Source organism: Salmo salar, chromosome ssa17 (genome assembly GCF_905237065.1).
Source record: "Salmo salar chromosome ssa17, Ssal_v3.1, whole genome shotgun sequence".
NCBI lineage: Eukaryota > Metazoa > Chordata > Actinopteri > Salmoniformes > Salmonidae > Salmo > Salmo salar.
The window spans coordinates 471,269-615,447 of NC_059458.1; the positions used below are offsets into that span (position 1 = coordinate 471,269).

Genomic DNA, 144,179 nt, shown 5'->3' on the forward strand with positions numbered 1-144,179 from the left:
TCCCTTTTTATCAATTTTCGCCAAAAATGACATACCCAAATCTAACTGCCTGTAGCTCAGGACCTGAAGCAAGGATATGCACATTCTTGATACCATTTGAAAGGAAACTGTTTGAAGTTTGTGGAAATGTGAAATTAATGTAGGAGAATATAACACATTAGATATAGCAAAAGATAATACAAAGAAAAAACGTGCGTTTGCACTCTCAAACCATAGCATGGTATTCTTTCACTGTAATAGCTACTGTAAATTGAACAGTGTAGTTAGAGTAGCAAGAATTTAAGCCTTTTGCCAATATCAGATATGTCTATGTCCTGGGAAATGTTCTTGTTACTTACAACCTCATGCTAATCACATTAGCCTACTTTAGCTCAACCGTCCCACGGGGACATCTGGTCTTCACTCAGACATAAAGTAATGATTCATGACAGGTGGATATCATTGGTCAAATCAAATACTTTTTTTGTTGTTGTCACATGCACCTTACAGTGAAATGTTTACTTACAAGCCCTTAACCAGTTTTAAGAGAAATAAGTGTTAAGTAAAAAATAGATAAGTAAAACATTTAAATAACAAATTATTAAAGAGCAGCAGTAAAATAACAGTAGCAAGACTATATATAGGAGGTACCGGTACAGATTAGCTGTTCAGGAGTCTTATGGCTTGGGGGAAGAAGCTGTTAAGAAGCCTTTTGGACCTAGACTTGGTGCGTCGGTACCGCTTGCCATGCGGTAGCAGAGAGAACACTCTATGACTATGGTGGCTGGAGTCTTTGACAATTTTTAGGGCCTTCCTCTGACACCGCCTTGTATAGAGGTCCTGGATGGCAGGAAGCTTGGCCCCAGTGATGTACTGGGCCTTACGCACAACCCTCTGTAGTGCCTTGCAGTCGGAGGCCGAGCAGTTGCCATACCAGGCAGTGATGCAACCAGTCAGGATGCTCTTGATGGTGCAGCTGTAGAACTTTTTGAGGATCTGAGGACCCATGCAAAATCTTTTCAGTCTCCTGGGGTGAATAGGGTTTGTTGTGCCATCTTCACGACTGTCTTGGTGTGTTTGGACCATGTTGGTGATGTGGACACCAAGGAACTTGAAGCTGTCAACCTGCTCCACTACTGTCCCGTCGATGAGAATGTCCTCGTTTTTGGTCTTCCTTTTCCTGTAGTCCACAATCAAATCCTTTAGCTTGATCACATTGAGGGAGAGGTTGTTATCCTGGCACCACAAGGCCAGGTTTCTGACCTCCCTATAGGCTGTCTCATCATTGTCAGTGATCAGGCCTACCACTGTTGTGTCGTCGGCAAACTTAATGATGGTGTTGGAGTCGTGCTTGGCCATGCAGTCTTTAGTGAACAGGGAGTACAGGAGGGGACTGAGCACACACCCCTGAGGGGCCCCAGTGTTAAGGATCAGCATGGCGGATGTGTTGTTACCTACGGTTACCACCTGGGGGCGGCCCATCAAGATGTCCAGGATCCAGTTGCAGAGGGAGGTGTTTAGTCCTAGCTTAGTGATGAGCTTTGAGGGCACTATGGGGTTGAATGCTGAGCTGTAGTCAATGAATAGCATTCTCACATAGGTTTTCCTTTTGTCCAGGTGGGAAAGGGAAGTGCAATAGAGATTGCATCATCTGTGGATCTGTTGGGGAGTTATGGAAATTGGAGTGGGTCTAGTGTTTCTGGGATAATGGTGTTGATGTGAGCCATGACCAGCCTTTCAAAGCACTTCATGGCTACAGACGTGAGCGCTACAGGTCAGTAGTCATTTAGGCAGGTTACCTTAGTGTTCTTGGGCACAGGGTCTATGGTGGTCAGCTTGAAACATGTTGGTATTACAGACTCAGTTGAAAATGTCAGGTTGAAAATGTCAGTGAAGACACTTGCCAGTTGGTCAGCGCATGCTCAGAGTACACGTCTTGGTAATCCGTCTGGCCCTGCGGCCTTGTGAATGTTGACCTGTTTAAAGTTCTTACTCACATCAACTACGGAGAGCGTGATCACACAGTCGTTCAGAACAGCTGATGCTCTCATGCATGCTTCATTGTTGCTTGCCTCGAGCGAGCATAGAAGTAATTTAGCTCGTCTGGTAGGCTCGTTTCACTGGGCAGCTCGTGGCTGTGCTTCCCTTTGTAGTCTGTAATAGTTTGCAAACCCTGCCACATCCAACAAGCATCGAAGCCGGTGTAGTACGATTCAATCTTAGTTCTGTATTGACGCTTTGCCTGTTTGATGGTTAGTCGGAGAGCATAGCAGGATTTCTTGTAAGCTTCCAGGTTAGAGTCCTGCTCCTTGAAAGTGGCAGCTCTACCCATTAGCTCAGTGTGGATGTTGCTTGTAATCCATGACTTCTGGTTGGGGTATGTACGTACAATCACTGCGGGGACGATGTCATCGAGGAACTTATTGTGTACTCCTCAATGCCATCAGAAGACTACCGGAACATATTCTCTCTGTGCTAGTAAAACATTCCTGTAGCTTAGCGTCTGCGTCACCTGACCACTTCTTTATTGACCGAGTCGCTGGTGCTTCCTGCTTTAGCTTTTGCTTGTAAGCAGGAATCAGGAGGATAGAATTACGGACAGATTTGCCAAATGGAGGGAGAGGGAGAGCTTTGTATGCGTCTCTGTGTGTGGAGTAACGGTGGTCTAGAGTTTTATTTCCTCTGGGTGCACATTCAACATGCTGGTAGAAATTAGGTAAAACGGATTTAAGTTTATCTGCATTAAAGTCCCCGGGCCACTAGTAGTGCCGCCTCTGGATGAGCGTTTTCCTGTTTGCCTATGGCCATATTCAGCTCATTGAGTGCTGTCTTAGTGCCAGCATCGGTTTGTGTTGGTAAATAGACAGCTATGAAAATGTAAGAACGCAAAAACGACAGGCTGCATGACATCAGCGTAACTGGTGTATTTTAACACCAATAAACCCATCTGTTTAAAAATTAAGTTAGTATATGTCAATCTAACAAACCAGGCAACTAAAAGCAACTTTCTAAACATTGTTTTGGTTAGTTTCTAGCTTGTTAGCTAGTTAGCATTTCTTGTCATGAGTCTTGTTCTGGAGGCAGCTCTGCAGAGTGGTCACTAGCTGGCACAGGCACAAAGTCATAAACCTAACCCTAACATTAACCCTAACCTTAATGACACCGTTAACCCTAATGCCTAACCCTAACCTTAAATTAAGACCAAAAAGAAAATGTTTGTTTTCATGAATTTTTACAATATTGCCAAGTCTGACTTTGCAGCTAGGCCAACTAAGGGGAAATCACTCCATTCTTGCCCAGGGGCAATTTCCCCCAAGTTACCTTAAGCATGTCATGATGATCAGAATATGTGCAAGGAATGACGTCAGGTGCCAGTTTTGCATTTCTTTCTCAGGTTGATGTTTATTGTTATCAAGTCTGGTCCTGGAGGCAGAACTGAGCAATTTCCCCTTAGATAGGACATGCAAAAGTCAAAATAGGCTATATTGTAAACATTTTTGAAAACAAAAATTTACTTTTTGGTCTTAATTTAAGTTTAGGGTTAGGCATCAGGGTTAACAGTTTGTTTAAGGTTAGGTTTAAAATCAGATTTTATGACATTGTGGCTATGCCAGCTAGTGACAACTCTGCAGAGCTGTCTCCAGCACATTAATGGGATGCAACTGAAGCAGCTCAGTTGGTAGAGCATGGTGTTTGCAACACCAGGGTTGTGGGTTTGATTCCCGCGGGGGGCCAGCACAGAAAAATAAAAAAAATGTATGAAATGAAATGTATGCATTCACTACTGTAAGTCGCTCTGGATAAGAGCATCTGCTAAATGACTACAATGTAATGCAAATGTAGCTCGACTGAATCTTGTATGCTAATATTTTCCATATCATTATTTCTCTCTCATTACAGAGTCCTCTCCAGCCACTTTGAACCAAATGATCTTCCATTTACAATGCCTTCTCACAAGGGAATGACCACAGCAGGTCGTAAAGGTATTGTTTGTTGTTGTTCTTAAAAACCTCTTAAGGATTGGATCCTTCATCTGTCACGACTTCTGCCGAAGTTGGTTCCTCTAAACTGCTCTGGCTATTCACCAAGTTCTGCTCTCCTGCGTTTGACTTCCCTGCCACCAGCTACGTACCCCTTACATCATCTAAATTTCTGCCTAAAATAACATACAAATCTAACTGCCTGTAGCTCAGGACCTGAAGCAAGGATATGCATATTCTTGATACTATTTCACCTTCACACCTCTAGAAGGTCAGGCGGGGGTGGGTGTGGCTCCCACAGGTCATGTTACTCTCAACCACTATTGAGGATTAAAAAAACATGTTAGAACTCAAGTTTACTATTACTTATTTTATTTCCCCTTTATTTTAGCAGTGGGTGAGCACTGCATCAATACATCAAATACACAACACAGATCCATAAACATGTATTATATATAGTATGGAGAACACAATCACTATAATGAAACATGTGGATCAATAGGCAATAACACACATAGACTATACTAATATATTGTATGCCTCAGGTCTATATATATATTATATATACGTAAATAGAAATCAAAGACAAATAACTTAAATTAATATGCAACCATTTAAACAACTGGATTAGCACGAGAAGCAAAAACATATTTTATTTACTGATCTAAAAATCTCCTTCCAATCTTTTATGCGTGTCACTCCTCGAGTCACTCTCCCAGTCAATTTCTGCAATAATCTCATCCAAATGTGTATACTTGAAGTTCAATTTAGCATTTATAGTCTTAGCAGCCATGTTGTACTTCTTAAATGTTGATTTTTTTTTTTTTTTTGGAAACTATCTAGCGATGCGTAATGTAAACTCCTGTGCGTTCTGTGTATTTTTGATGGGCAATGAATCGCTTTGCGCGCAGCCATAGGACAATGGCCTTTACTCATTCAAAGGGCCATCACATACTCACGTAAAACCCAACTCATTGGCTATCTAGCTAGCTATGTTTCAAAACAATAGGTGGTCATTGGACCAAGAGACTGTCAATGAAGTGAACACCACCTGTCTCATTGGTGAGTAATGATGTCTGTCCTACCTGGGCTAAAATAAGTGTTGTGTAGCCAATACATAATGTAGAAGGATGAACAGTTTTTGATTGCCTTCTATAGTGTCCGAGGGTTGCACAGAAACCAAACTTGACTGGGTGAAACAAGGTTTAGCGTTTTAGATTTCATAGATTGTTTTGTTGCAAGTTGAAAGAGTTGGAATTAATGGGAAATGCTGTATACAACATGGATCGTGTTATAGTGGCCAATTTGTTGATGTAAATATTGAGGGGTGCAGGGCTCAGATTGTAACCCTGGCGAAGGCCCCACCCCCTGGTTAAAGGATTTTGTTATTTTCTTGCCAATTTTAATGCTGCACGTATTGCCAGTATACATTGATTTAATTATGTCATATGTTTTACCCCCTACACTACTTTCAATAACTTTGTAGAACAGTCCCGTATGCCAAATAGAATCAAATGCTTTTTGGAAGTCGATAAAGCAAGCGTATATTTTGGTATTATTTTGGTGGATATGTTTATCTATCAGGGTGTGTAGGGTGTAAATATGATCGATCGTGCGATGTTTTGGTATGAATTCAATTTGGCTTTCACTCAAGACATTGTGCTTATTAAGGAAGTTTACAACTCTTACATTTATAATAGTACAGAAAACCTTCCCCAGGTTACTGTTCACACAAATGCTTCTGTAATTGTTAGGGTCAAATTTGTCTCCATTCTTAAAGATTGGGGTTATGAGTCCTTTATTCCAGATGTCAGGTTAATAACCTACACTCAGGATCAAATTAAACAGTTTTAATATAGCCAATTTAAATTTTGCACTAATGAGTTTGAGCATCTCATTTAGGATGCCATCAGGTACGCAGGCTTTTTTAAATTTGAGGGCCTGAAGTTTCTTATAGAGCTCCTGGTCAGTCATTGGGGAGACCAATGGATTTTGATTGTCCTTTATAGCATTTTCTAATCCATTCAACTTCTCATGAATTTGGTGTTGTTCTGCGTTTGTGTCAATTTGAACGGTGTTGTAGAGTGTTTTACAATGGGTTGTCCATATGTCACCATTTTGTATCGCTAATTCCTCTTGTTTCGATTTTTTTAGTTTTGCCAGAAGTTGTTTGTGTTTATGGACTCCTCAATTAATGTCAGCTGCTTGCTGTTACACTGTGTTTTTTTTGGTTCTGAGTGTACGTTTATAGAGTTTTAAAGTCTCACAGTAATGAAGGCGTAATTCACCATTATTGTGCTTTTGGTTGGCTAGTGTTCTAAGTTTTGTCCTTAGAATTTTACAATCTGCATCAAACCAGTTGTCATCTGTGTTTTAAATTATTATTTTTTAAATCCATTTCAATTGTGCTTCTTTTGCCGTTTGCCTGAATATATAGTTGATGTTTTTTTACTGCTGTGAGTGAATGTGGTATCCAGAAAGTTATCTAAGATTGTTTGGATATTTTGGTATTCTTCTGTGCTGTTTTGGGCCCATCTGTATGAATTTCTGATGTTGTACAGCTTACTGGGTTGTGAATGTGTGGTTGTTTTTATGACTGTTCTTTTGAGGAACAACGTAATTTGGCTGTGATCAGACAGAGGTGTTAGTGGCTTGACAGTGAATGAGCTGAGAGAGAAAGGGTCAATGTCTGTAGTCATATAGTCTACTGTACTGTGGCTAAGAGGTGAGCAGTAGGTGAATCTCCCCAAAGAGTCCCCCTATAACCTACCATTGACAAAGTACAGACCCAGGCTTCTACAGAGCTGCAACAGATCCCTTCCGTTTTTGTTGACGGGCGCTGTCACTGTTGTTTCTATGGGGAGATGAAGACAGTTAGAAACAGTATGGTCTGTAATAAAGCTGTCCCCTCGTGTGGTCATTAGATCAGGTAGTGTTCCTGTGTGCGCATTTGTGTCTCCACAGATGAGCACATTTCCCTGGGCCTGGAAATGGCATGTCTCTTCCTCAAGGGTGGGGAAGATCTCCTCTGAGCAATATGGGGATTCTGAGGGGGGATATATATTGCGCAAAGGAACACATATTTTTCTGTCAGTACAAGTTCTTTTTTCAGTTTTAACCAAATATGATATTTACCAATTTTAAGGGGATCAATTATATTTTGTAGTTCAGATTTATAGATAAAAAACATGAGCTGGCGCTCACCCAGAATAATAGTTTGTGTGGAGGTGCTGACTAACGGCGAATAAACTATAAACTATCAAAATAAAGAAAGTTGCACACCATGTATAATCTCCCAGCAATTTAATGGATATTTACCAATGTTTCGGCATCACTGTGCCTTCCTCAGGGTAATTTCATGAATACTTGAACCAGGTTATGTAGACACACAGTGCAATTAGTGTAACCAATGACAGTGGTGTCATAATGTGTGTCATAATGATTAAGTTAATTAAAATTAATTAGTGAAACTGTTAGTTCGGATTTGTGCCAAATGATCAGTCCTCCAGAGTCTCTGCCTCTATTGACAGAGCTGTGTTTCTGTGATGGCACAATTACCTCTCTGTAGCCTGTGGGACAGTGAGTGACAATGTCAACCTTACACCATGTCTCCTGCAGAATGATGACGTCAACATCTTTAAGATTTTTGTTGAACTCCAGTGCTAAACTTTTCAGTCCGAAGGTTGATGAGTTTAGGCCCTGAATGTTCCACATGCTAACTGATAGTGATGTCATGTTGCAAAAAGAAAGAATATCAGTAAAAAATACAGTAACTACTAACTAATAAGTTGTTAAGAGTGAGATAAACAGGATAACAGCTAACATTTTTTCTGTTATATATATATATAAATATTCCTATTCATTGAACAAGTAAACTTTTAGTACAAAAGGAGTGTGTGTGTGTGTCTGTGTGTGTGTGTGTGTGTGTGTGTGTGTGTGTGTGTGTGTGTGTGTGTGTGTGTGTGTGTGTGTGTGTGTGTGTGCATGCATCCGTGTATGTGTGTGTGTGTGTGCATGCATGCGTCCGTGTATGTTTAGTGCAGTTTAGTGCAGATGTATTGGAGCTATTTAATCTAACTTAATCCTACAGGGTTCTCTTGTCCTCTGACAACCTCCGCGTAGCTGCGCTGGTCCTGCTGTTGGGCCCTGTGGAGTGGAGGGGGGCCAGGTCTGGGCCGTGGGGCTTCCTCTCTGGTCTGGTAGAGATGGTGGTCTGGTGTGGGGTAGTAGGCTAGGCCCAGTCCAGTCTGGCTAAGCCGATGGAAGTGGTGATGCTCTGGTGGTGGGTGGGGCCTGTGGGGTGCGCTGGGTCTGGTGGTGCGTTGAGGGGGCCTGGGACTCCTTGGTGGTGCAGTGGTCTGGTAGGGGGTCTCTGGGTGGTCCTCTGTCCAGTGCGGCATGGGGTGTTTGTCTACCATGTGCCACGTCCTTTAGAGACTTGGCAAACATCCCTACTGTCTGCTTCCTCAGGTGGGAGTGGTCGTGCAGATGCTCTGGGGTGATTGTTGGGTGGTGAGCAACGTGCACATTCGGGAGTAGGCCACACCCTCTGGTGCTATCAGCATTGACTTTCTGAATGATATGGGGATGAAAGTCTTTGCGGGGTAGCAGAGTGGAGATGGTGATGTGGGAGTTTAGGAACCACTCAGAGGCCCTTTCTGCTACTCTGTTGACCAGGCTCAAATCAAATCAAATTTTATTGGTGACATACACACGGTTAGCAGATGTTAATGCGAGTGTAGCGAAATGCTTGTGCTTCTAGTTCCGACCGTGCAGTAATATCTAACAAGTAATCTAACAATTTCACTACAACTACCTTATACACACACACAAGTGTAAAGGAATGAATAAGAATATGTACATATAAATACATGGATAAGCGATGGCCAAACGGCATAGGCAAGATGCAGTAGATGGTATAGAGTACAGCATATACATGTGAGATGAGTAATGTAGTGTATGTAAACATTATATAAAGTGGCACTGTTTAAAGTGACTAGTGATATATTTATTACATCCAATTTTTAATTATTAAAGTGGCTAGAGATTTGAGTCAGTATGTTGGCAGCAGCCACTCAATGTTAGTGATGGCTGTTTAACAGTCTGATAGCCTTGAGATAGAAGCTGTTTTTCAGTCTCTCTGTCCCACCTTTGATGCACCTGTACTGACCTCGCCTTCTGGATGATAGCGGGGTGAACAGGCAGTGGCTCGGGTGGTTGTTGTCCTTGATGGTCTTTTTGGCCTCCCTGTGACATCGGGTTGTGTAGGTGTCCTGGAGGGCAGGTAGTTTGCCCACGGTGATGCATTGTGCAGACCTCACTACCCTCTGGAGAACCTTACGGTTGTGGGCGGAGCAGTTGCCATACCAGGCGGTGATACAGCCCGACAGGATGCTCGCGATTGTGCATCTGTAAAAGTTTGTGAGTGTTTTTGGTGACAAACCAAAATTCTTCAGCCTCCTGAGGTGGAAGAGGCACTGTTGCGCCTTCTTCGCCACGCTGTCTGTGTGGGTGGACCATTTTAGTTTGTCAGTTATGTGTATGCCGAGGAACCTAAAACTTTCCACCTTCTCCAGTATGAGGTTATTTTCCTGACACCACACTCCGAGGGCCCTCACCTCCTCCCTGTAGGCCGTCTCATCGTTGTTGGTAATCAAGCTTACCACTGTAGTGTCGTCTGCAAACTTGATGATTGAGTTGGAGGCGTGCATGGCCACGCAGTCATGGGTGAACAGGGAGTACAGGAGAGGGCTGAGAATGCACCCTTGTGGGGCCCCAGTGTTGAGGATCAGCAGGGTGGAGATGTTGTTTCCTACCCTCACCACCTGGGGGCATCCCGTCAGAAAGTCCAAGACCCAGTTACACAGGGTGGGGTTGAGACCCAGGGTCTCAAGCTTAATGATGAGTTTGGAAGGTACTATGGTGTTAAATGCTGAGCTGTAGTCGATGAACAGCATTCTTACATAGGTATTCCTCTTGTCCAGATGGGTTAGGGCAGGGTGCAGTGTGATTGCGATTGTGTCGTCTGTGGACCTATTGGGGCGGTAAGCAAATTGGAGTTGGTCTAGGGTGTCAGGTAGGGTGGAGGTGATATGATCCTTGACTAGTCTCTCAAAGCACTTCGTGATGACGGAAGTGAGTACTACGGGGCGATAGTCGTTTAGCTCAGTTACCTTTGCTTTCTTGGGAACAGAAACAATTGTGGCCCTCTTGAAGCATGTGGGAACAGCAGACTGGGATAGGGATTGATTGAATATGTCCGTAAACACACCAGCCAGCTGGTCTGCGCATGCTCTGAGGACGCGGTTAGGGATGCTGTCTGGGCCGGCAGCCTTGTGAGGGTTAACACGTTTAAATGTTTTACTCACGTTGGCTGTGGTGAAGGAGAGCCCGCAGGTTTTGGTAGCGGGCCGTGTTGGTGGCACTGTATTGTCCTCAAAGCGAGCAAAGAAGTTGTTTAGTTTGTCTGGGGGCAAGACATCGGGGTCCGCGACGGGGCTGGTTTTCTTTTTGTAGTCCATGATTGACTGTAGACCCTGCCACATACCACTCGTGTCTGAGCCGTTGAATTGCAACTCTACTTTGTCTCTATACTGAAGCTTAGCTTGTTTGATTGCCTTGCAGAGGGAATAGCTACACTGTTTGTATTCGGTCATGTTTCCGGTCGCCTTGCCCTGATTAAAAGCAGTGGTTTGCGCTTTCAGTTTTGCGAATGCTGCCATCAATCAACAAGGAGGCTCACATGGGGACACCTACTACAGAGAGAAGCTCTCTGCCCCCCCGACACATCCCCACACACCCCTCCATGTACACAGGCCCTGTGTACCCCAGCCACAGACCATGAACGCACTAATCTGGTAAAACCCACTGAGTTGGCATCCTCATTGACTCAAATGGGAAATTCATCCATGAGGATAAACTCTTCCCCCAACACAAGGTGTGCAAAATCTGGTGCCCAAAAACACTGTGTACATCCTGCCTACTCTCTCCTGCTCCTCTATCAGGTTGTTGGTGCCGGTGTGAATAATAATGTGGCCTGGTGTGCCAAAGTCATCCTGTGTTTTTGGGCACCATATTGTGCACACCTTGTGGTGGGGGAGGAGGTTGTCCTCTGGGATGAATTTCCCATGTCAGTCGATGAGGATGGCCACCTCAGTGGGTTTTACCAGATTAGTGTGTTTACGGTCTGTGGCTGGAGTACACAGGGCCTGTGTACATGGAGAGGTGTGTGGGGTGTGTCAGGGGGGCTCAGAGAGCTTCTCTCTGTCATAGGTGTCCCCATGTGAGCCACCTTTTTGACTGGGGGTGTGGGTAAAGGGTTGTCGGTATGGGGGGGATTGTGGGTAAAGGTGGGTCAGTGGGGTTGTTAGGGGTGGTGAGGGGCTGCAGCTTCTCTCTAGGAGTCTCTACAGTCTGCTCTCTGTGCTGCAGCACCCTCTTGATGACAACTCCTTTGCCATCTCCTCCTTTACCTGCACCATCTCTCTCCTCATGGTGGCCTTTACCTCCTCAAGGCTCTCTCTCAGCTCCTGGACAGAGTTCTTCAAATCAAATCAAATCAAATGTATTTATATAGCCCTTCTTACATCAGCTGATATCTCAAAGTGCTGTACAGAAACCCAGCCTAAAACCCCAAACAGCAAGCAATGCAGGTGTAGATGCACGGTGGCTAGGATAAACTCCCTAGAAAGGCCAAAACCTAGGAAGAAACCTAAAGAGGAACCAGGCTATGAGGGGTGGCCAGTCCTCTTCTGGCTGTGCCGGGTGGAGATTATAACAGCACATGGCCTAGATGTTCAAATGTTCATAAATGACCAGCATTGTCAAATAATAATAATCATAGTAGTTGTCGAGGGTGCAACACAAGAGTAAGTGTCAGTTAGCTTTTTCATAGCCGATCTTTGAGAGTATCTCTACCGCTCCTGCTGTCTCTAGAGAGTTGAAAACAGCAGGTCTGGGACAGGTAGCACGTCCGGTGAATAGGTCAGGGTTCCAGCAGGTCTGGGACAACAGGTCTGGGACAGGTAGCACGTCCGGTGAACAGGTCAGGGTTCCATAGCTGCAGGCAGAACAGTTGGAACTGGAGCAGCAGCACGGCCAGGTGAACTGGGGACAGCAATGAGTCATCAAGCCAGGTAGTCCTGAGGCATGGTCCTAGGGCTCAGGTCCTCCGAGAGAGATAAAGAAAGAAAGAGAAAGAGAGAATTAGAGAGAGTATATTTCAATTCACACAGGACACCGGAAAAGACAAGAGAAATACTCCAGATGTGTCAGACTGACCATAGCCCCCCGACACATAAACTACTGCAGCATAAATACTGGAGGCTGAGACAGGAGGGGTCAGGAGACACTGTGGCACCATCCGATGAAACCCCCGGACAGGGCCAAACAGGTAGGATATAACCCCACCCACTTTGCCAAAGCACAGCCTCCACACCACTGGAGGGATATCTCCAGCCACCAACATACCATCCCGGGACAAGGCCGAGTATAGCCCACAAAGATCTCCGCCACGGCACAGCCCAAGGGGGGGCACCAACCCAGACAGGAAGACCACGTCAGTGACTCAACCCACTGAAGTGACGCACCCCTCCCAGGGACGGCATGGAAGAACACCAGTAAGCCAGTGACTCAGCCCCCGTAATAGGGGTAGAGGCAGAGAATCCCAGTGGAAAGAGGGGAAACCGGCCAGGCAGAGACAGCAAGGTTCTTCAGCTGGGTCCTGCACTGGTTCATCTGGTCCTGTAGAAGCTCTGTGTCTGGGCTGGTGGTGGTGTAGCTGGGGGGCTGCTCCTTCAGCTCAGTAATCCATACTTAATAATCCAACAGAGCCAGCCAGTCTCTCAGCAGACTGATGGTAGTGTGGTCTTGGCTCTGGTGGTTGTAGGCAGGCAGGGGGGAGGATAGTCCTGCTGTTGGGGTGCCTGAGGTGAGCGGAGAGGTCGGGGTGCTGTCCTTTTCTTTTTTGCTTTCTGCTATCTTCCTTAGGGTGGGGAAGTCTGTCAGAAACCTGTTTTCCTGGTCCTTATCGCTGTCCTCAAAAATGTGGATCTGCCTTCCCTTGCGGATGCCTTTCTTTGTGGTATAGCTGAAATGCCTGGTTACAGCTGTATGCCAGGCAGTAGTGTGGTCTGTGTAAAATAACAGGTTTGTAACAGTTCTGTTTTATGAGCAGTCGGCAAACAAAGTTTCTGTGTTCTCTCTCAGAATTCTGTGTTTAAAATTGATTCTTCCCTTCTCTGATTTGATTTCTGCTAGGTATTCAAAAAGGGGGGGGCGTCTCTCAGTCTCTGCTGCTGCTGGTGCTGCTAGTGCTGCCTCAGTGGCCATGTTGCTATGGTTACCGCCAGTAAACAGTTGGAGCTAGACGGTAAGCTAGCTGACAGATTTGAATTTGGCTAGCTATCACGATGGAGATTGATCTTTTAACTCTCTCTCTCTCTCTGTCAATCTTTTCCTCCTGTGTTGATCTTCAGTTGTACAATTTGATTACCTATACATGTTTTGCTCATTTAATCGTGTCAATCTCACTCTAAACAAGCAAAAAGTTATAACAAGTCAGGAGCTGTTCTTCTGCATGACTTCTCTCTCAGAATTTAGTTTTTCTCTCTCTCTCTTTCTCTTTCTCTTTCTCTCTCTGTCTCTCACTCTCTCTCACTCTCTCTGAGAAGCAGTAACCAGCTTCAGAATCCATTGCATGGTTTCTGCTGTAGTGGAAGCCAATTAAACGAAGCTCCAATAAATCACATTGTCACCTCCGCCTGGTCACCTCGTCAGAGGCCTGCAAATAAATGAGTGATCGTGAAATCACACACTGGGCTTTAAATACACTACAGAATTGGTGTGTGTGGGTGTGTGTATGTGCACAGTAGTATGTGAATATAGGTGCTTATGTGTGCAAGTACTGTATATGTGTCTGCGCATGTATAGGACTGAGTAATATATGTGTTCTGTTTGGTGCCTAAAGCCCCTCATAGCCATGCATGGGGAGGACATGGAGATGGAGAGGGGAGGGGAGGAAGAGAGGATGGGGTGGCAGGCAGGGTGAGTAGATCAGGGGCTAGGAGGGTGGGGATGGGGGTGGTGGTGTGTGTGTGTGTGTGTGTGTGTGTATGTGGGCTGTGTGGTAGTGATAGCGAGGGGACGTAAACACATCACAGAACACCAGTGGGGAGGTTAAATGTAAATGCACGGTCTCCATGGACACAGCAGAACCCTGAGAACATCACAAGACTAGTCCTACGTCTCTCTCATGTCGACAGGAAGGAAGGCGATCTCTTTGTTGTCTAATTCCCTCTCTCTGGAGTCTCCAACGAGCGAGTCAAGGCGGATCTATTTTCTTTGCTCTAAAGAACACGCAGCACTAGCGGCATCCGTAGTACAGCTTGGTTTGACTGTGAAACTGGACTGTGAACGGCCATTTTGTGTAGGCCTACGTCAGGTGTCAAGTGCCTTGCCCCTCTGCCTCTTCATTGCAAACACTCTATAGAGCCCTCATCGCAGCACTTTTCTCAGCATTGTCAGGTGCTTTCCACTGGTCTCAGGGTCATTCTCTAGTTCCCAGCAGAACAGTCAAGTTGTGGTGAAGTGTTGGCCGGCTATGCTGATGTTGACCTGTGAACTAACAGGGGCCTGAGAATACGTCTGCTTTCAGCCGGGGTAGAAGAGCTCTCTCCTCAGGGGAATTAAGGGCCTAAATGAGGACCTTGTCCATTTCCAGTAAACAGGAGGAGAAAGGGGACAGAAAAGCTTTCATAAATCTTGTTCCTGTGCGAAAGAGAAAGTATACTGTCTCTAGGATGCCGTCCATCAAAAGATTTTATTGAACTTCGATCTCCCTCCAAGTATCCTTTGTACAGACTATTCCTACCAGGGCAGTGAGTGTCCAAGGGAAGGCTATGGTCAGGATGTAATTGTTGCCAAGAGCAGATTTTCTACAATGTGATGTCTCTCAGCTTGCTAATGCAATCTTGTAGATGTCGTCGAAACACCTCCCAAGATGCTTCCTATTCCTGTACAATGAAAGATGGACATCTCACTGCCATTTCCATTTCACATTGCCATGAGGCCACTATTGTATTTGAAACACAAACAGTATATGCAATGATTGCTTGTTTACTCTTCATAAGCTTTGAAGTGCTATCACAATGATGGCACCCCAGCCTAAGCATCATCAGTAACACCAGCTCATTCTCCTTCCCAGAATCCTCATGACTCATAACCCAAGCGCCTATAACACAATCACAGACACAGCAGCTCCCCCAATGTGGTAGAAATACCCCTTCATCTGTTCATCTTTCCGACACTGTCGTGTGTGTGTGTGTGTGTGTGTGTGTGTGTGTGTGTGTGTGTGTGTGTGTGTGTGTGTGTGTGTGTGTGTGTGTGTGTGTGCAAGCGAGAGAGTGTGAGAAGAAAGAGCAAGGTGGGCGAAGGTAGATGTGCTGCAATGTATAGCAGAGAACAATGGACACACACACTTACAGTACATCACACACATCACACAAATATGGTCATGATAAGTACAAGCTGATCAAAAACTGTGCTGGGCTTGTGGGCTAGTTCTGACTTCATTTTTTTGTAGATGTTGTGGACATTGTAAGAGAGAAAGTGGAGTTAATACCATTTTGGTGTGTATGAATACCCAATCCCTCTGGCTGTGAGCTTTGGGCTGAGCCTGTTTCCTCTATTTGACTTAGATAGTTTGTGTGTATGTATTGATATGTAGGCTATGTGTGCCTTTTTTAAATGGATGTAGTTCTGCCCTTGAGCTGTTCTTGTCTATTCATCTTTTGTATTATGTCATGTTTCATGTTTTGTGTGGACCCCAGGAAGAGTTGCTGCTGCTATTGCAACAGCTAATGGAGATCCTAATAAAATACCAAAATACCAATACCAGAGCATCCCTCCACATAAATCCATATAAATTGATGTTTTAAAACTGCCACCCTGTGGCTAAATGTTCACACTACACTTTCTCCATCGATTACTTACCAATTTTTCTCTTTAGATGCTTGCAGAGGGGTCAACACTTACATTATTAACTGCGTTATACACACATTATTAACTGTGTAGGCACATAAATGATTTTGTTAATGACTTCAATTTGCAGGTGTTCGATTGCAGCCCTTCATTGTTCATACTTGATCTGGATTAATTCATAGGCTTTCTCTGGCCCTGGCCAAATGGCTGTCTGATTTACATAGCAAGCACCAGGTTCCTTTCTCTCAACTCTATTTAGTAGAATCACATGGGTATCCTTTTAATTAATGCTGGATGAAAGCTCACAGAACCACACTCGATGAACAACTCTAACCAGACCGCCGTGTCTTTACACACAACCACATATCTTTAATTAAAAACAACATTACTTTTATGTCCTTCTATACAATATGTACATCTCTTGAACCACGTGCAAAGCCATAATAATAATACATTACATTATATATACATATCAAAGAATACAATGAAAACCAGCTTTTCCCAGGGAACTGGTTTTCAGGTCGTTTTCAAGTCTAACACCAAATTTAAGGTAAAACCTGAACACTGAAGTACTGTGCTGAGTGGAGGGCATCTCTACCTGATCAGTTTGTGTTAGGGCCTTCTAAAGTCAGCTCAGAGCACTGTACAGTTCAGTGTTACTCTGATCTTTACTGATCACACTCCCTGCGTCGGTATGACAAGAAGCAGGTAGATGGGAGGAGGAAGGAGGGAGAATGGAGAAAGATGTTGGCAAATAAAAGTAAGAGGGGGAATAATGATGAAGAAAAAGAGGGAATTGTTGGTTGAAGAGAGGGAGGAAAAGAGAGATACAGGGCGAGTCACATCCTTGTGATGTCACTTCATATGGCTCTCTATCCAGTCTTTAAAGTTGGCCACATGTGTGTACACTGTAAACAGGTCTGGGTCACACTCTCCCTGGTCATACCCGAAACTCACCAACCCCAGCAGCCGCCACTCCCCTTTGGACTTGTCCCGCCCCCCTGGAGAGGCAAGAGAAGGGTCCTGGGCAGAGCCTGTCTGGGCAGGAAGGATCAGGATACCCCCTGTGTCCGCGGGACAGATGTTAGATGGGCTGTAGTCGGGTCGCTGGCGGCCACAGAGCATGTTGTCCGTGACGCTCACGGGCACCCCTTTACGGGCATACTGCTGCTCGCAGGGCACCACGTCAGCCAGATGCTGCACACCCACCCTGGCCTGCTCCTCTTCCCCAATCCGGGGATCTGGTTGGGGGGCCCAGCCCGTCACCAACCCTTCTCTGGAGGTCACCTCTCCACCCTGGGTGTCAGGTAGGCAGAGGGGCAGGACCTTCTCCCCAATACGAGCCTTGTCCAGCAGCTTGATCACTGCCAGGTCTGAGTCAAGAACCAGCGGGTCGTAGTTGGGGTGTATAGAGATGGAGGCCACCTGAAGGAAAAGAGGAGGGATGGGAAGAGAGACAGAAAGAAATGATTATCAGGGAGTGAGAGAAAATAGACTGGTCAGAGAAAGAAACAGTACAGGTGGGATGGTCAGGGATGGTCAGGGAGCGAAGGGATAGTTAGAATGAAGAAGGAATTGTCAGAGATAGAGAGGAGGGATGGTAAGAGAAAGAATAGAGAGAGAGAAAGGCCGTGTCAAAAAAAGAAAAGCTGTAGAGAGAATAGAGATCCTGTGCCAAACGTAACAGCAGGGTGACAGCTTGGCTGTCAGTGGAATGACGTTAGCTGTGCTAGTTACCTGGCAACTCACTCACACTCCTCAATCATGTGCACATACACTATATTAATATATATATATATATATATATATATATACACAAAATTATGTGGGCACCCCTTCAAATGAGTGGATTTAGCTATTTCAGCAACATCCGTTGTTGACAGACATAAAATTGAGCACACAGCCATGCAATTTCCATAGACAAACATTGGCAGCAGAATGGCCTTACTGAAGAGCTCAGTGACTTTCAACGTGGCACCGTCATAGGATGCCACCTTCCCAACAAGTCTGTTCGTCTGTTCATCATTTCTGCCCTTCTAGAGCTGCCCAGGTCAACTGTAAGTGCTGTTATTGTGAAGTGGAAATGTCTAGGAGCAACAACGGCTCAGTCATGAAGTGGTAGGCCACACAAGCTCAAAGAACGGTACCGCCGAGTGCTGAAGCATGTAGCGGGTAAAAATCGTCTGTCCTCGGTTGTAATACTTACTAACGAGTTCCAAACTGCCTCTGGAAGCAACATCAGCACAAGAACTGTTTGTCGGGAGCTTAGTGAAATGGGTTTCCATGGCTGAGCAGCCACACACAAGCCTAAGCTCACCATGCGTAATGCCAAGCCTCGGCTGGAGCGGTGTAAAGCTCGCCGCCATTGGACTCTGGAGCAGTAGAAACACGTTCTCTGGAGTGATGAATCACGCTTCACCATCTGGCAGTCTGACGGATGTATATGAGTTTGGAGGATGACAGGAGAACGCTACCTGCCCCAATGCATAGTGCCAACTGTAAAGTTTGGTGGAGGTGGAATAATGATCTGGGGCTGTTTTTCATGGTTCGGGCTAGGTCCCTTAGTTCCAGTGAAAGGAAATCTTAATGCTACAGCATACAATGACATTCTTGACGATTCTGTGCTTCCAACTTAGTGGCAACAGTTTGGGGAAGGCCCTTTCCTGTTTCAGCATGACAATGTCCATGTGCACAAAGTGAGGTCCTTACAGAAATCTTACATCTAGTGGAAAGCCTTCCCAGAAGAGTGGAGGCTGTTATAGCAGCAAAAAGGGGACCAACTCCATATTTATGCCTATGATTTTGGAATGAGATGTTCGATGAGCAGGTGTCCACATACTTTTGGTAATGTAGTGTATATTACTTGACAGCCCTTTATAAAGCGCATAATGTACCATTAGACCATATTATTTACAATATACTGCAAAATGGCAATATGCTACTGTATATGTTGGTTAGATCCAGACTAGCTATGTCGGCGCAACCACATTGGTGTTTACTTACGGTCAAAGTAGCTTTCTGGCACCTATTCAATGATTGAACGTAAAAAAAACATGGGGCTGTTTTACATGGCTAGATGTAGTAGACATGATGTAATGATTGTGAAATTATACATTTTAATTGGACACAGGTTCAAAACCATCCAGCCATTGGTATTATATAGAGGTAGACCTTGAGCTTTTACCATCTCATAAGGCTTGAAAATGTACCTATAGTGTGTAACATCATGTGTGGTGAACTGTACACCATAGCTGTATTTCAGTCTAATCATTGCAGTGTGTGGCTGAATACAGGTGGTCTCAGCCGACCACATCATTCATCATTCCCTACTTCTCTCCAAACTCACTCTCACTGCCTACCCACACCCACTAACCCATTTAGCCACTCTCACTCTCTACTCCCCACCCTTAAGCCCTCTCCATCCCCTCTCTTACCCTGAGATGCTGCAGGCCCTTGGTCTCTCGGAGGTCACTGCGGTAGTGTTTTCCCATCACCACCTTGACCGTGGCTGCATCCAGAGGGTACAGCTTCCCCAGCTCAGTCACACAGTGGGCTGCCAACACCACACTCCGCTGGTTCACCAGGGCCCCGCTACACACCAGCTGCCAGCCTGAGGCCTCATCCTGCCCCTGGGATCCAGCCCCAACACCTGATTCAGCTCCAGTCCCCTTCTTTAGTGACCCCGCAAGGCTGGCCTTCTTGTCCATCTTGGTCCCTGCTCCGTTGGTGGGGCGTTGGTAGATGGCGGCTAGCCAGGGCCAGTGGGACTCTGCCGGGCTCTGGGGGTCAAAGGTGGGATGCTTCCCACACACTGGGAAAAGAGAAGGATGGAGAGACAAGGGTGGAGAGGAAAGTGTGGCCGGGCGTGAGAAGGGTGGGAAAGAAGGGGAAGGAAGATATTAAACCTCAGATCTACCAGAGTGATGAAACAACACTTGATACTGTATGGAAACCTTATTCCACATCACACCCACCCTGAAATATTACTTTTTCAATCCAATTTTCTTGATTGCTTAGTGTCTAAGTGTGGTTTGAAAGCGCAATTCTAGCATGCCTAGGTGGCATAACAAACCTTTCCTTATATTAAGATGTACATCAAGTAATGTGGCTCTGCTGCCCTCACCTGGCGAACAGGAGACATGACGTCCGCTCCACTTGCCAGTCTTGAGGCAGGTGCGGCGTGCACTGCCTGAGTGCTGGTAAAAGAGAGAGGCACACTCGTACGCAATGTGAGTGTGGAGGTGGTGGAACCCCTGGGGCAGCTGGGATAGCATTGGGGGAACTTTGGTGGGGCCGACAGACTGGAACATCTTCACAAACCCAGAGGATGAGTAGAGCTTATGCACAGGGGTCTTCCTGAGAGATGAGAGGGTTCCATTGAGATGCCTTTACAGAAACAAACTAGTGTATAATGTACCTAAAGAGGCTAGCAGTATGTATAACTCCTTTTACGTTTTTAAATGGTTCATTTATAGGCAGAGGCTGCGGATCTGTAGGTAACCGCCCCGTTCCACATCCGTCCCGCCCCCCCTGGAACCCCGGGAAAGATCTGTATCACGTTCTGCGCATGTGTTTCTTTACCTCTACTTAACTACCCCAAAAATGTGTGGTCACTCTCCCTTCACATTTCTCACTGTCAATTGTGAATGATCTTCTTAGTTATGTACAGTGTTGTTTTGAATGATGTACAGTGAGCAAATTGTAGAGCAGGTAGTGTTAACAAACTGTAGCATATGCTACCTGTCTTTTGTTTCAATCAATGCACATATTTTGCCTAGTGGCACACTGTTTAGTTATGCGCGCATGAGAGAAAAATGTGACCATTCGCACAATCATCCTAAAATGTCATTGGAAATGAGGTGGTGTTTTTTGTCTTAAAGTAACGTTACAATACATTATGCTATTAAATTTGGTTCTGTTATGTACAATACTATCATTATGTGTTCTTGCAGATATTGATTCAACTTTGATCGAGCACCATTTGCCAGAATAGCCCGTTCTCTATGAGTAGAGAGTAGAGACTGTGCCTAAAGTAGAGAATCCTGCACATGCACAGAAGCTGTGGGACCTTTAGCTGTTGGGAAGAAAGATCCAGGAAAAGTCTGATCCGCAGCCGCTCCGTAATTTATATGTGGGCTTCACATGGTAAAGTGGTTCTGTCACTCACAAAAAAGAGCTACAGTGAGGGAAAAAAGTATTTGATCCCCTGCTGATTTTGTACGTTTGCCCACTGACAAAGAAATTATCAGTCTATAATTTTAATGGTAGGTTTATTTGAACAATGAGAGACAGAATAACAACAAAAAATCCAGAAAAACGCATGTCAAAAATGTTATAAATTGATTTGCATTTTAATGAGGGATATAAGTATTTGACACCCTCTCAATCAGAAAGATTTCTGGCTCCCAGGTGTATTTTATACAGGTAACGAGCTGAGATTAGGAGCACACTCTTAAAGGGAGTGCTCCTAATCTCAGCTTGTTACCTGTATAAAAGACACCTGTCCACAGAAGCAATCAATCAATCAGATTCCAAACTCTCCACCATGGCCAAGACCAAAGAGCTCTCCAAGGATGTCAGGGACAAGATTGTAGACCTACACAAGGCTGGAATGGGCTACAAGACAATCGCCAAGCAGCTTGGTGAGAAGGTGACAACAGTTGGTGCGATTATTCGCAAATGGAAGAAACACAAAAGAACTGTCAATCTCCCTCGACCTGGGGCTCCATGCAAGATCTCACCTCGTGGAGTTGCAGTGATCATGAGAACGGTGAGGAATCAGCCCAGAACTACACGGGAGGATCTTGTCAATGATCTCAAGGCAGCTGGGACCATAGTCACCAAGAAAACAATTGGTAACACACTACGCCGTGAAGGACTGAAATCCTGCAGCGCCCTCAAGGTCCCCCTGCTCAAGAAAGCACATATAAATGCCCGTCTGAAGTTTGCCAATGAACATCTGAATGATTCAGAGGACAACTGGGTGAAAGCGTTGTGGTCAGATGAGACCAAAATGGAGCTCTTTGGCATCAACTCAACTCGCCGTGTTTGGAGGAGGAGGAATGCTGCCTATGACCCCAAGAACACCATCCTCACCGTCAAACATGGAGGTGGAAACATTATGCTTTGGGGTGTTTTTCTGCTAAGTGGACAGGACAACTTCACCACATCAAAGGGACGATGGACGGGGCCTTGTACTGTCAAATCTTGGGTGAGAACTTCCTTCCCTCAGCCAGGGCATTGAAAATGGGTCGTGGATGGGTATTCCAGCATGACAATGACCCAAAACACACGGCCAAGGCAACAACGGAGTGGCTCAAGTAGAAGCACATTAAGGTCCTGGAGTGGCCTAGCCAGTCTCCAGACCTTAATCCCATAGAAAATCTGTGGAGGGAGGTGAAGGTTCGAGTTGCCAAACGTCAGCCTCGAAACCTTAATGACTTGGAGAAGATCTGCAAAGAGGAGTTGGACAAAATCCCTCCTGAGATGTGTGCAAATCTGGTGGCCAACTACAAGAAACATCTGACCTCTGTGATTGCCAACAAGGGTTTTGCCACCAAGTACTAAGTCATGTTTTGCAGAGGGGTCAAATACTTATTTCCCTCATTAAAATGCAAATAATTTTATAACATTTTTGACATGCGTTTTCTGGATTTTTGTTGTTGTTATTCTGTCTCTCACTGTTCAAATAAACCTACCATTAAAATTATAGACTGATCATTTCTTTGTCAGTGAGCAGACGTACAAAATCAGCAGGGGATCAAATACTTTTTCCCCTCACTGTAAGTCTTCTGTTGTGATGTGTGCATTAATCAGGGTCATACATCGTGTTTATGGTCTCTCTCGTGTGATGTGCCAATGATGTTGATATATGATTATGCACATATACTATAAGTTTTATGTATGTGGTTTTGATATATGATGATTTCAAAAATGGAAAAAAAAAACAAAAATGGAAAAGAAGTGGGCACGGTGGTGGTCCCAGCGTCTCCAGAGGCGCTCTACCCGGCCGTGGGGATGCACTCCCTGGGGGAGGCGGTGCAGCTGGACCTGCAAGCGGAGTGGGGGATGGAGAAGGAAGACGGACTGATGATAGTGGACAGCCACGAGGACGAGTGGGGGCGTCTCCATGACGTCAGGGTCACCGGCTCGGTAAGGTCCTGGCTTTGCCTGTTGTCTACTTCATACATAATTAATGTTATTCACATAGTCTTCTTCTAGTGATTACATTACACCTCATCTGCTCAACATATACAAGATGTAAATTGTGTATTACTATGAATAACATCCTTTGTATGAAGAGAGAGGTTATGGTTAAGTTCCAATGTCCATACTAGCATACCACTTAGAATGCATGCCGAATACTTTGCTTCATTCAGGTAGTATGCCAGTGTGGATATCGGAAATAGTCCTTATATGTTTGTATCTGTGTTTCTGTCTGTGTGTGTTTGAATGTTGGTGTCTGTTGGTAACTGCTGAGTGGATACCTGCCTGGTGGTGTTTGGCAATGGCATGCTTGCTGAAGGCAGCAGTTACTCTTGCTCTGTGAAAACAGCCTTCATACTGTCATGACGTTGCCCTCTTTGGGTTTTCTATGCACCATCCCCCTACCTCTGTCTCCCACACCCAGGCTCTGTGAGAGCAGTCGTAAATTCCTAAAGAGAATGTCCTGCCTCATGGCCACAGTATGGAGACACAGTGGGTTTCATAGAAAGAACCAAGGAGTTCTTCCACCTCACAGGACTGGAGAACTGAACGACATTTATGTTCTGGAGAAGGTATAAAAGATCGGTGAAGAATCCAGCTACGAACTGGTCCGTTTGGTACAATTTTGTGAAGCTCATGAGAGACAATACGGCCACATTACCATGGCGCTGTTTATATAATAGCCTCAGTTGTGAGACTTACATCTAATGGTTGTATAAAATGAATGAATAAGGATAAAGCTATTTGGAATATGTTGGGATGCTTGTAAGATGTTAATTTGCGAGAATTGTATTTCTGTTTAAAGTTTCACCAAGTCATCGGCACGCCCCCATGAACAGATGGGACCTGGCGTCATGAGACAGCCTTTTTCTGTTATTCCGAATATAACCCCCACCCAGGGTTTCTATCACCAGACCAGCTTACCTCGATAACGAGAGGGCCGAGGTTTGACCATGCATTCCTCTTTCTGAACTTTGACCATACCACGTGGTTAAACTCTTAGACTATCGATACCGACAGAATAAGAACAAGTCTTTGATATTAATTACTAGTCTGCTGCTAGGAATTCGGTATCATTGAACGCGAAGACCGACGAAACATCTGTCCTATAACGACATTAATGAATGTCACTTTGAAATATCCATTCTAACCGAGAGAGAGAGGGAGAGCGAGAGAACGCGAGGACAAACTCCCCAACAGAACGAACTTTTCAACAAAGATCCCGACGACACACTGAGCGTAAATATATATATTGATTGCAATTGTTCCCGAATGAGTGAGTGTTTATGTGCAAAGTATTAGCATTTCAATTGTTATAATTATCAACCCTTTTGTCTAACAAGCCGCCATGCCGGTTTAGCCCACTAGGGCACATTCCTCTATCATTTCTTTGTAACGATATCTACTGTTTGTTATGCATTTCTGTGAATTACTGAGTTAGTAAGTAAATGATTTTAAGACAATTGATGTATGGATGACTCATAGTGAAGACTGGGTTCGTGCAGATAACCAACAATTTACGACGTTTGGAATGAGACTGACGAGGTAAACGAATACATCATTAATCAGAAGACTCATAGATCAGATATTATGATATCTGAAAGTTATATTAGGAAAATTATAACTTTAATCTGAATATTTTCCTTGGTGCCCCGACTTCCTAGTTAATTACAGTTACACGATTAATCAGTTTAATCGCGTAATAATAATTACAGAGTTATTTGATAAATATGTCTTCAGTTTTAATGATGCCAAAGACACGACAATACTTTAGCTACACCTGGGATTATCTCTACACACCTGTAGATTACCAAAGTCTGTTTAAGGTGGAAAACTAAGGGGGAGGCCTGGAATGCTTGCTGCTTCAGAAGGAATTTTGATATGAGAGCATGGAGTCTTCCTTTGTTGACTGAACCCTTTACCACATCCTTCAGATCCAAGAGAAATGTCATGGGTTGTCAAGGTGTGACCTAATCATTCATATCGTTTCATAATAGTTTTCTTATTGATAACACTAATCAGTGATTCGTGGTGTTTAGTGTTGTTGTTAACCTGTGAAGGCAGGTAGCCTAGTGGTTAGAGCGTTGGGCCAGTAACTGAAGGTTGCTAGATCGAATCCCCGAGCTGACAAGGTAAAAATCTGTCGTTCTGCCCCTGAACAAGGCAGTTAACCCACTGTTCCTAGGCCGTCATTGTAAATAAGAATTTGTTCTTAACTGACTTCCCTAGTTAAATAAAGGTTAAATTAAAAAATATAAATTCATAAACCTTTCAGTTTGGTTGCCTGGCAACAGCAGGGCTAGATGTTTTGCGGTTAGGTTTCTAAACCCAGTTGCCCAACATCGCGAGACTTCCTGGAATGCTTGTGATGCAGATTCGGCAGACCAGACCGGGGTTTGGGGTTTATTTGTAAAATAAATAGTCTACATCTAAAGCCACAACCTAGATTCGCCCCAATGTCTTAAGTAGCTGTGCATGTTATTACGACAACCTCTTGAACGTGACAAACTGTCACGTTTTCATTTTCATCAAAAACAACTTTATATCGAAGGAGCGCCTTTGATTTGACGAAATGCACATGCCCAGTTCGGTGCGAGACGACCGTTAGACCTGGTGACGCGTTTCTGTGCATGAGCTTAGCTAGCCAACGTCGCCATCACATCGCCTACAAGCGTGATCGGGGATTTCTATTGGAGAAGCAATTACTACATACACTATGTGGACACCCCTTTAAATTTGTGAATTCGGCTTTTTCAGCCGCACCCGTTGCTGACTGGTATAAAATCGAGCACACAGCCATGCAATCTCCATAGACAAACATTGTCAGTAGAATGACCCGTACTGAAGAGCTCAGTGACTTTCAACGTGGCACCGTCATAGGATGCCACCTTTCCAAAAAGTCAGTTTGTCATATTTCTGCCATGCTAGAGCTGCCCCGGTCAACTGTAAATGCTGTTATTGTGAAGTGGAAACATCTAGGAGCAACAACGGCTCAGCCGCGAAGTGGCTGACAGAACAGGATTTTGGAATGAGATGTTCAATGGGCAGGTGTCCACATACTTTTGACCATGTAGTGTATCGTCATTCGAAACCATATTTGGTTAGGTTGAGAAGATTCTGTACAGGAAGTACCCTGTCTGACCATTTCTTGGCCTTCTTTGTCATCTCTATCCATTACAAAGGATCTCTGCTGTTACGTGACACTTCCTACGGCTCCAATGGGCTCTCAGAGCCCGGGAAAAAGCTGAATGACGTAATTCAAAGCCCTGGCTGAAACACACGAGCGCTTTTGCTAAGTGGTCTATCAGCGGACAAAGGAATTAGGCGCATGCCCGAGTCGACCCCATGCTGTATTTTCTTTCGTCTGTTTACCTAATTGCAGATTCCCGGTCGGAATATTATCGCTTTTTACGAGAAAAATGGCATAAAAATTGATTTTAAACAGCGGTTGACATGCTTCGAAGTACGGTAATGAAATATTTAGAAATCTTTTGTCACGAAATGCGCCATGCGCCCGACCCTTATTCACCATTCGGATAGTGTCTAGAACGCACGAACAAAACGCCGCTGTTGGACATAACTATGGATTATTTTGGACCAAACCAACATTTGTTATTGAAGTAGAAGTCCTGGGAGTGCATTCTGACGAAGAACATCAAAGGTAATAAAACTTTTCTAATAGTAAATCTGATTTTTGTGAGTGCTAAACTTGGTGGGTGTCTAAATAGCTAGCCCTGTGATGCCGGGCTATCTACTGAGAATATTGTAAAATGTGCTTTCACCGAAAAGCTATTTTAAAATCGGACATATGGAGTGCATAGAGGAGTTCTGTATCTATAATTCTTAAAATAATTGTTATGTTTTTTTGTGAACGTTTATCGTGAGTAATTTAGTAAATTCACCAGAGGTTTGCGGGGGGGGGTATGCTAGTTCTGAACGTCACATGCGAATGTAAAAAAGCTGTTTTTTTATATAAATATGAACTTGATTGAACAAAACATGCATGCATTGTATAACATAATGTCCTAGGTTGTCATCTGATGAAGATCATCAAAGGTTAGTGCTGCAATTAGCTGTGGTTTTGTTTTTTGTGACATTATAGGCTAGCTTGAAAAATGGGTAGTCTGATTATTTCTGGCTGGGTACTCTGCTGACATAATCTAATGTTTTGCTTTCGCTGTAAAGCCTTTTTGAAATCGGACAGTGTGGTTAGATTAACGAGAGTCTTGTCTTTAAAATGCTGTAAAATAGTCATATGTTTGAAAAATTGAAGTTTTCGGATTTTAGAGGAATTTGTATTTCGCGCCACGCCCATCATTGGATATTGGAGCAGGTGTTCCGCTAGCGGAACATCTAGATGTAAGAGGTTAAACCACAGTATTTCCTCATTAGAACTTTGTCATATCATTGGGATGATTATTTTGGGATGGTTACTTTTCTTTTGCGAAAAAGCCGAGTGCCTGCCCGTAGGTATTTTCCCTTAGCCCATGTAAAGTGATAGGTCACTACAAAATCAGCGTGGACTCCACATTTTAATATTTGAAAATGTCTGAAAATTAACATTAAGCTCAGTGACCAAAATAACTATGTAAAACAAGTCCTTTAAAAGAATGTGGTTAAGAAAATCACTTGTTTAAGGTAAGCCACTCGAATTTGGTGAAACGTATAAATGGAACACTAGTCACTTTAATAATGCCACTTTTTGCTCAGTTGGTAGAGCATGGTGTTTGCAACGCCAGGGTTGTGAGTTCGTTTCCCACGGGTGACCAGTACGGAGAGAAAAAATGTATGAAATGTATGCATTCACTACTGTAAGTCGCTCTGGATAAGAGCGTCTGCTAAATGACTAAAATGTAAAATGTAAATGTAATGATTTCAATGGCAATGTGGATATACAGTATAGTGTTGGTTAATGCTTACGTCTGGAATTAAATGTAGACTATATAATGTGTATTATTATGTGTGCTCTGTAACATAATATATTATACGTCGTTGGACATACCTGGATGGAGCTTGTGGAGGCAGAACTCTCTGTCTGACCAGCTCTGAGACCTTGGGCTCTCTGCAGGCTGCAGACAAACACACACAGGGTTCCCATTAACACCTACTGACAGGCTGGCAGCTGCTTTCATTGTCAATGTTGGGTTGATTAGAGGCTGCTAAAAATAGTGCTCAACTGGCAGGTGCTACAGTGTGTCCCTTGTTGATAATCACAAAGTAGAGGCACACGCATGCACGCTCGGATGCACGCACACACACATACACACAAACTCGCACACACATCAGTGCCTACCTCTCACACAAAGGGGTTGAGTGCCCCCCAGGTGCCGCCAGGCTGGCAGGTGCGTCTGGCGTCACCACTCAGAGCGTAGGAGTGATTACAAAAGAAATCCACTGTCTCTGGCACCAGCCCTGGCACTACCTGCTGGTACCCATGGTAGAGCTGTGGGAGAGGGGGGACAGCTCTCCTCTGGAAGGAGAGACGGAGGGAAGAGATGGGAAAGAGAGCAGGCGGAGAATGTAAGATAGATAGGTGGAGAGCGAGCGAGCGAGAGAGTGGAGAACAAATTTTAAGATGCTGAGGGTCATTATAATATCTGTTTCAATAATGCAGTGTATTGTACAACATGCACCTGAAGTGTTCGGGGGGATTCTGAGTCTTACCACTGATGCTTTGGTTTTCTCTCTTCTCATCATCAGACTCCTCTTTAGTCGTTTTGTCAGAATCTTTTCCAGTATTTTCCTCTTCAGGTTTGCTTGTACTTGCCGTTGTATCTTTAGTTGAGCCTATATCTTTAGTTGCTCCTATATCTTTGTGTGGCTTTTCCACCAGCCTCTCGGTTTCCTGACCTCCTGATGAATATGGGGTGAACTGTGTGTTGTTGTTTCTAGTTGGAATAAAAATCTTCACAATGTCTTTTGACATTGTTGTATTCATACCCTGCTCTATGTCATTGGTGCCAAACACATCCGTAACAGTGTACTCTACAGCAAATGTGTCTCCCCTTGGTTTTAACTCAGTGTAATCTATGGCAAATGTGTCTCCCCTAGGTTTTAACTCAGTGTAATCTATGGCAAATGTATCTCCCCTAGGTTTTAAGTCATTAGGATCCATTGTGTTTGGATCAATGCTTTTATCTACTGGTTCCTCTTTCTTCTTCTCTTCCTCCTGTCCTTTATCTTCCACCACCACCACCACTATCCCAGGAAACTCTGTTGTCTTTCCTATCTCCCGTATCACATCTGTGTCTCCCCCAGTATCTGGACTGCCATCTATGTCTGCGGTGGTTTTCCCCTCGTCATTTTCTCTTTCTCCCTCCACTGTGTTTACAATGTCATCCGTTTCTTTACTGTCCACTTTATCCTTGGTACCTCCAGTAGGTTTATCTAGCCCAGTTTCTTTTTCTTTGTCACTTGTTTTATCCTCGTTTCGTCCTGGGATGTTAACCAGAGTAATGTCTATGTTTTTGTCTTTACCATCTTTTCTACCGTCCACTGTTGTGTTCCTCAGGCCTGTGTCTGGATCTTTACCAGCCACGTCCTCTTTGATAGCTGTATTATAGTCTATCTCTTTGTCTTTGGGTTTTTCAATGTCTTTGTCAGTGTCTTTGTCTTTTTCTGCATCTTTTTCTTTGTCATTTTCTGTATCTCTTCCTTTGTCATTTCCTTTGTCTTTGCCTGGTTCAGCAAGTGTATTATTCACTGTAAGAAAAAAAGAGAGAAAACAAGTGAATTTCTGGATTGAAATAAGTGTTGTTATACAGTTGGCTAACCATTCTGAATGGTTGTACACATTCTACTAGTGAAATATTCTCAATTGCCTGGTCATGTAGAACATAGTCATTCCTAATAATAGTATATCCACCTTTGATGTCTATCAACACCTGTTCCCACTGTCTCCAAACTCTGATTCCCATCATGCCTTGCTCTGATCCTAACCTTTACCACATGTGGGGGGTGTTCCGCTCCAGGTCTTGTTGGGCAAACAGGTCCTCTGGTGCATCCCGCTCAGCTTGTAGGGCCGGTAGCACAGGTACTGCAGGGCTATGATGACATCATTGGGCCCGTACACTAGGAAGTGGTCTCCATGGACAGGCTTGGTTGGGATGGCACATAATTTCACCATAGGCACTGCAGAGGAACACAGATAACATGTAGGCTCAGTGATGCTGGGATTCAGATTGTCAGACACTATTGAATTTGCAGATGAGTTGTAAATATGTTTATTCCTTAGAGGAGCTGTTGTGTTAACATGTCTCAAAATGTATTGTATAAAACAAACCCACAGTGTCAAGGTCTCTAAGGTCAATCAGGTTGGATTTTTTCACCAAGCATCTAAATTGTTCGTTGTGCTGTGCCCCTCTCTCTCTGGCCTCTTACCACACTGGGGGGCAGGGGCGCTCCAGGTGCCATCCTGGAGGCAGATGGCGGTGCGGATCCCCCTCAGCTCGAATCCAGGGTCACAGCGGAACGTGACTCGCTCCCCTGAGTGATGGAATATCCCCTCTGTGGAGCCATGGACAGGTATTGGGGGCCTCCTGCACCCTACAACTGGAAGGACACAAAAACATATGTACAAAGACATTAGGAGACCTCAGAATGTAGTGCTACGCACACACACTGAAATATAAACAACACCCCCCCGACCAAACCCTCTCCTAACCCAGACAACACTGGGCCAATTGTATGACGCCCTATGGAACTCCCGGCCACGGCCGGTTGTGGGACAGCCCTGGAATGAACCCAGGTCTTTAGTGACGCTTCAAGCACTGCGATGCAATGCCTTAGACCGCTGCGCCACTCGGGAGTCCACCCCACACACATTCTGAACACATTGTTACAGTGTTTCGTCTTCTGTCCGCTATATTGCTAGCAATCTTCTGCCAGTCCTAAACACAACTTCATCCCACTTGGCCAGAAAAGACCACACAGCTACTGCTCACATAACCTAAGTGCGTTTACTGCTGTGCGGAATTAGTACATTATTATCAAGTGTTAACACACCTTATGAACAGCCACCTACAGCTTCAGGGCTCTCAGAACCCAGTTCACAGCTCACAAACCCATTCTTCCTCCTCAGCATTACATTTTACATTTACATTTTAGTCATTTAGCAGACGCTCTTATCCAGAGCGACTTACAGTAGAGTGCATACATTTTATGACATGTTTTTTTGTTTTTTTTAAGTACTGGTCCCCCGTGGGAATCGAAACCCACAACCCTGGCGTTGCAAGCGCCATGCTCTACCAACAGTAGCTAGAAGTTATAAATATAGCCTCCACATCTTACTGCCTTATTAATAGATCATTTCAGCAGGCTTGGTAAAAGTGAGAACAGCTCACAAGGGGATGTTAACACGTTGTCTGGAACAGAGGAATAAATAGAAAACTCCCAGTAAAAAGAAGCTTTAGTTAAACTGTTCAATTTTCCAAGGTAGTGGGTGTTTTTATGATGTGGGTTAGTAGCATGCAGCTTGGGTTGGTTGACTGGAATAGAATAGTGTGTAAATGTTCAGACAATGCCCGACTGTGAAATAGAGAACTTGATTGACACAAATAGCACACATCAACTTGTAATTCACCATTGGGTCCCCTCTCTCTGATCTGGAACCAAGCTAAATACCAATCACACACATGTCTGCACAAACACATGCTCACACCTACACAGACTTATTATGTTCATTCTATATGACTGGCCTTACTGTGGCTATTGGGGCATAGCATTGCAGGACCCACCCCATGCCTCTCTCCCTCTCTCTGGCCATGTTCTGACAGCAGTGTAGTCCAAAACCATCAGAGGAACCCTCCCTATAATCACTGTCTCCCTGCCTTCCAGTGTTTCCACCCTTCAGTTGAGCCGCACGTGGGACGGGACAGGGAAAACTCGCTTGGAATTCCAGACATGGAAAAGAAAAAACGTGCACAACCCTATTGAGTCATTTTCTTATTGGAAAAACAGCTCAAATGTATAGGGATGTTGAATTGAGAACCAATCATGTCCTCTGTTTGCCCACACCCAAGTCCTCCCATCCCAGTGTCTGTCTGTCTGTCTGTCTGTCTGTCTGTCTGTCTGTCTGTCTGTCTGTCTGTCTGTCTGTCTGTCTGTCTGTCCATCTGTCTGTCTCTCTCCACCAGTATATCTCCCACTGGGCTCTCTCTACTTGGATGAGTCATAGTGCAATTATGAAAGAATGCTAACAGAGGATGTTATGATTAAAGAAGCACAATTAATTCACCACTAAGTCCTGTCAACGTCTCGGAAACTATGGTTCAATATTCTTAGTCTAAAATAAAGACTGCATCCGACATATACAGAGAGTTAGGAAAGAATCCTTTCTTGAAATCATGTTATTCTGATAATGGTTGTATACGACATTAGTGTTATCCTAAATCTACCACACAAACGAGCAGTCCATCCCTCCTCACGGGAATACCAGATGGACGAAATTCCATCCCTCCACTTCTCCCATGCGTTTTATGATCTCCTCTCATCCAATGGAAAAGCTGCCTCATATTATAGAAGCAGTTTCGTTCAACATTAGTTGTATAGTCTCAATTTTAGCCCTAAAAATATTACAAGGCTCTTGCTGTTTTCAAAGGGTCCGGGGGGAGGAGAGGGGCGGGGTGGAGGGGCGTGATGCTGGGTAAGGAAACCTAGGCCTGAGTCCAGACGGCCATAAAGAAGCAGGGTTGTGGTGAAGCTGTGGACAGAAGGAGCTCCAGCTATACAGGGCCATGTTGGAGCCCTCTCGGGACGAGGTAGAGGGCTGCATGGCATGGTTTGGTTGGCAGGCAGGTGACTGACCCAGATTGAGATGGGCTGTGGGAAGCTTAGCCTAGCTTAGTCTTGCTCACTTATTTTCCATTTGCCCATATCTGTCATTCTCTCTCTTCCTCTCTGCCTCTCTCTCTCGCTCTCGTCATTCGCTCTGGGTCGGTCTTTCTCTCCAAGATGTTTACTATCCATACATACAGTAAACTCAGATGGTGAGGTGCAGTTTCATGAAGTCAGAATTCTGTCAGGTGGTCATAGTGGTTTATGGTCCATCTGTCGACATGGGACACAGTTTCCCCAGCTGCTGATTTCACAGGGCTAGAGAGGGAGATGACAGCAGGGAATAGGGAGATGACCAGTAGGGAATAGGGAGATGATCAGTGATTGTGACTTACTCATTGTTGTAAGCACTAATGGGACTCTCTGAAGAGATGGTCATGGGAGAATTCCAACATAGATACTCTGCATGCTTGTTGTCTGAGGTCTTTGTTTTAACTGTACTATACAGCTGGAAGACACCAGTAACACAAGTCACATCACCTCTGTGAATAGATTGACCCAAAGTTTAGTGTACTCACCATTCTCACACCTCTGTCCAGTGTAGCCAGCCAGACAGCCACAGTGGTAGGAGTGGGACGTGTCCAGGATACAGGTTCCATCATGGAGACAGGGAGAGGAGCTGCATGCTGAAAACACACGGGAGCAGAAAGGAGGCTTAGACACATTACATGGGCTACATAACAGTAGTTAAAAAATATACACATAATTGCAGGCTTTCCTCGCTCCCACCCTTCATCTGCACTAATCAAAGGAGACCAGGAGAGGAACCATTGATCTGTCCTGAGTATTGATCTGAAATACAGTCAAAGTTTGTAGTGGATTGTTTATTTGGGGGATATGGCAAAAAAAGTATAAACTGTATACAGGTGAGAAAATACTTTGGTGTTTAAATTCATGTGTTCATGTGGTGTTTAAATTCTCTCCAACACCCATCCCCAAAATGTACAGTAGCCTGTGGTATGTATTTTTTGGCTTCAGTGGAGTGCTTGGAGTACTGTGTTACCATGTGTGTTCATGGTGATTGGGTTTGAATGAGGAGCTGAGTGACAGGTTAAGTTGGTACTTATGTGGTTTCTCTCTTAGGCTGCCAAGCAGGGATTCCCTGGAATGAGTTTGATAAGGGTGTGCTCTGCTTAGTTATCATAACAGCCATAAGTTAACATTCAGGTTGCTACCGAAGCCCTCAAGTATTTTTCTAAACTTTCCCAACTTATGATGGGATATTTGCAAACCACAATATATTCCCAGATCTTATTCATCAATTTGCCAACTTTTGGTACTAAATCTACTCTGGGAGGTACTGTTCCTACCTGAGCTTTCTTGGAAGGTGGCGAAGAAGCCGTCAAAGTTCTTATAGCCATCAGCTACAAACAGGACGTGTAGGGAGTTGCCAGAGCTCTGGATTGGAGCAGGCCTGTTGTTCCCACAGAACCGACCAATCACACGAGAGTTGATACTGTCACCATCACGCACCTCGATGTAGTCGTAGCGACAGGAATGGTCAAACTCCAGGCTCAGCATCATGAACCTGTGGGTGGAGAGGAAGGGATAGAGGGAGGGTGGTTAGAAGTAGCTTGGGGAGACTGTTCTAAATGATTGTACCTGTAGCAGAGGTCAACTGAGTTTATTTAGTGGTATTGACAGTTTACCTCAATGTGAAGTACTAATGGGAGTATAGGGTTTGGGGGGTTGGTTTGAGACACAAATCCACATAAATTGATCTCCTCACCTTGAATAAACCTGGAAATAGATGTGTCTACAGCTAAAACATTGCAGTGAAAAAAGTATTTATTTTGACAACGTACCTATTCTCTTGCAGTGACATTTAAAAGGTGTGTATATGAAAGCCAATTGGCACGGTTTGTTTCAGCTAGTCACTTATACCATTCAGTCATCCCTTCACTCCTCTGTTTATTCCAGCCAGAAAGTTTTCATTGCAGTAACCAGGCCTGGATTTTCCATTTAAAACCAATTAAGAGATTTCTCACTTGGTATACATGGTAAACATGATGTAAATGGAGTGTTATTGCACCTCGTTGCCCCCCTTGACTCTGAGTAGGGAGGCTTCTCTTTCTTTCCTGCTAGATCCCTTGTTTTCCTGGAGCAACCGTAAGAGGGAGCGCCTACCTGGCTTTACTGGCTCTGCCATCCTGGCTGGCACCATCTCACACCCCTGAATTTTACTACAGCCAGCAGTAGTGATTGGAACAGTGATTCCACTACTTTGCACAACTCACTTCCTTTTAAATGGAGGTGAGAATTGAATGTTTAAATTCCTCCCATTGTGGTGGAAGCGAAATCTATTATGGATATGGAATCTTTTCACCAAGGCAACACTGATGAGTACTTTTTCATACGGTCATCTTTTTTTATGCTTCCCTCGTCTGCAAAAGAGATCAATGCTAAAAAGAAATTGACTCAGAGTCGTTATAAAAAATAAATCTGCAAGGCTTTCAGCTGAGATCATGTCTAATGCTGTCCAATTTGAGGCAACAAAGCTACAATTGTTACTGTATGGAACTAATGGGATAATAATGCACTTGAGCTAAGATGAAAAATGTAAGATATGACGATACAATTGTTAGTGACACAGGCTGCAAAAACAGTGAGTGATGCCAGCTGGAAACAGTACAGGGAATACAGAAAACAAGGATTTGGATGGAGTGTGAGTTTACATTATATATTTGTAGATTTAAGATCTTTGGCTCGACATACAAAGGAGAATTTTACTTCATATTTTAAATCAGACTTTGTCACAATACCAAGTTCCCCTAAGTGTTATCAAAGTCTCTTACGTCATGGTAGCCTTGTGGTTAGTGTTGGGCTAGTAACCGAAAGGTTGAAAGTTTGAATCCCCTAGCTGACAAGGTACAAATCTGTCGTTCTGCCCCTGAACAAGGCAGTTCCTAGGCCGTCTTTGAAAATAAGAATTTGTTCTTAACTGACTTTCCTAGTTCAGAAAAAAGGGGGCTTGTGCTAATTGGCCCTGGGTTTTCGTTTTCAGGAATATCTTAGGGCCTTAAAAGTATTGGCGTGCAGCGTGTGTTGTTGTGTAACTCGCTGAGTGTGTTGTTGTCCATCATTAGTACGGCAATAAATAAGCGCGATGTAGCCAAGAGTAGTGAGTAATAAATAGAAGATGGCCGTGCCAGTAAGGTTTAGCTGGCTGATGCCAAAACTCATAACTTTCCATTAATCCAACTATGAGCAGAGCAACATGAAACAGAGAGGAGCACTATTTCATTCATGGTTTATGTGGCGTGTATGTCATAAATTCATAAAACAGCAGTATGAGGCCCTATTTCTTCACTTGGAGATATTTCATCAATCTCTTTCTGTCGATAGACCATGTCGTGTGACGATAGCCCAAGCGGGCATGAAAACCTGTTTTATTTCTTTACTGTACTTGCAGACGCATTTGTCTTCTGATCATGGAGCTTGTCTGAGCTTGGCATGGTTGTGTAGTTTAACCTGGTACTTTATGTGTATGTGAAAAATGCAATTTTTTACTATGGAACTGTTTATCTTAACACACAAACTATTATTGTATGTACTATGCATTGTGCCAACAGACTGAATGCAGCTCAATATTCAATGTGGCTATTTTTTTTATCATAAAAGCCCTCAAATATATGCTTGCCTGTCAAAAAGTTTTATGTATTTTGGAAAAAATACATCACATAAATGAAATGCAATGACTTTTCCTCAAGACTATGAGTGGTTCCAACCTTCGTCTAGACATTGGGCCATGAAATACCTCTCATAGAACTGTGAAAACTGAAATTAAATTAGTCTTAAATGGGTCAAGTATTAATAACTATTACAGATGGTCACCAGAGAGGCCAAAGTCTAGCCTTTTCATGTCAGAGGAAAATATGACTAAGTGACACTTATTGTTTCACAATGCTAGACTAGCTAGAACTAGCTGTCATTGAGCAACACCAGGCTTAAATTAAAACCTCCTAAGGATCTGACCCTTTTTTTCAATTTTCGCCAAAAATGACATACCCATGCCTGTATCTCAGGACCTGAAGCAAGGATATGCATATGCTTGATACCATTTGAAAGGAAACACTTTGAAGTGTGTGGAAATGTGAAATGGCTGTAGGAGAATATAACACATTAGATCTGGTAAAAGATAATACAAACAAAAAAACATGAGTTTTCTAAATATTTTTTGTTCCATCATATTTGAAATGCAAGAGAAAGGCCATAATATAATATTGCAGTTTGGGCGCAATTTAGATTTTGACCACTAGATGACAGCAGTGTGTGTGCAAAGTTTCAGATTGATCCAATGAAGCATTGTAATACTGGACAATATTTTGTATCAAGTCTGCCCAAAGGTGCCGAATTGGTAAATTGATACATTTATAAGTACATAACTATAGAGAAAATACAAAAATGATATGGTAATATAACATTTAAGTTTACACACTCCCAGGAATGTCATACATGATGGATCATTAGCTTATACACTAACTTTCACACATCTAGATGGCCGGGCGGGGTGGGTGTGGAGCCAGAGGCAGCAGGGGTTCAAACTGTAGAACCCAGATCTTACATTTGAATATAAAAATGGATTTTATCAAACAAAACTGTGGTACATTTTATCTCTGGGACCCTCAGGATTCAAATCAGAGCAAGATTACTGAATGTAAGTACATTATTTACCTTCAGAGGTGAATGTATCAATTGATTTAAAAAAATTGTTGTGCACTCTCCTCAAACAATAGTATGGTATTTTTTCACTGTAATAGCTACTGTAAATTGGACAGTGCAGTTAGATTAACAAGAATTTAAGCTTTCTGCCCATATGTCCTGCAAAGTTTGCTGTTACTTACAACGTCATGCTAATCACATTAGCGCACATTAGCTCAACCATCCCGGTATGGGGACAGCAATCCCGTAGAGATTTTTAAGTTCAGTGAACTAACTCGGTCTTGAAGTTCAGAGACAACCCAGGTCAAATACGTGGTTGGTCACACCCACCTGAAATCGATGGTGAATGCTCGGTCCACCTGAACAGTCCACTCACAACGAGCGTTGGTGGGGTAGCTCTCCAGGACTATGTGGCCCTGACGTTTATGGATCACTCCTCCACACTCTGTAAACAGGAAAAGAACCAATTCAGAGCTCACACTTTACATAATTATGCAATGCAATAGGCTTTTCATTTCTTGATGTAATTATATGTTACTGTAAGACAGCATACTAGCTGATCGTTTGAATCATAATTTGGCCAGTTTCTATTCATTACAAGTAAATCATTGTGTTGTGTAGCTCATACAGTGCCTTCAGAAAGTATTCACACCCCTTGACTTTTTCCACATTTGGGACTCATTTCAGTGAACTAGGTGTATGTCACACCTCACTACTTCACAGGAGAGGCATTTGAACATAAACATTTTTATAGTATGATAGCTAAGGGTATGAAGGAAATTCTGCCGTTTGATTGCAAATACGCAGAGGGAGTTGAAAAGAGAACACACAGAAGGCTGTTGTATAAAACACCTGGCTCCAGATTACATCTTCAAACTAAGGGCAACCATGGCATTCGTGACAGAGAGGGAGAAGGGTCCATCCATGTATACGGTTAAGATAGTCTAGCTAGCTACATTTTCAGATATTATACGTTTCTAATTTTGTCAGAAAATCGTTTTCATTTGAAGTTAAAACATACTGTTAGCTTGCTAGCTAGCTAATGTTAGCTGGCTGGCTCGTTAGCTAATGATAAGTGTGTATGATCTGTCTAGTAATATTATTTGTATCCCAGAGCCATTTGCATTGCTAGTTATAGCCTAATGTTAGCTAGCTAACCAACGTTGAACCTGAATGGTTAGCTACCTGAAGATTCATGCAGGGTAGTAACGTTATGAGTTGGGATTATGGTTAATTATTTAGCTAGTTAGCTACATGTCTAAACAAAATACTCTACTATGAAAGTAACAATTTCACCACACCTTCTGTGACCTGTGCATGTGACAAATCAACTTAGATTTTATTTGATATAGTATGTGTTTACCAGAGAGGGTAATGTGAAGAATGTGACCTGCACCAAAGTCAAATTACAATATAACGTCAGGTCAATGAGACAGTGTCCAAGTTCTAAAATTCTCCGGTAGAAAGCCCTGCTTTTATTTCATCACACTCACACCCGTAAGCTATTTTCTGTAATTGACTTGCCATTAACTTGTAAATAATGATTTTGTTGTGAGTTTATTTTTCTGTAATAATGAAGACAAATGAGCTAAAGTGAAGATGTTGTCAGCTATATGGCATGGTCATTATTTGAACTGGCTAGCCAGCTAGCTAGCTAGCTAACAAGCTAAAAACAAACCAAAACATTGTTTAGAAAAGTTGCTTTTAGTTGCCTGGTTCGCTAGATTGACAAACACTAAATACATGTTTAAATGGGTGGATATATTGGTTTTAAAAAACACTACAGTAGTTATGCTATTTTGTACCACCAGGCTGCTGGTGTCATGCAGCCTGTAGTTTTTGTGTTTATACTTTTTCAAAACGACAACGACAAGTTTGATGTCGGACGACAATAGCATGTTCATGATGTCACTGCAACAACTGTCAATAGACATAGTATAAACCAGCCTTTAGCCTTGAAATCTTTGGTTGTTTAGTACTTGGCCTCACATGTGAATCCTTAAAGAGATGGGTGGGACTAAGGCTTAAGAGGGTGTGAACGATGCTGAATGGGTGTAGACAAAGGAGAGCTCTCCAGTAGGTTTACCAAAACATTAAAGTGAGGTTACAAATGTATCAACTTTCAAAGCAGAATTACTTTTCCATTGTTCCTCAACTGTAGTGTATGTTAAACCATTGTCTAGTTCTGAGTCTCTTCTTTTATCCAATGTAAAAAACACAATTTCAAATTTTGCCACATAAGACCAAATCGACCAGGTCGGTCACATTTTGTTATGTTACTGCCTGAACTTAAAATTGATTATATTGAGATTTTGTGACACAAATCTACACACAATACCCCATAATGTCAAAGTGAAATTATGTTTTTAGAATGTTTCCCAATTAATTACAAATGAAAAGCTAAAATGTCTTGAGTCAGTAAGTATTCAACCCTTTTGTTATGGCAAGCTTAAATAAGTTCAGGAGTAAAGTAACAAGTCACATAATACGTTGTATGGACTCACTCTGTGTGCAATAATAGTGTTTCACATGATTTTTAAAGGACTACCCCATCTCTATACCCCAAACATCCAATTATTTCTAACTTCCCTCAGTCAAGCAGTGTATTTCATGACAAAGACCAGGGAGGTATTACAAGGCCTCACAAAGAAAGGCACCTATTGGTAGATGGGTAAAAATAAAATAAAGTAGACTATCCCTTTGAGCATGGTGAAGGTATTAATTACATTTTGGATGGTGTATCTATATACACAGTTACTACAAAGATACAGGCTCCCTTCCTAACTCAGTTGCCAGGGGGGAAGGAAACCGCTCAGGGATTTCACCATGAGACCAATGGTGATATTAAAACAGTTACAGAGTTTAATGGCTGTGATAGGAGAACATTGTTATTACTCCGCAATCCTAACATAAATGACAGATTGGAAAGAAGGAAGCCTGTGCACAATACAAATATTCCAAAACATGCATCCTGTTTGCAATAAGGCACTAAAGTAATACTGAATACAAAGTGTTGTGTTTTGGGCAAATCCAACACATGACTGAGTACATGTTTTCACGCATGGTGGTGGCAGCATCATATTATGGGTGTGCTTGTCATTGGCAAGGGCTATGCAGTTTTGTTTTGGGTAAAAATAAACAGAATAGATCTAAGCACAGGTAAGATCCAAGAGGAAAACTTGGTTCGGTCTGCTTTCCACCAGACACTGGGAGACAAATTCACCTTTCAGCAGGACAATAACCTAAAACACAAGGCCAAGTGTTTACTTACCAAGACAACATGGAATATTCCTCAGTGGCCTAGTCACAGTTTTGATTGAAATTGGCTTGAAACTCTATTGCAAGACTTGAAAATAGCTGTCTGGCAATGATTATCAACTTGACAGAGCTTTAAGATTTTTTTAAGAATAATGGGAAACTATCTTACACTCCAGGTGTGCAAATCCCTTAGAGAGTTACCCAGAAAGACTCACAGCTGTAATCGATGCCAAAGGTGATTCTAACATGTATTGACGCAGGGGGTTGAATACTTACAGTATCTAATCAATATATATTAGTGTAAAAATGTATGTAAAAAAATATACAGTTGTTGTCGGAAGTTTACATAAACTTAGGTTGGAGTCATTAAAACTCATTTTTTAACCACTCCACAAATTTCTTGTTAACAAACTATAGTTTTGGCAAGTCAGTTAGGACATCTACTTTGTGCATGACACAAGTAATTTGTCCAACAATTGTTTACAGACAGATTATTTCACTTATAATTCACTGTATCACAATTCCAGGTGGTCAGAAGTTTACATACACTAAGTTGACTGTGCCTTTAAACAGCTTGGAAAATTCCAGAAAATGATGTCATGGCTTTAGAAGCTTCTGATAGGCTAATTGACATAATTTGAGTCAATTGGAGGTGTACCTGTGGATGTATATCAAGGCCTACCTTAAAACTCAGTGCCTCTTTGCTTGACATCATGGGAAAATCAAAAGAAATCAACCAAGGCCTCAGAAAAAAATTGCAGACCTCCACAAGTCTGGTTCATCCTTGGGAGCAATTTACAAATGCCTGAAGGTACCATGTTCATCTGTACAAACAATAGTACGCAAGTATAAACACCATAGGACCACGCAGCCGTCATACCGCTCAGGAAGGAGACGCATTCTGTCTCCTAGAGATGAACGTACTTTGGTGCAAAAAGTGCAAATCAATCCCAGAACAACAGCAAAGGACCTTGTGAAGATGCTGGAGGAAACAGGTCCAAAAGTATCTATATCCACAGTAAAACGAGTCCTATATCGACATAACCTGAAAGGCCGCTCAGCAAGGAAGAAGCCACTGCTCCAAAACAGCCATAAAAAAGCCAGACTAGTTTCCAACTGCACATGGGGACGAAGATCGTACTTTTTGGAGAAATGTCCTCTGGTCTGATGAAACAAAAATAGAACTGTTTGGCAATAATGATCATCGTTATGTTTGGAGGAAAAAGGGGGAGGCTTGCAAGCCGAAGAACACCATCCCAACCATGAAGCACGGGGTGGCAGCATCATGTTGTGGGGGTGCTTTGCTGCAGGAGGGACTGGTGCACTTCACAAAATAGATGGCATCATGAGGTAGGAAAATTATGTGGATATATTAAAGCAACATCTCAAGACATCAGTCAGGAAGTTAAAGCTTGGTCACAAATGGGTCTTCCAAATGGACAATGACCCCAAGCATACTTCCAAATTTGTGGAAAAATGTCTTAAGGACAACAATGTATATACAGTATATATCATTTATTCCACTCGATCGTTAACAATAAATGACAATTAAATCCATTTTAGTCCGACAAATCTTGGTGTGAACACTTTCTGAAGGCACTGATCTACAATACACACAATACCCCATAATGTCAAAGTGGAATTATGTTTTTAGAAATGTTTTCAAATTACACTGTATGTTATTGCCTTGTAGAGTTGAGGAATTGCATGTTGGTTACTAGTTACGTAGTAAGAAAATGGTATACACTCGTAGAGAAAAGGGTTCCAAAAGGGTTCTTCGGCTGTCCCCATAGGAGAACCATTTTTGGTTCCAGGTAGAACACTTTTGGGTTCAATGTAGAACCCTCTGTGTAAATCGTTCTACCTGGAAGCAAAAAGGGTTCTCCTATGGGCTCAGCCGAAGAACCCGTTTAGTTTCTAGATAGCACATAAAAAATACACGAAAAATAATACATTTCAAATGGGAGACAAATTAAAACTGCAGGCTGGAAAAAATATTCAAAATACGCAGAAACCACAGGCCTGCGGCCTAGAGCCACAAACACATGCCAAGTTTCTGCTGTTGATGAAAAGTCTTTCTACCTGTGCCTCACAGCACATTTTGTTATTTGCATATTGTTAAAGCTATACTCCAGACAAGACATATCAAATGGTATTGTGAGATTCCAGGATGTTGATTAACAGTGTCTTGACTTGTTATTTCAGCTCATTGAATGATAAAACCCTGAGGCATTTGGCTTTCATCCACCTAATATACAGTTGTGCCAGACGTCTCTCCTATAGTACACTGAACCAAAATATCAACACAACATGTAAGGTCACAGAAATGTTCCATTCGCATAAAAAGCTTATTTATCTAATATTTTCTGCACACATTTGTTTACATCCATGTTAGTGAGCATTTCTCCTTTGCCAAGATAATCCATCCACCTGACAGTTGTGGCATATCAAGAAGATTATTAAACAGCATGATCATTACACAAGTGAACCTTGTCTAATAATCAACACAATGCTATAGATGTCACAAGTTTTGAGGGAGCGTGAAATTGGCATGTTGACTGCAGGAATGTTCACCAAAGCTGTTGCCAGAGAATATAATGTTAATTTCTCTACCATAAGCAGCCTCCAATCTTGTTTTAGAGAAATTGGCAGTATGTCCAACCGGCTTCACAACCACAGACCAAGTGTATGCCGTCATGTGGGCGAGTGCTTTGCTGATGTCAACATTGTGAATAGAGTGCCCCATGGTGGCGGTGGGGTTATGGTATGGGCAGGCATAAACTACGGACAACGAACAAAATGGCATTTTATCGTTTGCAATTTGAATGCACAGAGATAACGTAACGAGATCCAAAGGCCCATTGTCATGCCATTAATCCGCCTCATGTTTCAGCATGATAATGCACGGCCCAATGTTGCAAGGATTTGTATACAATTCCTGGTAGCTGAAAATGTCCCAGTTCTTCCATGGCCTGCATACTCACTAGAACTGTCATCTATTGAGCATGTTTGGGATGCTCTGGATTGACGTGTACGACAGTGTGTTCCAGTTCCCGACAATAACCAGTTACTTCACACAGCCATTGAAGAAGAGTGGGACTACATTCCACAGGCCACAATCAACAACCTGATCCACTATGTGAAGGATATGCGTCACGCTGCATGAGGCAAATGGTGGTCACACCAGATCCTGACTGTTTTTCTGATCCACACCCCTACCTCTTTTTTAAGGTTATCTGTGAACAACAGATTCGTATCTGTATTCCTATTCATATGAAATCCATAGATTAGGGCCTAATGAATGTATTTCAATTGACAGATTTTTTTTATATGATCTGTAATTCAGTAAAATCTTAGAAATTGTTGCATGTTGCATTTATATTTTGTTCAGTTTAACTGGGTTGTAGGTAGAAGGTATGTGCCTATAGGCATGGAAGGGAAGCTAGTAGAAGTTGCCTATAACCTTGATACAGGGTCAGATATTATTTAATCCCCCTAATGGTTTTTGTTTCAACTGGGGGAATAAAGTAAACTGATCCTAGATCTGTGGTTAAGGGTGAGTTTTACCCATAACCATTCTGGGAGGTAATGTGGGTAGAGGTATATGGAAGGAGTGAAGTCACTCACTCAAGCAGTCACCGCCTGACCAGCCGGGTCGACACTCAGCACAGTACTTCCCTTTGACGAAGAAATCATCTCTGGGCCCCCACGTCCCATTGTTACACCGCTTACAGTTCTCAAATATGCTGCAACCTAAGACAGAGAGAGGAGAGAAAAGAAAAGAAAAGAAAGAGGGTGAATGCTAGGAGAAAGAGACAAAGAGTAAGAGGTTAGATAGTGCTGATTGAACACTAAAACATCTAAAACCTCTTCAACATAAGGGTGATGCATTCAGTCACAGTCTTGGTTTGACCGTTCCCAATGACAGTTCGGTTACAATCAGCCACATACCTTTACTGTATTCCCGTTAGTGCCTGTTTGCTCTTTAGCTCAGTCCTGCTAAACTCATCAGGCTCATCATCTACTGTACCAGGGTAACAAAACAACAAAAACACATGTGTTCTTCCTGAAATAGAAATGTCCAGAAAACCCCCAGAAGGACTGAGTTTCAGATGTATTTTCACTTTGGGGGTTCTGTGGTGCTCTGCAGTGCAGACATCCTGAGGACAGGCTGGGAGTCAGGGATATGGGTGTCAGGGATGCAGCAGCAGGACATATAAACACCAACAGGTATCAGTGTAAACATCACATGACTTTACCATGTCTCCTCCTCCATACAGTATCCTCAGGGTGGAAAGGGATGCGCATGCGTGTGTTAGTGTCAATAATGTGTGGGTGTCTGGCCAATAGTTCAGGCCGAGGAGTACATGTGATGTGAAGATGAAGCAGATGAAGAATATATGTTGATAAAGAGAAAGTATTAGCATATTCCCATAGGTCAATAATTCATGCAACAACTTGTGGTTAAATATTATACCTACTCATTGTGCTTTTTCAGCAATATGTTTTCTCTTAGATTATTTATGCTGTATTAACCTTATTATTGCCAACAGACCTCCCACACAGAGTAAATACACAACAGAAGAGCAAACATAGAGGTGTGAAGGAAAATGTTATGTTTGTGCTTTTCTAATAACCAATTCGACTGGGTTGCATACAACTGACTGATTGATCGTGCCTGGGAGGAATCCTCTCAATCAGTATAAGCAATTTGGCAGTACGCCCAGAACATTGTTTTGAGAACCAAAAGGGGTGTCTCAGTTTCAAGGTCTCAGCTTGGAGAGAAGAAGCCTTTTGAGCAGTGCTTAATTTGTAAATCAGAAGGTGCCAGAACAAAAGTGAGTGCTAGAAGGGGGTGACCTAGGGACTTCTGAGGTATCAGAAAGCATAAGAAAAAAATCACCTTTATTATATAGCATTGTATGCATATCATTGCATTTGTGGTAGTGGCATAGAGCAGTAGAGTACAGCAGAGGCACTTACAGAAGTTGCACACATTGGGATAATTTTTAGTAGCCTCGGGACCATGAAATTGTTGGCCGTTTAAAAACACATTTCATGCAATTCTACGTCATTTTACTTTAGACTTTGGCAGAATCTTTTTTAATACTGCACAAATGATCGAAATGGCACTGACAATCTAAAAATCTGAGATCAATAAAAATGACCTTGTCTTGAATCCATCAATAGCCTAAGCCTAGGTGTGTGGAGACATTATATTGTAGGCTACAATATGAGGATGAAATTATAGTCCTAAAAATGCTTTCCAGTTTCACTGCCGATTGTTGATGAGCTCGTTCCAAAAGCCTACCCCCTCTCTTTTGTAAAACAATATTTGGAAGTTGATCAAATATTTCGGTAGTGTTCCAGCATAGTCTTCTCTTTTCAGCAGGAGTCATTGCTTTCCAACCTGTGTTTTCCCTCGACTGCATTTGAAATATTGCGAAAGGCCTGTTTTGTCTGCGTGTTGTATTTTCACTGACAGATTTGCCACGTGTTCCCGACTGTAGGCTATTCCTTGTTATTGCGCTACAATCCACAGCAAGGCTATTTTTTTAAACAAGATGTTGATCCTCTGTGGCTAAATTACAGGGATTCTCATGGTGTTGTAGGCTATTCTGAATGATTTCATTCTGAACAGACAGCAATTCTGAACAGACAGCAATACTTCTATAACTTTGGCAAATGTATTTGAATTTATCAGGGGGTGGTGAAGTTCCTCCAGAACCCTTCGCGCAGCTTTGATTCTATAAGGAAATAAATGATGAAGTGCAACACGCTGAGAGATGAGAGTTGCAGGCTCATGTCTATCAGAGCAGAGAGGGAGAGCGATCATAGAAAGTGAATCTAATTCTAGTTATGTGAGAGATATTGCCGCGCTTCTCACACAGTAGGCTGGACAATAGAACAAGTCAAAATTCACCCAAGGCTGAAAAACAGCAAAATAATGTTGGCTAAACTGGAACACTAGCGCGAGCCCATAGCAAATGAATTGAATCGAACGTTCGCAGAGCCTGTTTTGTGATGCTTAAAATTCCATTTTGCCTAAATGGCACAAAAACATTTATCCCTTTTTATTTACCACTACAATCTGTTCGTTGGACGAAACTGGAAAAAAACAACTAGTGTAGAAAGTAAACATCTGCACCTCGATGGTGTCAACTGTGCTTATGTCTGCGTAATGAGAAAGTTGGGAAAAAAGGAAAACTTCTAACTATTTCTGGTCTAGTGATCGATTACAAATTAGCTCGCTGCTCACACTTACATAATTACAAAGAGGAGATTGTAACGTAGAACAATAAGTAGTGAATAGAACTTTCGGAAGGCGAGTTGGTGCCACGGTGCTGAATCGAACTAATAGGAACTGGCATGGTGAAAAAGGCCCTAAAATAAGGCCTGTTTTTTTGTGATTACTTCAAAACGACGGCAAGCAGCTGGGAAATATGGTCATATTATGAAACTGGGCTCCATGGCGGATGCAATGAACTAGTTTTTATCAGAAAAAAAGCATTACAATGTTTCGCAAACCATAAACCCGGGCCGGCCCAACCCAAATCAACTCATAGAATATTAGGCCCAGGCTGAAAATCAACTTTTTCACATTAGGTTATTTTTTTGTGGGGGCAGGAGAATTAACGAAGAGGCACCACAACTTGAACTTTGGTCTTGTACATTGCAAAAAGTGATAGTAATTTTTCATGCCACAAGTGGTACCGGATCCGGCCAATTAGGTTCCGGAATAAAACAGTCCAAAACGGAGAGGTGCCGGATCTTGTTCCGGCAGGATCCGACTCAAATTAAGCACTGCTCATGAGGTATTGGTCGGTCACATGCATGAACCAAATGTTAATGATTAATTAATGATGAATAATGAATAAGCTAAATCATGCAAATATAACTTGCTTGTGTAAGCAGTATATAAGAGAACTAACGGGACTGCCCGGGGGAGCTCCTGACCGACGTGTACTATGGTGCATGCATTGAGTTTGTTGGAACCTCTCCAGCTTGCTGTTAATAAAGAATGATTCATTTAAGATTGACTTCAGGTGTCCATGGTGGTAATTTCCACAACAGAGGGATGCACTCAACGAAAGTAAAAGTAAATTTAATGGATTGTACAATGTCTCTCAATATGTAGCTCTCTATTTTCTGGAAAATAATTGGGTTTAGGCATTGCTCTCTAATGTGGTTGGCCGAAACTCACTGCATTTCACTCTAGGTGACATAACACTGCTCTTGTATGTCTGCCAGGCTTATAACAGAGCCTTGGAGGCAGATGGCATAGAGGCTACAACATCAGTCAATACATGATGCTGGATCTAACGGTACTGTAGGGGCAGACATTTCAGAAATGTACTGGTAGAATGACCTCATATACTGTGTATTTTTGCAAATTAAACATGTATTAACAAATCCAGCACCAAGGCATAATGTATCTGACCATGGTGTTGTCAATAAAATCGAATACACAGCATGCAGGAATGCATTCAACCAGTCCTCCATGGGTTTACCAGACAAAATAACCAAAATGGATGGACATCCCAGGTTTTGAGCCAGCATGGTGGTGTGTTGGACAGGTTTACCTGGGTGGATGATGCAGGGGTCACACTCGTTGAGGGCGTTGCGGCAGCAAGGCACAGCGTAGCCAACGGGGGTGCCCTGGAGGGGACACTTACAGCGAATCACGTCGTACTCACAGCAGCCCCGACACATGACGTTCCACTCTGGGCCCGGACAGTGGTTATATAGGTACTTGTAGTCTGGGAACCAACCAGTACATCAGGGTCAAATACATAAGTCAGACACTTTCAAATACTTTAAAGTTTTAGCTTCAAGATTTTGGAACTATTCCATTATCCTGTCAGCCTATAGCTGGTATTTATTAAAGTGAGGGTGATGGAGAAGACTGGATCCGGAGTTGTATTTACAAAATTAATTTACTTAATGGGGACATCCTATCCATATTTTCCACCTCTGCCTGCTCATCTGTGTGTGTTTTGTCATTTTCTTTTACATCAGACTTCATTAATTTGGTAATAACAGCTAGTTTTCAGTCGCCCCCCCACTCAGACCACTCCCAGACAGTCCTAGCAAATTCTTGCTTGAGAAATTGCTCTTTGCTAAGAAGATATTTACGTTTTTTTCTAACCATTTGAAACTTAATTGTTACCCAGAAATGATGAGGAACATTCATTTAGTAAAAAGAATCTCTCTTGCTCTCTCTCTCTCTTCGCTCTTTCAAAGAGGTTTTATTGGCATTGGAAACATGTTATCATTGCCAAATCAAGTGAAATAAACAATCACAAATTAAGAGTTAACATTAAACACACAAAAGTCTCAAAAGAGAAAGACATTTAAAATGTTAAATTATTAACTATGTTTAAAAAATAATTAAAAAACGAGTGCCTCAGTCTGGACCTGTACAGGCCGTCGGTCGATCGATACACTCTAAATAAAATATCAAATAGCCTATAAATGAAGATAAAATAGCTCACAGGTGAATTCAACTACTCGCACCTTACACAACTTATTGGCTCCATTAGGTCCCGCTCAGTAAGCCTGCGTGTGTGCAAAAGCGTGTGCTGTGTGTGGAAAAAGTAGAAGTACACATGAGAGGGCAATAGGGGGGACCCACGCCTCAACCGCTCCCCAGAGAGGCTGATGGACCAGGACATGAGGAGGGAGAAGTCGCCTGGCCGGGGTTTCAAGGAGCAGCAGCCTGGAGTTCGCCAGAGACTCCACACCGGTCACATGCCCCTCACCACGGTCACACCATTCTCTCTCTCTCTCTCTCTCTCTCTCTCTCTCTCTCTCTCTCTCTCTCTCTCTCTCTCTCTCTCTCTCTCTCTCTAACTTCTCTTCTCTTCCTGTCTCTCCCTGCATTGAAGACTTCAACATAAATGTTTCCAGTTTTCATATGAGGTGTAAATTCAGCAAATAAGGCCTGAACTGTTCAATTTATTAAGAAGCTCTCTGGCTCCTCTTTTTGACCCGAAGTCCTGTTGCTGTGCAGGTCTGTCATGGTAACAACCTCAGCAGTATGTTATTATGTTTTAGTCCACACATTCACACACACCCATACACACACAGAGTATGTGACTTAGTGTTGAGGCTTTGATTCATCTGTGAGAGTCTGTTTGAGGACAGTCAGCTGGACAGGATGTACAGATGTCCTGGAATGCCGTTAGATATCACTCCCTACAGTTCCCACAACTCTCTGGCCATGTAACATTAATGAACTCATAAATGATATTCTACTCCTGGAAAGATCTGCACTTCTCCTTAAGAATCTAATCTCTGCCATCCAAGAACAGTTTAGGAATGGCATACTATTCTATATTAATCACTCTGAGAATGGATTACATAAGAGGCCAGGTCAAATGTATTATCAGTGCTAAGTGAAGACAGTTAATGGTGCTGCTTTCATACTGGAAAAATCAATGAGTGATTTTGCAATACTCTTTGTTTTGGATCCATTGTTCTTTGGCTGACGTATTATTGCTGTGGTAACCCTGAAAAGAAGGGTTACTGCAAATGTAAAACAACAAAACAATATGTTCTACTCAGTGAGAACAGGGAGGGTAGTCTAAACAGGGCGTAGTCTACACAGGGCATGCATTATTAACATAATGTCTATGACTTCAGGATTCCAGTATAATTCCAGTATGATGCTATTACTCATGTAAACACCAGCCCCTTGCTCAACAAGCCTGTCCCTCCCCTTCAATAACCCCCAGATGGTTTTATGTGTTCAAAACACATGTGGCCCAGTACTCTTGTTCTCATCCATACATACTTGTCTCTTCTGTATTGTATGATGTCTTCAGAATTGACTGGCTGTCTGCTTCTCCCTTACTAAAAATGAGTAACTCATAGTGTCTATTTATATTGACATTTTTGTGGATTTCCTAGTCTGAAAACCACAAGCATCCTCCTCGGCATGGCCACGTTTGGAGGGATGGGGGGAGGGGACATAGAGAGAGAAAGAGACAGGGAGAGCAACCGAGAGAGATAGCATAAGAGAAGTACAAATGAGAGGGGGGGTGACCCACGCCTCGACCGATCCCCAGGGTGGCTGATGGACCGGGATGTGGGGAGGGAGAGGTCGCCTGGGCCAGGTTTTCGAGGAGCAGAAGCATGGAGTTCTCTACACCAGCTCCGGTTGTATGACCCTCACCACAGTCACACCGTGTCTCTCTCTCTCTCTCTCTCTCTCTCTCTCTCTCTCTTCTTAACTAATCTTTCCTCCCTGTCTCTCCCTGCATTTAAGACTTCAGCATAAATGGTTAAAGAGCATGTAGGGATATTTGAGAAAGCTCCACATTCAGCCTGCCTCACCAGCATTGTTACTGGAGTCAATTACTCATACGTTTAACCAGACCGCATCAGAGGCATGCTCACTGTAAATTACCACATTCCACAGAATGAACATAATAACCATGTTAAATGTTTTTGTCTCTGACCTGTTTGTGTATTTTGTTTAAGCCAACACGTCTCAGCCTTACAGCATTCAGTTTTGACAATTTGACCAACTTCCATTTATCCTCCAGCAGTGTCTGAATACCTTTTCACGTATCCAGTCAGTTTTTCTATTCACGCATCTAGGTTAGACGGCAAGGTAGCAACAATGAACTCTATGCTTTATAAGAAGCACAGTAGAAGGTCTACTTTGTCGTTGTCTCATATTCTGCAGAGCTCGGTACTAAGTTCACTACCAGCAGCAGTCTGGAGGGGATCCATGGTGGAGGCGACAGTGACTGGAGCCTGTGATTTCTATGGCACCTTTTAAGTGTCTGTGTAGACTAATCTAGCCCCCGTGGTTATGGACCTGGACTCCACCCAGACTCACGTCTGCTACACTCACTGATCTACAGCAATGTACAGCAGTACAGACGCTAGGGCGGTAAAAACGGTCAAATAGTCATCCTCGTTGATATGATTAAAGAATAAAGTGAATTACACAAGATTATAAAATGGATTGTTTGGATCCTGGACGCAAAATACCATGAAGTGTTAAGGCTGGTTAACAGTCCATCTAGTTAGCTACTTGGCTAGCCATTTCAAATAATGAGCATAGCTGACAATGTCTTAACTTAAGCTACTTTTATTCATTATTAGAGGAAAATAAACCCAGAACATCATAATTATTTACAAGGTAATGTCGAGCTTCCTGAAAATAACTCACTGCCACACTGTGATGAAATAAAAGTGGATAATTATATCTGAGAATATTAGAATGCCTGCACAGGAGGATTTGGTCTGGTTGCTGTGGCCGTCCGATAACCACAACAATATACTTTTTCATGTCTGTGTGACAAGGAAGACCATTGCAGTGATGGTCTACAGACATTCCGGAGTATAAATTAAATGCGTTTTGACCAGTGACACTTGTCGTGTTCTAATTGTCTACAGACATGTCATTAGACCAATTATAAACTGGCCTTTAATCTCATAATTCCACTGTCCCACAGCCCAGGCAGGAAATTCATAAACTTCATCTTCCTTGGGGAAAAATGCGTGTACACATTATTTTTCCATGCTACTTTTTGGTTTGCAACAGTTGGGGGTTGTATAAACCTACCTGTCTGCCTCTATGACCTGTGCAGCAAAGTATCATTTTACAAATGCCAGTAGGATAGCTATCCCCAAAATAAAAATGAAACAAATAATTCACCATGGAAACTGTAAACTCTCAGAATTACATTAATTCTCTCATCATCAATGAATCTCTGCTAGCTAGCTACATGCCAAAGATTTGTTCAGCGTAGCAACGTCGAATGAATAGAATGATTAGAATTAACGACTGGGTCAAAACATGAGAAGAGAACAGTTTAACGACCAGCTGATTGGGTAGCAACTTCAGAATGCAAAAACTAATTTACTCGTTAAAATAATGTTTTAAATGAAAAAAATCCATTAATATTTTTATAAATACTGTAATTTATATTGGCCTACAGGGCAACTGGGATGAATAGGTTAATTAATATTGTTACTTGCACTAGAGCATGAGGGCAGTTGGGAACATGGCTACTTAGGATGTCGTTTGTAACATGCCATTTATGCTATTAAATGTGGTAACACATTGAAAAGAACCTACAGATAAAATTATCTTTTATTTAGCTATAAACAAGGCCATTACAGCAAATACAAGAAAGGGTCAACAGGTTTAATGGCTGGTCTGGCATTGTCATCATATCAATCGACACATCGTCTCCGGCCTCTAGAGATGCTGAAATTCATGCTTTGTGGTCTCAAATGGTAAGCTGCCCCAAGCACATTCATGTGATATCAAAACAATATACCACAGTGTATCATATATATAATATGATTTAATATGTCAGTATATCATATAATACGATCTCAGGAGTGCCATGGGTGTACAGTATATTATTGCTTGCCCCATTTAGTGTAGTTTATAACACAGTTTTGGGAGGAGAGCTTAAGCTTCAGATGACACATTTAATTAATATATGGGCTTGTCTTCAGTATTTGAATGCAGCCAGAACAGGAAAGCCTGTTGGTGGTGGTGATGGCGGTGAAGGAGGAGGAGGAATCTTTTTAGGAGGACATTTTTGCCTCGGGGGATGAATTTTCTGACATAGCCATCCCAGAAACTATCAGGGCTCGATTGCATAAAACATCTTAAGTAAATTTCCCCCTTATCTTTTCCCTTAAGATTTACTTAAAGCTGCAACATGTAATGTTTTGGGGGACCTGACCAAATTCACATAAAAATGTGAGTTATAGATCTCTCATTCGCATTGAAAGCAGGTCTAAGAAGTGATAGATATTTTCTATGTGCACTATTTCTGTGCTTCCTGTTCTGAAGTCCAATTTTTGCTTTTTTTACTTTCGGTTTTGTACATCAGCTTCAAACAGCTGAAAATGCTATATTTTTGGTTATTAAAATATATTTCACAGCAGGTTAGATGGTACCTTGATACTCCACACTATACTCACATAAACTGAAATTAGGCAAACTTTTCGAATTTTAGCAAACAGGGCGGAGTGATTTCTGCATAGTGCATTTTTAACTTTAAGTCAGTTGCACAAAAGATTTTAAGTCAAATTCCTCCCTTACATTAACGGTGCCCATGCAGTCCCTTAAGTGCTTCATTCAGTATGAATATCAATGTAAACAGCATTTGTGGAGTTGCATGTTGCTTTCCTCTGCCCTGGTGGCAAAGGAAAACATCAACCAGCTAGCTAGGTGTATAGCTAGCTAGGTAGCTACTTAGCTAAACAATGGAAGGTGCACACTCCATGGCTACAAATCTAGCTGGCTAGCTAGCTACAGCGCATTCAGAAAGAATTCAGGCCCCTTCCCTTTTTTCCACTTTTTGTTACATTACAGCCTTACTCTAAAATAGATTTTTTTTAAAACCTCATCAATCTACACACAATACCCCATAATGACAAAGCAAAAACAGGTTTTTAGAAATACCTTATTTGCATAAGTATTCAGCCCCTTTGCTATGAGACTCGAAATTGAGCTCAGGTGCATCAGGTTTCCTTTGATCATCCTTGAGATCTTTCTACAACTTGATTGGAGTCCACCTATGCTAAAGTAAATAGATTGGACATGATTTGGAAAGGCACACACCTGTCTATATAACGTCTCATAGTTGACAGTGCATGTCAGAGCAAAAATCAGGATAGAGTCAAGGCAGAGATCTGGGGAATGGTACCGAGACATTTCTGCAGCATTAAACGTTCCCAAGAACACAGTGGCCTCCATCATTCTTAAATGGAAGAAGATTGGAACCTCCAAGACTCTTCCAACATCTGGCTGCCTGAGCAATCGGGGGAGAACACGATGGTCACTGACAGAGCTCCAGAGTTCCTCTGTGGAGATGGGAGAACCTTCCAGAAGGACAACCATCTCTGCAGCACTCCACCAATCAGGCCATTATGGTAGAGTGGCCAGATGGAAGCCACTCCTCAGTAAAATGTACATGACAGCCCGCTTGTAGTGTACTAAAAGGCACCTAAAGGACTCAGACCATGAGAAACAAGATTCTCTGGTCTAATAAAACCAAGATTGAACTCTTTGGCCTGAATGCCAAGCGTCACGACTGGAGGAAATCTGGCACCATCCCTAAAGTGAAGCATGATTTTGGCAGCATCATGCTGTGGAGATGTTTTTTTAGCGGCAGGGACTGGGAGACCAGTCAGGATCGAGGGAAAGATGAATGGAGCAAAGTACAGAGAGATCCTTGATGAAAACCTGCTCCGGAGTGCTCAGGACCTCAGACTGGTGTAAAGGTTCACTTTCCAACAGGACAACGACCCTAAGCACAAAACCAAGACAACGCAGGAGTGGCTTCAGGACTAGTCTCTGAATGTCCTTGAGTGGCCCAGCCAGAGACCGGACTTGAACCCGATTGAACATCTCTGGAGAGACCTGAAAATAGCTGTGCAGCAATGCTCCCCATCCAACCTGACAGAGGTTGAGAGGATCTGCCAAGAAGAATGGGAGTAAGTCCCCAAATACAGGTGTGCCAAGCTTATAGCGTCATTCACAAGAAGACTCAAGTCTGTAATCGCTGTCAACGGTGCTTCAAAAAAGTTTCCACTTTTTGTAAAAGAAAAATTGAAAACATTTCTAAAAACCTGTTTTGCTTTGTCATTATGGGGTATTGTGTGTAATTTGATGAGGGAAAAAACTGTAATGTAACAAAATGTGGAAAAAGTCAAGGGGTCTGAATACTTTCCAAATGTACTGTACCTACTCTGTAAATTAAATAAATATGATCTCTTTGATAAGACTTTCAGTCAGTGAATCAGGTTGTATCCATGGTAACCAGAGACTCTTTCTGCCTTCAAATTACCATATAACCCCTTAAATATGCCCTTTCCTAAGGAAAACATTTGATGGGCTCTATGTAACGCCCTTAACCTGTTGGGGCTAGGGGGCAGCATTTGCACGTCTGGATAAAAAAAATGTACCCGATTTAATCTGGTTACTTCTCCTACCCAGTAACTAGAATATGCATATACTTATTATATATGGATAGAAAACACTCTAAAGTTTCTAAAACTGTTTGAATGGTGTCTGTGAGTATAACAGAACTCATTTGGCAGGCAAAACCCTGAGACATTTTCTGACAGGAAGTGGATACCTGATGTGTTGTATTGACTTTAAACCTATCCCATTGAAAAACACAGGGGCTTAGGAATATTTTGGCACTTCCTATTGCTTCCACTAGATGTCACCAGCCTTTACAAAGTGTTTTGAGTCTTCTGGAGGGAGATCTGACCGAACAAGAGCCATGGAACGATGATGTCCCATTAGACACCTGGCGCGCGAGTTCATGTTGGGTACCCTCGTTCCAATACGTTATAAAAGAGTATGCATTCGTCCACCTTGAATATTATTCATGTTCTGGTTAAAAAAGGCCCTAATGATTTATGCTATACAACGTTTGACATGTTTGAACGAACGGAAATATATTTTTTCCCCTCGTTCATGACGAGAAGTCCGGCTGGCTTACATCATGTGCTAACGAGACGGAGATTTTTGGACATAAATGATGAGCTTTTTTGAACAAAACTACATTCGTTATGGACCTGTGATACCTGGAAGTGACATCTGATGAAGAGAATCAAAGGTAATGGATTATTTACATAGTATTTTCGATTTTAGATCTCCCCAACATGACGTCTAGTCTGTATCGCAACGTGTATTTTTCTGGGCGCAGTGCTCAGATTATTGCAAAGTGTGATTTCCCAGTAAGGTTATTTTTAAATCTGGCAAGTTGATTGCGTTCAAGAGATGTAAATCTATAATTCTTTAAATGACAATATAATATTTTACCAATGTTTTCTAATTTTAATTATTTAATTTGTGACGCTGACTTGACTGCCGGTTATTGGAGGGGAAACGATTTCCTCAACATCAATGCCATAGTAAAACGCTGTTTTTGGATATAAATATGAACTTGATAGAACTAAAAATGCATGCATTGTCTAGCATAATGTCCTAGGAGTGTCATCTGATGGAGATTGTAAAAGGTTAGTGCATCATTTTAGCTGGTTTTATGGTTTTGGTGACCCTGTCTTTGACTTGACAAAACATTACACACAACTCTTGTAAATGTACTGTCCTAACATACTCTAAATTTATGCTTTCGCCGTAAAACCTTTTTGAAATCGTAAAACGTGGTTAGATTAAGGAGATGTTTATCTTTGAAATGGTGTAAAATAGTTGTATTTTTGAAAAATTTGAATTTTGACATTTATTTGGATTCAAATTTGCCGCTCTTGAAATGCACCTGCTGTTGATGGAGTGCACCACGGGTGGCACGCTAGCGTCCCACCTAGCCCCAAGAGGTTAAACAATTCCCTGAAATCAGTCTTGAAAGCTATATCCTTAAGTGAAACACTTAAGATGTTTTATGCAACCGGGCCCAGGTCCCTGCCAGCTGGACAAGCTGCACTTGCTGTGGCCACTCTCATCATGGGAATGCCTGAGCCCCCTTCCCACCACGCCATTTCAAGTCAGAGCCCTCCGATATCCAAGACTGGACATCCACACACTCACCCAGCAAACCAGAGCCACCATCCTCCATGGCCTCGCCTCCAGCATCCTACAAACCTACTGGACTCCATGGAACTCCTTCAGAACTTTCCACCACCAGCACCCACTCTGCTTACCCAACTTCGACCTTCCCACCATCCTATCCTATGTCATGTACGCCCACCAGCACCTCTGCCCCTACACCACCATTAGAACCTGGACTCAGTGGTCTGCAATTCATACTCAAAGTCTTACACGGCTCCCCCTGCACAGCCATCACACATCCCAGACTGCACTTCTACTGAGGGGCCTCCGCAAGAGGCAACCACCGCTCCCCATCACCTTTTGATATCCTCTCTGCCTGCATCACCACTCTCAGGACAGGACTCGTTTCTCTCCACACTAACCGGACCCTGGAAGCCATCTTCACTCTTGCGTTCTTTGGGTTCCTCCATTGCTCGGAATTCACAACCCTTGCATGCATCTTCAGTCCAACCCACCAGCCTTGCTTTTCTGACCTCACTATTCTCGACCCAGAAAGCATACGATACCACCTCAAGTACAGCAAGACAGACCCTCCTTTTTCAACCACTTCGATTCCCTCTCCTCCTACTTCCACTACCACGCCCTTTACTCTTCCCCTTATGAGCCTCTGTTCATAACAGACAGAGGCCACCCCATCACCAGACACTGGTTTCAGGCACACCTGAAGACCACCATCTCCCATGCCGGTTACCCTGCTCACCTCTACTCCTCCCAATTATTCTGGATCAGAGCTGCTACCATGGCACGACATAATGGCTTCGCCGCTGCCATTATCAAGCACCTTGGCCATTGGACATCTGAAGCCCAAAACACTTGGATCCGCTCAAACCCAACACACTTCCGATATGTCCAACAAACCCTTGTGTGCCCCAGGCGTAATCACAACGGGATTCCACATCTTTCCCCCACAACAAGGCTAACTTCCACCATCACCGTCTGGCCGATGCCCAAACAATCCAGCCACCAGACATCTTCATGCCCGGAAAGCGCCCACGACCGCTTTCCCGCTCATTCAACAAACAGAAGTCTAAAATCCCTACTTACCCCTCCAGTTGGCTGGATGTTCCTTTTCGGGGTGCCAGCTCCACTTCGGGCCACTACCGGGGACTGTCCCCGCCAGCAAGAGGGCAAACACTTCCTCTGCCTATGGCAGGGAGTTGACCCTGCCAGCAGGCTCAGCACAACCACAGTTCACAACTGGGGGCTGACCCTGCCGGGAGGCCAGCTACCTTCCCCGGTCCATGACCAGGGGCTGGCTTAACAGACCACCATCCACGTAAAAACCCTCATACCAAACTCCATCAACTACTACCCCTTCCGACATGTTCGTTAGATGGTGAGAAGCCGAACTTGTGAATTTTTGGTCTCTATCCAGCCACATAACCTGTGATACAAGTTAGTATTCGACGTCCATCCATGTCTGAGGATGTCGGGAGATGACGTGGAAACCGGCCACTAGGGGTAACAGTAAGCGCTGTTACTTTCAAGTAGGTTTCGGTTTTGGTAGGGCGTTGTAGATGGGTGTAAGCATCTGCCTCTGATTCCAAAGGTTGCAAATTGGAATCGAGTGATAGAATGTTGTTTTTGAGATTTTTATTTTAAGCCTATTCCAAAACTTAACCCTTACCTTAACCATTAACCAGTTAATGCTTAACCTTAAGATGTCATAGTTAATGCATATATTTAAACTGTAGGTTCATGCTCTACAACATTCGCAGAGTACGACCCTGCCTTACACAGGAAGCGGCGCAGGTCCTAATCCAGGCACTTGTCATCTCCCGTCTGGATTACTGCAACTCGCTGTTGGCTGGGCTCCCTGCCTGTGCCATTAAACCCCTACAACTCATCCAGAATGCCGCAGCCCGTCTGGTGTTCAACCTTCCCAAGTTCTCTCACGTCACCCCACTCCTCCGCACACTCCACTGGCTTCCAGTTGAAGCTCGCATTTGCTACAAGACCATGGTGCTTGCCTACAGAGCTGTGAGGGGAATGGTACCTCTGTACCTTCAGGCTCTGATCAGTCCCTACACCCAAAAAAGGGCACTGCGTTCATCCACCTCTGGCCTGCTGGCCCCCTTACCTCTGCGGAAGCACAGTTCCCGCTCAGCCCAGTCAAAACTGTTCGCTGCTCTGACCCCCAATGGTGGAACAAGCTCCCTCACGACGCCAGGACAGCGGAGTCAATCACCACCTTCCGGAGACACCTGAAACCCCACCTCTTTAAGGAATACCTGGGATAGGATAAAGTAATCCTTCTAACCCACCCCCCCAAATAAAAAAAATAAAAAAATAAGATATATAGATGTACTATTGTAAAGTGGTTGTTCCACTGGATATCATAATGTGAATGCACCAATTTGTAAGTCGCTCTGGATAAGAGCGTCTGCTAAATTACGTAAATGTAAAATGTAAATTAGGGCTGGTGTGAATTCACTGTGTGTGTGTGTATGTGTGTGTGTGTGTGTGTGTGTGTGTGTGTGTGTGCGTTCTTGTGTGTGCACCAAATATGAAAAGTAAGGCTTCCAAGTGAAATGAACACCCCCACCTCTCTGTCATGGTTTAAATCTGTTTACTCAGTAGTTTTTCACATTTATTTAAACTTGATTTAACTAGGCAAGTCAGTAACAAAGAAGTTTTTACTTACAATGACGGTCTACACCGGCCAAACCCGGACAACACTGGGAACTGCCCTATGGGACTCCCAGTCACAGCCAGTTGTGACACACCTTAGATTAGAACCATGGTGTCTGTAGTGAAGCCTCTAGCACTGAGATGCAGTGCTTTAGACCAATGCGCCCCTCGGGGAGCCCAGTAGTGCTGCATTTCGGCTTCAGCTGAGCTCCTTTAGCATAGATTTTCATTGCAATTACTAATTTTCGACTGTTGTTTTGCGATGCGTTTGATAAAAATAGCCTATGCCTTTATTCCAATGCATTAGATTAATCCATTGATTTGTTTGCTTTTGTCATTCAACTGTTTAGAGCGCTCATTGCTTTGTTTTTCAGGTTGGAGCACGGATACTGGTGTTCTCTGTGCCATCCGTGGCCCGAAGTACACTGAACAAAAATATAATAGCATGATGTAAAGAATTGGTCCCATATTTCATGAGCTGAAATAAAAGATCACAGAAATGTTCCATACGCACAAAAAAAGTATTTCTCTCTAATTTGTCTATATCCCTGTTAGTGAGCATTTCTCCTTTGCCAAGATAATCCATCCACCTCACAGGTGTGGCATATCAAGAAGCTGATTAAACAGGCCACTCTAAAATGTGCAGTTTTGTCACACAACACAATGCACAGATGTCTCAAGTTTTGAGGGATTGTACAAATGGTATTCTGACTGCAGGAATGTCCACCGGAGCTGTTGCCAGAGAATATAATGTTCATTTCTCTACCATAAGCCGCCTCCAACTTAATTTTATAGATTCGACAGCAAGTCCAACTGGCCTCACAACCGCAGACTACGTGTAACCATGCCAGCCCAGGACATCCACATCCGGACTTCTTCACCTGTGGGATCGTCTGAGACCAGCACACCCGGACAGCGGATTAATCTGTGGGTTTGCACAAGCAAAGTATTTCTGCACAAACTGAGAAAGCGTCTCAGGGAAGCTCATCTGCGTGCTTGTTATTCTCACCAGTGTCTTGACCTGACTGCAGTTCAGCGTCGTAACTGACTTCAGTGGGCAAATGCTCACCTTCGATGGCCACTGGCACACTGGAGAAATGTGCTCTTCACAGATTAATCACGGCTTTCAACTGTACCAGGCAGATGGCAGACAGCGTCTTTGGAGTCGTGTGGGTGAGCTGTTTGCTGATGTCAATGTTGTGAACAGAGTGCACCATGGTGGCAGTGGGGTTACGGTATGGGCAGGCATAAGCTATGGACAACGAACACAATTGCATTTTATCAATGCCAATGTTAATGCACAGAGATACCATGATGAGATCCTGAGGCCCATTGTCGTGCCATTCATCCGCTGCCATCACCTCATGTTTCAGCATGATATTGCACAGACCCATGTCGCAAGAATCTGTACACAATTGATGGAAGCTGAACATATTACCGTTCTTCTATGGCCTGCATACTCGTCATACATGTCACCAATTGAGCATTGTTGGGAAGACATTGGTCAACTACAAAACATACAGAATGCTGCAGCATGGGTACTGACCAAGACCAGATGGAGAGCACACATTACACTAGTTTTAAGGTCTCTGCACACTGGCTGCCTGTAAGTTTTAGAATTCAATTTAATATGTTCTATTGGTTTTTAAATCCATACACGATTGGGCACCCCAATACGTCAGACATGCTTTTTAAGTTATGTAGCCAGTAGGTTCCTCAGGTCTTCTGGTACTGGCCTATTAACTATCCCAAAGAACCAAGAGGCATGGAGAGGCAGCCTGCCATGGGTGTCGTAAGGATTGGACCAAAACGCAGCGGGTAAAGTGCTCATCTTCTTTCTTTATTAAAGAAAACACTTAAACAAAATAAACTGACGACGAAAACAGTCCAGTAAGGTGCACAGACTATACTGGAAACAACCACCCAGTTGGTAGAGCATGGTGTTTGCAACGCCAGCATGGTGTTTGCAACGCCAGCATGGTTCGATTCCCACGGGGGCCAGTACAAAGAAAGAAAGAAATGAAATCTATGCATTCACTACTGTAAGTCGCTCTGGATAAGAGCGTCTGCTAAATGACTCAAATGTAAAACGTAAAAACAAACCCAACTAAATATGGCCTCCAATTAGAGACAACGAAAACCAGCTTCCTCTAATTGGAGGTCATTGCCAAAACCCCAACATAGAAATAGAAAACTAGATAAACACAGAAATAGATAACATAGAACATAAACCAAAAACACTGAAACACACAAAACAAACACCCCCTGCCACGCCCATACCAAACTACAATAACAAATAACCCCTTTTACTGGTCAGGACGTGACACAGCCTTTAGTTATTATGTCCCCAGCTTCTGCAATAGCCTGCCAGAGAACCTGAGGGGGGCTGAAAATGTGGACACATTTAAAAGAGATCTTAAAACACATATTTTTTTTGCTTTGCTTTCCTTAGGGTGCTTTTTATTTGTTAAGTTTGTGTCATTCTTTTGTTTTTTATGTTATGTCTGTTGTGTAGTAAATAGTTCAGCTTTTTATTTTCATAATTTTTTATTCATTTTTTCCTGTAAAAAGCACATTGCGTTCCATTCGAAGTCTGAAATGTGCTGTATAAATAAAGCTTGATTTTATTTGATTTTGATTTTCACTGGATTGACTTGTATAACAGCGTGTTCCAGTTTCTGCCAATATCCTGCAACTCGCACAGCCATTGAAGAGGCGTGGTACAACATTCCAAGGGCCACAATCAAGAGCCTGATCGAATCTATGCGAAGATGAGTGGTCACACCAGATGCTGACTGGTTTTCTGATCCACGCCCCTACCTTTTGTGACCAACAGATGTATATCTGTATTCTCAGTCAAGTGAAATCCATTTATTTAAATTGACGGATTTTCTAATATGAACTGAAACTCAGTAAAACCTTTGAAATTGTTGTATGTTGCGTTTATTATTTTGTTCAGTGTAGTAGACCCTTTATTAAGCTTTATTATTTTCTTTCCTGGATCAGCTGATGATGGTCGACAATATCACTGCACAACTAGCCTACAGCTAGACACCAATGTGCATCCAATCTATCCAACAGGTAGGCTATGTGTTAATGACAGTAAGCCTATAAGGTGACTCTTTCGGTTAGAAGATGTCAATGTTCTGTTAGAAGCATTCGATTTTGCAATGGCATAGGTCTACATTATTTTGGATTTGTGCGCCCATGAGAACTGTTTTGTCGGCGAAACATAATGAAATGTTTAATAGGCATAGTCAGCCTACACTTACAGTGCATTTTCCCAGATATCCAAGATATATGATTCGTACAGGGTCCAATGTTCTACTTCAATTGTTAAATGCTTAATAATGACAAACAATACTGTCGTACATATCAATAATGTAAGGAAAGAAAAGTAGTGTTTTATGTCACACGATCTGTGAAGACTCCACGCAGTAATTAATGAATTATGGACAACATATGAACTAGGGTGTAAAACATGTTTTGATTCAACTAATGTATTATATTGAATGTACGCTACCTGTTCTGCGTGTGTTCATGTGTGTAAAATTGCCTCGTCTAAGAGGGTAGGCTACCTGTAGTGGTATAGGCCTAGTGGAGGGTAAATGCAAGTAAATGCCATTTACCCACGTTTTTCTGAAAAATGCATTGAAAGTATAGGGAGCAAACTTTTGTTTTTACCGCTGTGAATACGTTCCAACATGTTTTTTTAATAGGCCTATATTTTCATCTAATTGTCAAACAAATCACTTTAAAAATGTGGCTAACTTGTGCATGTTGGTCCACTCCAAAAGAATTCCATCATCCAAACTGCATGTCTCAATAGAGGCCCTGAATGTCATGGTGAAATTCGCACTCTGGCACTAGTGTTGTGTAGCCTACATGTGCAATTTCTTTCAGCAACAGCTGAAAGTGTTACATTTTCAACCACAGAAAATATGCATCCAAAACAAACTGAAATGTTATCAGAAACATGTTGGATCGTTTTCACGGCTTTTCATTTTTATTAAAACCAGTGAAACAGATTTTTGCAAGGGAAATCTCCCCATTCCCTAAACGTTCTTGCTCCATGAGAGAAGCAGAGAAAGGGAAAACTTCAAGCTAAAGATGTCAACTAGGTTGTTGATGATACATTGATCATTCTATTGATTTATGACATTATTCTGGTGAGCAAGGCTTTATTTACGTAGTATTCTAGACTTCAAGTAGGCTAATGACTTCAAGTAGGCTAATGACAGAAGAGAAACTGTAGGCCTACTGTATGTATGTAATTATAGGCAAGTTGACTAACAAATTGCCTACCAAGTGTCAGAACTTATTAGCACAAAAACATCTAAATGAGGCTTAAATTAGGGGCAGCAGGTAGCCTAGTGGTTAGAGTGTTGGGCCAGTAACTGAAAGATTGCTAGATCGATTCCCCAAGCAGACAAGGTAAAAATCTGTTGTTCTGCCCCTGTACAAGGCAGTTAACCAACTGTTCTTAAGCCATCATTATAAATAAGAATTTGTTCTTAACTGACTTGCCTAGTTAAATTAAAAAATGTCAACTATATTTGAACACACCTCCGTGACGGGTATCCTACATGAGGCTTTTGAAGTAATTCTTTGACAATCAGATGAAAACCTCATGACTGGTTGTGTTTATGACACATTAAAACTTAATCTAATAAAAATCTTAACTTTTAGGCCCACAGAGTTCCTAATTAATTAATAGGGTTCTATATAGCCTAATTCTATGATTAGGCCTATAAAAATGTTTTGTACACTTAGAAGGTCCCCGTACCGGGTAGAAATTAGATCTACCTTCACCCCTGCAAAAATGTGTGCGAATTTCCTACGGCATGCATTTTTGTTACTAATTATCTGTAAATTAGGTGTTTTCTGCAATTGCCAAGCCTGACAACATAATTGTGAGAGTGTGAGGGAAATAGCACAGACTTACCAAATCCTTTCCTATACTCCTTTCTCTTCTGGCTCTTTTCTTTAGACATCAAATATTGAACCTGAGACTGTCTGTCTGGGCATTGAATGTGTCAATCTTACCTTGTTTGCCCTCTTTTGAATTGAAGGCACAGGTTTCATGTTTGTGTTTGCATAATCTTTTATAGTCTCTTTGGCTCCCTTTCTATGTGCACAGGCAATCACAGTATGAGGCCATTATCTGTATGCAAATATTATGCAGATCTGCCAACAACCACACCGGTGCATTGTAACAACCTGATATGGATTGTGCTTGGCTCAATCTCTCCTGCGCAGGGCACTGATAGTCCTACACAACCCCTTACCACACAACAAGCTTGATTAAGAAATAAATGCTTGCATGTTTTGTGATATTGTCTTTGTCTCTTTCCTCACATAGCCTACAGACTATTTCTGATTGGGTTGCTTTTGATCATGCCCTGCAAGCTCGATGCAATTGTGCTAACTGCTCACAGCTTAGAACAGAAAAAAGAAAAACACACTAACAAATAGAAAATTCCCCGGTAAGTTATTTTTCCAGGCTTTTGGCTAGGCATGCATATCTCTGTGCAGTTTGTGTGGCTTCTCTTGCCTTATGTATTGGTATCTGTTTTTTTCATCCCAGATGTTGTGGGAGATGTGCTCCGACAAGAACGTCAAGGAGCCGGGGGAAACCAAAATAGCAATAATCTGAGTCTCTTCAAAGAAACCCTGTCTCCTGGTGGATGGTGGAGAGAGGAGACCCCCTTTCCCCCTTTAAAACACCATCCCCCACCCCATCCCATTGCTGGGTTTAGAGACAGGTTGTAAGGTTGTTAACATGTGCCATCCGGCTTTGATGTGGATCCAGATGCTGACATCATTGTTTTTGGGAGCAGAACATACACTCAGACAGTCCTCCTACTGTCACGATCGTCGTTGTAATGAGTAGACCAAGGCGCAGCGTGCGTAGAGTTCCACATGTTTTAATAAATGAAACTCACCAAAACAAATACAGCAGCGACCAAAACGTGAAGTAATGGTGTGCTCACAGGCACAACACAAAAACAAGATCCCACGACTAAAGGTGGAAAAAAAGGGCTGCCTAAGTATGATTCCTAATCAGAGACAACGATAGACAGCTGCCTCTGATTAGGAACCATACTCGGCTCAACACAAAGAAATAGACCAACTAGATTGCCCACCCCACATCACACCCTGACCTAACCAAACTTGAGGAAAATAAACGTCTCTCTAAGGTCAGGGCGTGACACCTACAGAGGTGCTGATATGTCTGTATCTGAGCCCTGTCCTATTGCCCTGCTACCCTGCTGCCTTACTGCCCCCTCCATGCCACAGGTCTCACACAGCAACAAGACCTTCAGAAATGTCATACACTATCAGACAAACACAAGTAGTATATAAACGACAAACCATATGGACTGATACACCACGTCCAATATGTAGCTGCTCTTACTGATACACAAAATATGCCTATTGTGCAGAATTTTGTTGGCCAAAATCCTAATATTGACCATAAACGAGCATGCACTCCAGCCCTGGCAGCATGCCAACTCATATCAACTCATGGCAGTCCCCCTATAAATGTCAATTTTTGGGTCAAACTCATGGTTGCTCTACAGTCTCTTTATTTGTTGTGTATAAAAAGTCCACACACTTCTTTTCATTCCTCTCATCTCTGATTTCACATCCAAATGCTTTGAGGCACAGCTGTGAGTACTGTACTCCCTCCCCCCTCAAAAAAACTATAGCCTGTCCTCTACTCTAAAAATGGCACCATACCGTAGACTACCTCCTTAAATAAAGCCTGCTACTACAACTGAGGACCATTAACATCACAATAGAGTCAGAAACCACAGAGAGCTAGTGTGTGGGCATGCGTGTGTTAATGCGTGTGTTCATGCGTGTGTTCATGCGTGTGAGCGAGCGAGAGAACTGATGCGCTGAGCTTTACTGAGCAGTGAGTTAACGTCGTATCAGAGATTAATGCCGTCTGCATTCAGGGCTCTGTCAAAGCTGTTAAAAATCTCCATATTTCTCTGCCTGTTGATGGCTACATGTATTTATGTCACAGGAAGTGTTGTGATTCAGGAGCTGTGTGTCTTGTGGCCTCGCCACTGTTGTGTCAGGCTTTTTGTCTGAGTTGTATGAAATAAGCAGTTGTGGCAGGAAACATTGACTATCAATAAGATGACACATTGCATCTGCTACCAAACAAATTGTCCCCGTACGCAAAGCAGAATAGCTGTAGTGTGTTCGTGTGTGCGCTTGTGCGTGTGTGTGTGCATGCTGACTCTCTGTACTCCCTGGCTGCAGATGACTAATATTTTGGGGTCTGAGCGATTTAGCGGCCGTGGAACAGGAAACTCCTCTGGGGGTTGTGGTGTACCAGTGGAGGCTGCTGAGGAGAGGACAGCTCATTATAATGGCTGGAACGGAGGAAATGGAATGGTATCAAGCCATGAATTTGATGCCATTCAACTCATTCCGCTCCAGTCATTACCACACGTCCGTCCTTCCCAATTAAGGTGCCACCATCCTCCTGTGTGGTGTACAGTATGTGGGATGGAGTGTGTTGGGGATACTGTAGCTCTGTTCACACATATGGATCCTGATCCCAAACATAGGTCTCCATGGACAACCTCTGCAATGCTTTAAATAAACATCTGTCCGATAGGAAACTACAAGCCCATTTGAATACATACACCCGTTTCTCTATTATCCACTTTTGTTAAATGGTGTATCGTGTGGAAAAATGTATACTGAAATCTAGGTCAAACAGGAGCCTGAAATATGCACATTTGTTTTTGACGTGTTCCGTTAACTTGAGACTTGAACTGAACTCTTTCAGACAATATGAAATTCTATTTTCCAAACGCTCAATTTCCCCAACATTGTCTCATCAATGGCAGACTCTCCATATCCTTCTCCCATCGCTCTCTCTTTGTCACGGATCCCTTCGGAACTTTCATTACGCACACTTGTCCCCTATTCCCACTGATTAGTACTTGTATAAGTGTGCCCTTTGGTTTCCATTGTGCGGTCGATTATTGTTACAATGTCCGTTGGTGCGTGTGAGTACCTGTGCTGTGCGTTTTGGCTTTCGTGCCATTGTGGATTGCGCAGATGATTACGGGTCTCGTCCCGTGTGTTAATCATTGTTCGCGCGTGTGTTATTTATTCGAGGTACTCCTCACTCATTTGTTTTGGGTTTCTACCCTGTGTTTTGTCACGTGTTTGTTTGGTCTTCGCCCCCGTGCCTTTACACGGCACGCCGTAATTTGGCCTTAATAAAATAAAAAAAAACGCATTCCTGTGTCTGTCTCCCGACCCATTTACAGTATACCAACGTGACACTCTTCTCCTCTCACCTCTCCCACCTCCACTCTGCCCTTTCCCCTCACCCCTCATCCTTCCCCTTTTTCTTCTCTCCCCTATTCCCTCTTATTTCTCCACTCTTCTTTCTCCTTTTATCCCTCTCCCCTCTCCCTCTCTTCTATCTGCCAGTGACCTTGGTCTCTATTTAAGACTGCTAACAACCCATTAGCCTAAACCAGCCTCCTGGGGATCTTAGCCAAATAAGCTGTGAGGAGACATCATTGACTGACTGGAGAGTACGAAATATGTAAGAAGTACAGAGGTCCTTTGGAAGCACAGGGGAGGGAGAACCCCACATTTAACAGGAAAGAATGTCCAGGCAGCCTGCAGCCTGTTGCTGACTGAACTCAGCTTGAGCCTCAGACTTAAGGATTCTCACAAGATTTATCTGTCTGTCTTTGTCTTTGTTTTTATATCTCTCTCCTGCCCCCCTCCCCCCGTCTCTCTTTGTCTCTTTGTCTCTTGCTCTCTTACGCTTCCTCTCTTGCACTGCCCTTACCCCATATACTTGGCTCCAGTGTGTAATCACTTCTGCTCTTTAAGAAAAACCATCAAACCCACAACCTTCCCTCTCGGCACAGTTCCATAGTGATTGCTGTTTTGCTCAACCGATTTCATCCTTCATCAACTGATTGTATAACGAATTTGAAGCGACTGGTACATAAATAGCCTGAGTCAGCCTCACTGCTGTAATTGCTGTTTAATATCAGGCAAGTAGTAAACTCTGGCACATCTCTCATCGCCGAAGGGAGGTATCTTCATTACAGGCATTTAAAACGGTTGTAGTCTACCTCGTAAAATGTTTTACATTAGGCTTTATTGTACTGCCATAACACCTGAAGGTGCTAGTTATAGTTAGTACGTCTCTGTGTAGTTCACTGGAAAGTTCTGAGAGACACTTTATGGTAGACACATCAGCAGAGACTGCATTATTCACTCCAATATGACACACACCCTGCAGCGGTTCAAATGGTCATGAGGGCCAATAGACAGATGCTTCTGAGCAGACCTCATCCACAACACTCTGTCAATAGACACAGACTGCCAAATTTTTAACAGGATGATAAGCAGGCTCGGAACGGCCCCATCTATTTACAAGGAATGTTTGGCTTTGTTTGGGATCCAGCACATATCTCAGATAAGAGATGGTCAGTTGAAATTAAATAATTTAAGCGCTCAGCAGATGTGAAATCATGTTTCACAATAAGTAAAGGGTGAGGAAAGAAAGAGCGTGAGGACTCTTAAGTGGACAATAACAAGTTAAAACACTAAGAGGTTGACTCATGCAGGATCCCAAAGCAGGATCCCACAGCAGGTTCTTTAAGTCAAACCAACAACAAACTCTGTTTCCTCCCTCTACAAAACGTTCTACTTAACATCTCACTGTATGGCTCTTTTTCACAAGGCACTCTGAAAGCCTTTCTGCCCTTTAAGAGAAAGAGAGAAGGAGAAATAAAGACAGGAGGAAGGGTGGAGAGACAGAGAGAGAGAGACATATCTGATTTTGCAGGGGCTCTTACCGTAGGGCCATGCTAGCCCCTGGTGCAGGGAGATGAGGATGAAGAGGGTGATGAAGAGGGAAGATCCAGGGGTCCCGGGGAGTGGTGGGTGCCGGTGTGAGGGAGCGTAGGTGTCCCCCATGGCTTTCCCCCAGCTGCAGTCCCCGTACCGCAGAAAGCATGCTGCACTCTGGAGCTCTGTTTACTTTCTGAGCTCAGCTGGTTTGACATCACCCTCTTTCTCTCTCCCTCTGCCTCTGTTGCTTTCTCTTTCTCCCTCCCTCTCTCTTTCCTTCCCTCACTCTCTGACTTTGTTTCTTCCCCCTCTATCGTTTCCACCCTCTCTCTCTCTCTCTCTCTGTTGCTCTCTCTCTCTCCCTCCTTTGCTTCAGGTTACAGCCCAGCCTGGTAAGGAGCTCTAGTCAGGAAGGGCTTCCAACAGCCCTGCTCCTCTCTTCAGACAATGTCACTGCTCTCTTACTGGTCCTATTCCAAAAATAAATACACAGTGAATAACAATAATCAGTAAAAATAACATGGCTATATTTGGGAGTACCAGTACTGAGTCGATGTGAACGGGTACGAAGAAATTGAGGTACACTACAGTTCAAAAGTTTGGGGTCACTTAGAAATGTCGTTGTTTTCCATGAAAACATACATGAAATTAGTTTCAAAATGAATAGGAAATATAGTCAAGATGTTGACAAGGTTATAAATAATGATTTTTAATTGAAATATTAATTGTGTCCTTCAAACTTTGCTTTCATCAAAGAATCCTCCATTTGCAGCAATTCTAGTTGTCAATTTGTTGAGGTTATATGAAGAGATCTCACCCCATGGTTCTTGAAGCACCTCCCACAATTTGGATTGGCTTGATAGGCACTTCTTACGTACCATAGGGTCAAGCTGCTCCCACAACTGCTCAACTGTGCCAGCCACTCCATTATAGACTGAATACCAGCTGACTGCTCTTTCCTAAATTGTTCTTGCAGAGTTTTTATTTTATTTAACTAGGCAAGTCAGTTAAGAACAAATTCTTATTTTCAATGACAGCCTAGGAACAGCAGGTTAACTACATTGTTCAGGAGCAGAACAGCAGATTTTTACCTTGTCAGCTTGGGGATTTGATCTTGCAACCTTTCAGTTACTAGTCCAACGCTCTACCTGCTCCCCAGCTGTGCTTTGGGTCATTGTCCTGTTGTAGGAGGAAATTGGCTCCAAATAAGCACCATCCTCAGGGTATGGCATGGGGTTGCAAAATGGATTGATAGCCTTCCTTCAAGATCCCTTTTACCCTGTACAAATCTCCCACTTTACCACCATTAAATCACCCCCAGACCATCACATTGCCTCCACCATGCTTGACAGATGGCGTCAAGCACTGCTCCAACATCTTACATTTTTTCTGCGTCTCACGAATGTTCTTCTTTGTGATCCGAACACCTCAAACTTAGATTTGTCTGTCCATAACACTTTTTCCAATCTTCCTCTGTCCAGTGTCTGTGTTCTTTTGCCCATCTTAATCTTTTGGCTTTTTCTTTTCAACTCTGCCTAGAAGGCCAGCATCCCCGGAGTAGCCTCTTCACTGTTGACGTTGAGACTGGTGTTTTGCGGTTAATATTTAATGAACCTGCCAGTTTGAGGACTTGTGAGGAGTCTGTTTCTTAAACTAGACACTCTAATGTACTTGTCCTCTTGCTCAGTTGTGCCTCCCACTCCTCTTTCTATTCTGGCTAGAACCAGTATGTGCTGTTTTGTGAAGGGAGTAGTACACAGCTTTGTACGAGATCTTCAGTTTCTTGGCAATTTCTCGCATGGAATAGCTTTCATTTCTCAGAACAAGAATAGACTGACGAGTTTCAGAAGAAAGTTCTTTGTTTCTGGCCATTTTGAGCCTGTAATCGAACCCACAAATGCTGATGATCCAGATACTCAACTAGTCTAAAGAAGGACAGTTTTATTGCTTCTTTAATCAGAACAATAGTTTTCAGCTGTGCTAACATAATTACAAAAGGGTTTTCTAATGATCAATTAGCCTTTTAAAATGATAAATTGGATTAGCTAACACAACGTGCCATTGGAACACAGGAGTGATGGTTGCTGATAATAGACCTCTGTATGCCGATGTAGATGTTCCATAAATAATCAGCCGTTTCAAGCTACAATAGTCATTTACAACATTAACAATGTCTACAATGTATTTCTGATCAATTTTATATTATTTTAATGGACAAGTTTGTGGAAATTTCTAAGTGACCACAAACTTTTGAACGGTAGTGTACTTATAGGTATGGCTAAAGTGACTAGCCAACAAGATAGATAATAGACCGTAGCAGCAGCGTATGTTTTGTGTGTGTGTGTGTGTGTGTGTGTGGTGGTGGTGAGTGGTGAGTGGTGGTGGTGGTGGGTGGTGGTGAGTGGTGAGTGAGTGGTGGTGGTGGTGGTGGTGGTGGTGAGTGAGTGGTGGTGGTGGTGGTGGTGGCGTCAGTATGCATGTGTACGCATGTTATTTGTGTGTGGGCATATATAGTGTTAGTGTGTGTTGGGGTGTCAGTGTAAGTATGTATGAGTGTGTGGGTCCAGTGAGTCAGTGCAAGAGAGTTATTGCAAAAAAGAATCAATGCTGGTATTCCATGTAGCCGTTTTATTAGCTATTTAGCAGTCTTGTTTAGCAGTCTTATGGCTTGGGGGTAGAAGCTGTTCAGGGTGCTGTTGGTTCCAGACTTAGTGCACTGGTACAACTTGCCGTGCATTAGCAGAGAGAACAGTCTATGGCTTGGGTGGCTGGAGTCTTTGACAATTGTTTGGGCCTTCCTCTGACCCCGCATGGTAAATATATATTTGTTTTATTTATTTCATTTAACCTTTATTTATCTAGGCAAGTCAGTTAAGGACCAATTCTTATTTACAATGATGTCCTACCAAAGGCAGAAGGCTGGGATTAAAAATAATAAATTAAATAAAAATATAGGACAAAACACACATCCCGACAAGAGAGACAACACAACACTACATAAAGAGAGACCTAAGACCACAACATAGAATGGCAGCAACACATGATAACACAGCATGGTAGCAACACAACATGACAACAACATGGTACTGTATCAACACAACATGGCAGCAGCACAACATGGTAGCAGCACAAAACATGGACAAAAATTATTGGCACAGACAAAGCACAAAGGGCAAGAAGGCAGAGACAACAATACATCATGCAAAGCAGCCACAACTGTCAGTAAGAGTGTGCATGATTGATTCTTTGAATGAAGAGATTGAGATAAAACTGTCGAGTTTGAGTGTCTGTTGCAGATTGTTCCAGTCGCTAGCTGCAGCGAACTGAAAAGATGAGCGACCTAGTGATGTGTGTGCTTTGGGGACCTTAAACAGAATGTGACTGACAGAACAGGTGTTGTATGTGGAGGATGAGGGCTGCAGTAGATATCCCAGATAAGGGGGAGTGAGGCCTAAGAGGATTTTATAAATAAGCATAAACCAGTGGGTCTTGCGATGGGTATACAGAGATGACCAGTTTACAGAGGACTATAGAGTGCAGTGATGTGTCCTATAAGGAGCATTGGTGGCAAATCTGATGGCCGAATAGTAAAGAACATCTAGCCGTTCGAGAGCACCCTTATAGTGGTCCTGAATGGCAGAGCTCAGGCCCAGTGATGTACTGGGCTCTCAATGGTGTAGCTGTTGAACCTTTTTAGGATCTGAGCGCCCATGCCAAATCTTTTCAACCTACTGAGGGTGAAGAAGTGCTGGCATGACCTCTTCACCACTGTGTGGCTGCGTGTGGACCATGTTAATTCCTTAGTGATGAGGACACTGACGAACTTGAAGCACTCAACCCGCTCCACTACAGCCCCATCGATGTGGATGGGGACGTGCTCACCCTTCCATTCCTGTAGTCCACGATCAGCTCCTTTGTCTTACTGACATTGAGGGAGAGGTAGTTGTCCTGGCACCACACGTCCAGGTCTCTGACCTCCTCCCAATAGGCTGCCTCATTGTCATTGGTGAACAGTCTTACCACTGTCGTGTCATCAGCAAACTTCATGATGGTATTGGAGTCGTGCACGCCCCCGCAGTCGTGGGTGAACAGGGAGTACAAGAGGGGACTAAGCACACACCCCTGAGGGGCCCCCGTGTTGATGGTCAGCGTGGCGTATGTGTTGTTGCCTACACTCAACACCTGGGGCCGGCCCGTCAGGTAGTCCAGGATCCAGTTGCAGAGGGAGGTTTTCAGTCCCAGGGTCCTGAGCTTGGTGATGAGCTTGGAGGGGACTATGGTGTTGAGTGCTGTGCTGTAGTCAATGAATAGCATTCTTACATAAGTATTACTTTTGTCCAGGTGGATGAGAGCAGGTTGGAGTTCAATAGAGATTGTATCATCTATGAATATGTTTTGGCGGTATAAAAATTGGAGTGGGTCCAGGGTGTCTGGGATGATAGAGTTAATATGAGCAATAACCAGCCTTTCAAAGCATTTCATGGCTATAGATGTGAGTGCTACAGGGCAATAGTCATTTAGGCAGGTTACCTTGGGGTTCTTGAGCGAGGGGACTATGGTGGTCTGCTTGAAACAAGTTGGCATTACAGACCGGGCCAGGGATAGGCTGAAAATGTCAGTGAAGACACTTGACAGCTGGTCAGTGCATTCTCTAAGTACGCATCCTGGTATTCCATCTGGCCCCACGGCTTGTGAATGTCTTCGGGGAACAGATGGTGCTCTTATACATAGTTCAGTGTTGCTTGCCTCAAAGCAAGCATAGAAGGCATTTAGCTCATCTGCATGGCTTGCGACACTTGACAGCTCCCGGCTGGGTTCCCCTTGTAATTCATGACAATTTGCAAGCCCTGGCACATCCATCGAGCAAAAGAACCGGTGTAGTAGGATTTGATCTTAGGCCTGTAATGACACTTTGCCTGTTTGATTGCTCGTCGGAGGTCTTAACGGGATTTCTTATAAGCATGCAGATTAGTTTCCAACTCCTTGAAAGTGGCAGCTCTAGCCTTTGGTTCAGTACGGATATTGCCTGTAATCCATGACATCTGGTTGGAGTATGTAAGTACGGTCACAGTGGGGATCACATCGTCAATGCACTTATTAACTTCCCTGGGCTAGGTGGGACGCGTGTTAAGCATGTCCCAGTTTAGGTCACCTAGCAGCACAGGCTCTGAAGATAGATGGGGGGACAATGAATTCACATACGGTGTCCAGGGCACAGCTGGGGGCAGAGGGTGGTCTATAGCAAGCAGCAATGGTGAGAGACTTGTTTCTGGAAAGGTGGATTTTTAAAAGCCTCGGAAACAATGTTTCACTTTTGAAATTCGCCCCTGTACAGAGAATACTGTCAACGAACTAACTTTTCTGATCTAGGTGAAATCATGCAAAACTATTATTATCATGGATATATCCAATTAAATGTTATTACAAAAACTATGAAAACAGATGAAAATGAAGTGTTTGCTGCCCTTCCAGCTGTAGAGTTTGAAGCTTTAGTTGGCTACATGAGAAGACGTTAGCCAGCCGGCATAGCAACCATTTTTGTTAGGCATACTGATTAAAGTTTTTAGGTTTTTGTCCCCAGATGGAAGGATGAAATAGTATGAATTTGGCTATCAAAATAACGTGCATAATAATTATAAGCATCACAAGTATATGTAAATTAACTTCCCTGGCTAGCGTCCCACCTAGTCAACAGCCAGAGGAATCGCGTGGCGCAAAATACAAATACCTCAAAAATGCTATAACTTCAATTTCTCAAACATATGACTATTTTACACCATTTTAAAGACAAGACTCTCGTTAATCTAACCACATTGTCCAATTTCAAAAAGGCTTTAAAGCGAAAGCAAAACATTAGATTATGTCAGGAGAGTACCCTGCCAAAAATAATCACACAGCCATTTTCAAAGCAAGCATATATGTCACAAAAACCAAAACCACAGCTAAATGCAGCACTAACCTTTGATGATCTTCATCAGATGACACTCCTAGGACATTATGTTATGCAATACATGCATGTTTTGTTCAATCAAGTTCATATTTATATCAAAAACCAGCTTTTCACATTAGCATGTGATGTTCAGAACTAGCATAACCACCGCAAACTTCCGGTGAATTTACTAAATTGCTCACGATTAACGTTCACAAAATACATAACAATTATTTTAAGAATTATAGATACAGATCTCCTTTATTCAATCGCGGTGTCAGATTTTAAAATAGCTTTTCGGCGAAAGCACATTTTGCAATATTCTGAGTAGATAGCTCGGCCATCACGGCTAGCTAATTTGACACCCACCAAGTTTGGCGCTCACTAAACTCAGAATTACTATTAGAAAAATTGGATTACCTTTGCTGTTCTTCATCAGAATGCACTCCCAGGACTTCTACTTCAACAACAAATGTTGTTTTGGTTCCAAATAATCCATAGTTATATTCAAATAGCTCCGTTTTGTTCGTGCGTTCAGGTCTCTCTCCGAAGGGTGATGCACGAGCGCATTTCGTGACAAAACATTTCTAAATATTCCATTACCGTACTTGAAGCATGTCAAACGCTGTTTAAAATCAATTTTTATGCTATTTTTTCGTAAAATAGCGATAATATTCCAACCGGGCGAGGTTGTATTCATTCAAAGGCTGAAAGAAAAAAATGGAGAATTCTCATGAATGCGCATCTCCAGTGTCACTGTTCCGAGCCTGACCACTCACAAAATCTCCTGCTGTTCTCTGCCCAGAGACAGGAGACACGTCATTACACTTTCTGGAGCCTTCTGAGAGCCAATGGAAGCCTTAGAAAATGTCACGTTACAGCACAGATGCTGTATTTTCGATAGAGATGCAACAGAAGGACAAGAAATTGTCAGACAAGGCACTTCCTGTATGGAATCCTCTCAGGTTTTGGCCTGCCATATGAGTTCTGTTATGCTCACAGACACCATTCAAACAGTTTTAGAAACTTTAGAGTGTTTTCTATCCAAATCTACTAATTATATGCATATTCTCGTTTCTGGGAAAGAGTAGTAACCAGTTTAAATCGGGTACGTTTTTTATCCGGCCGTGCAAATACTGCCCCCTAGCCCCAACAGGTTAATGAAGCCGGTGACTGACGAGGTAAACTCTTCAGTGTTATCGGATGAAACCTAGAACATATTCCAGTCTGTGCTAGCGAAATAGTCCTGTAGCTTAGCATCCACTTCATTGGACAACTTCTGTATTGAGCGCGTCACTGGTACTTCCTGTTTGAATTTTTCCCTGGAAGCAGGAAGTAGGAGGATAGAGTTACGGTCTGATTTACCAAAGGGAGGGTGAGCGAGGGCCTTGTATGAGTTTCTGTGTGTGGAGTATTTGTGTTTGTATTTGCCAAGGCAGGAGCTACTCCTTCCTGGGGTCCAGCCCAATTAAGGTAGTTTATACAATTTAAAAATATTACAACACATTCACAGACCAAGTGCCCTCAGGCAACTACACCACCACTACCACATACAGTTGAAGTCGAAAGTTTACATACACCTTAGCCAAATATCTTACATCTAGATGTTCCGCTCGCGGAACACCTGCTCCAATATCCAATGATAGGCGTGGCGCGAATTACAAATTCCTCAAAAATACAAAAACTTCAATTTTTCAAACATATGACTATTTCACAGCATTTTAAAGACCAGACTCTCCTTTATCTAACCACACTGTCCGATTTCAAAAAGTCTTTACAGCGAAAGCAAAACATTAGATTATGTCAGCACAGTACCAAGCCAGAAATAATCAGACACCCATTTTTCAAGCTAGCATATAATGTCACAAAAACCCAGAAGACAGCTAAATGCAGCACTAACCTTTGATGATCTTCATCAGATGACACACCTAGGACATTATGTTATACAATACATGCATGTTTTGTTCAATCAAGTTCATATTTATATCAAAAAACTGCTTTTTACATTAGCATGTGACGTTCAGAACTAGCATACCCCCCGCAAACTTCCGGAGGAATTTGCTAACAATTTCCTAAATTACTCACGATAAACGTTCACAAAAAGCATAACAATTATTTTAAGAATTATAGATACAGAACTCCTCTATGCACTCGATATGTCCGATTTCAAAATAGCTTTTTGGTGAAAGCACATTTTGCAATATTCTAAGTACATAGCCCAGGCATCACGGGCTAGCTATTTAGACACCCGGCAAGTTTAGCTCTCACCAATATCAGATTTACTATTATAAAAGTTTGATTACCTTTTGTTTTCTTCGTCAGAATGCACTCCCAGGACTGCCACTTCAATAACAAATGTTGGGTTGGTCCAAAATAATCCATCGTTATATCCGAATAGCGACGTTTTGTTCGTGTGTCCCAGACACTATCCGAATGGTAAAGAAGGGTCGTGCGCATGGCGCAATTCGTGACAAAAAATTCTAAATATTCCATTACCGTACTTCGAAGCATGTCAACCGCTGTTTAAAATCAATTTTTATGCCATTTTTCGTAGAAAGCGATAATATTCCGACCGGGGAATCTCCTTTTCGGCAAACAGAGGAAAAATCACAAAGACGGGGCGGCCAGGTCACGCGCCTAAGCCCACAGTCCCTTGATCGGCCACTTGAGAAAGGCGATAATGTGTTTCAGCCTGGGGCTGGGGTGACGACATTCTGTTTTTCCCAGGCTCTGAGCGCCTATGGACATTTACATTACATTATTACATTTAAGTCATTTAGCAGACGCTCTTATCCAGAAGCGACTTACAAAATGGTGCATTCACCTTATGATATCCAGTGGAACAACCACTTTACAATAGTGCATCTAAATATTTTAAGGGGGGGGTTAGAAGGATTACTTTATCCTATCCTAGGTATTCCTTAAAGAGGTGGGGTTTCAGGTGTCTCCGGAAGGTGGTGATTGACTCCGCTGTCCTGGCGTCGTGAGGGAGCTTGTTCCACCATTGGGGTGCCAGAGCAGCGAACAGTTTTGACTGGGCTGAGCGGGAACTGTGCTTCCTCAGAGGTAGGGGGGCCAGCAGGCCAGTGGTGGATGAACGCAGTGCCCTTGTTTGGGTGTAGGGCCTGATCAGAGCCTAAAGGTATGGAGGTGCCGTTCCCTTCACAGCTCCGTAGGCAATCACCATGGTCTTGTAGCGGATGCGAGCTTCAACTGGAAGCCAGTGGAGAGAGCGGAGGAGCGGGGGTGACGTGAGAGAACTTGGGAAGGTTGAACACCAGACGGGCTGCGGCGTTCTGGATGAGTTGTAGGGGTTTAATGGCACAGGCAGGGAGCCCAGCCAACAGCGAGTTGCAGTAATCCAGACGGGAGATGACAAGTGCCTGGATTAGGACCTGCGCCGCTTCCTGTGTGAGACAGGGTCGTACTCTGCGAATGTTGTGGAGCATGAACCTACAGGATCGGGTCACCGCCTTGATGTTAGTGGAGAACGACAGGGTGTTGTCCAGGATCACGCCAAGGTTCTTAGCACTCTGGGAGGAGGACACAAGGGAGTTGTCAACCGTGATGGCGAGATCATGGAACGGGCAGTCCTTCCCCGGGAGGAAGAGCAGCTCCGTCTTGCCGAGGTTCAGCTTGAGCTGGTGATCCGTCATCCACACTGATATGTCTGACAGACATGCAGAGATGCGATTCGCCGCCTGGTTATCAGAAGGGGGAAAGGGAGAAGATTAATTGTGTGTCGTCTGCATAGCAATGATAGGAGAGACCATGTGAGGATATGACAGAGCCAAGTGACTTGGTGTATAGCAAGAATAGGAGAGGGGCCTAGAACAGAGCCCTGGGGACACCAGTGGTGAGAGCGCATGGTGCGGAGACAGATTCTCGCCACGCCACCTGGTAGGAGCGACCTGTCAGGTAGGACGCAATCCAAGCGTGGGCCGCGCCGGAGATGCCCAACTCGGAGAGGGTGGAGAGGAGGATCTGATGGTTCACAGTATCAAAAGCAGCAGATAGGTCTAGAAGTATGAGAGCAGAGGAGAGAGAGTTAGCTTTAGCAGTGCGGAGAGCCTCCGTGACACAGAGAAGAGCAGTCTCAGTTGAATGCCCAGTCTTGAAACCTGACTGATTAGGATCAAGAAGGTCATTCTGAGAGAGATAGCAGGAGAGCTGGCCAAGGACGGCACGTTCAAGAGTTTTGGAGAGAAAAGAAAGAAGGGATACTGGTCTGTAGTTGTTGACATCGGAGGGATCGAGTGTAGGTTTTTTCAGAAGGGGTGCAACTCTCGCTCTCTTGAAGACGGAAGGGACGTAGCCAGCAGTCAAGGATGAGTTGATGAGCGAGGTGAGGAAGGGGAGAAGGTCTCCGGAAATGGTCTGGAGAAGAGAGGAGGGGATAGGGTCAAGTGGGCAGGTTGTTGGGCGGCCGGCCGTCACAAGACGCGAGATTTCATCTGGAGAGAGGGGAGAAAGAGGTCAAAGCACAGGGTAGGGCAGTGTGAGCAGGACCAGCGGTGTCGTTTGACTTAGCAAACGAGGATCGGATATCGTCAACCTTCAATGGACGACGTAGGAAGTGTCACGTTAGAGCAGAGATCCTTTGTAAAAGATAGAGATGGCAAAGAAGTTCCAGAAATGGTCAGACAGGCCACTTCCTGTAAAGGAATCTCTCAGGTTTTGACCTGCCATTTGAGTTCTGTTATACTCACAGACACCATTCAAACAGTTTTAGAAAGTTTAGGGTGTTTTCTATCCATATATAAGAAGTATATGCATATTCTAGTTACTGGGTAGGATTAGTAACCAGATTAAATCGGGTACGTTTTTTATCCAGCCGTGAAAATACTGCCCCCTAGCCATAAGAGGTTAAACTCAGTTGTTCACAATTCCTGACATTTAATCCTAGTAAAAATTCCCTATCTTAGGTCAGTTAGGATCACCACTTTATTTTAAGAATGTGAAATGTCAGAATAATAGTAGAGAGAATGATTTATTTCAGCTTTTATTTCTTTCATCACATTCCCAGTGGGTCAGAAGTTTACATACACTCAATTAGTATTTGGTAGCATTGCCTTTAAATTGTTTAACTTGGGTCAAACGTTTCGGGTGGCCTTCCACAAGCTTCCCACAATACGTTCGGTGAATTGTGGCCCATTACTCCTGACAGAACTGGTGTAACTGAGTCAGGTTTGTAGGTCTCCTTGCTCACACACGCTTTTTCAGTTCTGCCCACAAATTGTCTATAGGATTGAGGTCAGGGCTTTGTGATGGCCACTCCAATACCTTGACTTTGTTGTCCTTAAGCCATTTTGCCACAACTTTGGAAGTATGCTTAGGTCCATTTTTCAGTTGGAAGACCAATTTGCGACCAAGCTTTAATTTACTGACTGATGTCTTGAGATGTTGCTTCAATATATCCACATAATTGTCCTGCCTCATGACGCCATCTATTTTGTGAAGTGCACCAGTCCCTCCTGCAGCAAAGCACCCCCACAACATGATACTTCCACCCCCATGCTTCACGGTTGGGATTGTGTTCTTCGGCTTGCAAGCCTCCCCCTTTTTCCTCCAAACATAACGATGGTCATTATGGCCAAACAGTTCTATTTTTGTTTCATCAGACCAGAGGACATTTCTCCAAAAAGTACGATCTTCGTCCCCATGTGCAGTTGCAAACCGTAGTCTGGCTTTTTTTATGACGGTTTTGGAGCAGTGGCTTCTTCCTTGCTGAGTGGTCTTTCAGGTTATGTCGATATAGGACTCGTTTTACTGTGGATATAGATACTTTTGTACCTGATTCCTCCAGCACCTTCACAAGGTCCTTTGCTGTTGTTCTGGGATTGATTTACACTTTCGCACCAAAGTACGTGCATCTCTAGGAGACAGACGCATCTCCCTCTTGAGCGGTATGATGGCTGCATGGTCCCATGGTGTTTATACTTGCGTACTATTGTTTGTACAGATTAACGTGGCACCTTCAGGCGTATGTAAATTGTTCCCAAGAATGAACCAGACTTGTGGAGGTCTACCATTTTTTTCTGTGATCTTGGCTGATTTCTTTTGATTTTCCCATAATGTCAAGCAAAGAGGCACTGAGTTTTAAGGTAGGCTTTGAAATATATCCACAGGTACACCTCCAATTGACTCAAATTATGTCAATTAGCCTTTTAGAAGCTTCTCAAGCCAAGACATCAGTTTCTGGAATTTTTCAAGCTGTTTAATTGCACAGTCAAAGTAGATGTCCTAACCGACTTGCCAAAATATAGTTTGTTAACAATGTGGGTTATTAATGTGTATTAATGTGGGCTATTTTTTGCAGTTTTCTTTACTTTTCTTTTCTGGAATGCTTACTTGCTTTCATTGCTTTACTGGGAAGCTTAGCAGCAGTAGATGTGCTCATGTTATTTATGTTAGTGCAGGGTGAGCTGCTCACAGTGGACTTACTTCCTATTTGGGCACATCGACTTAGTGCTAATAGTATACATCTGGTTCACAGGCACATGATGACTGCATACAAAAGCTGTAGGAACAGTAGAGGCATTCAGGGCAGTTAACGGGACATAAATTAGGTTACTTACATTGTGTCTACTGACGCCCCTGCTGTAATGTACAATTGCTGAAGCACTATGACAACTCTGTGTCACAATGGTAGGGAATAGCTGAGCTGGGCTTGAGTCATTGATAAGTCATTGTCTCCTTTCACAGCCTTATAGTGCTGTGAAAGGATACAAAATCCCAAATGATTTTGGTGGATCCCATGCTCCTTATAAAACATGTTTTGTTTCCAAAAGGTATCGAAATTGTCAACAAAAGTTACACCCATTGAGCTGCAATAATCACATAGCCAGTTGTGAAGAGAAAGAATCCTGCTAAAGCGTTCAATGCCGCTTTTCAGAGATGGTAGAGGACCAGATCTGATGGGTCTTTTGTTAGTGGTTAGCAGAGTCAATCAACTCTTTAAATTCCAGTTTCAACTTTTCATTAATACCCACATGGACTACTATAGAATCAATTTCCATGTCCTGGCGGAGTACATTCGGGAGCAGCTTAGTAATGTCATTTACTCGGCGCCGGGATAAGACATTGTTTTTGCACCCTGAACGGTCACCTTTCTTACCATGGAGCTGCCCAGAATCACCGCTGGCAAGAAGGACGAAGAAATACACCCACTCCCATGTTTCTCAGGATTCAGAGAAGCCTTTATGGACGGGTGAGAGGCAGGATAACTTGAGCCGGTTGCTCCCCGGCGCCTGTGGCAGGCCTCCTACAGATGGAGAAGCCCCGCTCGATCCAGAACAGGGACGGAAGGTTGTAAAGGTGATCTAAAGTTTTGTCTCCTCTAGTTGCACAGGTAATCCAAGATGGCAGCCAATCAGTCTGTCCTTTTGTATGATCCTTGAGATCTGAGTTTTTATGTTTTAATGACCTTGATCCTGTCTACAAAAGCAAACACTTTTGATGTGAAGGTGGATGCTTTATATAACAACTATTATTTTTAGATCTCAGTCTCCATTTTACGAAATGTGTTGAGAAGGCCTTTTTGGGGAGGGCGCTCATAAACTGTAGCATACACCTTTTTGGAGTTGGAGCGCACCGAATCAGAAGCGTCTGTCTGCCCACAAGGCCTGCTATGCGAGTGCAGGTGCGCACTGAAGGCTAGGAGCAGCGAAGCGGTTGCCCGATTGAAAAACATGATGCACCGTGGCCGGTGGGAAAATCTACATCGTTCTACACAACGTCTACTGGTTGTTGCATACCTGTGCTGAAAGATCTCTAAAAACCAGCATTATGTATCTGTTACTTTTCCTGCTCTTTACTCAATGCCATCCTGCATGAAATAAGCTTAATAATCAATGGGTGAATGAATTATCTTCGCCTTATGCCCTACAATTTGCAAACACTCCGACGAGACCATCATGACAATACCACCAGGAACTTGGTCTCTCTATGCATCTATATGCAGATGATACAGTCATATATTCATGTGCTCCTTCTCTGGTTCACGCTGTTGAAGAGCTCCAGTCTGCTTTTCAGTCACTGCAGGCTTCCCTTTATGGTCTCAAACTGTTCATGAATATACAAAAAACAAAATTAATGACCTTTACCCGAGCTAGCACTCAGCCAGAGAAGGTTAGCATTGTCAAATCTGGTGGCTTATCCATTGAAAATGTGTCATCCGACAAATACCTAGGTTTATGGTTGGATGACAAGTTGTCCTTTAAAGTTCATATGGATAATCTTGTGAGGAAGCTTAAATTGAAATATTTTTATTTATTTTTGTAATAAGGCTTGCTTCCAGCTTATGGCTAGAAAGAAGCTTGTTCCGGCCACTTTTCTCTCTGTAATTGATTATGGTGACTTGTTGTATATGCATCCAGCCTCCTCTGTCTTACAGAGACTGGACTCTGTTTTTCATGCGTCCTTCAATTTATTACAAATGCTAAGTCACTCACCCATCATTGCACCTTACACCAAATGGTGGGTTGGACCTCACGTTATATGCGCGAAAGCTAGATTTTTATGTGTTCATTTACAAAACCCTTTTGAGTAAACTCCCTCTTTAGCTCTGTAGTCTGGTCTCCTTCACCACCAGCAGTTACCATTCCCAGTCTGCTAGGTGGTTGCTTCATAAAGTTCCCAGAACATTTACAGTATTAGTCAAGACTGCCTTCTCGTCTTGGGCACCAGAGGCATGGAACAGTCTACAATCCATGCTTCATCTTGATATGTTAGTGCCACTGAATGAATTTACATTGTTGATGGGAGATCACGTTGTTGAATTGTATTGTATTGTTCAATTTTTTTATTATGTAATGTATTGATTGTTGCTGCCTTTTTGGCCAGGTCTCCCTTGAATTAGAGACTCAATGGGCTTTTCCTGGTTAAATAAAGGTTAAAATAATTAAATATACAGGTGACATGCTGGTTAAAATTAGGTAAAATGGATTTCAGTTTCCTTGCATTAAAATCACTGGCCATGAGAAACACTGCCTCTGAATGTGCATTTTCTTGTTTGCTTATGGCCCTATACAGCTCGTTGAGTAGTGGTCTTAGTGCCAGTATCGGTTTGTGGTGGTAAATAGACAGCTACGAAAAATGTAGATGAAAGCTATCTTGGTAAATAGTATGGTCTGCGGCTTTCAAAATGCCATTCCAGCTGAATCTGTGGTCTTGTTATATGTCAGAAAGGGTTTTAAAATCTGAACACTTGGGAGATATAGGTGTTCTTCTTGTTTAATCTTACATTCTAAACGAATGTGTTTAAGAAGACAACACTTAATAGGCAAATCTAAATGCCTAATGTTTAAGTTTTAAACATTGACATTTACATTATAAATGGTTCACATGTTTCATGGTTTTAGAGTGTATGGCCATTTTCCAGCCGTTTTACTCATGAGTTCTCCTGGGTGTGTTTTATTGAGTGAACCATTTATATACTTTATACGCATGGGACCTCAGACTGCATGCAATAGCTAACAGGCAATGCAGATCAAATGACTCAAAGTAAAGGCATTAAATATCACTGTCTGTTTCCTAAAACAACAGGATTTAGACCTAAGACCATAGCAGGAACACATAGTGTCTTCCAAAAAAAAAGAGAGAGAGAGAGAGAGAGAGAGAGAGAGAGAGAGAGAGAGAGAGAGAGAGAGAGAGAAAAATAGACATAGACATGGAGAGAATCAGAAATAGCTGCACCTTCCACCACCTTCTTACTGTTTGTTCAGATGCCTAATGGTTTATTATGAGTAACCCTAGGCTTCAGGGGCTGGTCTGGATGTTGGCCTTGGTGATACACCAACATGCCCCACACAAAGACCACATCTGCCACGGCCTAGTGTCAACAGAGTTTAGATTCTATATTTCGACTGCAGACTATGTTTACAGTTTAATACTAAAAGTGTAACTGCATATCTTATTTTTCCCCATCCAGTATGAAGTGGTGGAGGATACAAGTTGCCCAGTCTGTCGACTGGACCAGTGCCCTATACAGTTGTATTGTGTTTTGTGTGTTATGGGTGTCTCTTTTTCTGTTGTTTTCCTCACTGGCCCACATTGTGTTTATTGTCTGTGCTGTTGCTGGCCTGGCCTAGCCTCCCTTACAAAGGCAGGGGCTGAAGATCAGTCTAGGAGGCTGCTGGTAGCTCCATTAATCAGCCATCCACCATGCTGATTCTGTTCATCACAGTTTTTGGAAGTAAACAGACATCATTTTCAATTAATTCTAATGGGTTTGCTGATGTCACTAGGGCTTGTTGTTGTGGCTGTAGGTCAGAGCTAGCTAGTGCCACACTGGCTGTGGTCTGCCAAAGGCAAGTGTGCTGCTGAATGCGTCCAATCTCACTATAAAGTCTCATTACCAAGTTAACAAAGGAAGTCACACAGCAGGGGTGTAGCAAATTAACTGAGTTGTAAAATATAAAATTCACAGTGTACAATGTTTCATATTCTTTGGGGCGTCAAAATGAAAGTCAGTGATGCTGGGTGATATTATGGTTTGAGTAGAGAGCTCCAGAGACCTCATTAGTTGCAGTAATTTAGTCAGTTGCTTAGTTCAATGACTGGTTCAGTGACACGCTGAAAGTGAAATTCAATCAAACAATGTTTACACAGTCTACTGACGGTAGTACCCTGCTGACAAAAACAGCATAGACCAGCATACCTTTCAAGCTAGTCCATGCTGGTCTATGCTGGTTTGAATCTGGTCAAGCTGGTCTGACCAGTGTGGTCTAGCTGGTCAAGCTGGTCTGACCATCATGATCAAGCTTGTTATGCTGGTTGACCTGCAAGGTCTAGCTGGTTATGCTAGCCAACCAGCATGGTCTAGCTGTTTATGCTAGCCAACCAGCATGGTCTAGCTGGTTATGCTAGGCGGCCAGCATGGTTCGTTCAGGGAAGTCCAACTCATTTTGCCCTGGGGGCCGCATTCGGTCTTCAACGAGGTCCGGATGTCCGTACTGAAGATATGTAGATATTTCCTCGCCGTCAAGATTTACCAAAAATTGTTTTTGGAAACTTCAATGCTCCCTGACTTTCTAGCTTTCATTTCTGTGATTATCAACAGAACTCATATGGCAGGCCAAAACCTGAGAAGATTCTACACAGGAAGTGCCCTCTCTGACCATTTCTTGGCCTTCTATAGCCTCTTTATCGAAAACAGAGGATCTCTGCTGTAACGTGACATTTTCTAAGGCTCCCATAGGCTCTCAGAAGGTGACAGAACGGGGAATGATGACTCTGCAGTCCCTGGGCGGAAAACAGTAGCGCATTTGGAAAGTGGTCGATCTGAGAACAATGACACGGGTGCGCGTGTGCACGTGAAGACACCATTTTCTTCTTTCAGTCTTTGAACGAGAACAACGTCTCGGTCGGAATATTATCGCTATTTTACGAGAAAAATCACATAAAAATTGATTTTAATCAGCGTTTGACATGCTTCGAAGTACGGTAATGGAATATTTTGAATTTTTTCCTGTCCATACGGTCCGGCGCGTCACCCTTCGGATAGTGGCTTGAGCGCAAAGAACAAAACGCAGCTATTTGGATATAACTATGGATTATTTGGAACCAAAACAACATTGGGTGTAAAGTAGAAGTCCTGGGAGTGCATTCTGACGAAGAACAGCAAAGGTAATCCAATTTTTCTTATAGTAAATCTGAGTTTGGTGAGTGCCAAACTTGGTGGGTGTCAAAATAGCTAGCCTGTGATGGCCGGGCTATCTACTCAGAATATTGCAAAATGTGCTTTCACTGAAAAGCTATTTTAAAATCGGACATATCGAGTGCATAGAGGAGTTTTGTATCTATAATTCTTAAAATAATTTTTATGTTTTTTGTGAGCGTTTATCATGAGTAATTTAGTAAATACACGGAAGTGTTCGGTGGGTATGCTAGTTCTGAACGTCACATGCTAATGTAAAAAGCTGTTTTTGATATAAATATGAACTTGATTCAACAAAACATGCATGTATTCTATAACATAATGTCCTAGGAGTGTCATCTGATGAAGATCATCAAAGGTTAGTGCTGCATTTAGCTGTGGTTTAGGTTTTTGTGACATTATATGCTAGCTTGAAAAATGGGTGTCTGATTATTTCTGGCTGGGTCCTCTCCTGACATAATCTAATGTTTTGCTTTCGTTGTAAAGCCTTTTTGAAATCGGACAGTGTGGTTAGATAAAGGAGAGTCTTGTCTTTAAAATGGTGTAAAATAGTCATGGGCAGTATTGGGCAGGAGTAATAAACAGATTAAATCGGGTACGTTTTTTATCTGGCCGTGAAAATACTGCCCCCTATCCATAACAGGTTAACCACTGCAGGTACTGTACAGAGTAGTGTGTATCTCAAATCAATGCTGTTCCAACACCCCCGCCTGGTGTCTCTTGATGTACACTCAATCTCCTGAATTCCCTTGGTTATATCTTGGTTCCACCTGAGGATATACACACTGCAACACATGGGTTATTTCCTGACAACATCATTTGTGATATTTGAATAACTGTCAATGTCCTCCCATCAATCCACCAGTTACCAGTTACCAATCCATGTGACATGAATCATCATAAACTGATATCCCAACAATGCTACTAAAGTAACCATTGCTACTTCCAACATGGCCCATGACTATAGTCTCACAATACCCCTCATTTGCACAGTAGTCCAATTTCATGCTATTAATATAGCATTCTACGCTTCTACCACTGCTCCTTCTGTTACTGTCCCTACAGGGACTGCTGTGAGACTAGCTATTGCCCAGAGTTTATCTCCTGCTCTCCTATTGTCTTTGTGTTTTACTGATAAGTCTAGGACTGAACTTTCAGATACCCCCTACCTGTTTCCCAATTTATCCCTTGGTCTCTAGCCACCAACATCTCCACTGACCTCCTGTATTCTGCTACAGTTGGTACCTGTGGATAATACATCCCTGTGCTCAAGTTAGGTACACATCTCTCATCCCAAAGCTGATCTACCCCCCACCCGTTTGTAAACACCTTTGTTACAGTGTAGACTTTGGGCCCCACCGGTTGATAAGCAGCCACCTTCTGACATGTACCATTTAACGTGGTTCGGTCCCAATCTACTGGGAGGTATGTCAAGTGTTTACTATCTGTCAGAAATGGGGGAGAGATAAGTGGCGTTGGAAGAGTATCCAACCGCACAAAACTCTGAGTCACATGTTTCTTAATCACACTCTGCAGGCGATGTGATGCTATTATCACAGCAAACTTCCCTTCTGGCGTTGTGGCCTCCTCTATACAGGGATCGGTTGCTATTCTTTCAAGTGTTATGCCTTCTGTGACAAACTCATTACTGAAAGTTGACAATAGTGTCTGAAATGACAACACTATGTCTTCTACTTTCACCATTATCTGTGTATGTGTAACATTCAATTAAATCCCCATATTGTGTACAATTAGCTGCTCACCTTCTTCTATGAGCTATCTCCTGTAACAATATTCAGTCTCTGGGAATGATACTCCTATATTATTTCATCTAACCCATAACACACTATACTCCAAATGCATGTTCTACATTTACAAACCTACTAACACATTCACAAATCAATTTAGTCAATATACATTATTCCCTCCTCTGGAACAATGAACACCCTCATGTTCCACGAAACCTAAAAACATATTGACTTCAAAAGAAAAGAGAAACAAAGTACATGTTTAACAACTTTGCACCACTCATTGATGCGATGTAACATAAAAACTCTCAATACAGGGTAATACAAAAAAAACGTTCATGTTCGTCCCAAGCTATCATCCAGCGAGTCTCCCAAACAAACCACCTCCCCTCACGATGACACTTAAAGATGCGTTTCTGAAACTCTCTTGGCCACATAATTGTTAGCAGCGCCCCATCCCCTCATCGTGCTTTATCCATTATCTCTCGCAGTATCCCAATCACAACGAAAACGTTTTAGCACTTATCTAAACCAAATTTAGAATGACTGACCTCAGTGCTTACTTTGAGACTAAGGCTCAAATTCCAGTTTATCAACTCCGCACACATCACCCCTGTTAGAACATACATTTATAAACAACCTTTTATTGCCGGTCATAACGCTTCTCAATACAGACCCCCTTTGTCCCCGTTTTCCTGTCATGAGTGGCCTGGTAAAGAAAAATCTGTATCTCAATGCAGTATGAATTATGGCATTAACCTTTCCTTCATACCATCTCTAAGACAAATGTCAAAAAGCATAACATAATGAACATAATGTTACTGCTAAAAAAAACATTTTCTAAATGAGTCCATACTCTCTTATTCTACTGGCAACCTCTAGGATGGTTACCAGATCATGAAGATAGCAATACATATTTCACAGTCCATTTGAGGTTACTGTCATCCCTTATTAACATATATTTCCCTTTCTATAAGCAGCCTGAACATAATACCACTGTATAAGTACCCCAAAGACCAGTACCTCAGGGAACTGGTCATTTACCCCTTTCAAACATGTGATAAAAAGAAAACATGTTAAATCAAAAATAAACAATTTAGAATTACAACTCTTTATAACTCCCTACAGAAATAATAAAAATCTCCTAAAGTAATGGTACAATTTGGATAGAGAATGTTGTTTCTCATGAATTTTATGCTGAAACCCCCCGTCTATTTAATTCCTAATGAAGTTTATCATTCTTCATTAGGAATTTTTATATTCAGGGCTTTTGTCACCATTAAAATGTTTATTCTCCCTTTCTTTCCCTGTCCTTCGGAAACCATCTAAATACCTCTTCAAAATATTTCATCCTCCTGCATACCCATTTTAACTGAATTGAAAAGAATCCTTCCATTAAATCCCACAACACGGCGATAGTATCTCTCCACCGAGTCTAAGGATTTACTGGTCTCCTTTTCCCCATATCTGTCGGCCCCAGCCGCAAACTCAGGCTCTGTGTGTAGTTAACCGACCCTCTCTGCCCAGTCATCGCCATTTTACCTGTTGTTGCTGTTTTAGCTGATCAGCTGTTGTTGACTCACCCGTTGTTGTCTAGCTAGCTCTCCCAATTTTCACCTGTGATTACTTTATGCCTCTCTGTATGTCTCTCTCAAATGTCAATATGCCTTGTATACTGTTGTTGTGACGTTGTATTAGTTAATGTGACGACTGTTGCTCATCGAATGATTAACGGTTTATAATTGCGTGATTAAATTAATTAAGCAATGAATCAAGCAATTATTAACTGATTAACCTGGGGCACCATGGGAACATTATTTTGATTGAGTTTCTATTTCCCAAATTAACTCAAAGGATATCAGAATATCGATTTTACAACAGTCACTAAATTAATCAACCTCTTGTCTCATGTCTGAACGTCGCATCATCCGGGGAATCTGCACGAACCCGGGCTACACCAATGAGTTTACCACACCAATCTTAGTTGATTATTTATTTACTAGCAAGCTAAAATGATGATAAAAATACACATACACAAAACACATTCTAGCTATTGATTAGGACTTAGTATAACGGGCCAACACACTATGGCACGTGTTACCCAAAATGGGGATTTAAAAGAGAGAGAAACAAGGAAAGTACACGAGAGAAATATACATTTGGGTTCATTTGTCAGCCATGCGTATTTAAACCTAGCCTTGCCCCGAACTGCCGCTCTTATGGGTCAGAATATAATGATGTAATTACGTGTTGGAGGTCGCAGGTGGGAAGCTCCGCGTGGGTCGTTTAGGCTTCTCAATGACGCACTTCTCCGGCGCAACTCTCTATATGTCCTCACGATGTCAGTGTCCTTCTTGGCTTAGTGGTCTGATCCCTCGCCCTTGATCTGAAAGGGGTCTTCTGAGGACAGACAGCTCTGTAGCTCAGAGCTCACAGCTTAGGATTCGAACAGTGTAGATACCACGATTCAATGGAGAGTGGAGGCTGGGTGGTTTGGCTTGAATTCACCCGCTTAGACACAGCTACTCGTCCGTAGCTCGTGTAGAAAAAGATGTATTTGTCTTCAACCTTGTGTTTCGTTTTGGGGTTCGTTGACTTTGTTAGACCTTCGCTGCAGCTTGGGGTCAATTAGTCTGATATGTTAATTCTTCACTCTCCTGTCTTATACCCTCGGGTCAGAAGTGGGCGTAACCGCCTTTAGGGCAATTTTCTGGGCGGACCAAGTTAAGGGGCAAGGCCTAGATTTGACTAAAATCCTATTTTAGACACTACCTTCACATCTCATCTTTACCAAAACATTCTCTTTGATTTGGATATTTTCCACACAACGTACAATGTATAAACATCAGGCATATACTGGGAAAACTCTTAAAGGTACAATGTTTTCATAATAACGTCATCTTTTAACCTTTAATAACAACACAAAAGTTACATACATTTTCATATTCCACCTCTTGTCATGACCACCATTGTGGCTGACGGAAACCATTGTTCCAAAGTCCCTTTATTGCATGTTTAATGTTCTGAGGCCAGTTCTCCATTGTGAGGACAAAGGAATTTCTCTGTGGCCTAAGGTTTATTATGGGCGTGAGGGTCATAAACCCCCACATCTTCAGACCCCTAGATCTCTCCTCCTCTGTTGGGGGTTTGGGAGATAATCTGTAGGGTGGTGGTCTCCTGTACCCTGACCTGATCAGGACAGTCATGACAGTCCCCCTCTGGTAGGTTCAACTTGGAATGATTCTGCATGTTGCAACCCACCATAAGAATGACCATCGGATGTCCTGGTCTGTGGATCATCAGAGCAGCCCCCCCTTTGGTGGTTCACCCTGGTAGGCATTCCGCAAGCTGTGGATCACCACTAGAATGGACCTAGGAGGTCTGGCAGTGGCTCTGTGTTCCGACCCGTCGTCCGGTTATCCTGGCTAGTGGACCTAGGCAGTAACTTGGCAGACGTTAATAATGCACAACACTCAGGCAATACATTATTACATTTCCTCCCCAAACGAGCGACGTCTTGGCTCTAAGGCTTCCTAAGTGTCAAAGGTAATGAAACGAAAATTTTTAATAAAAACATAAAAGTATACAAAATATGTCTACCACACCTTAATCATCTAATATGGACTATGTTCTATATATGTCCAAGGTCTAGGCTAAATAGCTCTATCATGGCATTGTCTCTAATGTCATGTCTAGGGTGATCCTACTTGCAGGTGGGTAGTTATTAAGGCACTTGGAAAAACTTGGCCCCTGAAGGCCAAAGCTTACATCAGGGACATTACTGGGCTGACCTAGCGAGTTCGGGAGAGGAGGCTGGGACTGGGCCCTGTAAGAGGGTTTCCGGATCCATTGCCAACTTTCCAAAAATCGGGATCGCTTCCGTCCCACGGGTGATCCTAGTATAAGACCTCATTAGGTCTTCCATTGCAAGTGTGCGCCTGTGTACGTAGTATGTGCACACGCCAAGGGAAATGAGACCAAGGATCATGGTAACAGTCAGGATAATGTCCGGCACCGTCCAAGAGCGGGCGACAGACCAATCTTTTGGTCTGTAGTCAGTCGGGTCGACTAACAGTGCCTCATCCAGTACGCTAAGATCAACAGTCATGGGTCCCTCGTACTGGATTTGGTATTGAATGGCTTGTGGTAACTCAAGGGAACGTTTAGCAAAAGCATCCGGCATTTCAATCTCTGTGTCTATCCGGTCGTCGGGAAGGTGGTATAGAGTGAGGTCGTCTACGTGAATAATCGCCCCCTCTGGTACCGTAACAAAAACAGTCTGGTTGGGAAGGTTCAATTGGGTGATGGAGTCATGGCGTTCGTAAGTCACAGTGGCGGACGCGAACGGTGTGTTGACCAACCATCGGTTCCCTACCACCTCCACTTGTGTGGTGGTGGCCCCATCCCTGACTGTTAGTTTGGCTCTACAGCGTTCTTCGCTGGTGATAGATTTCATACCACAAAGACGCTCAGTGTTATCCCTGACAAATGGTTTGCTAGGACAAAGGTAGTGGACATCTTTGGTTAGAGTACACATTAGCAGGTTAGGGGTGAGATAGAAATCTGGGTTGTTTTCCTGGTAAGCTACAAATGGGGGCGTGGCAATCTTTACGTGGGTACTGTTGCGCCAAAATCCTACATTGAGAACCGTTTTCAATCTATAGATATTCTCCAGTTCAACATCCGGCAGCGTCAGTAGAAAACCCACTTCATTACGATCAACGTCAACGTGTATTGGGATGGCCGACCCCAGACTATAGGCCAAATGCGACTGTAACGGCCTTATCGTGGTTGAAGTAGCTGAGGTCAATATGTCGTGCACCATTGAGAGGCGCACTAGATATGAGGGGATTCTATTCATGGCCAAGTGGTCCATAGAAGAGCTAACTTCACAGAGAAAATCCTCCAGTAACAATCGAACCAATTGGACATGGGCATAGTCATGGTTCATGACCTCTGCTAGCTTTCCTACAGACAGGATAGTTTTGTTCAGGAGAGTAGCGTGTGTGTTGACCACCAGAATAGTGTCCTGGAGAGACTTTCCCACATGTTGCAACCTAAGGGCCTGTGCCTTCATCTGCTGCTGGATAAGTGGCATCTCTTCAGTAATCTCCCTAACATTCCTCTTGACTGTGGCTAGACTGACTGCGTTGACGGCAGTGGTACCTAGGGCAAATAGTGACCCTACGGCTGCCCCTATCGATAGTAGCGCCCCAACGAATCGTTTTTCTCGCCTGGGCTCAGCTAGTTCTGACTGTGTTACTGTGAACTTTTGGAGTTGGGCCAACATATGGGCAGTGTCTAGCTGGGCGTGCTTAATTGCCTGGCTGGTCCAGTCAGCCCCGGCCCAACTCAAATGCGCCGCAGGTGGAATGTGTTGGCGGTACACATTCTCTGCATCTAGGCGGACATATACCCTCTGCGTGTGTACTCTGCAGTTAGTTATGAGGAGTCCTGGATCGTCGCGGAGAACGATTCCCGTAGGGGGTTCGTTCGTGATTACGTCTGCTGGGTTGGTTTTGACCAGGGCGCAGAGTGTCAGGATCATCCAAAGGAACTCCATCCTACGGAAACGCATAATCAGAGATTGTTGGATTGTTTCAGTTATTTGTATTCGTAAACAAAAATTGTTTTGACAACTATTTTTCAGTTTTTCTTATTTTTAATCAGTACAGTGCAGGACGATATCACTAGTGACAACAGATGTGTATCTGGTAGCTGGGAAGAGAATAAAAGATGTTAGGTGCAACGTACTGGTCTCCTGGAAGGGATCAGCTGAGGGTACTTAAGAATTTTCTTAGTACCTCTGGTTTTGCTAGGTTTCTATCTATTCGGTGCTGGCTAGCACCCCTTCTATTCCCATGGGGGGAGTGTACAACTTGATTTGGTTCCGGTGGACCCACTTTAATGTGGCGTTTTGTCGACCTTTGCTGATTTTGATCTGGTAAGCTACAGGTGATAGCTTCACCACAATCTCGTGTGGCCCCGTCCAGTGGGGCAGGAACTTTGTTGCGACGCCCGCGGGTTTGGTGTATATGTAGTACCACACCTTATCTCCGACCTCGAACACCTGGTGTGAGGTTTTTTTGTCGTAATAGGTCTTGTCACCTTCTGCACTTCTTTCCAATCGTCCTTGAGCGTACGCAAAGGTAGTCTGGAGATGGTTCCGCAAGTCGGTCACGTATTGATGAGCCGTGTAGGCGGTGGCTGCGGTGACATCTCCCGGTTGGTACAGGAGATGCAGTGGAAGGGTCATTTGCCGGCCCGTCATCATCTCAAAGGGTGTCATTCCCGTAGACCTGTTGCGTGTGGCTCTGATTGCCATCAGTACCAATGGGAGTTTGAGGTCCCAATCTTTGTGGTTGGCTGCCACATATTTCCTCAAGATTCTGACAATTGATTGGTTGCTCCTTTCTACCCCCCCCCCCCCGAGCTCCTAGGGTGGTATGCGATGTGGAGTTTAGCTTTGACTCCCAGGAGCTTCCACAGTTCGGTCATTACAGCTGCCGAAAAGTGGGTTCCTCTGTCACTGTCCACGGTTTCTCCTGGCAGGCCGAAACGACTGAAAACGTGGTTTAGCAAAAGAACGGCAGTGGTTTCCGCTGTATCATTGGTCGCGGCAGGCACTCCACCCACTTTGTGAATGCGCAAGTCACTGTGAGGAGGTACTTGCTGCCTCTGGCCGACCTGGCAACTGGGCCGACCCAGTCGATCTGGATCGAGCTCCAGGGGTAAGACACACCCTTGCGTTGCAGGGGTGCTCTGTGAAGTGGCTTGGTGGGTTGAAACTGGCAGCAAACTAGACACACCCTCACGTATCGTGCCACGTCTTGTTCCATGTGAGGCCAGTGGGCCACCTGTCGCAATGTGGGCCACCTGTCGCAATGTTTCACATGTAGCCTTGATCCCACTAAGGCCTCCACATGGCTCGTCGTGGGCATGAGCTATCATTGTCCCCCTCTGTGTTTTAGGAACCACCCACCTTCGAGCGGTGTCGGTTTCTGAAACATACACCAATAGGTCATCTACAAGTGTGAGGTGCTGTTTAGTTGCGTACAGCGAACGCAAGTCGTGTGAACCTGCCAAAGCCAGTTCGGACACTGGGTGGTTGACAGGATCTGACAGGAATGCCATCAAAGTGGCGAGGGACTCATCTTGGTGTTGCATTGCTACCAGGTCGCCATTCATGAATGAATGCGTTAGCAACACATTATGTTCGTGCGAAGACGTTTTCCGTGGTGCTACATGGCTACGGCGTTACCGCAGACACCATAGCTTCCTCAGTGGGTTTCTCGTCTCGAGCATCAAACACCCAAGGGGTGCCGTGAATTGCACCAGATTTCGCCATGCTGTCAGCATGGTCGTTGCCAAGTTTGTCACGACCAGGTGATTTGGAGTGTCCCTTGACTTTCTTCCAATACGGTATGTCGTGTTTGGTGATGAGGTCATCACAAGCTAGAATGAGCTCTTTGTTTTTCACCTCTTTACCACTTGAAGTAGTCATGTGCTTTTGTTTCCAAAACGGCAAGTGGCATAAGAAGGTGAGTCTCGCGTAGTTTGAGTCGGTGCAGATCGCCAGTTCTGCCAATTCGTGTTTTACCGCTGTTTGCAGGGTGATCAGCACACCAGCCACTTCTGCAAACTGGCTGGTCTTGTTGCCAAGCTGAAATTGAAGTGGTTTGCACGGAATGTCGTTGTGCCATACCAATCCCACCCCAGCTTGCAAGTGGTCTAGAGGGCGGTAAGAACAGCCATCTACAAATGCCATCGGCATGTCGAGACACACGTTCTCTTCGAAATAGTGATGGTTCGAAGGCAAGAGCGGAGCGATGTCACGCGGGGGTGGTCCGAGTCGGTTTCATCGTCACCACAGTGTTGACACACCGCCAAAGCACTGCCCAAAGGCAGGTTTTTTGCTTTTGCGTAGTTGATTACTACATCATGGCTCTGCAGTGTCATGAGCCAAGCCGCTATCCTGCTGTTGTGTACAGCACCCTCACGGATTCGTTGGCTTTTCAGAAAAGTCACAGGCTGGTGACATGTTTCTATGATCACCTTTTGTCCGCCGACATAACTGGTGAAGTGTTTGATTGCCCAGACTGTCGACAGCAGCGCTTTTTCGCAGTCTGAGTATTTGTGTTCGGCGGGGTTGAGTGTTTTGCTCGCGTAAGCAACCACACGTTTGTCTTGGTCGTATTTTTGGTACAACCCAGGCAGGGTGCCTCGCAAAGCAGGTTTTTCAAGGAAGCCACCGCTTCGTTGTGAGTGTCATCCCAAACGAATGGGGTGTCTTTCTGAAGAAGGTGAGTCAACGGTTTTGACAAGTCGGGCGTAGTTTTCGATGAATTTACGGGAGTAATTACATACTCCCAAGAAGCTGCGCACCTCGTAAAGGTTTGTAGGTGTTTTGATGTTGCGGACTGCTTGGATTCTGTTAGACTGTGGCAGGATGCCCTTGGCACCCACCAGAAGCCCAACGTAGTTTACCTTGGTTCTGCACCATTGTCCTTTCATGATGGCCAACTTAGCCCCTGCAGTCCCGAGTTGGGTGAGAACGTGGTCCATTTCATTGAGGTGATGTGACCAAGTCTCACTTCTCATGAGAACGTCGTCCATGTAAATTATCGTCCCCCTAGAGGCTGCGTCTGGCATCGCCTTGTGCAGGAAGATGTTGAACTCTGAGGGGGAGTTCGCATACCCGAATGGGCAACGATTGAACGTGAAGAGCTTGTTCGGAAAGAGAAAGCCAACTTGTGTCGGTCACACGGGTCGACTGTCATGGTCCAGAAACCATTTGCCACGTCGACGGTGGAGAAGTACTTGGCGTTTGCCACCTTTGGCAACTCTTGGTCGAGCTGTGTCATTGGCCAACGAGACAACGGAACCAGTTTGTTGAGTTGTCTATAGTCAATGGTAAGACGCCATTTACCCGTTGGTTTCAGAACGGGCCACACGGGAGCGCTGTACGTACTGTTACATTCCCTGATTATCCGTTTAGCTAATAAGGAATCGATAATCTCTTGTACTGCTGCGTATGCTGTGAGCGGGATTTTGTATTGTCTAACAAACGTAGGAGTTGCTCTGGGTGGCGTAGGAATACGCACCACATGGATACCCGTAACCCCGCAATCCAGCGAGTCTGTCGACCAGATCTCACTGTGTTTATTAACCTCTCTGGGCTAGGCGGGACGAATTCGTCCCACCTACGTAACAGCCACTTTAAGCCTGTGGCGCGATTTTCAAAACCTTCAAAATCCTATTACTTCAATTTCTCAAACATATGACTATTTTACAGCTATTTAAAGACAAGACTCTCGTTAATCTAACCACACTGTCCGATTTCAAAAAGGCTTTACAACGAAAGCAAAACATTAGATTATGTCAGCAGAGTACCAAGCCAGAAATAATCAGACACCCATTTTTCAAGCCAGCATATAATGTCACAAAAACCCAGAAGACAGCTAAATGCAGCACTCACCTTTGATGATCTTCATCAGATGACAACCCTAGGACATTATGTTATACAATACATGCATGTTTTGTTCAATCAAGTTCATATTTATATCAAAAACCAGCTTTTTACATTAGCATGTGACGTTCAGAACTAGCATACCCCCCGCAAACTTCCGGGGAATTCGCTAAAATTTTACTAAATTACTCACGATAAACGTTCACAAAAAGCATAACAATTATTTTAAGAATTATAGATACAGACCTCCTCTATGCACTCGATATGTCTGATTTTAAAATAGCTTTTTGGTGAAAGCACATTTTGCAATATGATAAGTACATAGCCCAGGCATCACGGGCTAGCTATTTAGACACCCGGCAAGTTTAGCACTCACCATAATCATATTTACTATTATAAAAGTTTGATTACCTTTTGTTGTCTTCGTCAGAATGCACTCCCAGGACTGCTACTTCAATAACAAATGTTGGTTTGGTCCAAAATAATCCATCGTTATATCCGAATAGCGGCCTTTTGTTCGTGCGTCCCAGACACTATCCGAAATGGTAAAGAAGGGTCGTGCGCATGGCGCAATTCGTGACAAAAAAATTCTAAATATTCCATTACCGTACTTCGAAGCATGTCAACCGCTGTTTTAAAATCAATTTTTACGCCATTTTTCTCGTAGAAAAGCGATAATATTCCGACAGGGAATCTCCTTTTCGGCAAACAGAGGAAAAAATCACAAAGGCGGGGGCGGTCGGGTCATGCGCATAAGCCCAGAGTCCCTTGATCAGCCACTTGAGAAAGGCGATAATGTGTTTCAGCCTGGGGCTGGAATGACGACATTCTGTTTTTTCCCGGGCTCTGAGAGCCTATGGAAGACGTGGGAAGTGTCACGTTAGAGCAGAGATCCTTAGTAAAAGATAGAGATGGAAAAGAAGTTCAAGAAATGGTCAGACAGGCCACTTCCTGTAAAGGAATCTCTCAGGTTTTGACCTGCCATTTGAGTTCTGTTATACTCACAGACACCATTCAAACAGTTTTAGAAACTTTAGGGTGTTTTCTATCCATATGTAGTAAGTATATGCATATTCTAGTTACTGGGTAGGAGTGGTAACCAGATTAAATCGGGTATGTTTTTTATCCAGCCGTGTCAATACTGCCCCCTAGCCCTAACAGGTTAAACAATTCTCTCAACTGATGGCGTTCAGTGTCATTGACAAGAGCATCAGCCTCCGACAGTAGTTGTATTACCTGTGCATGGAAACCAGGATATGGTTCGGCGACATTGTACAGGTCTTCATCGGGTGGTGACGGCATGTCACTTTTGGAAGAGTCATCGGTTGTTACCTCACAAGATTGTACTTCGCATGCAGGAGGAGACGCAATATCATCCTCCGTGATGATGGAGTATATTAACAGGTTGCTGTCAGGATCGACATCCAGCCGGAACGCCGATGTGTCGTCCAGTGGCAATACGGGAGTTAGTGCTATTGCTTTTGACTGACAAGTAAACAGTGTACCTCCCTCGCCATCTAGGTCTAGGGAGGACGGAAGAGGCCCAATCACGGGAACAACTAGTTCAAAATCATGGAAGGCGTAATCGATCAATGTTCCTAGCTGAGTGTGCCGAGGAATGGAAATATCCGCTTGAGTCAGATTTTGTACCAGGAGGTAAGTGGATCTAGCGGTTAGTTCCAACAGTGGGTTGCCATTGATAGTTAGCCCCAAGTCGAATAGTTTTGGAGAGGGTTGGAAGAACGCAGTGGTGCCTTCCATCCGGTATCCGGGCACCAGTTTCAGTCTTACAGAAACCTCTGTGGTTCTTGCCGGTATCAACATGGCGGACTCAGTTATCGCCTTGCAAGCTTCAGGAATAGTCTGCCCAGAAGCCATTCGCACCGGGTCGAAAGACAAGGCATGTTGGTTTGGCTGCGCCAAAGACCAAAGAACTTGTGTATGGTATCAAGTTTAACACCCAATCTTACCAAGATGTCCGCTCCCACATAGACTGTATGTGGGAGGTCCGCGACAACCAGTAGGTAGTGGGATAATTCCTTGGTTCCAATGCGGATCGATAGCGCACACACCCCTATTGCGGTGAGTGTTGTCTGGGGAGTCGTTCCCAGTGGAAATCTAAACGTTTTCGGCACAAGGGGATGGCAGTTAGCTGTTTTCGAAATTTCGTTGAACATTTCCAAACTGATTGCGGATTGTTCTGACCAGGTGGCCAGCCTGGTATCCTCAGCCATAGTGCCGTTCAGGCACACGCCCCCTATCAGAGGAGGGCGGTAAGTGTCGGCTGGTGAATCACCCAAGCCGCACAAGAAAACCTCATGTTCGGTTAAGTTCCGAGTCAAACTCACATTGTCATTTGCCACAAATGGCGGGCTCATGGCCAAGTTCACCGGGTTTGCGTCAGATGCTGACGTCGGACCCACGTCGTTGCACAATGTATGGCAGGTAGCTTTGGAAAAATGCGGCGAAGTCAACGGAGTTGGCATAGGTATTTGTGACCAGATTTGATTGGTTTTCCAATCCATTAGTGGTACCAAACGGTCAATTAAATCACTCCCAATCAGCATCCGTTCAATTTCGATGCTAGTCACATACACGGGGTGTATCAGTGACACGCTTTCGAAGTTGAGTTTAAGTAGGAGACGTTTGGTTAGGGGCGAGGTAGCTTGAGTGAAACCTCGAAGATTCGTATCACAATGTTCCGTTTTCAACCAACATTTTGTTGGGTCCACTGCCCTTTTTAGTTCATCCAGCAAGGTTTCGGATATGAGGGAAATTGTCGAACCTGAATCTATCAGAGCGTGACAGGTCACACAGTCCTCCAGGACTGTTCTAAGGTATGGCCTGTTCGAGTTGGTTTTTCTCGTTATATCCCCAACAAAATGGAGTGGGTTGGGAGAACGGAGCGGTTTGTAATCTGCGTCGATTTCCAAGACAGATAAGGCTCCTACGTGACCCAGTGGGTCCTCTATCGGAATGGGAGAGGAATCATCTGTTGCAAAGCTGCTTATCTCGTGCATATCCACCTCCGTGTCCACGTCTGTAGACAAAACCTGCGGGCTTGTGTCTAGAACGGGCGGTACCTGGACAGGGATTTGAGTGGGGGCGGGGGTAATGGAAATGTTTGCGTCCTCTTGAATTGCATGAATTTCGGCGGACTTGGTTTCCAACGATTTTACGCCTAGTCATGAGGACTTATCCTTGTCCTCTTTCTCAAATTTCTTACGATGCAGTACATCTTTTATCAGAGCTTCTATATTTCGGTTAGCGTTTAAATCATTGTTGAACACTTTGTTGCCCTTGTTACGCTTGTTACCCTTGTGTCCTGACCCTTTGTGAGAGTTAGGCGGAGGGGCATGTCGGCTAGGTTGATCTCTACGGGACCTGTTAGATTGGGGACGTTCATCGTAGCTATTGTTACGTCGGTGGTTGTCGGGGTGGTGGTTACTTGGTAGCCACCCCCTTTGATCGTCATCTTTTACCGCATATGTCCCTGATGCAGCCCCCTCTAATTCGAGTGATGGTTCCCGCCTAAGCTCGAAAGTCGAGGTGTCCGGGCTCTTAGCCCGGCTTGCTTTTGATGCTTCAAAAGCGGTGCTTGCCAGCTCTCAGAGCGTTGAGATTGGCAACCCGACGTGGGCAGTAGGGCCCAAGTAGTTAATGAAGTTGGGAGACATGTTTGACAGAAAAAGTTGTTTGAACGGTAATAGGTCTTCCATACCTGTTTCAGTGAGCATGCCAAAGTAAGCTGAACGAAGCCGGTGATAGTAGGCTTGTGGGTGTTCATTTCGAGCTTGTCTGATATTGTTAGCCAACGAACTATCGTGTTTGCGAGTCGCAGAACCACTGAATTCTATTTTCAAAACCGTGGCAAGTTTAGCATAGTCGTTTTGCACGTGTTGCTCTTGTAGACGGATGAACCTTGTCACGTGTCTGTTGGACGTTCGCTTCAAAAGATAGAGCCTGTCTGCATTCGTAGCGTTTGGGTAGCCATCCAAGGCGTCCTCTATGTCTGCTAAGAATGTCTCAGTGTCGTTTGGCTTTCCCGGAACGGGGTCGAAGAGGCGGAAGTTTTTGACGATTTTGTCAAGGCGATCCCCGCCAAGTGCGCGGGGAACATCTGCACTCTCCCGTGGAGAATTGTGGGCCGAGAGGCCAAGAGGAAAAGTCAAGCTGTGGTTGTGTTGGCAAGGAGGCCCCAATTCACTGTGGGCCGAATGGCCAAGAGAAAGAGGCTGAAATCTCCTGTCATCTACATTCCCTCGTTCTCTTAGCTCCGGATGTGAGCTAGGTTGCTTGGTTTGGTTGTCCCGCGATAGCGCGTGACTGTTCTGGAGTTCCTCCAGATGATACCTAAGGGTGGTGTTATGCTGCATCGCAGAGTCCACCTGGGAGTTGAGGGTGTTAATTTTCGACATGTAGGTGTCGCCCTCGCTTCGCTCGGCCTCATACTTATCTGTCATGGTTTGCAGGGAGAGGTCGCGAGTGTGGAGTGAGAGATCCAGTGATGCGATGTCCTCCTTTTGTTTAGAGGTCACATTTTCCAACTTTCTCACCTGGTCTTTCTCATCCTTCATTAAATCAGCGACTTCAATGAGTTCTGCTGTTTTGTCCTCCAACTTGGTCATTGTGTTCATTAACTGATCGTCTTTGGTCTGCAGCTTTTGGAATAGAGCATTATTGCTTTGAGTGGTTTCATTCACAACCGCTTGCAGGGCATCAATTTGCTCGCCCCGTTTTCTAGCTAGCTCGTCCGACTCATCTAGTTTCGCGTGGACTTCATCGTATTTAGTTTTGGCTAAACCGAGTTGTTCTTTTAGAATACGGACTTGGTCAAGAGTTTGTTCGCGTTCTTTGTTATAAGTGTTAGACAGATCTTCCAATTTATCTGTTCTCACACACAGTTCCTCGGCTAGCAGTAGCTTATCTTTTTCGGCTTTCGATGCCAGCTCCCTGGTTCTCTCCACCTGTACCTTGAACTCCCCAGCTTCCTGCTCGTGCCTCTGCTGGGCACTGAGGTACTGGTGCACTGTCCATCTCTGCTGGTGGGCATAGTTGAGGGCTAAACTGGAGAGAACCTTCACAAGGCCTCCGCCTGATGGTCTATTTTGAAGAGCGTCTGTCGCAATGTCTGCATTTTTCTCGCTTATGGCATTGAAATCTAACATTTTCAGCCCCTCGGCATAGTTAGGATTTGCATCGTTGCTGAGGTCCGCGATCAATCTTTCCGTGGGTGAAGGTCCACTGATTAGAGGGGAAATGGGTGGAAACCCATCTGATGGATTGCTCATTATTATGATTGTCAGTTATTTCAATTTACGTAATGTTTGGGATTTTTAGTTGGAGGCTGCAAACACGATTTAACTCAGTTTGTAAACGTCAATGAATCATCAAGACTGGGTCAGTAATGTGAGTTGGTTATTACTGAACTTGCCAAAACAGGTTTAATTGATTAAATCGATTTTAATGATAAATCTAACCTGTATAGGCTATTTGGGAATTTTTATTTTAATTCACCTGAAACAGTTGCTATCTCTAAGTTAACGTTGAGAAGTTTAACTATGTCTCATTGGTTAGAACACATTAGTTTGCGTATTATTCCAATACCCAACCTGGACAGGTAGTGTAGCAATTTAATGTATATTAAATTGAACGAGACAATGATATCCAATCAGTTGAGACTGGTTAGATATCGTACAGCATAACCTGAATTATTTAAAAATAATTACTGGTGATTCTTCACCATCGGAGGTCACTGTTAACACAAGCTAAAATCGACAGGGTACCAGTGAAAATAGAATTTTACAATACTGTTAAAAGTCTACCTAAACACCATTAAGCTGGTAAAACAGCTTTAATCTATTAATCAATTGAATGATTAGTCAACCCCGTATAGGCTAAAGGAATTAGCTTTAACCTCTTACATCTAGACGTTCCGCTAGCGGAACACCTGCTCCAATATCCAATGATAGGCGTGGCGCGAATTACAAATTCCTCAAAAATACAAAAACTTCAATTTTTCAAACATATGACTATTTCACAGCATTTTAAAGACAAGACTCTCCTTTATCTAACCACACTGTCCGATTTCAAAAGGCTTTACAACGAAAGCAAAACATTAGATTATGTCAGCAGAGTACCAAGCCAGAAATAATCAGACACCCATTTTTCAAGCTAGCATATAATGTCACAAAAACCCAGAAGACAGCTAAATGCAGCACTAACCTTTGATGATCTTCATCAGATGACACACCTAGGACATTATGTTATACAATACATGCATGTTTTGTTCAATCAAGTTCATATTTATATCAAAAACCAGCTTTTTACATTAGCATGTGACGTTCAGAACTAGCATACCAACCGCAAACTTCCGGCGAATTCACTAAGAATTTACTGAATTACTCACGATAAACGTTCACAAAAAGCATAACAATTATTTTAAGAATTATAGATACAGAACTCCTCTATGCACTCGATATGTCCGATTTTAAAATAGCTTTTGGTGAAAGCACATTTTGCAATATTCTAAGTACATAGCCCAGGCATCACGGGCTAGCTATTTAGACACCCGGCAAGTTTAGCACTCACCAATATCAGGTTTACTATTATAAAAGTTTGATTACCTTTTGTTGTCTTCGTCAGAATGCACTCCCAGGACTGCTACTTCAATAACAAATGTTGGTTTGGTCCAAAATAATCCATCGTTATATCCGAATAGCGGCGTTTTGTTCATGCGTCCCAGACACTATCTGAAATGGTAAATCAGGGTCGTGCGCAATTCGTGACAAAAAAAATCTAAATATTCCATTACCGTACTTCGAAGCATGTCAACCGCTGTTTAAAATCCATTTTTATGCCATTTTTCTCGTAAAAAAGCGATAATATTCCGACCGGGAATCTCCTTTTAGCTAAACAGAAGAAAGTAAACAAAGCTTTCGGTCGACGCGGGCACGAGCCTGAGTCTCACAGTACTGTAACCAGCCACTACCCAAACGCGCTACTTTTTTTCAGCCAGAGCCTGCAAAGCCACGATTCAGCTTTTTACCGCCTTCTGAGACCCTATGGCAGCCGTAGGAAGTGTCACGGGACAGCTAAGATCCTCACTCTTCAATAAACAGAGACAAGAAGAACAACACCTTGTCAGACAGGCCACTTCCTGCCTGAAACCTTGTCAGGTTTTTGCCTGCCAAATGAGTTCTGTTATAATCACAGACACCATTCAAACAGTTTTAGAAACTTTAGGGTGTTTTCTATCCATATGTAATAAGTATATGCATATTCTAGTTACTGGGTAGGAGTGGTAACCAGATTAAATCGGGTACGTTTTTTATCCAGCCGTGAAAATACTGCCCCCTAGCCATAACAGGTTAATTAACCTGAAATAGTTGCTATATCTAAGTTAACGTGGAACAGTTTAACCATGTCTCATTGGTTATGGCACATTCGTATGTGTATTATTCCCATAACCAACCTGGAAAGGTAGTGTATCAATTTAATGTATGTATAAAATTTAACAAGACAATGATATCTAATCAGTTAAGACTGGTTTGATATCCTACAGCGTAACCTGACTTATTTCACAAAAAATGACTGCCGATTCTTCGCCAGAGGTTACAGATAGCCCAAGCTGAGATCTCACAGGATTCCCGTCTAACGCGGGAATTCACTATGAACAAAGAGGAAAACAAAAATGGCTGCTCCCCTTTGTTAGCTTAGCATCTGGCGCAATGCTTAGCTTTCCTTGCGCGGGGTTTCCCCCTCGCCGCAGAAGGGAAGTTCCCTCCAACAAGAGAACAGGTTTACTTGGTGACGTCTCACGTTCAACCCTTAACCTCTTCCCGTTACCAAACGCGAGAGGTAGAGAGAGAATAACTTTGCTTCGGTCAAACGAATAGATCTACTCTAATTTCCGTAATGGCTGGCTCATATGTCCTCTGCTCTAGGAATTACTTATGACCGAGTCAGATCACTCCAGAAAGCGATCGACAGAAATAACACTACGTTAGGCCCAACTAGTATTATTTCTCAGAATGCCTACATCGGCTGGTACATATGTCCTAGCTCGTAACATTCAGTAGACCCCCTTCACACTGGCTTTGGTCAGATATACAACAGGGGTCGTTCTCTTCCGACCAGTATCTGGGTGAAATGGAACGACACACACACTTCTCTCCCGCACTAGTCCTGCCTATAGCTATTAATGGAATGTATATATCTTGCTACACAATTGATATGGACTCACCCAACAGTGCGGCCTAGTCCTATCTTAGACTCCTCACAGGGGGCGCCATATGTCGTGACGTTGTATTAGTTAATGTGACGACTGTTGCTCATCGAATGATTAACGGTTTATAATTGCGTGATTAAATGAATTAAGCAATGAATCAAGCAATTATTAACTCATTAACCTGGGGCACCATGGGAACATTATTTTGATTGAGTTTCTATTTCCCAAATTAACTCAAAGGATATCAGAATATCGATTTTACAACAGTCACTAAATTAATCAACCTCTTGTCTCATGTCTGAACGTCGCATAATCCGGGAATCTGCATGAACCCGGGCTACACCAATGAGTTTACCACACCAATCTTAGTTGATTATTTATTTACTAGCAAGCTAAAATGATGATAAAAATACACATACACAAAACACAGTCTAGCTATTGATTAGGACTTAGTATAACGGGCCAACACACTATGGCACGTGTTACCCAAAATGGGGATTTAAAAGAGAGAGAAACAAGGAAAGTACACGAGAGAAATATACATTTGGGTTCATTTGTCAGCCATGCTTATTTAAACCTTGCCCCGAACTGCCGCTCTTATGGGTCAGAATATAATGATGTAATTACGTGTTGGAGGTCTCAGGTGGGAAGCTCCACGTGGGTCGTTTAGGCTTCTCAATGACGCACTTCTCCGGCGCAACTCTCTGGTTGTCCTCACGATGTCAGTGTCCTTCTTGGCTTAGTGGTCTGATCCCTCGCCCTTGATCTGAAAGGGGTCTTCTGAGGACAGACAGCTCTGTAGCTCAGAGCTCACAGCTTAGGATTCGAACAGTGTAGATACCACAATTCAATGGAGAGTGGAGGCTGGGTGGTTCGGCTTGAATTCACCCGCTTAGACACAGCTACTCGTCCGTAGCTCGTGTAGAAAAAGATGTATTTGTCTTCAACCTTGTGTTTCGTTTTGGGGTTCGTTGACTTTGTTAGACCTTCGCTGCAGCTTGGGGTCAATTAGTCTGATATGTTAATTCTTCACTCTCCTGTCTTATACCCTCGGGTCAGAAGTGGGCGTAACCGCCTTTAGGGCAATTCTCTGGGCGGACCAAGTTAAGGGGCAAGGCCTAGATTTGACTAAAATCCTATTTTAGACACTACCTTCACATCTCATCTTTACCAAAACATTCTCTTTGATTTGGATATTTTCCACACAATGTACAATGTATAAACATCAGGCATATACTGGGAAAACTCTTAAAGGTACAATGTTTTCATAATAACGTCATCTCTTAACCTTTAATAACAATACAAAAGTTACACACATTTTCATATTCCACCTCTCGTCATGACCACCATTGTGGCTGACGGAAACCATTGTTCCAAAGTCCCTTTATTGCATGTTTAATGTTCTGAGGCCAGTTCTCCATTGTGAGGTCAAAGGAATTTCTCTGTGGCCTAAGGTTTATTATGGGCGTGAGGGGTCATAAAACCCCCACATCTTCAGACCCCTAGATCTCTCCTCCTCTGTTGGGGGTTTGGGAGATAATCTGTAGGGTGGTGGTCTCCTGTACCCTGACCTGATCAGGACAGTCATGACACTGTTGTTTAGGTTAGTTATCATTGTTTTAGTTTACAATGGAGCCCCTCGTTCCACTCATCATACCTCTGATACCTCCTTTGTCCCACCTCCCACACATGTGGTGACCTCACCCATTATAACCAGCATGTCCAGAGATACAATCTCTCTTATCTTCTCAGGGCTGCGTGGGACGCTACCGTCCCACCCACAGTTCACACTATTCAACAGCCAGTGAAAAATCAGAGCGCCAAATTCAAAACAACAAAATGTCATAATTCAAAGTTCTCAAACATACAACTATTTTACACCATTTTAAAGATAAACCTCTCCTTAACCTGTTAGGGCTAGGGGGCAGTATTTACAAGGCCGGATAAAAAATGTACCCGATTTAATCTGGTTATTACTACTGCCCAGAAACAAGAATATGCATATAATTATTGGCTTTGGATAGAAAACACCCTAAAGTTTCTAAAACTGTTTGAATGGTGTCTGTGAGTATAACAGAACTCATATGGCAGGCAAAAACAATCTAAGCCTAAATCCGTAAACATGGGCACCCTCATAGACATTATTCTGACCAACTTGCCCTCCAAATACACCTCTGCTGTTTTCAATCAGGATCTCAGCGATCACTGCCTCATTGCCTGTATCCACTATGGGTCTGCGGTCAAACGACCACCCCTCATCACTGTCAAACGCTCCCTAAAACACTTCTGCGAGCAGATCTTTCTAATCGAACCTGGCCCAGGTATCCTGGAAGGATATTGACCTCATCCCGTCAGTTGAAGATGCCTGGTCATTCTTTAAAAGTTATTTCCTCACCATCTTAGATAAGCATGCCCCGTTCAAAAATGCAGAACTAAGAACAGATATAGACCTTGGTTCACTCCAGACCTGACTGCCCATGACCATCACAAAAACATCCTGTGGCAGACTGCAATAGCATAGAAAATTCCTCGCGATATGCAACTGTTCAGGGAAGTCAGGAACCAATACACGCAGTCAGTCAGGAAAGCAAAGGCAAGCTTTTTCAAGCAGAAATTTGCATGCTGTAGCTCTAACTCCAAAACGTTTTGGGACACTGTAAAGTCCATGGAGAACAAGAGCACCTTCTCCCAGCTGCCCACTGCACTGAGGCTAGGTAACACGATCACCACCGATGAATCCATAATAATCGAAAACTTCAATAAGCATTTCTCAACGGCTGGCCATGCCTTCCTCCTGGCTACTCCAACCCCGGCCAACAGCTCCGCCCCCCCTCCCTCCGCAGCTACTCGCCCAAGCCTCCCCAGCTTCTCCTTCACCCAAATCCAGATAGCAGATGTTCTGAAAGAGCTGCAATACCTGGACCCGTACAAATCAGCTGGGCTAGACAATCTGGACCCTCTCTTTCTAAAACTATCTGCCGGCATTGTTGCAACCCCTATTACCAGTCTGTTCAACCTCTCTTTCGTATCATCCGAGATCCCTAAAGATTGGAAAGCTGCCGCGGTCATCCCCTTGTGACACCCTAGACCCAAACTGTTACAGACCTATTTCCATCCTGCCCTGCCTATCTAAAGTCTTCAAAAGCCAAGTTAATAAACAGATCACTGACCATTTCGAATCCCACCGTACCTTCTCCGCTGTGCAATCCGGTTTCCGAGCCGGTCACGGGTGCACCTCAGCCACGCTCAAGGTTCTAAACGATATCATAACCGCCATCGATAGAAGACAGTACTGTGCGTTCGTCTTCATTGACCTGGCCAAGGCTTTCGACTCTGTCAATCACCGTATTCTTATCGGCAGACTCAATAGCCTTGGTTTTTCTAATGACATCCGCGCCTGGTTCACCAACTACTTTGCAGACAGAGTTCAGTGTGTCAAATCGGAGGGCATGTTGTCCGGACCTCTGGCAGTCTCTATAGGGGTGCCACAGGGTTCAAATCTCGGGCCGACTCTTTTCTCTGTATATATCAATGATGTCGCTCTTGCTGCGGGCGATTCCCTGATCAACCTCTACGCAGACGACACCATTCTGTATACTTCTGGCCCTTCCTTGGACACTGTGCTAACAAACCTCCAAACGAGCTTCAATGCCATACAACACTCCTTCCGTGGCCTCCAACTGCTCTTAAACGCTAGTAAAACCAAATGCATGCTTTTCAACCGTTCGCTGCCCGCACCTGCCCGCCCGACTAGCATCACCACCCTGGACGGTTTCGACCTAGAATATGTGGACAACTATAAATACCTAGGTGTCTGGTTAGACTATAAATTCTCCTTCCAGACTCATATTAAACACCTCCAATCCAAAATCAAATCTAGAATTGGCTTTCTATTTCGCAACAAAGCCTTCTTCACTCACGCCGCCAAACTTACCCTAGTAAAACTGACTATCCTACCGATCCTTGACTTCGGCGATGTCATCTACAAAATAGCTTCCATTACTCTACTCAGCTAACTGGATGCAGTCTATCACAGTGCCATCCGTTTTGTTACCAAATCACCTTATATCACCCACCACTGCGACCTGTATGCTTTAGTCGGCTGGCCCTCGCTACATATTCATCGCCCGACCCACTGGCTCCAGGTCATCTATAAGTCTATGCTAGGTAAAGCTCCGCCTTATCTCAGTTCACTGGTCACGATAACAACACCCACCCGTTGCACAAGTTCCAGCAGGTATATCTCACTGATCATCCCCAAAGCCAACACCTCATTTGGCCGCCTTTCCTTCCAGTTCTCTGCTGCCAGTGACTGGAACGAATTGCAAAAATCGCTGAAGTTGGAGACTTTTATTTCCCTCGCCAACTTCAAACATCAGCTACCTGAGCTGCTAACCGATCGCTGCAGCTGTATATAGTCCATCTGTAAATTGTCAAATCTACCTACCTCATCCCCATACTGTTTTTATTTTGTTTACTTTTCTGCTCTTTTGCACACCAGTATTTCTACTTGCACATCATCATATGCTCATTTATCACTCCAGTGTTAATCTGCTAAATTGTAATTATTCGCTCCTATGGCCTATTTATTGCCTACCTCCTCATGCCTTTTGCACACACTGTATATAGACTTTATTTTTTTTCTACTGTGTCATTGACTTGTTTATTGTGTTATTAGCTTGTTTATTGTTTACTCCATGTGTAACTCTGTGTTGTTGTCTGTGTCACACTGCTTTGCTTTATCTTGGCCAGGTCGTATTTGTAAATGAGAACTTGTTCTCAACTTGCCTACCTGGTTAAATAAAGGTGAAATAAAATTAAATAAAAAATGATTCTCCATAACCATCATACCATATAAAAAAGAAAATGTAAGCTCATTTTAGGTTTGGTACCCTAATGCTAATTCCTCGTGACTTCCTCGTGGCCGCTCCACCCTTTCGTCCATTCCAGAATCCCATTCCAGAATAAGACGACATCAAATGTAAATGTATTTAAAAAATAAAACCACATAAACTGTCTGATGATTTAGACAAACCCTAAGGCCTTTGGCATTTGCAATGAGTGTTCGGTCATATAATTTAAATGTGTTACCTTTGGAATCCATTCCCTTGGCATTTCGCCTAGAATCTTCAAATGTATACCCCTTTAATGATTGTTTCAATGCAGAATGATACCAAGTGAGACTATTTGTAAATCCCATCGGTACTCTAGCCCACGTAAATTGCTCCCCCTGGCAACAGAACCCGAACCAGTGTCGTGACTCCTCAGCCACTGGCACAGACCAAAATCTGTATTTCATGTCTAACACACTGTCACATTCTGAGTCTGATGGAATAGATGCCAATAAGTCTCCAAATCTGCTACCACTGGTGTGATTTTCACTGCATGCTTGTTTATGCCACAAAAATCCACAGTAATACGCATTTTTGTATATTTTTTTACCAGGTATAAAGGGCTGTTGCTTCAAGCTGGTCCGCGAATCACTATGCCACATTCAAGTAATAATGGAAGGTCCGCCACCGATTTCTCAGCCTCTGGTTTAATAGGGTATTGCTTCATTGGTGGCAGCGGTTCTCCCTCAACCACAACAGGCGTGCAATCTTTGATTAGACCACAATCTAATGCGTCTCTTGCCCATAATGGATGGTCCTGAAAAAACAATTGATCGACTTTCGCCGTTCTTACTGACAATTTTAATTTGTTACCATTCAGAATCCATTCCCCCGGCATCTCGCAAACCTTATCTAACCCCTAAATCGGTTCTATACCATGTAAAATGATCCTGGTATTGTTACTGGTCCTATGTTGAATGACATGGGTAATAGTTGTATCGTGTTAGATTGTGCCCCTGTTACTCCACTGAACGTGATACTTTTCCCTGTCGCAAATTTCTCATCATAGGTATTCCGCAAGATTTAATCCCTGGCATTTACTAAACAGTTCGGTATAATGTTATCTCATACGTCTTCATTCACATAGAAACTGTAATCTCTATGTACCATCTATCGATCGAACAGAGACTATACACCGTCAGGTGAAAGTTCCATTCCTTCTACTTTCCGGAGGATCTGTTGTTTGCGCTTTTGAAAATGATGCAAATGCTTGCCTGGCAACATTTTATCCGAATATAGCAAGCTCCTTACCCACTTTACACTCCCTTTTCCAATGACCAATAGCCCCACACCTAATACAGGACTCAGTTTCCCTACGCTTTGATGCTTTTTCGTTACATTTCTTAGTTTTATCTTGGCCATTGAAACTATATTCAGTGCTTTTCTCTATGGTCCTATTAACCCCCGCACATCTGCGAGGTGAGCGGAGTCATATTCCACTCTCAAAACATTGTCTTGAATTAAATCTACTACTCCCGCAATTACCGTTTGGCGGCGGTCTGCAGCCCAGAGTCTTCAGCGGCGGTTGGTGGTCCGAAGCCTCCGGCGAGGATCCATGGCCTGGTTCCTCCAGACATACAGAAGTGGGGGGATCAGCGGGTGGTGGAGGTACTACGCCCGGAACCAGAGCCGCCACCATAGACATTAGTCACCCACCCTACCCTCCCTTTGTGTTCTTTTTTTTGGGGGGGGGTTGTTGTTTAGGGGGTTTTGTTGTTTGGTTTTGTAGGTGCGGTCGGAGTCCGCACCTTTGGGGGGGGGGGTACTGTCACGTCCTGACCATAGTAAGTTGTTATTTTCTATGATAGAGTAGGTCAGGGTGTGACAGGGGGTGTTTGTCCGGTTTTGTATTTCTATGTTTAGTTTCTAGTTTTGTATTTCTAGGTTGGTTTTTGTTTGGCATGACCTCCAATTAGAGGCAGACGGTTGTCGTTGTCCCTAATTGGAGGTCATATTTAAGTTGCTTTTGTCCCACTTGTGTTTTGTGGGTGATTATATTTTGTGAGTGTTTGTTCCTCCTGCGTCACGGTTGGTTGTTTTGTTCCTTCAGTTTATTTTGTATCGCATTAAGTTTCACAGTCCAATAAATATGTGGAACAAAACCGACGCTGCATTTTGGTCCGATCATTCGAACAATCGTGACAACACTCCGTTCCCAATCCATCTATTAACTATTTTCTAAGATGGCACTACACACTTCCCCGGATAATAATTAATTGGACACGGCACTTAATACCTTGTATTAAAACTGATACCATAAACGTCTGCGAATCTATTATTGGAGAATATGGATTTATTAATGAGGACGGATGTTCCGCTAGCGTGATGTTCAGAAAATGTTTTCCTCCAAAACTCCCGGTGAATGAGCACATTAATTTACAGAAATACTCATCATAAACGCTGACAAAATATATAACAATTATTTAAAGAATTATAGATACACTACTTCCTGATGCAACCGCTGATGGAGAAAGCACATTGTTCAATATTCTGAGTACATAGCTCAACCATCAATGCAAGCTATACAGCTACCCGCCAAGTTCTGGCATCAACAAAACTCTGAATTAGTGTTATAAATCATTCCTTACCTTTGCTGATCTTTGGCGGAATGCACTCCCAGGACTCCTACTTCCACAAGAAATGTTTGTTTTGTTTGAAATACTCCATATTTATGTCCAAATACCTCCGTTTTGTTCGTGCGTTCAGATCACTATCCAAAGGCATAATGCGCGAGCGTAAATCGAGACACGAAAATACAAAATGTTCCATTACCGTTCGTAGGAACATGTCAAACGTTGTTTACAATCAATCTTTAGGGTATTTTTTACGGAAAAATGCGATAATATTCCAACCAGACAATATTGTATTCCATCCAGAAGAAAAAAAAGGAACGGCGCGCTCGCGGGCTCACGCATAACCAAGCCCTTTGTCCATAGGTAGTCCACTCATTGACTGAGCTACTATTCTCTGCCCAGTAACAGGAGAAGGAGGAAACAAGTTTCTAAAGGCTGTTGACAGTCAATGGAAGCCTTAGGAAGTGCAACGTGACCCCACAGACACTGTAGTTTCGATAGGGATTCAAAAGAAGAACTACAATTCTCAGATTTCCCACTTCCTGGTTGGATTTTCCTCAGGTTTTTGCCTGCCATATGAGTTCTGTTATACTCACAGACATCATTCAAACAGTTTTAGAAACGTCAGAGTGTTTTCTATCCAAGTCTACTAATGATATGCATATCCTACCTTCTGAGTCTGAGTAGGAGGCAATTTAATGGGCACGTTTTTCATCCAAATGTGAAAATACTGCCCCCTATCCTTAACAGGTTTTTGTGTCTTTGTGCCGTATCTCCTCCAATATCCCTATTATTGATAACACATCACCAAAATTATTCACACTTGTCTTCCTGTTTCCACATAATCTCCCATGGTTCACCACCCCAACAGGGCACACAACTAACCTTCCATTCACACTTTTATGGCCAATACAACTAGGCTCTCACCCCGTTATAGCTATGCAGGTATTTACCCCCTAGGACTCACCCTTCGCAGGTTCCAGCATGCGTGAGCTTACCTTCTGGGACTCACCCTATATTAATAGTAATCACAGGTATTAATCCACTGGGATTTACTATTGACTTTATAGTACTAGCAGGAACCAACCTACTAGGGAGTTACCCCCTAGGACTTACCCTACAGGTACCAGCCTGTATGAGTTTACCTTCCGGGCCTTACCATTTACTATAAAGCTACGACCGGTCGTTACACAATGGGCCTTTTGAATAAACTCAGGCTTCCCCGGATAATAATTATTCTATAATTATTCAGCCTACGATTCTCGTCTCCCCAAGATGTCAAAATGACTGGTAACAGGTGTAGGAACTTGCCTTCCTTATTTTCTGTGCCGGGTCCTGTTCCACTGATCTGGACTCTTTGGTTTGATAAAAAATCGTGGTGAATCCTGTCGACAACACCAACTGTTAGGTTCTTATTTGTCAAAGTAAATAACTCACGGACACTAGAGAAGCTTTAACCAAGTTTAATCTTTCCCAAATATTCTGTACAGCTGAAATCAGACAGCAAAACATTTCAAACATCACAGTTTATATACATCCTACTTATGACACTCCTCTTCCTTACAGTTTATGGCTCCACCGGAAAGAAGGTAACCAGATAGCAACCCTGATTACTCCCTTAAGGGGAACTGACCTCACCCCTCAGCTCCTGACCCACAGATATCCATCTGTCTTCCCTTTATCAACCAAAGCCTTCTGGCTTTTTACAAACTCTTTCTATTCAAGACTTTGTCTCTATCATTTATTTAATATCTCAATGTTCAAAGTTTAGCCGATTCCAACACAGCTAGAATCCCCATGTTGTGTGGGAGCGCGGGAGACCGGGGTTCAATTCCCCGATCGGGAGGAAGGAATAGGCTGTCCTTGTAAATAATAATTTGTTCTTAACTGACTTGCCTAGTTAACCCTTTCATGCGCGAGTTCCAAATATCTCTAATGGTCGCCCCAGCATGAGTTTTTTATGCACGTGATGTTAGAACGTTCTCTCCATTCCAGAACGTGATTATTACGTAACAGTACATTTAATCCGCGCTGCCCTCAAACCAAAGCACGCAGCCTGTTTTCATTTATAGGCTGTTTTCAACTTGTCAATTTTTAATTATTTTCTAACAAGTTTTTTATTTTCTAATAACAGTTTCAATTGAGATGCGTTCCGCCTCATTCATTCAAATAAAAGTAGTAATTTTTACTTTTGCGGACCAATTAATTTTTTGGACATTTCTGACCCGGGCAAAATTCCCCAAACACTTCCCAATTGTTTGTGCAGTTGAAGTCTACAGACATTTGCTCATCTCCCGTCCTGCATGCACGTGTTCATATTTTCCGTCTGTTGCCTGCATCGCAATCAAAGTTGTTTTCATTACCAATAATAACTTTGAAAATGTGTGTGTTTCTATCAAAGTAAGTGCCTTATTACGTTCGTTTTTGCATGTCGTGTTATGTCGTTTCTACTGTAGCATAATGTTTTTGTGTATATTCCTTATAACCGCGGACATGCGATGTAACGTTACTCATTTCATAACATTTATGGTGTTATAGTCAATGCTTAAGTAGCTAGCTAGCTACATTCTTCTATTAGCTATGGAAAACAATGCCAATTGCGTCAGAGAAGTATTAGCATGTGTTGTATTTTGAAGCTCGTGCCTTGAACCTCGCCACTAAGGCGCTGTACAACGTGACTAGTCGGGAGTAGGCTACAGTAATACAGAGACACAGTAGCGCCTCATGACCAAAAAGTATAATCAGTGCTCTAACTCCCCCTTGCGCTGGTCTGGAGCAATGAAGTAGTGACGCAGGGTACCGTACTAAACCACAAATTACCTCTAAATCCCACAGCATAATTGCTAAACTTTTAGTGGAGCAAATAAAGAATTAAAACACCCTAATAACATATAATACAAATAGAATGAGACACTTCCTTGACCAATTAGATCATGAACCCATATGACATAACTAAGCCTTTTGATTAATAATCCTTGATTTTTGTACTTTCTTATGTCCATATTTGGGAAGTCACCTACTGAGATAATTTATACTGTCTCTGTTGACTATGCATCCAGCTAAACAGTCTACAGTAGTTGCTTTGTGTCTTCCAATATCTGGAAATGTTGTTCCAAAACCAGACGGAAGAGGGATTTATATGCTTGTATCTACAAATGTTTGCACACACTGGTAGGTACAGTTGAAGTCGGAAGTTTACGTACACCTTAGCCAAATACATTTAAACTCAGTTTTTCACAATTCCTGACATTTAATCCTAGTAAAAATTCCCTGTCTTAGGTCAGTTAGGATCACCACTTTATTTTAAGAATGTGAAATGTCAGAATAATAGTAGAGAGAATGATTTCTTTCAGCTTTTATTTCTTTCATCATATTCCCAGTGTGTTTACATACACTCAGTTAGTATTTGGTAGCATTGTTTTTAAATTGTTTAACTTGAGACAAACGTTTCGGGTAGCCTTCCACAAGCTTCCCACAATAAGTTGGGGAAATTTTGGCCCATTCCTCCTGACAGAGCTGATGTAACTGAGTCAGGTTTGTAGGCCTCCTTGCTCGCACACGCTTTTTCAGTTCTGCCCACATAATTTCTATTGAATTGAGGTCAGGGCTTTGTGATGGCCACTCCAATACCTTGACTTTGTTGTCCTTAAGCCATTTTGCCACAACTTTAGAAGTATGCTTGGGGTCATTGTCCATTTGGAAGACCCATTTGCGACCAAGCTTTAACTTCCTGAGTGAAGTCTTGAGATGTTGCTTCAATATATCCACATAATTGTCCTTCCTCATGATGCCATCTATTTTGTGAAGTGCACCAGGTTCTCCTGCAGCAAAGCACCCCCACAACATGATGCTGACACCCCCATGCTTTACGGTTGGGATGGTGTTCTTCGGCTTGCAAGCCTCCCCCTTTTTCATCCAAATATAACGATGGTCATTATGGCCAAACAGTTCTGTTTTGGTTTCATCAGACCAGAGGACCAAAAAAAGTACAATCTTTGTCCCCATGTGCAGCTGCAAACCATAGTCTGGCTTTTTTATGGCGGTTTTGGAGCAGTGGCTTCTTCCTTGCTGAGTGGCCTTTCAGGTTATGTCGATATAGGACTCCTTTTAGTGTGGATATAGATACTTTTGGACCTGTTCTCCTCCAGCATCTTCACAAGGTCCTTTGCTGTTGTTCAGGGATTGATTTGCACTTTTCACACCAAAGTACGTTCATCTCTAGGAGACAGAACGTGTCTCCTTCTTGAGCGGTATGACATCTGCGTGGTCCCATGGTGTTTATACTTGCGTACTATTGTTTGTACAGATGAATGTGGTACCTTCAGGCGTTTGGAAATTAGTCCCAGACTTGTGGAGGTCTACAAATTTTTTTCTGAGGTCTTGGCTGATTTCTTTTGATTTTCCCATGATGTCAAGCAAAGAGGCACTGAGTTTGAAGGTAGGCCTTGAAATACATCCACAGGTACACCTCCAATTGACGCAAATTATGTTAATTACCCCAACAGAACCTTCTAAAGCCATCATTTTCTGGAATTTGTCAAGCTGTTTATAGGCACAGTCACGTAGGCACAGTATTTTAACTTCTGACCCACTGGAATTGTGATACAGTGAATTATAAGTCAAATAATCTGTCTGTAAACAATTGTTGGAAAAATTACTTGTGTCATGCACACAGTAGATGTCCTAACAGACTTGCCAAAACTATAGTTTGTTAACAAGAAATTTGTGGAGTGGTTGAAAAATGAGTTTTGTGTATGTAAAGTTCCGACTTCAACTGTTTATACTGGGGATAAATACACTTCTTACAAGGAAATAGTTAATGCCTTAGGCACCTGTGGTGTTAATATGGTGTTACTTCTTCCGGCAATGCATGGTTCTATAGACTATTTCTAAAGTGGTTTGAGATTTGATTATTATAGCTGTTTTTGATTAAATATTGAAGTAAACATGTAATATCTTAGTTGCTGTACATATAGCTTTCATTTATTTTTTATTAAACTATTTCTTGAAATAGATATAAGTCTAGTGACTATTTCATACTTTTTGATATCTATTTCACTTAGTGTGTAAAATACACGTGTTGCCAGAGTGAATAATATGTGAATGCTTGTGAAAATAGACAAAAAAATGCTCTAAGGAACATTACCTATTGTCTGAGCATTGTGTCCTGGCCGCCAGCCCTTACACCACACGAATACATAGTATACACTGAGTGTACAAAACATTTAGGACACCTTCCAAATATTGTGTTGCTGTGTGAGCACCAGCTAATGGTCTTTATATTAAACTGAACTATTTTAATGTATACCTTATACATCTTCCTTATTACCATATTTATGATTTTACATGTCTTTATCAAAATATTTGCATTGCATTTGCAGAATACACATCGAACACTTAATGATTCCTATAGGTTAGATGCATGATATTAAAAATAATAAATTACAGTTCCCATTACCTATCGGTAATTATGCGTTTGAAGGTGAAATATGCAGAAATCAGTCAGCCATTTCCTGGTTGTTGAAATTAAAATATTTGTGGCTCCCGAGTGGCGCAGCGGTCTAAGGTACTGCATCATCAGGTGTCACTACAGACACCCTGGTTCAAATCCAGGCCGTATCACAACTGATTGGGAGTCCCATAGGGTGGCCACAATTGGCCCAGTGTTGTCCGGGTTTGGCCAGTGTAGGCCGTCACTGTAAATAAGAATTTGTTCTTAACTGACTTGCCTAGTTAAGGTACATTAACATAAATGTCAGTTTATGTGACAAAACAACCAGTTTTTATGTGGAGTCTAATTGTACCATCTAAACCACTGTGAAATATTTTTTCCATAACCAAAAATATTGTATTTTCAGCTGTTGGAAGCTGGTGTACAAAAATAAAATAAAGAACTGGAAGAATACAAATGTGAATTTAGTCAGGTTGCCCAGAAAGTTAGATATTTCAGCTTTAATTGTGGGCCGGGGTGGTCCAGTGCTGTAGCATCATAGTATACAGTGCACACATATGTCCATGTCGGCATGGGTTTGACTCCGACTCATGCTCTCTTGACATACCCTCTCCTCCTTAATTTCCTATCTCTCTCCATTATCTCTACCTAATAAAAAGTGATAAAAGGAATATTTAGCATATCAGCTTAATGAGGCATTTTCATAACTAGGTGGCACTCTACACTACATGCAGGCAATAACTGATGTTCGAAGAGGTCAGGAATCAGTTGTGTAGAAAAAACATTTAGAATCGAAATCAAACTTTATTTTGTCCTTTCCCCATTCCTGTATCAACAACATCAAGCAATATGTCTCAACAGGGAGAGACTATAAGGACATGCTCGGACAGAGAAATGACTAATCAAGATCCAACACTTACCCTAACCAAACCCTTAACCCTGAATCTTACCTTAACCGAAGTTCAAATCAAAGTTTATTTGTCATGTGCGCCGAATACAACAGGTGTAGACCTTACAGTGAAATGCTTACTTACAGGCTCTAACCAATAGTGCAAAAAAGGTATTAGGTGAACGATATTGAAATTAAATGTTGTTTTGCATGCCAGGTTTATGTATTTTTTGCCATCTCATCAACAGCAACCATGATTTGTGTATTCAGAACTACAACATCCCCAACAACTTTCACCTCAAATAAATACCATGAATATTTAAGTCAATAGACTACATAAAAACGAATTTAAACACCATTATATTAAACACAAATACGCACACACTGTCACGCCCTGACCTTAGAGAGACGTTTTATTTCCTCTAGTTTTGTTAAGTCAGGGTGTGATGTGGGGTGGGCAATCTAGTTTTTGTATTTCTTTGTGTTTGGCCGAGTATGGTTCCTAATCAGAGGCAGCTGTCTATCGTTGTCTCTGATTGGGAATCATACTTAGGCAGCCCTTTTCCTTCCTTCAGTTGTGGGATCTTGTTTTTGTACTGCTGAGTGAAAGCCTGCAGACCGTGATGGTCGGTTTCCTTTGTTTGTTATTTTGTTTAGTGTTCTGAGTATAAATAAAATTTAAACATGAGCACCTTTCACGCTGCACCTTGGTCTCCTCCTCCTCCTTACGCCCCACACTTGCCGGGCAAAAGTAAGCATCCAGCCAGGATGGGTTGTGCCAGCCCTAAGCTCCAGACCTCCAGTGTGCCTTCACGGCCCAGTATACCTTGAGCCTGCTCTGCGCACCCGGTCTCCAGTGCATCTCCCCAGCCCGGTGAGACCTGTTCCAGCTCCACGTAAGAAGCCTCCAGTGATGATCCATGGTCCGAAGCCTCCAGTGACGATCCATGGCACAAAGCCTCCAGTGATGATCCATGACACGAAGCCTCCAGTGATGATCCATGGCACAAAGCCTCCAGTGATGATCCATGGCCCGGAGCCTGATAATCCATGGCCCGGAGCCTGATAATCCATGGCCCGGAGCCTCCAGTGATAATCCATGGCACGAAGCCTCCAGTGATGATCCATGGCCCGGAGCCTGTAGGGATGATCCATGGCACGAAGCCTCCAGTGATGATCCATGGCACGGAGCCTCCATGGATGATCCATGGCACGAAGCCTCCAGTGATAATCCATGGCCCGGAGCCTCCAGTGATGATCCATGGCACGAAGCCTCCAGTGATGATCCATGGCCCGGAGCCTCCAGTGATGATCCATGGCCCGGAGCCTCCAGTGATGATCCATGGCAAGAAGCCCCCAGTGATGATCCATGGCATGGAACCTGTATTGATGATCCATGGCGCGGAGCCTCCAGCGACGGTCCCCTGGTCCGGAGCCTCCAGCGACGGTCCCCCGGTTTGGAGCCTCCAGCGGGGGTTTCCAGTTCGGAGCCTCCGGCGATGATTCACAGTCCGGTTCCTCCGTTGATGATCCATGGTCCGGTTAAACAAAGGTGGAGGGATCAGTGGGCGGAGCGGGTGCTACGCCCTGAACTGGAGCCGCTTTGCGGCCAGGAGTCCGCACCTTGGGGGGGGGGGGGGTACTGTCACACCCTGACCTTAGAGAGACGTTATTAAATGTTGTGTATGATTTTTATACATTTTTGTTATTGTACTTGTCATAGTAACGTGACTTCCAATTCTGCACTGATTGGAGGAGATCATCCAGAGAGGGGATCACAATGCCTGCTGTTTGTTGGCTTCCTCCTTGTAGGCATTGCCTGTGCCATTGTGGACTTACGCAGAGCCTGAACCTAGCCCGTCCAAGTGAGCACAGTACTTTCCAACCTCAAAGCTGCTGTGGAAAGACAGCCACTTGACGCCCTCACAGAGAACCACGACTGAGGTCATAAGCCATTCAGCTAAGTAGAAAGGCTAAATCCCGTCCTCGTCCTTCTTGAACAGGATACCTGATGTCAAGATCTCGATGGAGTCCAGTGCATACATGTCCTCACATGGATTTGTGGTCCTTACATTTTTTAAACTTTGAAACAGTTTTATATTCTAAATAGAAATGTTAACACACAACTTACATCTTAGAATGTGTAGTCCACAACAAAAAGCTCCAGAAAACGGATCAATTAAGATCCAATTAATTGTATGAAGAACCCCGCATTTTCCTGTTCCTTTTTCTCCCTTCTCCCCCTCTATATAGACTGTTGTTCCCAAGCTTGCATGCTGGCACCCCAGATTGTCTGTGCCTCTTTCAGCCCTTTCCAAAGGTTGGTGACTGTTGGATACCGGAGGTCATCCACTTCATAAAGTCCTCACAAGTGGCATGCACAGGGACCCACAAGTTTAACACACATGTGTTGGCCTCTGGGAATATTATTTTTTGTTCCCGCAACATTGCTTTCTGTAGGAACTCGATGGTTGGCATTTCATCAAATCCAAACAGTGGGATCTTTGATGCCCCAGTGGCAAAAACCAGTACATCTTCAAGAGTTAGAGTGATGGTTTATCCCCTCTCATCTGGCTTGATGAATGTGTCTCTCCCTACAAAAGAAAAATGATAAATGAAGCTACCATTCAGTCAGTGTAAAGTGCTTTTTGAGGTACAAAACATACACAATTGATATATGTTTTTTGAACACTTCGTTTGCAGTCAATATCTCAATTCAATCACGTGTCACATGGCTGAGACAAAACTCCAAACTATCTGCCAGTCAGATTTGTGTTGTAATTAAACATACCTAATCCCTGCCTGGTACCCTGGCCTCACTCAAACCTTGACTGGTCAATTGGTGCTGAATAATAATCCTGGGCAGGTCATACTGCCACATAATAATCCTGGGCAGGTCATAATGCTACTTTAAGAATGTTTATATATCTGCATTACTCATCTCATATGTATATACTGTATACTGTATCCTTCACCATCTATTCTTTACTATCTATTGCATCTTAGCCGCTTTGTCACTGCTCATCCATATATTTTATACTTCTGTATTCTTATCCCACTCCTTTACTAGATTGTGTGTATTATGTTTTTTTGTAGAATTTGTTAGATATTAGGTTTTGTTGTAAAACTGTTAGATATTACTTGTTAGATACTGCTGCACTGTCGGATCTAGAAGCAAAAGCATTTCGCTACACTCGCAATAACATCTGCTAACCATGTGCATGTGACCAATACAATTAAATTTTATTTGATACGCCAGCTATCGTGACGCCCTCAACACAATCATATCTTTATAACAAACAGAGGAGCAGATCTGCCTCACATTTTAAGTCCCTGCATAGCTCCCAGTTTGTAAACTGGCTTTCTCCAAGCAGACAGCAGCTCTCTGGACTGGTAACCCGCAACAGCCACAAACTGAACAGTCCCATAACATGGACAGGCCGCTATCAGAACTCTCCAATCCCATACATCACTAAACTGATCAATGCACATACCATTTACCACAGCTTAACAAATGAAGGTAGCCTAGCAGTTAGAGCATTGGTCCAGTAACAGAAACGTAACAGGTTCAAATCCCTGCGTCGACAAGGTGAAAATCTGTCTATGTGCCCTTGAGCAAAACAGTTCAACCTAAATGCTCCTGTAAGTCACTCTGGATACAAGCGCCTGCTAAATGACAAAAATGTAAGGTAAATGTCTACCCAAGTAATCTTGTATTTTCCAAACCTTGTCTTTGTGTTATTGTTGTTTAGTATATATTGCTTATTTTAAACTTTATTATATTAAAGAGATTCTCATTTAGATTGGCATACTTTTTGCCAGTAGTTCTGAAAGTAGCACCCAAGAGCCTAAATGTGTCCCCTAAAATTGTGTATTATGTCATATCTGTTCAGATATGTGCAGGACGTCATTGCTCTCTCTATCTCTCCGCTGTGTGTGCATCTTGATAACTGTTACTCAAATGACATGGGGCTGAAGCTCATTGGATGAAACTCAAGTTGCTAGGGGCTGGCCCACAATGTCAAAATGTATTGAAAATTACAAGGCTTTCAGAAGGTAGCCCCTTTTAAACTAGGAATTTCATGGTGATGGTTTCTGACTCCTAAACTTGAAATATTGAGTATTGAGTATTGAGTATTGAATATTGTTACGGCTGTCTGAGGAAGAAGTGGACCAAAATGCGGCGGAGTTAGGGTTCGTCATATTTAATTAAACGAACACTATGCAATTTACAAAACAACAAAACTGACAGCCAACACAGTCCTGTCAGGTGCAACCACAATGACAAGAACAATTACCCACGAAACACAAAGGAAACGTAGGCAACTTATGTGTGACTCCCAATCAACCACAACCCTCTACAGCTGTGCCTGATTGGAAGTCACACGGCCAAAATCAATGAAACAATAAAAAACACACACTCCCTTCTGCCACATCCTGACCCAACTACACCCTCTACTGGTCAGGACGTGACAGTACCCCCCCCCTCAAAGGTGCATACCCCGAAATGCACCTACACAAAACACAGAAAAAAAAAAAAAACGACAACAAACCAAAAAAATCCCCTAAACAAAAAAAGGGAGGGAAGGGAGGGTGGCTGCCGTCAACGACGGCACTGTGCTACACCCCCCTCCCCAACCCACCTATCCTGGAGGTGGCTCAGGTGCAGGACGTGGACCTCGCTCCACCTTCGGCGTCGCCCACTTCGGTGGCGCCCGATAGCTGCGCCCGGGCAGACGGGCCACTCGGGCTGACCCTGGCAGATGGACCACTCTGGCTGGGCCGGAGGACAAGCGGGCCACTCGGGCTGGGCCGGAGGACAGGCGGGCCACTCGGGCTGGGCCGGAGGACAGGCAGGCCACTCGGGCTGGGCCGGAGGACAGGAGGGCCACTCGGGCTGGGCCGGAGGACAGGAGGGCCACTCGGGCTGGGCCGGAGGACAGGAGGGGCAGTCTGGCCGCTCTGGCAGCTCCGGGCAGTCTGGCCGCTCTGGCAGCTCCGGGCAGTCTGGCCACTCTGGCAGCTCCGGGCAGTCTGGCCACTCTGGCAGCTCCGGGCAGTCTGGCCACTCTGGCAGCTCCAGGCAGTCTGGCCACTCTGGCAGCTCCGGCTCAGGATTCACCAGGCTGGGGAGACATAACGGAGGCCTGGCTCTGGGCGCAAGCCCTGGACTCACCAGTCTGGGAAGACCCGCTGGAGGCCTGGTTTGACGAGGTGGCACAGGAGGGACCAGGGTGGAGAGACCCACTGGAGGACTGGTCCATGGAGGAGACACGGGCTTGACCAGGATAGGGAGACCCACTGGAGGACTGGTCCATGGAGGAGGCACGGGCTTGACCAGGATAGGGAGACCCACTGGAGGACTGGTCCGTGGAGGAGGCACGGGCTTGACCAGGATGGGAAGACATGCAGGAGGCCTGGTTCTGGGCGTAGGCACAGGACGTGCAGGGCTGGGAAGACATGCAGGAGGCCTGTTTCTGGGCGCAGGCACAGTCTTTACCAGACAACCAGCACGCACCTCAGGACGAGTATGGAGAGCTGCCTCAGGTGACATCATTCCCACGACACGCTCATTAGGGCGAATGCCGTACTTTATGCACCACACTAGCAGCACTCTCATCTCTCTCTCTCTTAATTTCCCCATTAACCCCGTCACAGTCTCTGCCTCGTACCCCTCGCTCACCTCCAATGTCATCCCGACTGGCTCTGGTTCCGACCTCAGCTCCACCGACTGTCCCGTGTGCCCCCCCAAAAAAAATATTGGGGCTGCCTCTCGCGCTCGTTGCGCTCTCTCTCCTCGTAATAGCGCCTCTCCGCTCTCGCCGCTTCAATCTCCGACTGCGGGAGGCGATAATCCCCAGCCTGAGTCCATGGTCCCTCTCCGTCCAGGATCTGTTCCCAAATCCATTGGTCCATCACGCTGTACTCCTGCTGCTCCTTCCTCTTCCGCCGCTTGGTCCTGGTTTGGTGGGTAATTCTGTAACGGCTGTCTGAGGAAGAAGTGGACCAAAATGCGGCGGAGTTAGGGTTCGTCATATTTAATTAAACGAACACTATGCAATTTACAAAACAACAAAACTGACAGCCAGCACAGTCCTGTCAGGTGCAACCACAATGACAAGAACAATTACCCACGAAACACAAAGGAAACGTAGGCAACTTATGTGTGACTCCCAATCAACCACAACCCTCTACAGCTGTGCCTGATTGGAAGTCACACGGCCAAAATCAATGAAACAATAAAAAACACACACTCCCTTCTGCCACATCCTGACCCAACTACACCCTCTACTGGTCAGGACGTAACAAATATTGGTTTCTAAACCAGAAGTTTATGGTTATCTGTAGGAGGAATGTATATGGTGGAGGCAATTAAGCTTGGAATGTATTGAGTAAAGGAAAGGCAATCACATGGTTGCAGGCACTGATAAGGATGGAGAGATGTAGTTTAGTGAAGAATAGGGGCCGAGGTCAGGTCAGGTCACATTAAGGAAGAAGGAACAGTTTATTGTCCGCATCACTTAACTTCCTGCCTAGCAATAAAGTTAGAGAGAAGGAGGATACTTCACCCAAATGGGGGTATATATACTTGTGCTGGTGGCAGGGTGTCTTTGTCTGTTCAGCTGTTCGATCCTTTGGGTGAGTAGACTTGGTTTGAGCTTTACTAATCATCTGTGAGTTTCACTCGGTTCATTTAGAACCTAACAATGGCTAACTGAGGTAAAACAATAATTATCCTCATAGATGATACATGTATGGACTACACATTGACACATCCAGCCTAAAGCCGGAGGTTTAAAAAGTACTTACATAGTCACCAAAGTCATATTGAATTTGTTTACAACTTTTATGCTGGTGTAGAACTTTACTAGTTCACTATTATCTGTGATTGTAAATTGGTGTATAATTAAGTTTATGACAGCAAACTTGACAATAAAACCTACTCCTACTACGTCTATGTAAACTTACCTTCGACATCAATCTGTCAGTCCCTCCAGAAGACCACCACCAACTCCTTTTGGTTCCTTTCGAGTGGCGCAGCGGTCTAAGGCATTGTGTCTCAGTGCTAGAGGCGTCACTACAGACTCTGGTTTGATTCCAGGCTGTATCACAACCAGCCGTGATTGGGAGTCCCATAGCGTGGCGCACAATTGGCCCAGCATCATTATTTTTGGCCGGGGTAGGCCGTCATTGTAAATAAGAATTTGTTCTTAACAGATTTATAAATTCATTTTTAGAAAACATTTTAATCCAGCCTTTGTGGTTTGGAAAGTGTAGTGACTATTATTGCTTTAATTTATTTATTAAACAAATGGGGTTTTGGAAAAGTAGGTACTTTTCTCAAATCAATTCCATCTGGTGGATGGAAAGTGTCATAATGTTTTTTTCTCACATGGACAAAAATCTCACATTTTAATTAGCTATCCATAATTTTTCCTTGACTGAATGCAAATTAATTACTTAAAAATCATACAATGTGATTTTCTGGATTTTTGTTTTTGATTCCGTCTCTCACAGTTGAAGTGTACCTATGATAAAAATTACAGACCTCTACATGCTTTGTAAGTAGAAAACACTGCCGATTTTGCAGGTTATCAAATACTTGTTCTCCCCACTGTATGTATTGAGAAAAAGCACATAAAGGTATGTTTTCATTTTAATTAGCTATCCATAATTTTTCCTTGAGTGAATGCAAATGATTTACTTAAAAATCATACAATGTGATTTTCTGGATTTTTGTTTTAAATTCCGTCTCTCACAGTTGAAGTGTACCTATGATAAAAAATTACAGACCTCTACATGCTTTGTAAGTAGGAAAACCTGCAAAATCGGCAGTGTATCAAATACTTGTTCTCCCCATTGTAAATGCTTTAAAAAATCATAATGTGACGTTAGCTCTAAGTTATTTTCGGCAATTATCGTAAAACAACTACAAAAACACCATTCCTTACCCAATTGGCTGTCAAACGAACCATGGCGGAGCTAGTGCCTACAAAAAGATGGCATCACTATTTCTCTCTATAGCTGGAGGAGGGAGTTGGCTGGATTTAGTGGTGCCCCCTGGTGGCCTTGACTGTGGGCGGGGGTCGCCCCCCCTTCCCTGGGTTACCCCAGCCCATGCAGGGTGCAGGCTAAATATAGTGGCGGGGTTAGGACACCGCCACTATATTGGTGGTGGTGGCCCTGGGTGGGGGTCGGCCCCACTCCCTGGGTCAGCCTCAGCCCTTTCTGGCCCTCTTCCCCATATCTCTGGGGAAGGGAGCTGGATGGATGTAATGGCGCCCACCCAGTCTCTGGAACTAGACTCTAGACAGAGTCTCTGAGTTAGAGTGTTAACATCATCTGTAAATGCACATTGAACAGGTGTAATGAACACATGTAAAAATGACCATAACAAGCGTTCCAATAACCTGTAAATGCAAACTGGACGGGTGTTATGAACAAGTGCAAAAATTACCATAACAGGCATTTTAATCACCTGTAAATGCACACTGGACAGGTGTACAGAACACATGGAAAAATTACTTTTGACACTTTAAAAAAGCAAGTGTTCTAATCACCTGTAAACACACACTGGACAGGTGAAAAAAAAAACTTGTACAAAAAATGACATTTGACACTTGAAAAAAACAAGTGAAAAACGCTAATTACAAGTGTTAAGACGTGTTCCGGGTAAGATGATTTGAACCTTTTGGCTTTCCAGAACTCCTTGGCCAGAGCGTCCTGTGTCAACAGTGCAGTGTTTGCTCTGAAAGCTCAGAGAGCAGAACGCTCTGAATTTACGAACAGACAATCTGACAACACTGAATTTATGAACGACCTATAGCATACTTTAACACACTGGAGGCAATTAACGAATGCACCCTTAGTTGTCAATCAAATGTATTTGGCATGATCAAAAAGGCAGGCAGGCAAGTTTCCATGCAGGCAAGCTGCAAAAGGAGGAGCAGGATTATTCCCCATCGTTTTTAGGGCAATCTTTAAGGCCAACTAGCTGAAAATGTTTGAGGGGTTATCTAATGCTCCCTGGTTAGATTTTAGCTCATCTTGCGCTGGGTAGCATTAGTTGTTGATGTTGTTGATGTACATAACTGAGGGATAGAGAGCCTACCTTTTCATGGTTGTTTGATCAATAGGACTGTAAAGTTCCCAAATGTTAGAGGACTCCTGTGGTATTTACATTTTTGCAGAAATCCATTCAGGTGTATTTTTTGGCTTTTGGCAAATGCGTTCTAATTATCTAAAGTAGCACTCTTGATACTGCATGTAAACATACAGTCTAGTTCAAAGTGAATGATGGTAGGCCCATGTGGCAAATGACTTATTTGCATAAAGGCCTACTGTAGCTCTGATTGGCTCTGGCATGCCAGTCTGCGTGAGACTCCGGTCCAGGAAGAGACAAGCTGTTTTATTCAGTTTTATTTACCGCAGTGTCTATTAATTGTCCAAATGCACAGCTGCTCTCCCACTTTATATTGCTATAGAATTTTCTCAAATGCCTTACTCTATGTCATTCCCAAACATTCTATGAATTTACGACAATGTGAAAATTACCATATCTTAGTGCTCACTTGTCAGAATGTATTTATTTTGTATTGTCATATTCTTCGTGGGGGTGTATATGAACATATTTTAATTCGATTTCATGTTGCTTAAACACTGTCAGTTCCACTTTAAATGGCATTAGCCTGCTTTATTCCAATATTTTCATAATTCAGTACTATTCATTCCCAGAGTAATTCTTAATGAATCCATTCAATTCTGGTTAAGAAAACGTACGTGCAAAGTGGTGGGCTTTGCGAAGTGATGGGCAAAGTAACATGCCACCCAAAGTTTAGAACTGCCACGAGGATGGTAACATCTTAGCAACAGGCACTTGCCTAGGAACCTTCATTATGAAGCTTCAAATCTCATGAACGCACATTGCTTACGCTGGACTTAGCTATGACTAGTAGTATATTTGGTTGGTGCAACAGGTGTAAATTCTGATCACAAAGTCGGACGTAGCTACGCTGGTCTATGCTGGTGCAGCATGGTCAAGCTGGTCAAGCTGGTCTGACCAGCATGGTCTAGCTGGCAAACCCACACCCATCATTTTCAAATTTCCCAACAATCTCTATTGCAGTTATAGTTTTATAATTGTTTGTTTCGATATCTTTTTCTGGCTACGCAACATATACTAACGTTAGTTTTTTTTCTCTGCAACGAGTCTGGATCTGAGTACTAACCTCTGCTGAGTACCCAGCAACCATATTGTCACGCCCTGACCATAGAGATCCTTTTTATTCTCTATTTTGGTTAGGTCGGGGTGTGACTAGGGAGGGTGTTTCTATCTAGTTGTTCTGTTTCTATGTTGGCCTGGTATGGTTCCCAATCAGAGGCAGCTGTTTATTGTTGTCTCTGATTGGGGATCATATTTAGACAGCCATTTCCCCACTATGTTTTGTGGGATCTTGTTTATGTGTAGTTGCCTGTGAGCACTCCATAGCTTCACGTGTTCATTGCACTTTATTGTTTTTGTGAGTTTCATTTAATAAAGATGTGGAACTCTACGTACGCTGCGCCTTGGTCTGAGTGTGATTACAACGACGATCGTGACACAGATGTTCCGGTTTTTAGGGGAAATGGAAAGAGAGACTGTGACGCGACTTCTGCTTTGGTACGCTAACAAGGGCGACACTCCATCTTAACTCCTCTTCCATAGTAAATAATTATTATATATTTTATTACTGGATTGCTTGAACACTACAGAGGAGACCCTCCCTGACAGTTTTTTTATTCTAGTCAAGACCAATATGTAGGGGATCTAGTTGGAAGTGTTTCTTTTATTATTTTACGTTAGTTTACTAAAACGCAAACACATAACCATTCTGATTGGTCCCAGAAACTGATTGGTTGGGCCAGATCCAGAAAACATTTGTGGGTAAAGTGCAGTTTTGAAAATTCATCATTGACTTTGATACTCTGATGAGTTGGTTTGTACAACACCCCTCATTTTGACACCACCACAAATGACTTAAACAATGGCAGTCTCAGACTGAAGTATGTACAGTAGAGAACATAGTGCTGCAGAAGAATTTGGTTTGAGTTGTCAAGCAACCAATATCTGGGTTTTCTGCATGTATATTGATCCATTAATCTTATGCTACACAAAGATTAATAACACCTTTTTCTAAACTAATCCAATCTGTTAGGTGGACTTATTGCACCTTTTACTGAAATGGTTGTTCCAGTTTACTTTTGTAATTTAGCAGATGCTTTTATCCAGAGCGAGTGAATACATTTTCATTTTAATACTTTTTTATTTCAATGGATTAAGTAGTCTCAATTTGTCTTTCTAAACCAGGCAGTCATTCTGAATGGAGATTGTGGCTGAATAAAAGTTCCAATTGTTGGATTTCCTCACTCTGGCAGGATTACAATAGGAATAAACCCATAAACCCTGACTAAGCCAGGTGAGGGTGGGTTCTACTAAGCTATATGGAATTGTTTTAAGAAGGTCATAACAAGGATCATTTTGTTATTTTATTTTGAATCTCAAGTCCCGGAAGTCGAAGTGCGACAAACGGTTTCGGTGGATTGAGACGCATGTATTATGCTAATTGGATTTCCGCAGGTGTGTGGACATCGACCTTGGGAGGTTAAACAGTGCTTTGCAAGCCAACATAATGTGACTTGCAGGCTGATGTGGCAGCAACTATATAGCTCAAAAAAATAAAGGGGACACTAAAATAACACATCCTAGATCTGAATGAATGAAATAATGTTATTAAATACTTTTTTCTTTACATAGTTGAATGTGCTGACAACTAAATCACACAAAAATAATCAATGGAAATCCAATTTATCAACCCATGGAGGTCTGGATTTGGAGTCACACTCAAAATTAAAGTGGAAAACCACACTACAGGCTGATCCAACTTTGATGTAATGTCCTTAAAACAAGTCAAAATGAGGCTCAGTAGTGTGTGTGGCCTCCAGCGTGCCTGTATGACCTCCCTACGATGCTTGGGCATGCTCCTGATGAGGTGGCGGATGGTCTCCTGAGGGATCTCCTAACAGACCTGTACTAAAGCATCCGCCAACTCCTGGACAGTCTGTGGTGCAACATGGCGTTGGTGGATGGAGCGAGACATGATGTCCCAGATGTGCTCAACTGGATTCAGGTCTGGGGAACGGCTGGCCAGTCCATAGCATCAATGCCTTCCTCTTGCAGGAACTGCTGACACACTCCAGCCACATGAGGTCTAGCATTGTCTCGCATTAGGAGGAACCCAGGGCCAACCGCACCAGCATATGGTCTCACAAGGGGTCTGAGGATCTCATCTCAGTACCTAATGGCAGTCAGGCTACCTCTGGTGAGCACATGGAGGGCTGTGCGGCCCCCCAAAGAAATGCCACCCCACACCATGACTGACCCACCGCCAAACCGGTCATGCTGGAGGATGTTGCAGGCAGCAGAACGTTCTCCACGGTGTCTCCAGACTCTGTCACGTCTGTCACATGTGCTCAGTGTGAACCTGCTTTCATCTGTGAAGAGCACAGGGCGCCAGTGGCGAATTTGCCAATCTTGGTGTTCTCTGGCAAATGCCAAACGTCCTGCACGGTGTTGGGCTGTAGCACAACCCCCACCTGTGGACGTCGGGCCCTCATACCACCCTCATGGAGTCTGTTTCTGACCGTTTGAGCAGACACATGCACATTTGTGGCGTGCTGGAGGTCATTTTGCAGGGCTCTGGCAGTGCTCCTCCTGCTCCTCCTTGCACAAAGGCGGAGGTAGCGGTCCTGCTGCTGGGTTGTTGCCCTCCTACGGCCTCCTCCACGTCTCCTGATGTACTGGCCTGTCTCCTGGTAGCGCCTCCATGCTCTGGACACTACGCTGACTGACACAGCAAACCTTCTTGCCACAGCTCGCATTGATGTGCCATCCTGGATGAGCTGCACTACCTGAGCCACTTGTGTGGGTTGTAGACTCCGTCTCATGCTATCACTAGAGTGAAAGCACCGCCAGCATTCAAAAGTGACCAAAACATCAGCCAGGAAGCATAGGAACTGAGAAGTGGTCTGTGGTCACCATCTGCAGAACCACTCCTTTATTGGGGGTGTCCTGCTAATTGCCTATAATTTCCACCTTTTGTCTATTCCATTTGCACAACAGCATGTGAAATTTATTGTCAATCAGTGTTGCTTCCTAAGTGGACAGTTCGAACAGATTAAGTTTGAACAGCCTAATCCTAGAATAAATTACACTTTTAAACTGGACTAGCTGAAAAGGCATTTCTCAAAACCATTATCCCAGAAACCCTAGACCCACTCCAATTTGCATACCGCCCTAACAGATCCACAAATGATGCAATCTCTATTGCACTCCACACTGCCCTTTCCCACCTGGACAAAAGGAACACCTATGTGAGATTGCTATTCATTGACTACAGCTCAGTTTTCAACACCATAGTGCCCTCAAAGCTCATCAATAAGCTAAGGACCCTGGGACTAAACACCCTCTGCAACTGGATCCTGGACTTCCTGACGGGCCACCCCCAGGAGGTAAAGGTAGGTAACAACACATCTGCCACGCTGATCCTCAACATAGGGGCCCCTCAGGGTTCCGTGCTCAGTCTCCTCCTGTACTCCCTGTTCACTCATGACTCCCTGTTCCTCCTGTACTCCCTGTTCACTCATGACACGGCCAGGCATGACTCCAACACCATCATTAAGTTTGCCGATGACACAACAGTGGTAGGCCTGATCACCAACAACGACGAGTCAGCCAATAGGGAGGAGGTCAGAGACCTGGCCGTGTGGTGCCAGGACAACAACCTCTCCCTCAACGTGATCAAGACAAACGAGATGATTGTGGACTACAGGACAAAGATGACCGAGCATGCCCCCATTCTCATCGACGAGGCTATAGTGGAGCAGGTTGAGAGCTTCAAGTTCCTTGGTGCCACATCACCAACAAACTAACATTGTCCAAGCACACCAAAACAGTCATGAAGAGGGCACAACAAAACCTATTCCCCCTCAGGAGACTGAAAAGATTTGGCATGTGTCCTCAGATCCTCAAAAGGTTTTACAGATGCACCATCGAGAGCATCCTGACTAGTTGCATCAGTGCCTGGTATGGCAATTGCTCAACCGCAAGGCACTAAAGACCTTATACTGCTGTAGATATGCAGAATCAAATTCAAATCAAATCAAATTTATTTTTATATAGCCCTTCGTACATCAGCTGATATTCTCAAAGTGCTGTACAGAAACCCAGCCTAAAACCCCAAACAGCAAGCAAAGCATGTGAAAGAAGCACGGTGGCTAGGAAAAACTCCCTAGGAAAAACTCCCTAGAAAGGCCAAAAACCTAGGAAGAAACCTAGAGAGGAACCAGGCTATGAGGGGTGGCCAGTCCTCTTCTGGCTGTGCAGGGTGGATATTATAACAGAACATGGTCAAAATGTTAAAATGTTAAAATGTTCATAAATGACCAGCATGGTCAAATAATAATAATCATAGTAGTTGTCGAGGGTGCAACAAGCACGTCCGGTGAACAGGTCAGGGGTTCCATAGCCGCAGGCAGAACAGTTGAAACTGGAGCAGCAGCACGGCCAGGTGGACTGGGGACAGCAAGGAGTCATCATACCAGGTAGTCCTGAGGCATGGTCCTAGGGCTCAGGTCCTCCGAGAGAAAGACAGAAAGAGAGAAAGAGAGAATTAGAGAGAGCATATTTAAATACACACAGGACACCGGATAAGACAAGAGAAATACTCCAGATGTAACAGACTGACCCTAGCCCCCGACACATAAACTACTGCAGCATAAATACTGGAGGCTGAGACAGGAGGGATCAGAAGACACTGTGGCCCCATCCGATGATACCCCGGACAGGGCCAAACAGGCAGGATATAACCCCACCCACTTTGCCAAAGCACAGCCCCCACACCACTAGAGGGATGTCTCCAACCACCAACTTACCGTCCTAAGACAAGGCCGAGTATAGCCCACAACGATCTCCGCCATGGCACAACCCAAGGGGGGGGCGCCAACCCAGACAGGAAGACCACGTCAGTGACTCAACCCACTCAAGTGACGCACCCCTCCCATGGACGGCATGGAAGAACACCAGTAGGCCAGTGACTCAGCCTCTGTAAAAGGGTTAGAGGCAGAGAATCCCAGTGGAAAGAGGGGAACCGGCAAGGCAGAGACAGCAAGGGCGGTTCGTTGCTCCAGCCTTTCCGTTCACCTTCACACTCCTGGGCCAGACTATACTTAATCATAGGACCTACTGAAGAGATAAGGCTTCAGTAAAGACTTAAAGGTTGAGACTGAGTCTGCGTCTCTCACATTGGTAGGCAGACCATTCCATAAAAATGGAGCTCTATAGGAGAAAGCCCTACCTCCAGCCGTTTGCTTAGAAATTCTAGGGACAATTAGGAGGCCTGCGTCTTGTGACCGTAGCGTACGTGTAGGTATGTACGGCAGGACCAAATCGGAAAGATAGGTAGGAGCAAGCCCATGTAATGCTTTGTAGGTTAGCAGTAAAACCTTGAAATCAGCCCTTGCCTTAACAGGAAGCCAGTGTAGGGAGGCTAACACTGGAGTAATATGATCAAATTTTTTGGTTCTAGTCAGGATTCTAGCAGCCGTATTTAGCACTAACTGAAGTTTATTTAGTGCTTTATCCGGGTAGCCGGAAAGTAGAGCATTGCAGTAGTCCAGCCTAGAAGTAACAAAAGCATGGATTAATTTTTCTGCGTCATTTTTGGACAGAAAATTTCTGATTTTTGCAATGTTACGTAGATGGAAAAAAGCTGTCCTTGAAACAGTCTTGATATGTTCTTCAAAAGAGAGATCAGGGTCCAGAGTAACGCCGAGGTCCTTCACACCTCTATACAGCTGAATGGAACAGTATATACAGTACACCTGAAGTAAGCTCATGACTATGGTAAGAACTGAGATAAATACTGAACTTCTTAATAGGTAGTTAGTAGGTTGTTCCCTTTACTAGAGATCTAAGAAGAAAGAGAGAGGAGACTCTGACTTCCTCCAGCGGTTGGACTGCTGACCGAACTCCTAGCCTGAAAGACAGGAGCACTCTAGAGAGGGAATGACACACAGAGGAAAAGAGGAGGAGGGGAAAGAGGAATGAGTCTTTCCGTCTGGCACAGCCACACGTTCCTACAGGGAGCCACGAGGTATCTGGTACACGCCACTGCTTCCTCTGGTGCCTCCGTGCTCATCGGTTGGGTTGTTTTTACCAGTCAGGTCACATGGTCGGTGTAAACTCTTGCCCATATTCATCAGTTTCACAACAGGCACTGCATACCCTGCTGTACACAAGCCTGTTGTTTTCTCTTTTTCCCCACATCCTTGTTTTGAACTAGATTCCGAGAGGAACCCTGAGCATGTCTGTGTGTTTTGAAAGCCTGTACTGGAGAACAGTCAGAGGCAACGGAGCAGACAGATGGTTCACACTCAACAGTTTGTTTTGTTTCGGCATAGCAACAATTATGTCATGGGAAATGTTCTTGTTACTGACAACATTATGCTAATCGAATTAGCCTACGTTAGCTCAACTGTCCTGTAGGTGACCCACCAATCTCCTTTTTACCTAATTTAACACCTGGTTTCCTTAATAAAAGAAACATGGTCCAGGTAAGTGGTCCAGGTAAGTGGTGCATGTAAGTCATGACATAGCACAAAAGTGGGGAGGGCCTTTCCTCTTTTGTTCTCTATTGTTCCTTAACCTGTTAAGGCTAGGGGGCAGTATTGACACGGCTGGATAAACAACGTACCCGATTTAATCTGGTTACTACTCCTGCCCAGTAACTAGAATATACATATAATTATTGGCTTTGGATAGAAAACACCCTAAAGTTTCTAAAACTGTTTGAATGGTGTCTGTGTGTATAACATAAGTCATATGGCAGGCCAAAACCTGAGAAGATTCCATGCAGGAAGTGGCCTGTCTGACAAGTTGTTGTTCATCTTGGCTCTTTTTATTGAAGACTGAGGATCTTTGCTATAACGTGACACTTCCTACGGCTCCCATAGGCTCTCAGAGCCCGGGAAAAAGCTGAATGATATCGAGGCAGCCTCTGGCTGAAACACATTATCGCTTTTGGCAAGTGGCCGATCAGAGTACTATGGGCTTAGGCGCGTGCCCGAGTCGACCCTGTGCTTTATTTTCTTTCCTCTTTTTACCTAAACGCAGATTCCCGGTCGGAATATTATCGTTTTTTTACGAGAAAAATGGCATAAAAATTGATTTTAAACAGCGGTTGACATGCTTCGAAGTACGGTAATGGAATATTTAGAATTTTTTTGTCACGAAATGCGCCATGCTCGTCACCCTTATTTACCCTTTCGGATAGTGTCTTGAACGCACGAACAAAACGCCGCTATTTGGATATAACAATGGATTATTTGGGACCAAACCAACATTTGTTATTGAAGTAGAAGTCCTGGGAGTGCATTCTGACGAAGAACAGCAAAGGTAATAACATTTTTCTTATAGTAAATCTGACTTTGGTGAGTGCTAAACTTGCTGGGTGTCTAAATAGCTAGCCCTGTGATGCTGGGCTATCTACTGAGAATATTGCAAAATGTGCTTTCACCGAAAAGCTATTTTAAAATCGGACATATCGAGTGCATAGAGGAGTTCTGTATCTATAATTCTTAAAATAATTGTTATGTTTTTTGTGAACGTTTATCGTGAGTAATTTAGTAAATTCACCGGCAGTGTTCGGTGGGAATGCTAGTCACATGCTAGTCACATGCTAATGTAAAAGCTGGTTTTTGATATAAATATGAACTTGATTGAACAAAACATGCATGTATTGTATAACATAATGTCCTAGGGTTGTCATCTGATGAAGATCATCAAAGGTTAGTGCTGCATTTAGCTGTGGTTTGGGTTTATGTGACATTATATGCTAGCTTGAAAATGGGTGTGTGATTATTTCTGGCTGGGTACTCTGCTGACATAATCTAATGTTTTGCTTTCGTTGTAAAGCCTTTTTGAAATCGGACAGTGTGGTTAGATTAATGAGAGTCTTGTCTTTAAAATGGTGTAAAATAGTCATATGTTTGAAAAATTGAAGTTTTTGCATTTTTGAGGTATTTGAATATCGCGCCACGGGATTACACTGGCTGTTGAGAAGGTGGGACGCAAGCGTCCCACCTAGCCCATAGAGGTTAAGCAAGGGGGAGGCCGATGATATCCCAAATTCAGCAGACCAACTCCTTGAATGCCCTACTCCTTAAAGCTTAACTGTATTTATACTTGATATATTGCTTTTCAAAAGTAAAAGCTCCAAAATCGCTGGAGGACATCTTTAAAAGACCATTTAACAACGATTCATGATAGCCCAATGTCATATACTGTATTCACACCCTGTGCAATTCCATTCAACTGACATCCTAACAGGAAATTAATGGTGACTCTCTTTATGTTTATGGTTTTTGACATGCTCACCTCATGCTGCTGGAGATATGCAGAACACCTCTATACAGCTGAATGGAACAGTATATACAGTACATCTGAAGTAAGCTCATGACTATGGTTAGAACTGAGATAAATACTGAACTTTTAATAGGGGGTTAGTAGGTAGTTCCCTTAACTAAAACTATATCTGGAATAGACATACTGTGTCTCTCTGGGGGGTCTAAGAAAAAAGAGAAAGGAGATTCTGACTTCCTCCAGCGGTTGGACTGCTGACCGAACCCCTGGAACACTATTAGAAAAAAATGTTGGTCAAGTAATGGAAAGCACAGAGTAGAGGGGGAATGACACACAGAGGAAAAGAGGAGGAGGAGAAAGAGGAATGAGTCTTTCCGTCTGGCCCGGCCACACGTTCCTACAGGGAGCCACGAGGTCTCTGAAACACGCCACTGCTTCCTCTGGTCCCTCCGTGCTCATCGGTTGGGTTGTTTTTACCAGTCAGGTCACATGGTCGGTGTAAACTCTTGACCCCACTCATCAGTTTCACAACAGGCACTGCATACCCTGCTGTACACAAGCCTGTGGTTTTCTCTTTTTCCCCACATCCTTGTTTTGAACTAGATTCCGAGAGGAACCCTGAGCATGTCTGTGTTTTGAAAGGCTGTACTGGAGAATAGCCAGAGGCAACGGAGCAGACAGACGGTTTGCACACAACAGTTTGTTTTGTTTTACCATAGCAACAAAGTTTCCATGTTGTATGTCCCTTTTTTTGTTTCCAGTTCTGTATCGGGTGGGCCACCAATCCTATGCCATTACTTTGGAAAATTGGTCATTATATATGGATGTGTGTTACATGCCCATGGGTGGGTTGTGAAAGTATTGTGTGTGCGTCTGTGCTTGTGTGCTTGCGTGTGTGTGCGTCTACAGAGCAGGTGAGAAAATGGAATTGGAAGCTGTCAAGCCAAAAAAGAAGGGAACACCACCCAAAACAGTCCAGACACTCCAAGACTTTACAGCAAAGACATCGTCTCTGTTCTCAGTTTAAAGTCCTTTTATCCTGGACTTTTCAGCAAAACCCAAGTCTGGATCGCACGGCTTTGTTTTGTTATTGGTTTCTATTGGCAATAATGTCACGTGAGTCTACGCAGGCAGCGGGCAATGATCTCACCCAGTTGGTGGTGACATACGCACAGTCAGTGGAATCTGGGTGGGTGAGGAACTGTTGGCAGGACCGAACCTTGGTTTCACAGAACCAGTTAACGAGCCCCAAAAATTGAATGAAAAAAAAATACAGAGGAGGATCAGTCACATTGTGCTGGATGTTGGGACAGGGGGTGTGGGTGGATCTTCACCACAGGAGGTTGGTGGCACCTTAATTGGGGAGAATCAAATCAAATTTTATTGGTGACATACACATGGTTAGCAGATGTTAATGCGAGTGTAGCGAAATGCTTGTGCTTCTAGTTCCGACAGTGCAGTAATATCTAACAAGTAATCTAACGATTCCCCAACAACTAACAATACACACAAATCTAAAGGGGTGAATGAGAATATGTACATATAAATATATGGATGAGCGATCGCCGAGCGGCATAGGCAAGGTGCAATAGATGGTATAAAATACAGTATATACATATGATATGAGTAATGTAAGATATGTAAACATTATTAAAGTGCCATTATTTAAAGTGTCATTGTTTAATGTTTCATCTTGTTTCTGGGTGGGTTATCCATCATCATAATAAGAGTTGGGGTGGTATCCCTGTGTCCTGGCTAAATATTAGAGGAAGAGTTACCGTATGTCTCAGTGCATTGCAATTGTGCTACTGGCATTACACATCTGGCTAAAAGATTACTGTAGCTCTGTTGGTATCACTTTTATAGATAACTTAGACAACTTCTGGAAACAGAAGATAGTCTACAGGAGTCCATCCAAATCATCTGTTCTCCTGGACTCTGTCCACGCATTTCAAGGCTGCATTGAGACAATGACTTATCAATGACCTAAGACCAGCTCAGCTAATCAAAACAAATCAAATTTTATTTGTCACCTTACAGTGAAATGCTTACTTACAAGCCCTTAACCAACAATGCAGTTTTATTAAGGAAAATAAGTGTTAAGTGGAGACAATGTAAATAGTCTGGGTAGCCATTTTATTAGCTGTTCAGGAGTCTTATGGCTTGGGGGTAGAAGCTGTTAACTTCAAAAGGGTAGGGGGGCAGCATTCGGGAATTTTGGATGAAAAGCGTGCCCAAATTAAACTGCCTGCTACTCAGGCCCAGAAGCTAGGATATGCATATAATTAGTAGATTTGGATAGAAAGCACTCTAAGGTTTCCAAAACTGTTAGAATCATGTCTGTGAGTATAACAGAACTGATATGGCAGGCAGAAACCTGAGGAAAATCCATCCAGGAAGTACTATTATTTTGAAAAGCTGTTTTTCCATTGAAAGCCTATCCACCATACAAAGACTTAGGACCCAGTTCAGTATCTCTATGGCTTCTTCTACATGTGGCCAGTCTTTAGGCATTGGTTCAGGCTTGTACTCTGAAAAATGAGGGAGATACAGCACTTTCAATGAGTGGACAGTGGACATTTCCAGACATGAGCCCAGAGCGTGATTGGGAGCGCGCATTTCTTGTTTCTCCTTTTCTATTGACGAAGCTTTTGTCCGGTTTAAATATTATTGATTATTTATGACAAAAACAACCTGAGGATTGATTTTAAACATCGTTTAACATGTTTTTACAAACTTTTATTGTACTTTTTTGACTTTTCGTCTGGATATTGAGAGCGCGCATTGTGCCTTTGGATTACTGAACTAAACGCACCAACAAAACGGAGGTTTTTGGACATAAAGAGGGACATTATCGAACAAAACAAACATTTATTGTTTAACATGGAGACCTGGGAGTGCCACCAGATGAAGATCATCAAAGGTAAGTGATTAATTTTAACGCTATTTCTGACTTTTGTGACACCTCTCCTTGGTTGGAAAATGGCTGTATGGTTTTCTGTGGCTAGGCGCTGACCTAACATAATCACGTGGTGTGCTTTCGCCGTAAAGCCTTTTTGAAATCTGACACTGCGGCTGGATTAACAATATGTTTATCTTTAATCCTATGTATAAAACTTCTATTTTTCATCAATGCTTATGATGAGTATTTCTGTAATTTGATGTGGCTCTCTGAAATTTCACCGGATGTTTGTTTGAGACAATGATTACTGTACATAACGCGCCAATTTCATCTGAGATTTTCTGACATAAAGATTAACTTTATCGAACAAAAAACACATTTATTGTGTAACATGAAGTCCTGTGAGTGCCATCTGATGAAGATCATCAAAGGTTAGTGATTAATTTAATCGCTATTTCTTTTTTTTCTGAGCCCTCTCCTTGGCTAGAAAATGGCTGTATGGTTTTCTATGACTAGGCGCTGACCTAACATAATCGTGTGTGCTTTCGCCGTAAAGCCTTTTTGAAATCGGACACTGTGGTTGGATTTACAAGATGTTTATCTTTAAAATGGTGAATAAAACTTGTATGTTTGAGGAATTTTAATTATGGGATTTCTGTTGTTTTGAATTTGGCGCCCTGCAATTTCACTTGCTGTTGTCGAGGTGGGACACTACCGTCCCACTTATACCAGAGAGGTTTAAAAGCTTTTTGGACCCAGACTCGGTGCTCCGGTAGCGTTGCTGCAAGGCTATTTTCAGGTCTCTCCAGAGATGTTCGATCAAGTTCAAGTTCGGGCTCTGGCTGGGCCATTCAAGGACATTCAGAGACTTGTCCCGAAGCCACGCCTGCATTGTCTTGGCTGTGTGTTTAGGGTCATTGTCCTGTTGGAAGGTGAATCTTCACCCCAGTCTAAGGTCCTGAGCGCTCTGGAGCAGGTTTTCATCAAGGATCTCTCTGTACGTTGCTTTGTTCATCTTTGTCTCGATCCTGACTAGTCTTCCAGTCCCTGCCACTGAAAAACACGCCCACAGCATGATGCTGCCTCCACCATGCTTCACCGTAGGGATGGTGCCAGGTTTCCTCCAGAAGTGACGCTTGGCATTCAGGCCAAAGAGTTCAATCTTGGTTTCATCAGACCAGAGATTCTTGTTTCTCATGGTCTGAGAGTTTTTAGGTGCCTTTTGGCAAACTCCAAGCAGGCAATCATGTGCCATTTACTGAGGAGTGGCTTCCATCTGGCCAATTTACCATAAAGGCCTGATTGGTGGAGTGCTGCGCAGATGGTTGTCCTTTTGGAAGTTTCTCCCGTCTCCACAGAGGAACTCTAGGGCTCTTTCAGAGTGACCATTGGGTTCTTGGTCACCTCCCTGACCAAGGCCCTCCTCCCCCGATTGCTCGACACAATCCTGTCTTGGAGCTTTACGGACAATTCCTTCGAACTCATGGCTTTGTTTTTGCTTTGACATGCACCATCAATTGTGGGATCTTATATAGACATATGTGTACCTTTCCAAATCATGTCCAATCGATTGAATTTACCACATGTGGATTCCAATCAAGTTGTAGAAACATCTCAAGGATGATAGATGGAAACAGGATGCACCTGAGCTCAATTTCGAGTCTCATAGCAAAGGGTCTAAATACTTATGTAAATAAGGTATTTCTGTTTTTTGATTTTGTATACTTGTGCAAAAATGTCTAAAAACTGTTTATGTTTGTCATTATGTAGATTGAAGAGGATTTTAAATTTTATGTAATCCATTTTCGAATAAGGCTGTAATGTAACAAAATGTGGAAAAAGTCAAGGGGTCTGAGTACTTTCCGAAAGCACTGTATACCTCTGTTGATCCTATAGCTATTGTATGCAGTAATCATCTGCCTATGAACCAGAGTTACACTGTTAGCGCTGAGCGGAGTGCCCTAGTAGGACGTCCACTGTGTGCAACTCACCATGCACTATCAGCTCCAATATGAATAACATGAGCAAGTC

At 43.4% G+C, this 144,179-nt stretch overlaps 1 pseudogene across 1 annotated transcript; it reads right to left on the reverse strand.

Moving 5' to 3' along the window:
* Positions 1–16,282: 16,282 nt before the first annotated feature.
* On the reverse strand, positions 16,283–70,027 carry LOC123728113 (inactive serine protease PAMR1-like; annotated as a pseudogene). Its single transcript, XR_006759952.1, has 14 exons — positions 69,954–70,027; positions 48,482–48,658; positions 44,526–44,651; positions 37,971–38,085; positions 34,289–34,506; positions 33,497–33,604; positions 30,525–30,695; positions 30,084–30,275; positions 28,809–29,846; positions 28,438–28,614; positions 28,147–28,213; positions 20,062–20,294; positions 19,373–19,749; positions 16,283–17,363 (listed from the first exon to the last, which is right to left on the reverse strand). The product of XR_006759952.1 is annotated as an inactive serine protease PAMR1-like (transcript).
* Positions 70,028–144,179: the final 74,152 nt, after the last annotated feature.